This window comes from Centroberyx affinis, unplaced genomic scaffold, assembly GCF_046629955.1.
Source record: "Centroberyx affinis isolate AG114_WGS23_722 - 3 ecotype Tasmania unplaced genomic scaffold, CSIRO-AGI_Caff_v1 ptg004638l_1, whole genome shotgun sequence".
NCBI lineage: Eukaryota > Metazoa > Chordata > Actinopteri > Beryciformes > Berycidae > Centroberyx > Centroberyx affinis.
The window spans coordinates 1-116,034 of NW_027282239.1; the positions used below are offsets into that span (position 1 = coordinate 1).

A 116,034-nucleotide genomic window follows, 5' to 3' on the forward strand; every position below is an offset into this window, starting at 1 on the left:
TATGGGTCGCCAGTTGCATGGACATATTATATACTGTATAAATGGCCTCTTGAGCTGGGCTTAATTGAATTTGTTTAAATGTACATAGAATGTAATGAATGTGGTTTAGATAAACTACTGTCTGAGCAGGGCCTGAGCAAATGATCTACCGGGGACACATGGATGATTTTGGTGTCTATGTTCTCATCACTTAACAGGTAAGTTGACCAACAAGACAGTCTCTGAAAAATTTGGTGTATTCCTTTTACAAATTTTAGAAAATGCAACAAAAGTTTTTATGTTGGGATTAAGAATAATTATTTGTTCTAATTTCATGATTTTCAGGAGGATTTAATTTTTTTTGAAACAAGTAACAAGTAATGAGTCATATATAACTTTTTGTGAGAAACAAGCCCAACACTGTTCCTGATTAAAGCCTCTTGTTGGCTTTATCGAGGGTGGGAGTGCAACCAGTACTATGAGTATCACTGGGCAAAAGAAAGGTGATAGACAAGTAGATGTGTACCTCAATGGCGGGTGAGACTATGTCAAAGAACGATCCAAAGTCAACGGGGCTGATGGCTGTCATGATCTTTGTCACGTCTTGCATCCCCTTCAGCTGTGAGGGGATCGTTGACAGCTGGGCCAGCTGAACCTGAGTGAGGAGGTCTGCAACCTCCACCTGAGGGTGACAACAGCATTTCAGTCAGGAATCACTCACATTGGAAGTGTAACCAATTATTGCATACAATGGTATGCATAGGTTAAGCATAGAAAAATGCTCCTGCGCTACACAGTCCGCTAATTAGCCAACTTATACCCATTAGTGACTGGGCTTGTTAGTGGTGGTGTTCAGGATTCTCCCTGCACACACTTATACATTCACATAACAACTACCATGTAAACAACATAGACCTGCATGGCAATTGGACACTAATGTGATGATGTGTTTGAATTTCCTGCAAGTTTCATATTTTATTCTGTAACGCAATTCCCAAATGCTACAGTATGTGTGTGTGTCTGTGTGTGTGTGTGTGTGTGTGTTTGTATCTGCTATTATATAGTAATTAATGTGCAGAAATGGAAGTTAGTGTCACTAATTGTAGTTTGCTATTGTTGAGTGTGCCAATTTCACTGTTCCTCACTCAAATCTCACTGTCTTGAGTTAGTTTGTGAGCCTGCTGTCTTTTCAGCTCATTCGGGCCTCCCCGGGCCCAGAAATGTGTGGCGCTGCCAATTTCACTGTTCCTCACTCAAATCTCACTGTTCTCACTGTCTTGAGTTAGTTTGTGAGCCAGCTGTCTTTTCAGCTCATTCGGGCCTCCCCGGGCCCAGAAATGTGAGCCAGCAGCCATTTCAGCTCATTCGGGCCTTTAAACATTGTTATTACTGTTAGATTTAGTATTGCTATGCTCTATTTGCAGAACCATAAATGTCACATCCTTTATATCCATCCATCCATCTCTCTGCCATTGTCTGCTGTGTGGGGCAATAAAGTTCCCTGGTGTGTTAACTTCCTTTGATATTGCCTTAGTCACTCCCTCTGATTGGAAGCTAGGTGTCACTAGATACAAACTTTGGCCAGTGCAGTTAGAGGTTCTCCCTCACAGGTGGTATATTGTATTTTGGCCTCAGGCCTGAACACTCAGACTCATCATACAATAAGGGAGCCCATCCGCAGTCCAGGAAGGCCAGCAGCTTTGCAGTTAGATATTTTCCCACCATTTCAAACACAATCTCAACAAGAGTGAGCTTTTCTTTTTCCAAGGCAAATCTGCAAAACCTCTCCATTACCATGGACAACATCATGAAAACTCCTGCCTAGGTGACCAAGAACCTTAGTCTGATTCTAGATAACCAACTGTAATGCAAGGGCCACATTACACACACAACCCAATCTGGCAGGTTTTCACTCTACAACATCTGTCAAATCAAGACTCTTCCTTACTAGCGTCTCTGCCCAGCTCTTTACTCAAGCTTTTATCATCTTCAAGCTTACAATGTAATTTTGTAATGATACCAGAATCAAAAGAGCTGTAGTAAACAACTGTAAATCCTTACTTAACAATGGTTTTATGATTGTATGACAAATGGAAGTGAAACATGATTCTGAAAAATGAAACTCAAAATTTCTTGCCTATTTTGCCTGAGCTATATTACAAAATGTGGTCAAGAAGATGCCAGAATTTGTGTTGCAATGCTGATTCTTGGTCAGAGAGAATATAGTATATGTACAATGAGGCAAATGACTGAATATCACCAAATTCATAACTCACTCCGTTGAAGTTGTTCTTCAGGGTCACAAAGTCTATGAAGGAGGCACGGATACGGAATTGGCCAAAGTTCTTTCTGAGCCAGTCTCTGTCGTCATTCACAGACTCAACACAGGAGAAACCTGAGAATCAAAAACGTATTGAATCTTCCAAATAAAACATGCCCTGCATCCAACATACCAATATGGATCTATGCACATTCACATTCACACACACAGTTACATACATAAGATATATGTATATGTCATCATCCAAGTTACCTGTGGATGTTTGGTCCCCCAAATAATTCCTGGTGAATGCAAAAACCTCTCGGGTCTGCCTCTCAGAGAGATCAGTGAAAACATTGTCGCACCCCTTGACGCTGTTAGGAAAACAAAACATCCTCCATTCACATTATTCTTATCCACAAAGAATTCAGATCAGTATGACATGGAGAAAAACGGAGTTGCCACTCACATTTCTTGATAGGAGCCACAGCTGATATCTCTTGGGATAATCTCAAATGTTCCTGCTTGAATGCTGGGGAGGAACAGAGGTAGGTAGACCTGGAACCACAGCCTGAATCCCTCAACATCTAGGGTGGATAGTTGTGGGGCAAGCGCCGTGAGTGTCAGATTAAAGATGGTGTCTCGCACGCCTGGGTCAATGCTTGTCAACTTTTGCTGTAAAAAAAAAAAGAGCATTCTGTGAGAGGGTGTGTAACAACGCATTATGTAATAACACTGCATTATGTAATAACTCTACAAAACGTAATAAATTTTCACTTCATTATGTAATAACACCCGCATTTTGTAATAACCTGCTGCATTTTGTAATACACAGCTTGAATGCAGTATGTAATAAATTTCCCCGCATTTTGTAATAAATTATTACATATTGCGGTGGTTATTACAAAATGCGAGAGTTGCACTTTTTTTATGATGAAAATGTAATAATACAGTGCATTATATAATATATTATGTAATAATGCATTATGTAATAACCATCTATGGTTCTTTCTATCGTGGCTACTTGATAAGTCGTTTTTGCAAGTTAAAACTGAACTGTTTGTATATTAGAAATCCACTGCAGATCAGTGTGTTGTTAGGCTTTATGCTGTGATTGTTTTTCACTTAATTACTTAAATTCTACGAACCCTCAAGTACAGTTTCTATTAAGCTAAGGAATACAGTGACACTTAATGTAGTTTTGACCAATGAAAGATACTAATCTACTGAACTAATAGTATCTTTTTAAAATGAATTTTGAGTCAGTATGATTCATGCTAGAATGCATAAAATAAACATTGTTGTTATAATGTTATAACGATTTTTATGAATGAAGACATCCATTTTGGTTGGTTATTACATAATGCACTGTATTATTACATTTTCATCAAAAAAAAGTGCAACTCCCTCCTATTTTGTTATAACCACCGCAATATGTAATAATTTATTACAAAATACGGGGAAATTTATTACATATCGGGTTCAGGCTGTATATTACAAAATGCGGCAGATTATTACAAAATGCGGGTGTTATTACATAATGAAGTGAAAGTCTATTACATTTTGTCGAGTTATTACATAATGCGGTGTTATTACATAATGCGGTGTTATTACATAATGTGTTGTTACAGGGTGCCTTTGGTTTTATAAACGAAAGGAATGCATACAGTATAGCTTTTAAGTTTGGGGGACAGATTTTGGTGAAAGAACACAACAGCATAATGCTATATGTCCAAACCTCTTGTAATCTTGCTCAAGGGAAGGAAAAAACAGTAAGTAATATGATTAATGTGATTAACAATACCCACCTCTGCAGCACCACTAACAAATTTGTCAAAGAAAGAGCCAAGCTCTTCCACATCTGAGGGCTCAACGAGTTGTGTGAACACGAGCCTCACAAGAGTTTCATTTGACAAGTTGTTTGGTTCGAGAATCAACTCAGCTTTCTGGTTTGGTGAAAGAGAGTCTAGTACTGTCACCTAAGAGAGGGAATTAGAACAAAAAGCAATTTTAACATTTTCATTCTTCTAAAATCTTTCACATATTCATTTCTTTTGGATATCAACACCAAAATAAAAATGTATCACTACAACAACTACTGTAATAGATTTAACAAAAGCTTTACCCCAGTGATGTTAAAAAATGTTAGATCCGTGTATGTTGTGTGCACAGAGAATGGACCCAAGTTGGCCGCAATCCACTCGGCATCACTGTCAATCCCGCCCCTACAGGCTGAGAGAAGAAGGTTATAAGATTAATAAGACTTACTTCCAAATGAAAGTAAAAAATTGTTTGTGAAATTATACACTGAAATTATATTGTTGTTTTCATATCACACTGAAGACACGCGCAGAGCATCTTTCCTAAAAGTGTAATACCAATACAATTAAGTATTCATATGTGTTAATCCTGAGGTCTAGGGCAGTTTAGTCAATATTTGTGAACATGGACAACTGTCTGCCACACTCTGAGTCCATGGGAACTATTCAATCTTGTGACGTAATGAAGACGTACAATCTGTAGCTCCTCCAAAGACAATGAATGGGAGACTGCTTTTGTGGACCCACAGAATGCTAGTTTGTGTTTTTATGCCCACATAAGGTTTATTTGGTAACACTTTACTTTACAATGGCCTTATTCCAGTGATTCCTTGATTACATCACAGGTTTTGTCTGCCTGGTCTTTGGCCATAGGAGAATTATTCTTGGTCATAATTATTTAGGGGACTGTCCCAGACCACATGAACACTTATGAATTCTTAAACTGAGTAGTACTCCCCATGAAGGTTATGCGTTTTCAGACATAGTCTCAGTTGGAGTTTTTATCATTTCTGTACGCTACCTGGTGTGTTAATTTGAGTCGCAGATTCCCTCAAATATGCCAGTAGCACTTGGGCCATTTCCTCTCTTCTGGCTGGTGTCATTCTGTTGAACGTGTTGGATAATCCATCGACCCTGGAATTATGAATGTGATAGTGGCATCAAATTTGTATTCATGTCATCACAGCACAGAGAGCTAACATCAATTTCAAATTTTGCTTTCTATCAAATTTGAACTACATTGCTTAAATGCTGCCCAAATCAAGAAAGCTAGGTTAGATCACCTAATTAAGCTTTCATGTAAATATTCATGTTGGTGCTTGTAGAGTAATAGTTATCTGTCTGTTAGTCAAACTCTGTATCATGGGTATTCATGAATACAATTAAAGGTTAATCATGAATCCAAATATCATGCTGTGTCATGTAGCTTTCACTATGGCAATGGAGGTAATCATTATGGCATTAAAGTGGGTGGAAGGTGGCAAAAGGCTGCAGGGGAGGGCTGTACCCACCTACCTCACCTATATAGCTATATAGATATATAAGATACCTATATCAAAGTTAGAGAAGAGAGAGTCAAAGGTAGAGTCCCAGGGTATCCAAGCAGTCTAGGTTTATATGGGAAATGGATCTTGGAATTATTTATATCTAGCCTAACAGAGAGGTTCAAAGGTACAAAGGCAGGCCTGCTAAAGGCAGGCAGAGATGCAAAAACGGCAAATGGCCGTAAATTTGGAAAAACAGCTCACAATCCCACAGGAAATAGTGAGCAGTACCTCAAGCCCAGACTTCTTGAGGCAGAGCAGATTGTACATTTTGTGGATCTTACAGTGCCATGGGAGGATGCAGTGGATGAGGCACATAAAAGGAAAATGCTTAGGCATATTAAGTTGGCAGCATATGTGGAGCAGTGGGTTTGGAAACCTAAGCTATGTCCTGTGGTTGGACGCTGAGGGTTTGTAGCAAAGTCCACTACTAACACTACTACATGAACAAAGCATTCATGGGCGGAGCTTAAAGTAGACAGTGAAGGCTATGTCTGAGACAGCAATGGAAGCCAGTGAGCTAGGGAGCTGTGGCTGAGGAAAAAGCATACTGACTGGGGCACAAAGTCGCTAAAGTTAAGTACCTTTAAGTGTGACAGTGTAGGAACCATTTGTCTGACTAGCATGCTTGCTGGTGCACTGTTTGTTAGTAGTATGTTTGATAATTTCTTTGAATTTTGTCATGTTGGATTCTATGTGGGATGCTAGCATGCGTTGTTTGTCGTATGCTAGCTAATTGTTTGCAGTATGATTGCTTTGGCTGAAAAGAACAGTTAATCAGTTAAACAGAACATGAATAAGGCATACAAAAGTCTGGAAATCTATTTTATGACTAAGACAGGATCATATACCATATAATAGTATAGCTTTGGCAGCTGGAGTGAGCAGCCATTGTTCTTGTGCGCTCTGATCGCAGGAGTCTGTTTAGCTTACTGTCCTGAAGGGTGCCATTCTTCCGACGGCCCATTATCCCGAAACGACAATAGTCCAAAAACTCCATGCCTAGCTCCATCCACAACCGTGGCTTCTGACAGCCTTGACCGTAAGCTTGCTCTAACCCTAACCTCAGTGATCCCATGCCTCAACCCAACCACCTCCGGGATAACGGGCTGTCGGACGAATGGGCTTTCGGTGCAATGGGTGGACATTTTTTGGACTATTGGGGTTTTGTAATAATGGGCCGTCGGAACAATGGGCAGTCCCCGTCCTGAAGATCAAGAAGAAATCGGCAGGCAGCAGAATGTTTTGCCACTGAGCTTCCTATCTGTGGAATCAACTTCCTCTTGCAATTAGGGATGCTAATTCTTTAGAATTCTTCAAATCCAAACTCAACACCTATATATTTTCACTATCATACAAGCCTAGTCTGGGGCTGACACTGTCTCTTTTCTTACTTTAGCAGAGAAGAGAGACCACATTCATTTAGGAACTGGCTGTTGGAAACCCAGTCGAGGGCTGCCTCTCTGTCTGCATCATCAAACACTGACTGTCTGCTGTCTCTATGAGTATGTAAGTGGCTGAATATGTCTGCTACAAGTGTGTGGGTCATGATTAGTATGGCGAGTGTGTGTGTGTGGCCTGCTTTTTGTCTTTCCTCTCCTTCAGGGATCTTGCCTGGTAGTGGATGCGGGCGCTGGCCCTAGCTGACTGAAGTCCTGTCTTTCTGCCTCATAATGTTTCTCTTTGTCTTATTTGCCTTCTTCATGTCTTATTGTCATTATCCATGTTATTGCCCATTTGATTGTTTTGTCTCGTCACCTATTAAACGCTCAGCCAAAGGTTTCCTACATTTTTTTTCCTAATAAAGCTTTCTTGGGAGTTTTTCCTCATCTTCACTGACTGTCTAAGGTTGGTGGTCCTGGTTAGATTAGGCTAGGCTAGGCTATTAGGCTTGTAATGTGTTTTCAACGTGCTAAATTTCGTTTCATTGTAATTTACTTTGTTTGCATACTGTATTGCATCATTTTGTTTTGTGATTGATTGTTGATTAGTTAGATCTTGGTACGCTTGTTCTTTGTAAAGTCCTTTGGGACATGTGATGAAGGGCTATATAAATAAACTTGACTTGATTTAGCTCTTGCTATAGTGGTTTGCTGATACCATTCAGTTTCTGAACTGCTGAGTGGGCTGTTTTAAGCCAGGAGAGTCAGCCATTTCATTTGCTTATTCTTGTTGGACCTATATGTGAATGTTGGGAATGTTGGGAACTAGGGATAATCATAAGTGTAGGTACAGGGTAGCATAGGTGACTATAGCAGTACTTGGTGTTAAGCGGGTGTGGAGGAGGATGGTTTTGGGATGACAGAACTCACTGTTGATCCTTCTGGAGGTGACATGGGCTTAATTCCCACTTCATAATCCCAGTGACACACCCGCACTCAACCCTGTCACATTTATACTACATGGCTAATGAATGGTTCTGCCTGTCTGATGGCACTATGATGGCGTAGCCTGATGGAGACATGTTACTCTCTATTTGACCGCATCTTCAATTTAATGAATTACAGATTTAGATTGCCTAGAATGTCTGCAGTAGTTTAGTGCAATGTTAACAATTTGAATATATTAGTTTTACCTGGTGGTATAATAGTGAACAAATGGGAATAATATGGACTAGTTGACTGTTTTGTGGAGATTTACTCAATTTGTAATGTGTTCATCTAATCTGCAACTTGGAGTATGAAAGCGCAGCCAATTCCTTATTGTCAAAATGTACTGATATCATTAGACCCTCATTTATCTCAGTATCTCAGTGCAATAAAAGACCTCAAGTCTATTTCAAACTGGATCTACATTATATCTACTGCCATTAATCTTTCCTGAATAATATGGCTGAAGTATGGTACATGGAATTAATTTTCCACTGTGTGCCCAGATAGTCGAGTGGTTAAGGCTGCCACCTCTGGAGCCACACCTATGCTCCATGCTCCAAATTGAATTCCTTGAATCTTTCTCACCTATGTCTCCCCTACCCTGTCTCTCTCTCTGCTTTCCAATTATCTAAATGAATAAAATATAATAAAGGTGAGAGTTGTGTGCACTTCGAGCTCCAAAATTTAAGGATAATTAAGCAATTACCTTCAGCCCTATCCCTGCATGCAGGCGCATCTTTGGTGTTACAACAACGTACTACTACTACTACCACACTAGTAGAAAGTAATTTGTCAGTCAACTGTATGAAATAAAAAAAATAAAAAATCACCCCTTTCGATTCCTCACAAAATCAAAATAAATTTGGAAGCCATTACTGGAAAAACAGAAACATATAATATATAAACTATTTTTTGTGAAAAAAAAAAGAGAGTATTTGCAAGCCTAATGGTAACTATATTTTATTTCAGGAAAAAAAAAATGTAACAACAAAGAATAAAATTGTTTGAAATACTTTCGAAGAGCTGAAGAAAACAAACCTGAAAACCAATCGTTGGTGTTTTTATAAACGTGTAGATAAGGAGCCAAAAGCAATACAAAACTGAACTCGAGAACATCTTTACAATGTATTGACAGTGTTAACCTTTACAACCTCCTCTAAAAGCTAAGAAAGGGTGTGCAGGCAAGTTGATGAAAGGGCTGGAGAAAAGTATAAAATTTTGCTTGAAAACGCAACCACATTTCGTCAATTTGCAGTATGCTTGTCAATACTCACATGACATGGTAGTTTGTGCAGTTGATGTTTGAGGTTGCGCTCCTGAGCATCACTGGACTGAAACTTGGGAGGACAGGAATCAGTATTACATGGAACCAAGCAAACCAGTCTTGTCTTTCAAAGCCCGGGAAATGGGGACTGATGATGGTGAAGGTCCGATTCATTACAAGATCTCTCACAACGGGCTGGATATCAGGGACCTGCAAAAGCACGACATGAGAGGATTTGAACTCGACACAATCGATACCTTTCCAGTAGACCAACTCTTTCCTAGCAGCCTATTAAAAATGCTAATAGGATGAAAAGTAACATTTAAGCTGCTTCGAGTCCCCCACAATTGATGGAGAGACATGTACATAGATATCTGAGTACACGGCTGACTATGCTCAGTTCAAAACCCAGGATTTTCCTTTTTCCCAAAGTGGAGGAGTGGCCCACCTCTCCATTTGCTGTCAGTTGCCTCAGGAACTCATCCACATTTTCCAGAGCGTTACCCTGCTCCAGTCGCACAAACACAACTTCGATCAGGTCTGTGTCATTCAAGGCCCCTGAGCTCAGTGTCAGCTGTGCCACCTGGGTAGGGGTAAGCAGTGACAACGCATCTGCCTACAAAAGGAAACAAAGACAGTAAGCACAAAACCGTAGGTGGACCTTTCAATGAGGGCCACTAATACTACAATCACACCAGCCACTTACACTGGAGAAGTTTGGATTGAGGGTTTGCAAATCCTGCAGGGTTGCAAAACCAGAGAAGTTGCCAAAGTTTGTCTGTAGCCACTCCCTGCTACCACTGATGTTTGAGACACAGCCAGGATCTGAAATGAAGACACAAGCAAAGACGTTGGCAGGATATCACCGCCACATGGTATCAAGAGTTTACGGAGTTGAGCCCCGAGTCTCTGGTTTTACCTGATGAGTCATTCCTTGCGAGGAATGGATAGATGAAGTGAGTGAAGACTGCTCGCTGTGTTTCTCTGTCCATGGATGCCATTTGGCTGCTGAGAGCCTGGATGCTGAAATGTGAAAGATGACCCTTGAGATCTAATCTATTTGACAACTGCAGGCTCCTCTGCCATCTTTTTTCCACAGTGGCGCAAGGTATCACGTCGTTACTTACACAATTCGGTAGGTCTGGCAGCTGAAGTTCCTGGAGCTGAGACAGACCAGGAAGTTGCGGGATGGAGCAGCCAAGAATGGACGAAGTTTCCCCTGGAACCACTTGCTGACAAAGCTCTGATTCTGCAGTTGTGCCTGGCTGAAGTTGGCGATTTTCACCTCTCCGAGTGCCTCAAGGGCATGTGACAGGGATGGGCCACTCTTGTTGGGGGCCTGGAATGGCAGAGACCATTTTGGTATGACATAAAATTCACACAGGAAGACAACAGCTCTCTGAGATTATGGGATTGGGTTTACCATGGTGGAATGTTCCAGAAGAGCCCGGTCTAGCACAGAAGCTGCTCTTTGGAAGAAAAGCTTCCAGACCTCTACCGGATATGTCCTTTGGCTCCCCAGAGAGCATTTCATCACTGTGACCACATTGCTGGGTGTGAGACGGGCAGCCTTGGAAAAACAAAATGATACGGGGGGAAAAAAGTGAGGTTTCTGTGTGTCTAAGGCAAATCAACTCAAGATACCGGAGTAGGAGCCAAATGGTTCACGGACACTCTCAACGTAGACGAAACAAAGCTTACCGAGGAACAGGCGTGCTCAGTGATGGTAAAATTGCACAGGGCTCCAGAGGCATTGCCGGAAGACAGGAACTGTTCAAGTCGTGAGCTGAAGGAAACATTAACAAGAAAGCTGTTGTTGTCTCTGTTGGATGGCTCAAAGCGCCTTTGCCTATCCCAACTCTGAACAAAAAAGTGATGCGCCTACCTGTCGACTCCACCACAGACACGGTACTCTGCCAAAAGACAAAAAGAAATGAATGTTTCAGACGTTGTAGCTTAAGTTTGAGAATTGTTGGACCAATTTCAGACGTCTCCATTTTCTTTTGACTTACCATCAACCGCTGTTTCTTTGCACTGGAGAAAGGCAAAACACAACTGTAAGTCTCGTGACAAATTAGACAAGGTTACGCAAACTTATCGCAGCCCCCTTAACAACTTTGCCATGCCTAACTTGTGTCTCCTGCATTGTGATTGATAAGTGCGCCATCCAACAAAAAACACCCATAACAGTCAACTTACCAAGAAAGATCCTGGCCTTGGGCAGCCTGTTTGAGAGAAAATTAAATTGAAACCATGGCGTTAATAGAGCTATTTTTAGAGTAGTGGATACTGGCTTTCCAGAACAAATGTGTCAAGAGTGCAGTTTGCCACGTACGTCTGAATGTCTCCTTTAGTGACTCGATGCTTGATCTCACACCCTGTGAGAGATGCGGTGGCAGGGATTCCAAACTTTGCTGAAGACCAGTGAATCTGAGGGAAGACAACACATGTTATTGCGGTCTGTCTGGAGTGGCAGTTCTGTTATGCAGCCTCGCCGTGTGCGTCTGTGGACTTCAAAATTATCATCTCTTACATGGCATTGTAGGATCTACAGCTGATGTTACTGGGGATCACAACCAAACTGCCAGGACGGAAGCTGGCCATCACAACAACCAGATTGACCTGGAACCACCGCCGGAAGTCTCTTGGCTCAAAGTCGTCGAATTCAGGAGCAAGAGCTGTCAAGGTCAGGTTCAGGATGGTGTCTCTTACGGCTGGATTTTGGATGATGGTGATGTTTCTCTGTAAACGAAATGATTTGTGGTTTACTTCAGAAGGGCATGCTACCTTTATGGTGATCATGGCAGAAATGAGTTTAAGCTTGGTGGCACATCTTTGTGCTTCGGAGCATCAGCAGTAGGAATCAACACATCCCAGGGATCAAGTCATTCCAGGAGAATATTGGAAATTCATCATTACAGGTCGGCCCAATTTGGGCCCCCTAAGAGGCTTATTCCAAATGTCCTTCAGCCCCGGGGGAAGCTTTACATGGCCTTTATATCAACCCAGTTGATGGGAAAACATGACCAGCAATCCCACAGTTAAGCATTCACCTGCATAGCGAGCCCTGCAAAAGTCTCGAAAAACTGATCGAGCTGCTCTTCATCAGGGGACTCTGTCAAGCTGCTGAACACATCCCTCACAATGGTCTCATTGTCCAAAGCGCTACTGTCTGGATCCAGGATCAGCTCAGCTTTCTGATTTGGTGAGAGGGAGTCCAAAACTGCCACCTGATGACAAGAACAAATTATGAATCATTTTTTCTCTTTCACAATGGTAAATCTACACCTACGAGCAGACGTGAAAAGGTTACGGACATTGCGCTGTGCTTGAAAGGAAGACTGTGAGCATAACGTATGATTTACCCCAGAGATGTTGAAGAATGTCAGGTCAGAGTAGGTTGCGTGTTCGGAAAACGGCCCCAGGTTGGTTTCGATCCATTCTTCGTCACTGCGGATTCCCTGCCTGCAAGCTAAGACATATAAATGGACATTAGCATGTCTACAAAGTAGCAAGCATTTTAAGCAATTTAAGCTTACTTTGCCATGGTCTGAAGTCAATGGGCAAGCCCAAATAAGCAGCTGTGTGGCACAGTCTACTCTGTCAGCCATACCTGGTGTGTTGATGACGTCGGCAGATCTCCTCAGGAAGTCCAGCAGAACTTCCGCGATCCCTCGTTGCCTGCGCAACGGTGTCGCAGGGGAAGCCTCGGCCAACCCTCTCACACTGCAAATGGTGAATAGACACACTCATGAGCGGTTCCTCAATCACATTTTGTACACCTGAGCCATGCAATGTCGTCCGTCTGTGCGATGCAACTCACACGACATGGTAGTTTGTGCAGTTGATGTTTGAGGTTGCGCTCTTGAGCATCACTGGATTGAAACTTGGGAGGACAGGAATCAGTATTACTCGGAACCAAGCAAACCAGTCTTGTCTTTCAAAGCCCGGGAAATGGGGACTGATGATGGTGAAGGTCCGATTCATTACAAGATCTCTCACAACGGGCTGGATATCAGGGACCTGCAAAAGCACGACATGAGAGGATTTGAACTCGACACAATCGATACCTTTCCAGTAGACCAACTCTTTCCTAGCAGCCTATTAAAAATGCTAATAGGATGAAAAGTAACATTTAACCTGCTTCGAGTCCCCCACAATTGATGGAGAGACATGTACATAGATATCTGAGTACACGGCTGACTATGCTCAGTTCAAAACCCAGGATTTTCCTTTTTCCCAAAGTGGAGGAGTGGCCCACCTCTCCATTTGCTGTCAGTTGCCTCAGGAACTCATCCACATTTTCCAGAGCGTTACCCTGCTCCAGTCGCACAAACACAACTTCGATCAGGTCTGTGTCATTCAAGGCCCCTGAGCTCAGTGTCAGCTGTGCCACCTGGGTAGGGGTAAGCAGTGACAACGCATCTGCCTACAAAAGGAAACAAAGACAGTAAGCACAAAACCGTAGGTGGACCTTTCAATGAGGGCCACTAATACTACAATCACACCAGCCACTTACACTGGAGAAGTTTGGATTGAGGGTTTGCAAATCCTGCAGGGTTGCAAAACCAGAGAAGTTGCCAAAGTTTGTCTGTAGCCACTCCCTGCTACCACTGATGTTTGAGACACAGCCAGGATCTGAAATGAAGACACAAGCAAAGACGTTGGCAGGATATCACCGCCACATGGTATCAAGAGTTTACGGAGTTGAGCCCCGAGTCTCTGGTTTTACCTGATGAGTCATTCCTTGCGAGGAATGGATAGATGAAGTGAGTGAAGACTGCTCGCTGTGTTTCTCTGTCCATGGATGCCATTTGGCTGCTGAGAGCCTGGATGCTGAAATGTGAAAGATGACCCTTGAGATCTAATCTATTTGACAACTGCAGGCTCCTCTGCCATCTTTTTTCCACAGTGGCGCAAGGTACTTACACAATTCGGTAGGTCTGGCAGCTGAAGTTCCTGGAGCTGAGACAGACCAGGAAGTTGCGGGATGGAGCAGCCAAGAATGGACGAAGTTTCCCCTGGAACCACTTGCTGACAAAGCTCTGATTCTGCAGTTGTGCCTGGCTGAAGTTGGCGATTTTCACCTCTCCGAGTGCCTCAAGGGCATGTGACAGGGATGGGCCACTCTTGTTGGGGGCCTGGAATGGCAGAGACCATTTTGGTATGACATAAAATTCACACAGGAAGACAACAGCTCTCTGAGATTATGGGATTGGGTTTACCATGGTGGAATGTTCCAGAAGAGCCCGGTCTAGCAAAGAAGCTGCTCTTTGGAAGAAAAGCTTCCAGACCTCTACAGGATATGTCCTTTGGCTCCCCAGAGAGCATTTCATCACTGTGACCACATTGCTGGGTGTGAGACGGGCAGCCTTGGAAAAACAAAATGATACGGGGGGAAAAAAGTGAGGTTTCTGTGTGTCTAAGGCAAATCAACTCAAGATACCGGAGTAGGAGCCAAATGGTTCACGGACACTCTCAACGTAGACGAAACAAAGCTTACCGAGGAACAGGCGTGCTCAGTGATGGTAAAATTGCACAGGGCTCCAGAGGCATTGCCGGAAGACAGGAACTGTTCAAGTCGTGAGCTGAAGGAAACATTAACAAGAAAGCTGTTGTTGTCTCTGTTGGATGGCTCAAAGCGCCTTTGCCTATCCCAACTCTGAACAAAAAAGTGATGCGCCTACCTGTCGACTCCACCACAGACACGGTACTCTGCCAAAAGACAAAAAGAAATGAATGTTTCAGACGTTGTAGCTTAAGTTTGAGAATTGTTGGACCAATTTCAGACGTCTCCATTTTCTTTTGACTTACCATCAACCGCTGTTTCTTTGCACTGGAGAAAGGCAAAACACAACTGTAAGTCTCGTGACAAATTAGACAAGGTTACGCAAACCTATCGCAGCCCCCTTAACAACTTTGCCATGCCTAACTTGTGTCTCCTGCATTGTGATTGATAAGTGCGCCATCCAACAAAAAACACCCATAACAGTCAACTTACCAAGAAAGATCCTGGCCTTGGGCAGCCTGTTTGAGAGAAAATTAAATTGAAACCATGGCGTTAATAGAGCTATTTTTAGAGTAGTGGATACTGGCTTTCCAGAACAAATGTGTCAAGAGTGCAGTTTGCCACGTACGTCTGAATGTCTCCGTTAGTGACTCGATGCTTGATCTCACACCCTGTGAGAGATGCGGTGGCAGGGATTCCAAACTTTGCTGAAGACCAGTGAATCTGAGGGAAGACAACACATGTTATTGCGGTCTGTCTGGAGTGGCAGTTCTGTTATGCAGCCTCGCCGTGTGCGTCTGTGGACTTCAAAATTATCATCTCTTACATGGCATTGTAGGATCTACAGCTGATGTTACTGGGGATCACAACCAAACTGCCAGGACGGAAGCTGGCCATCACAACAACCAGATTGACCTGGAACCACCGCCGGAAGTCTCTTGGCTCAAAGTCGTCGAATTCAGGAGCAAGAGCTGTCAAGGTCAGGTTCAGGATGGTGTCTCTTACGGCTGGATTTTGGATGATGGTGATGTTTCTCTGTAAACGAAATGATTTGTGGTTTACTTCAGAAGGGCATGCTACCTTTATGGTGATCATGGCAGAAATGAGTTTAAGCTTGGTGGCACATCTTTGTGCTTCGGAGCATCAGCAGTAGGAATCAACACATCCCAGGGATCAAGTCATTCCAGGAGAATATTGGAAATTCATCATTACAGGTCGGCCCAATTTGGGCCCCCTAAGAGGCTTATTCCAAATGTCCTTCAGCCCCGGGGGAAGCTTTACATGGCCTTTATATCAACCCAGTTGATGGGAAAACATGACCAGCAATCCCACAGTTAAGCATTCACCTGCATAGCGAGCCCTGCAAAAGTCTCGAAAAACTGATCGAGCTGCTCTTCATCAGGGGACTCTGTCAAGCTGCTGAACACATCCCTCACAATGGTCTCATTGTCCAAAGCGCTACTGTCTGGATCCAGGATCAGCTCAGCTTTCTGATTTGGTGAGAGGGAGTCCAAAACTGCCACCTGATGACAAGAACAAAGTATGAATCATTTTTTCTCTTTCACAATGGTAAATCTACACCTACGAGCAGACGTGAAAAGGTTACGGACATTGCGCTGTGCTTGAAAGGAAGACTGTGAGCATAACGTATGATTTACCCCAGAGATGTTGAAGAATGTCAGGTCAGAGTAGGTTGCGTGTTCGGAAAACGGCCCCAGGTTGGTTTCGATCCATTCTTCGTCACTGCGGATTCCCTGCCTGCAAGCTAAGACATATAAATGGACATTAGCATGTCTACAAAGTAGCAAGCATTTTAAGCAATTTAAGCTTACTTTGCCATGGTCTGAAGTCAATGGGCAAGCCCAAATAAGCAGCTGTGTGGCACAGTCTACTCTGTCAGCCATACCTGGTGTGTTGATGACGTCGGCAGATCTCCTCAGGAAGTCCAGCAGAACTTCCGCGATCCCTCGTTGCCTGCGCAACGGTGTCGCAGGGGAAGCCTCGGCCAACCCTCTCACACTGCAAATGGTGAATAGACACACTCATGAGCGGTTCCTCAATCACATTTTGTACACCTGAGCCATGCAATGTCGTCCGTCTGTGCGATGCAACTCACACGACATGGTAGTTTGTGCAGTTGATGTTTGAGGTTGCGCTCTTGAGCATCACTGGATTGAAACTTGGGAGGACAGGAATCAGTATTACTCGGAACCAAGCAAACCAGTCTTGTCTTTCAAAGCCCGGGAAATGGGGACTGATGATGGTGAAGGTCCGATTCATTACAAGATCTCTCACAACGGGCTGGATATCAGGGACCTGCAAAAGCACGACATGAGAGGATTTGAACTCGACACAATCGATACCTTTCCAGTAGACCAACTCTTTCCTAGCAGCCTATTAAAAATGCTAATAGGATGAAAAGTAACATTTAACCTGCTTCGAGTCCCCCACAATTGATGGAGAGACATGTACATAGATATCTGAGTACACGGCTGACTATGCTCAGTTCAAAACCCAGGATTTTCCTTTTTCCCAAAGTGGAGGAGTGGCCCACCTCTCCATTTGCTGTCAGTTGCCTCAGGAACTCATCCACATTTTCCAGAGCGTTACCCTGCTCCAGTCGCACAAACACAACTTCGATCAGGTCTGTGTCATTCAAGGCCCCTGAGCTCAGTGTCAGCTGTGCCACCTGGGTAGGGGTAAGCAGTGACAACGCATCTGCCTACAAAAGGAAACAAAGACAGTAAGCACAAAACCGTAGGTGGACCTTTCAATGAGGGCCACTAATACTACAATCACACCAGCCACTTACACTGGAGAAGTTTGGATTGAGGGTTTGCAAATCCTGCAGGGTTGCAAAACCAGAGAAGTTGCCAAAGTTTGTCTGTAGCCACTCCCTGCTACCACTGATGTTTGAGACACAGCCAGGATCTGAAATGAAGACACAAGCAAAGACGTTGGCAGGATATCACCGCCACATGGTATCAAGAGTTTACGGAGTTGAGCCCCGAGTCTCTGGTTTTACCTGATGAGTCATTCCTTGCGAGGAATGGATAGATGAAGTGAGTGAAGACTGCTCGCTGTGTTTCTCTGTCCATGGATGCCATTTGGCTGCTGAGAGCCTGGATGCTGAAATGTGAAAGATGACCCTTGAGATCTAATCTATTTGACAACTGCAGGCTCCTCTGCCATCTTTTTTCCACAGTGGCGCAAGGTACTTACACAATTCGGTAGGTCTGGCAGCTGAAGTTCCTGGAGCTGAGACAGACCAGGAAGTTGCGGGATGGAGCAGCCAAGAATGGACGAAGTTTCCCCTGGAACCACTTGCTGACAAAGCTCTGATTCTGCAGTTGTGCCTGGCTGAAGTTGGCGATTTTCACCTCTCCGAGTGCCTCAAGGGCATGTGACAGGGATGGGCCACTCTTGTTGGGGGCCTGGAATGGCAGAGACCATTTTGGTATGACATAAAATTCACACAGGAAGACAACAGCTCTCTGAGATTATGGGATTGGGTTTACCATGGTGGAATGTTCCAGAAGAGCCCGGTCTAGCAAAGAAGCTGCTCTTTGGAAGAAAAGCTTCCAGACCTCTACCGGATATGTCCTTTGGCTCCCCAGAGAGCATTTCATCACTGTGACCACATTGCTGGGTGTGAGACGGGCAGCCTTGGAAAAACAAAATGATACGGGGGGAAAAAAGTGAGGTTTCTGTGTGTCTAAGGCAAATCAACTCAAGATACCGGAGTAGGAGCCAAATGGTTCACGGACACTCTCAACGTAGACGAAACAAAGCTTACCGAGGAACAGGCGTGCTCAGTGATGGTAAAATTGCACAGGGCTCCAGAGGCATTGCCGGAAGACAGGAACTGTTCAAGTCGTGAGCTGAAGGAAACATTAACAAGAAAGCTGTTGTTGTCTCTGTTGGATGGCTCAAAGCGCCTTTGCCTATCCCAACTCTGAACAAAAAAGTGATGCGCCTACCTGTCGACTCCACCACAGACACGGTACTCTGCCAAAAGACAAAAAGAAATGAATGTTTCAGACGTTGTAGCTTAAGTTTGAGAATTGTTGGACCAATTTCAGACGTCTCCATTTTCTTTTGACTTACCATCAACCGCTGTTTCTTTGCACTGGAGAAAGGCAAAACACAACTGTAAGTCTCGTGACAAATTAGACAAGGTTACGCAAACCTATCGCAGCCCCCTTAACAACTTTGCCATGCCTAACTTGTGTCTCCTGCATTGTGATTGATAAGTGCGCCATCCAACAAAAAACACCCATAACAGTCAACTTACCAAGAAAGATCCTGGCCTTGGGCAGCCTGTTTGAGAGAAAATTAAATTGAAACCATGGCGTTAATAGAGCTATTTTTAGAGTAGTGGATACTGGCTTTCCAGAACAAATGTGTCAAGAGTGCAGTTTGCCACGTACGTCTGAATGTCTCCGTTAGTGACTCGATGCTTGATCTCACACCCTGTGAGAGATGCGGTGGCAGGGATTCCAAACTTTGCTGAAGACCAGTGAATCTGAGGGAAGACAACACATGTTATTGCGGTCTGTCTGGAGTGGCAGTTCTGTTATGCAGCCTCGCCGTGTGCGTCTGTGGACTTCAAAATTATCATCTCTTACATGGCATTGTAGGATCTACAGCTGATGTTACTGGGGATCACAACCAAACTGCCAGGACGGAAGCTGGCCATCACAACAACCAGATTGACCTGGAACCACCGCCGGAAGTCTCTTGGCTCAAAGTCGTCGAATTCAGGAGCAAGAGCTGTCAAGGTCAGGTTCAGGATGGTGTCTCTTACGGCTGGATTTTGGATGATGGTGATGTTTCTCTGTAAACGAAATGATTTGTGGTTTACTTCAGAAGGGCATGCTACCTTTATGGTGATCATGGCAGAAATGAGTTTAAGCTTGGTGGCACATCTTTGTGCTTCGGAGCATCAGCAGTAGGAATCAACACATCCCAGGGATCAAGTCATTCCAGGAGAATATTGGAAATTCATCATTACAGGTCGGCCCAATTTGGGCCCCCTAAGAGGCTTATTCCAAATGTCCTTCAGCCCCGGGGGAAGCTTTACATGGCCTTTATATCAACCCAGTTGATGGGAAAACATGACCAGCAATCCCACAGTTAAGCATTCACCTGCATAGCGAGCCCTGCAAAAGTCTCGAAAAACTGATCGAGCTGCTCTTCATCAGGGGACTCTGTCAAGCTGCTGAACACATCCCTCACAATGGTCTCATTGTCCAAAGCGCTACTGTCTGGATCCAGGATCAGCTCAGCTTTCTGATTTGGTGAGAGGGAGTCCAAAACTGCCACCTGATGACAAGAACAAAGTATGAATCATTTTTTCTCTTTCACAATGGTAAATCTACACCTACGAGCAGACGTGAAAAGGTTACGGACATTGCGCTGTGCTTGAAAGGAAGACTGTGAGCATAACGTATGATTTACCCCAGAGATGTTGAAGAATGTCAGGTCAGAGTAGGTTGCGTGTTCGGAAAACGGCCCCAGGTTGGTTTCGATCCATTCTTCGTCACTGCGGATTCCCTGCCTGCAAGCTAAGACATATAAATGGACATTAGCATGTCTACAAAGTAGCAAGCATTTTAAGCAATTTAAGCATACTTTGCCATGGTCTGAAGTCAATGGGCAAGCCCAAATAAGCAGCTGTGTGGCACAGTCTACTCTGTCAGCCATACCTGGTGTGTTGATGACGTCGGCAGATCTCCTCAGGAAGTCCAGCAGAACTTCCGCGATCCCTCGTTGCCTGCGCAACGGTGTCGCAGGGGAAGCCTCGGCCAACCCTCTCACACTGCAAATGGTGAATAGACACACTCATGAGCGGTTCCTCAATCACATTTTGTACACCTGAGCCATGCAATGTCGTCCGTCTGTGCGATGCAACTCACACGACATGGTAGTTTGTGCAGTTGATGTTTGAGGTTGCGCTCTTGAGCATCACTGGATTGAAACTTGGGAGGACAGGAATCAGTATTACTCGGAACCAAGCAAACCAGTCTTGTCTTTCAAAGCCCGGGAAATGGGGACTGATGATGGTGAAGGTCCGATTCATTACAAGATCTCTCACAACGGGCTGGATATCAGGGACCTGCAAAAGCACGACATGAGAGGATTTGAACTCGACACAATCGATACCTTTCCAGTAGACCAACTCTTTCCTAGCAGCCTATTAAAAATGCTAATAGGATGAAAAGTAACATTTAACCTGCTTCGAGTCCCCCACAATTGATGGAGAGACATGTACATAGATATCTGAGTACACGGCTGACTATGCTCAGTTCAAAACCCAGGATTTTCCTTTTTCCCAAAGTGGAGGAGTGGCCCACCTCTCCATTTGCTGTCAGTTGCCTCAGGAACTCATCCACATTTTCCAGAGCGTTACCCTGCTCCAGTCGCACAAACACAACTTCGATCAGGTCTGTGTCATTCAAGGCCCCTGAGCTCAGTGTCAGCTGTGCCACCTGGGTAGGGGTAAGCAGTGACAACGCATCTGCCTACAAAAGGAAACAAAGACAGTAAGCACAAAACCGTAGGTGGACCTTTCAATGAGGGCCACTAATACTACAATCACACCAGCCACTTACACTGGAGAAGTTTGGATTGAGGGTTTGCAAATCCTGCAGGGTTGCAAAACCAGAGAAGTTGCCAAAGTTTGTCTGTAGCCACTCCCTGCTACCACTGATGTTTGAGACACAGCCAGGATCTGAAATGAAGACACAAGCAAAGACGTTGGCAGGATATCACCGCCACATGGTATCAAGAGTTTACGGAGTTGAGCCCCGAGTCTCTGGTTTTACCTGATGAGTCATTCCTTGCGAGGAATGGATAGATGAAGTGAGTGAAGACTGCTCGCTGTGTTTCTCTGTCCATGGATGCCATTTGGCTGCTGAGAGCCTGGATGCTGAAATGTGAAAGATGACCCTTGAGATCTAATCTATTTGACAACTGCAGGCACCTCTGCCATCTTTTTTCCACAGTGGCGCAAGGTATCACGTCGTTACTTACACAATTCGGTAGGTCTGGCAGCTGAAGTTCCTGGAGCTGAGACAGACCAGGAAGTTGCGGGATGGAGCAGCCAAGAATGGACGAAGTTTCCCCTGGAACCACTTGCTGACAAAGCTCTGATTCTGCAGTTGTGCCTGGCTGAAGTTGGCGATTTTCACCTCTCCGAGTGCCTCAAGGGCATGTGACAGGGATGGGCCACTCTTGTTGGGGGCCTGGAATGGCAGAGACCATTTTGGTATGACATAAAATTCACACAGGAAGACAACAGCTCTCTGAGATTATGGGATTGGGTTTACCATGGTGGAATGTTCCAGAAGAGCCCGGTCTAGCACAGAAGCTGCTCTTTGGAAGAAAAGCTTCCAGACCTCTACCGGATATGTCCTTTGGCTCCCCAGAGAGCATTTCATCACTGTGACCACATTGCTGGGTGTGAGACGGGCAGCCTTGGAAAAACAAAATGATACGGGGGGAAAAAAGTGAGGTTTCTGTGTGTCTAAGGCAAATCAACTCAAGATACCGGAGTAGGAGCCAAATGGTTCACGGACACTCTCAACGTAGACGAAACAAAGCTTACCGAGGAACAGGCGTGCTCAGTGATGGTAAAATTGCACAGGGCTCCAGAGGCATTGCCGGAAGACAGGAACTGTTCAAGTCGTGAGCTGAAGGAAACATTAACAAGAAAGCTGTTGTTGTCTCTGTTGGATGGCTCAAAGCGCCTTTGCCTATCCCAACTCTGAACAAAAAAGTGATGCACCTACCTGTCGACTCCACCACAGACACGGTACTCTGCCAAAAGACAAAAAGAAATGAATGTTTCAGACGTTGTAGCTTAAGTTTGAGAATTGTTGGACCAATTTCAGACGTCTCCATTTTCTTTTGACTTACCATCAACCGCTGTTTCTTTGCACTGGAGAAAGGCAAAACACAACTGTAAGTCTCGTGACAAATTAGACAAGGTTACGCAAACTTATCGCAGCCCCCTTAACAACTTTGCCATGCCTAACTTGTGTCTCCTGCATTGTGATTGATAAGTGCGCCATCCAACAAAAAACACCCATAACAGTCAACTTACCAAGAAAGATCCTGGCCTTGGGCAGCCTGTTTGAGAGAAAATTAAATTGAAACCATGGCGTTAATAGAGCTATTTTTAGAGTAGTGGATACTGGCTTTCCAGAACAAATGTGTCAAGAGTGCAGTTTGCCACGTACGTCTGAATGTCTCCGTTAGTGACTCGATGCTTGATCTCACACCCTGTGAGAGATGCGGTGGCAGGGATTCCAAACTTTGCTGAAGACCAGTGAATCTGAGGGAAGACAACACATGTTATTGCGGTCTGTCTGGAGTGGCAGTTCTGTTATGCAGCCTCGCCGTGTGCGTCTGTGGACTTCAAAATTATCATCTCTTACATGGCATTGTAGGATCTACAGCTGATGTTACTGGGGATCACAACCAAACTGCCAGGACGGAAGCTGGCCATCACAACAACCAGATTGACCTGGAACCACCGCCGGAAGTCTCTTGGCTCAAAGTCGTCGAATTCAGGAGCAAGAGCTGTCAAGGTCAGGTTCAGGATGGTGTCTCTTACGGCTGGATTTTGGATGATGGTGATGTTTCTCTGTAAACGAAATGATTTGTGGTTTACTTCAGAAGGGCATGCTACCTTTATGGTGATCATGGCAGAAATGAGTTTAAGCTTGGTGGCACATCTTTGTGCTTCGGAGCATCAGCAGTAGGAATCAACACATCCCAGGGATCAAGTCATTCCAGGAGAATATTGGAAATTCATCATTACAGGTCGGCCCAATTTGGGCCCCCTAAGAGGCTTATTCCAAATGTCCTTCAGCCCCGGGGGAAGCTTTACATGGCCTTTATATCAACCCAGTTGATGGGAAAACATGACCAGCAATCCCACAGTTAAGCATTCACCTGCATAGCGAGCCCTGCAAAAGTCTCGAAAAACTGATCGAGCTGCTCTTCATCAGGGGACTCTGTCAAGCTGCTGAACACATCCCTCACAATGGTCTCATTGTCCAAAGCGCTACTGTCTGGATCCAGGATCAGCTCAGCTTTCTGATTTGGTGAGAGGGAGTCCAAAACTGCCACCTGATGACAAGAACAAAGTATGAATCATTTTTTCTCTTTCACAATGGTAAATCTACACCTACGAGCAGACGTGAAAAGGTTACGGACATTGCGCTGTGCTTGAAAGGAAGACTGTGAGCATAACGTATGATTTACCCCAGAGATGTTGAAGAATGTCAGGTCAGAGTAGGTTGCGTGTTCGGAAAACGGCCCCAGGTTGGTTTCGATCCATTCTTCGTCACTGCGGATTCCCTGCCTGCAAGCTAAGACATATAAATGGACATTAGCATGTCTACAAAGTAGCAAGCATTTTAAGCAATTTAAGCTTACTTTGCCATGGTCTGAAGTCAATGGGCAAGCCCAAATAAGCAGCTGTGTGGCACAGTCTACTCTGTCAGCCATACCTGGTGTGTTGATGACGTCGGCAGATCTCCTCAGGAAGTCCAGCAGAACTTCCGCGATCCCTCGTTGCCTGCGCAACGGTGTCGCAGGGGAAGCCTCGGCCAACCCTCTCACACTGCAAATGGTGAATAGACACACTCATGAGCGGTTCCTCAATCACATTTTGTACACCTGAGCCATGCAATGTCGTCCGTCTGTGCGATGCAACTCACACGACATGGTAGTTTGTGCAGTTGATGTTTGAGGTTGCGCTCTTGAGCATCACTGGATTGAAACTTGGGAGGACAGGAATCAGTATTACTCGGAACCAAGCAAACCAGTCTTGTCTTTCAAAGCCCGGGAAATGGGGACTGATGATGGTGAAGGTCCGATTCATTACAAGATCTCTCACAACGGGCTGGATATCAGGGACCTGCAAAAGCATGACATGAGAGGATTTGAACTCGACACAATCGATACCTTTCCAGTAGACCAACTCTTTCCTAGCAGCCTATTAAAAATGCTAATAGGATGAAAAGTAACATTTAACCTGCTTCGAGTCCCCCACAATTGATGGAGAGACATGTACATAGATATCTGAGTACACGGCTGACTATGCTCAGTTCAAAACCCAGGATTTTCCTTTTTCCCAAAGTGGAGGAGTGGCCCACCTCTCCATTTGCTGTCAGTTGCCTCAGGAACTCATCCACATTTTCCAGAGCGTTACCCTGCTCCAGTCGCACAAACACAACTTCGATCAGGTCTGTGTCATTCAAGGCCCCTGAGCTCAGTGTCAGCTGTGCCACCTGGGTAGGGGTAAGCAGTGACAACGCATCTGCCTACAAAAGGAAACAAAGACAGTAAGCACAAAACCGTAGGTGGACCTTTCAATGAGGGCCACTAATACTACAATCACACCAGCCACTTACACTGGAGAAGTTTGGATTGAGGGTTTGCAAATCCTGCAGGGTTGCAAAACCAGAGAAGTTGCCAAAGTTTGTCTGTAGCCACTCCCTGCTACCACTGATGTTTGAGACACAGCCAGGATCTGAAATGAAGACACAAGCAAAGACGTTGGCAGGATATCACCGCCACATGGTATCAAGAGTTTACGGAGTTGAGCCCCGAGTCTCTGGTTTTACCTGATGAGTCATTCCTTGCGAGGAATGGATAGATGAAGTGAGTGAAGACTGCTCGCTGTGTTTCTCTGTCCATGGATGCCATTTGGCTGCTGAGAGCCTGGATGCTGAAATGTGAAAGATGACCCTTGAGATCTAATCTATTTGACAACTGCAGGCTCCTCTGCCATCTTTTTTCCACAGTGGCGCAAGGTATCACGTCGTTACTTACACAATTCGGTAGGTCTGGCAGCTGAAGTTCCTGGAGCTGAGACAGACCAGGAAGTTGCGGGATGGAGCAGCCAAGAATGGACGAAGTTTCCCCTGGAACCACTTGCTGACAAAGCTCTGATTCTGCAGTTGTGCCTGGCTGAAGTTGGCGATTTTCACCTCTCCGAGTGCCTCAAGGGCATGTGACAGGGATGGGCCACTCTTGTTGGGGGCCTGGAATGGCAGAGACCATTTTGGTATGACATAAAATTCACACAGGAAGACAACAGCTCTCTGAGATTATGGGATTGGGTTTACCATGGTGGAATGTTCCAGAAGAGCCCGGTCTAGCACAGAAGCTGCTCTTTGGAAGAAAAGCTTCCAGACCTCTACCGGATATGTCCTTTGGCTCCCCAGAGAGCATTTCATCACTGTGACCACATTGCTGGGTGTGAGACGGGCAGCCTTGGAAAAACAAAATGATACGGGGGGAAAAAAGTGAGGTTTCTGTGTGTCTAAGGCAAATCAACTCAAGATACCGGAGTAGGAGCCAAATGGTTCACGGACACTCTCAACGTAGACGAAACAAAGCTTACCGAGGAACAGGCGTGCTCAGTGATGGTAAAATTGCACAGGGCTCCAGAGGCATTGCCGGAAGACAGGAACTGTTCAAGTCGTGAGCTGAAGGAAACATTAACAAGAAAGCTGTTGTTGTCTCTGTTGGATGGCTCAAAGCGCCTTTGCCTATCCCAACTCTGAACAAAAAAGTGATGCGCCTACCTGTCGACTCCACCACAGACACGGTACTCTGCCAAAAGACAAAAAGAAATGAATGTTTCAGACGTTGTAGCTTAAGTTTGAGAATTGTTGGACCAATTTCAGACGTCTCCATTTTCTTTTGACTTACCATCAACCGCTGTTTCTTTGCACTGGAGAAAGGCAAAACACAACTGTAAGTCTCGTGACAAATTAGACAAGGTTACGCAAACTTATCGCAGCCCCCTTAACAACTTTGCCATGCCTAACTTGTGTCTCCTGCATTGTGATTGATAAGTGCGCCATCCAACAAAAAACACCCATAACAGTCAACTTACCAAGAAAGATCCTGGCCTTGGGCAGCCTGTTTGAGAGAAAATTAAATTGAAACCATGGCGTTAATAGAGCTATTTTTAGAGTAGTGGATACTGGCTTTCCAGAACAAATGTGTCAAGAGTGCAGTTTGCCACGTACGTCTGAATGTCTCCGTTAGTGACTCGATGCTTGATCTCACACCCTGTGAGAGATGCGGTGGCAGGGATTCCAAACTTTGCTGAAGACCAGTGAATCTGAGGGAAGACAACACATGTTATTGCGGTCTGTCTGGAGTGGCAGTTCTGTTATGCAGCCTCGCCGTGTGCGTCTGTGGACTTCAAAATTATCATCTCTTACACGGCATTGTAGGATCTACAGCTGATGTTACTGGGGATCACAACCAAACTGCCAGGACGGAAGCTGGCCATCACAACAACCAGATTGACCTGGAACCACCGCCGGAAGTCTCTTGGCTCAAAGTCGTCGAATTCAGGAGCAAGAGCTGTCAAGGTCAGGTTCAGGATGGTGTCTCTTACGGCTGGATTTTGGATGATGGTGATGTTTCTCTGTAAACGAAATGATTTGTGGTTTACTTCAGAAGGGCATGCTACCTTTATGGTGATCATGGCAGAAATGAGTTTAAGCTTGGTGGCACATCTTTGTGCTTCGGAGCATCAGCAGTAGGAATCAACACATCCCAGGGATCAAGTCATTCCAGGAGAATATTGGAAATTCATCATTACAGGTCGGCCCAATTTGGGCCCCCTAAGAGGCTTATTCCAAATGTCCTTCAGCCCCGGGGGAAGCTTTACATGGCCTTTATATCAACCCAGTTGATGGGAAAACATGACCAGCAATCCCACAGTTAAGCATTCACCTGCATAGCGAGCCCTGCAAAAGTCTCGAAAAACTGATCGAGCTGCTCTTCATCAGGGGACTCTGTCAAGCTGCTGAACACATCCCTCACAATGGTCTCATTGTCCAAAGCGCTACTGTCTGGATCCAGGATCAGCTCAGCTTTCTGATTTGGTGAGAGGGAGTCCAAAACTGCCACCTGATGACAAGAACAAAGTATGAATCATTTTTTCTCTTTCACAATGGTAAATCTACACCTACGAGCAGACGTGAAAAGGTTACGGACATTGCGCTGTGCTTGAAAGGAAGACTGTGAGCATAACGTATGATTTACCCCAGAGATGTTGAAGAATGTCAGGTCAGAGTAGGTTGCGTGTTCGGAAAACGGCCCCAGGTTGGTTTCGATCCATTCTTCGTCACTGCGGATTCCCTGCCTGCAAGCTAAGACATATAAATGGACATTAGCATGTCTACAAAGTAGCAAGCATTTTAAGCAATTTAAGCTTACTTTGCCATGGTCTGAAGTCAATGGGCAAGCCCAAATAAGCAGCTGTGTGGCACAGTCTACTCTGTCAGCCATACCTGGTGTGTTGATGACGTCGGCAGATCTCCTCAGGAAGTCCAGCAGAACTTCCGCGATCCCTCGTTGCCTGCGCAACGGTGTCGCAGGGGAAGCCTCGGCCAACCCTCTCACACTGCAAATGGTGAATAGACACACTCATGAGCGGTTCCTCAATCACATTTTGTACACCTGAGCCATGCAATGTCGTCCGTCTGTGCGATGCAACTCACACGACATGGTAGTTTGTGCAGTTGATGTTTGAGGTTGCGCTCTTGAGCATCACTGGATTGAAACTTGGGAGGACAGGAATCAGTATTACTCGGAACCAAGCAAACCAGTCTTGTCTTTCAAAGCCCGGGAAATGGGGACTGATGATGGTGAAGGTCCGATTCATTACAAGATCTCTCACAACGGGCTGGATATCAGGGACCTGCAAAAGCACGACATGAGAGGATTTGAACTCGACACAATCGATACCTTTCCAGTAGACCAACTCTTTCCTAGCAGCCTATTAAAAATGCTAATAGGATGAAAAGTAACATTTAACCTGCTTCGAGTCCCCCACAATTGATGGAGAGACATGTACATAGATATCTGAGTACACGGCTGACTATGCTCAGTTCAAAACCCAGGATTTTCCTTTTTCCCAAAGTGGAGGAGTGGCCCACCTCTCCATTTGCTGTCAGTTGCCTCAGGAACTCATCCACATTTTCCAGAGCGTTACCCTGCTCCAGTCGCACAAACACAACTTCGATCAGGTCTGTGTCATTCAAGGCCCCTGAGCTCAGTGTCAGCTGTGCCACCTGGGTAGGGGTAAGCAGTGACAACGCATCTGCCTACAAAAGGAAACAAAGACAGTAAGCACAAAACCGTAGGTGGACCTTTCAATGAGGGCCACTAATACTACAATCACACCAGCCACTTACACTGGAGAAGTTTGGATTGAGGGTTTGCAAATCCTGCAGGGTTGCAAAACCAGAGAAGTTGCCAAAGTTTGTCTGTAGCCACTCCCTGCTACCACTGATGTTTGAGACACAGCCAGGATCTGAAATGAAGACACAAGCAAAGACGTTGGCAGGATATCACCGCCACATGGTATCAAGAGTTTACGGAGTTGAGCCCCGAGTCTCTGGTTTTACCTGATGAGTCATTCCTTGCGAGGAATGGATAGATGAAGTGAGTGAAGACTGCTCGCTGTGTTTCTCTGTCCATGGATGCCATTTGGCTGCTGAGAGCCTGGATGCTGAAATGTGAAAGATGACCCTTGAGATCTAATCTATTTGACAACTGCAGGCTCCTCTGCCATCTTTTTTCCACAGTGGCGCAAGGTACTTACACAATTCGGTAGGTCTGGCAGCTGAAGTTCCTGGAGCTGAGACAGACCAGGAAGTTGCGGGATGGAGCAGCCAAGAATGGACAAAGTTTCCCCTGGAACCACTTGCTGACAAAGCTCTGATTCTGCAGTTGTGCCTGGCTGAAGTTGGCGATTTTCACCTCTCCGAGTGCCTCAAGGGCATGTGACAGGGATGGGCCACTCTTGTTGGGGGCCTGGAATGGCAGAGACCATTTTGGTATGACATAAAATTCACACAGGAAGACAACAGCTCTCTGAGATTATGGGATTGGGTTTACCATGGTGGAATGTTCCAGAAGAGCCCGGTCTAGCAAAGAAGCTGCTCTTTGGAAGAAAAGCTTCCAGACCTCTACAGGATATGTCCTTTGGCTCCCCAGAGAGCATTTCATCACTGTGACCACATTGCTGGGTGTGAGACGGGCAGCCTTGGAAAAACAAAATGATACGGGGGGAAAAAAGTGAGGTTTCTGTGTGTCTAAGGCAAATCAACTCAAGATACCGGAGTAGGAGCCAAATGGTTCACGGACACTCTCAACGTAGACGAAACAAAGCTTACCGAGGAACAGGCGTGCTCAGTGATGGTAAAATTGCACAGGGCTCCAGAGGCATTGCCGGAAGACAGGAACTGTTCAAGTCGTGAGCTGAAGGAAACATTAACAAGAAAGCTGTTGTTGTCTCTGTTGGATGGCTCAAAGCGCCTTTGCCTATCCCAACTCTGAACAAAAAAGTGATGCGCCTACCTGTCGACTCCACCACAGACACGGTACTCTGCCAAAAGACAAAAAGAAATGAATGTTTCAGACGTTGTAGCTTAAGTTTGAGAATTGTTGGACCAATTTCAGACGTCTCCATTTTCTTTTGACTTACCATCAACCGCTGTTTCTTTGCACTGGAGAAAGGCAAAACACAACTGTAAGTCTCGTGACAAATTAGACAAGGTTACGCAAACCTATCGCAGCCCCCTTAACAACTTTGCCATGCCTAACTTGTGTCTCCTGCATTGTGATTGATAAGTGCGCCATCCAACAAAAAACACCCATAACAGTCAACTTACCAAGAAAGATCCTGGCCTTGGGCAGCCTGTTTGAGAGAAAATTAAATTGAAACCATGGCGTTAATAGAGCTATTTTTAGAGTAGTGGATACTGGCTTTCCAGAACAAATGTGTCAAGAGTGCAGTTTGCCACGTACGTCTGAATGTCTCCGTTAGTGACTCGATGCTTGATCTCACACCCTGTGAGAGATGCGGTGGCAGGGATTCCAAACTTTGCTGAAGACCAGTGAATCTGAGGGAAGACAACACATGTTATTGCGGTCTGTCTGGAGTGGCAGTTCTGTTATGCAGCCTCGCCGTGTGCGTCTGTGGACTTCAAAATTATCATCTCTTACATGGCATTGTAGGATCTACAGCTGATGTTACTGGGGATCACAACCAAACTGCCAGGACGGAAGCTGGCCATCACAACAACCAGATTGACCTGGAACCACCGCCGGAAGTCTCTTGGCTCAAAGTCGTCGAATTCAGGAGCAAGAGCTGTCAAGGTCAGGTTCAGGATGGTGTCTCTTACGGCTGGATTTTGGATGATGGTGATGTTTCTCTGTAAACGAAATGATTTGTGGTTTACTTCAGAAGGGCATGCTACCTTTATGGTGATCATGGCAGAAATGAGTTTAAGCTTGGTGGCACATCTTTGTGCTTCGGAGCATCAGCAGTAGGAATCAACACATCCCAGGGATCAAGTCATTCCAGGAGAATATTGGAAATTCATCATTACAGGTCGGCCCAATTTGGGCCCCCTAAGAGGCTTATTCCAAATGTCCTTCAGCCCCGGGGGAAGCTTTACATGGCCTTTATATCAACCCAGTTGATGGGAAAACATGACCAGCAATCCCACAGTTAAGCATTCACCTGCATAGCGAGCCCTGCAAAAGTCTCGAAAAACTGATCGAGCTGCTCTTCATCAGGGGACTCTGTCAAGCTGCTGAACACATCCCTCACAATGGTCTCATTGTCCAAAGCGCTACTGTCTGGATCCAGGATCAGCTCAGCTTTCTGATTTGGTGAGAGGGAGTCCAAAACTGCCACCTGATGACAAGAACAAAGTATGAATCATTTTTTCTCTTTCACAATGGTAAATCTACACCTACGAGCAGACGTGAAAAGGTTACGGACATTGCGCTGTGCTTGAAAGGAAGACTGTGAGCATAACGTATGATTTACCCCAGAGATGTTGAAGAATGTCAGGTCAGAGTAGGTTGCGTGTTCGGAAAACGGCCCCAGGTTGGTTTCGATCCATTCTTCGTCACTGCGGATTCCCTGCCTGCAAGCTAAGACATATAAATGGACATTAGCATGTCTACAAAGTAGCAAGCATTTTAAGCAATTTAAGCTTACTTTGCCATGGTCTGAAGTCAATGGGCAAGCCCAAATAAGCAGCTGTGTGGCACAGTCTACTCTGTCAGCCATACCTGGTGTGTTGATGACGTCGGCAGATCTCCTCAGGAAGTCCAGCAGAACTTCCGCGATCCCTCGTTGCCTGCGCAACGGTGTCGCAGGGGAAGCCTCGGCCAACCCTCTCACACTGCAAATGGTGAATAGACACACTCATGAGCGGTTCCTCAATCACATTTTGTACACCTGAGCCATGCAATGTCGTCCGTCTGTGCGATGCAACTCACACGACATGGTAGTTTGTGCAGTTGATGTTTGAGGTTGCGCTCTTGAGCATCACTGGATTGAAACTTGGGAGGACAGGAATCAGTATTACTCGGAACCAAGCAAACCAGTCTTGTCTTTCAAAGCCCGGGAAATGGGGACTGATGATGGTGAAGGTCCGATTCATTACAAGATCTCTCACAACGGGCTGGATATCAGGGACCTGCAAAAGCACGACATGAGAGGATTTGAACTCGACACAATCGATACCTTTCCAGTAGACCAACTCTTTCCTAGCAGCCTATTAAAAATGCTAATAGGATGAAAAGTAACATTTAACCTGCTTCGAGTCCCCCACAATTGATGGAGAGACATGTACATAGATATCTGAGTACACGGCTGACTATGCTCAGTTCAAAACCCAGGATTTTCCTTTTTCCCAAAGTGGAGGAGTGGCCCACCTCTCCATTTGCTGTCAGTTGCCTCAGGAACTCATCCACATTTTCCAGAGCGTTACCCTGCTCCAGTCGCACAAACACAACTTCGATCAGGTCTGTGTCATTCAAGGCCCCTGAGCTCAGTGTCAGCTGTGCCACCTGGGTAGGGGTAAGCAGTGACAACGCATCTGCCTACAAAAGGAAACAAAGACAGTAAGCACAAAACCGTAGGTGGACCTTTCAATGAGGGCCACTAATACTACAATCACACCAGCCACTTACACTGGAGAAGTTTGGATTGAGGGTTTGCAAATCCTGCAGGGTTGCAAAACCAGAGAAGTTGCCAAAGTTTGTCTGTAGCCACTCCCTGCTACCACTGATGTTTGAGACACAGCCAGGATCTGAAATGAAGACACAAGCAAAGACGTTGGCAGGATATCACCGCCACATGGTATCAAGAGTTTACGGAGTTGAGCCCAGAGTCTCTGGTTTTACCTGATGAGTCATTCCTTGCGAGGAATGGATAGATGAAGTGAGTGAAGACTGCTCGCTGTGTTTCTCTGTCCATGGATGCCATTTGGCTGCTGAGAGCCTGGATGCTGAAATGTGAAAGATGACCCTTGAGATCTAATCTATTTGACAACTGCAGGCTCCTCTGCCATCTTTTTTCCACAGTGGCGCAAGGTACTTACACAATTCGGTAGGTCTGGCAGCTGAAGTTCCTGGAGCTGAGACAGACCAGGAAGTTGCGGGATGGAGCAGCCAAGAATGGACGAAGTTTCCCCTGGAACCACTTGCTGACAAAGCTCTGATTCTGCAGTTGTGCCTGGCTGAAGTTGGCGATTTTCACCTCTCCGAGTGCCTCAAGGGCATGTGACAGGGATGGGCCACTCTTGTTGGGGGCCTGGAATGGCAGAGACCATTTTGGTATGACATAAAATTCACACAGGAAGACAACAGCTCTCTGAGATTATGGGATTGGGTTTACCATGGTGGAATGTTCCAGAAGAGCCCGGTCTAGCAAAGAAGCTGCTCTTTGGAAGAAAAGCTTCCAGACCTCTACCGGATATGTCCTTTGGCTCCCCAGAGAGCATTTCATCACTGTGACCACATTGCTGGGTGTGAGACGGGCAGCCTTGGAAAAACAAAATGATACGGGGGGAAAAAAGTGAGGTTTCTGTGTGTCTAAGGCAAATCAACTCAAGATACCGGAGTAGGAGCCAAATGGTTCACGGACACTCTCAACGTAGACGAAACAAAGCTTACCGAGGAACAGGCGTGCTCAGTGATGGTAAAATTGCACAGGGCTCCAGAGGCATTGCCGGAAGACAGGAACTGTTCAAGTCGTGAGCTGAAGGAAACATTAACAAGAAAGCTGTTGTTGTCTCTGTTGGATGGCTCAAAGCGCCTTTGCCTATCCCAACTCTGAACAAAAAAGTGATGCGCCTACCTGTCGACTCCACCACAGACACGGTACTCTGCCAAAAGACAAAAAGAAATGAATGTTTCAGACGTTGTAGCTTAAGTTTGAGAATTGTTGGACCAATTTCAGACGTCTCCATTTTCTTTTGACTTACCATCAACCGCTGTTTCTTTGCACTGGAGAAAGGCAAAACACAACTGTAAGTCTCGTGACAAATTAGACAAGGTTACGCAAACCTATCGCAGCCCCCTTAACAACTTTGCCATGCCTAACTTGTGTCTCCTGCATTGTGATTGATAAGTGCGCCATCCAACAAAAAACACCCATAACAGTCAACTTACCAAGAAAGATCCTGGCCTTGGGCAGCCTGTTTGAGAGAAAATTAAATTGAAACCATGGCGTTAATAGAGCTATTTTTAGAGTAGTGGATACTGGCTTTCCAGAACAAATGTGTCAAGAGTGCAGTTTGCCACGTACGTCTGAATGTCTCCGTTAGTGACTCGATGCTTGATCTCACACCCTGTGAGAGATGCGGTGGCAGGGATTCCAAACTTTGCTGAAGACCAGTGAATCTGAGGGAAGACAACACATGTTATTGCGGTCTGTCTGGAGTGGCAGTTCTGTTATGCAGCCTCGCCGTGTGCGTCTGTGGACTTCAAAATTATCATCTCTTACATGGCATTGTAGGATCTACAGCTGATGTTACTGGGGATCACAACCAAACTGCCAGGACGGAAGCTGGCCATCACAACAACCAGATTGACCTGGAACCACCGCCGGAAGTCTCTTGGCTCAAAGTCGTCGAATTCAGGAGCAAGAGCTGTCAAGGTCAGGTTCAGGATGGTGTCTCTTACGGCTGGATTTTGGATGATGGTGATGTTTCTCTGTAAACGAAATGATTTGTGGTTTACTTCAGAAGGGCATGCTACCTTTATGGTGATCATGGCAGAAATGAGTTTAAGCTTGGTGGCACATCTTTGTGCTTCGGAGCATCAGCAGTAGGAATCAACACATCCCAGGGATCAAGTCATTCCAGGAGAATATTGGAAATTCATCATTACAGGTCGGCCCAATTTGGGCCCCCTAAGAGGCTTATTCCAAATGTCCTTCAGCCCCGGGGGAAGCTTTACATGGCCTTTATATCAACCCAGTTGATGGGAAAACATGACCAGCAATCCCACAGTTAAGCATTCACCTGCATAGCGAGCCCTGCAAAAGTCTCGAAAAACTGATCGAGCTGCTCTTCATCAGGGGACTCTGTCAAGCTGCTGAACACATCCCTCACAATGGTCTCATTGTCCAAAGCGCTACTGTCTGGATCCAGGATCAGCTCAGCTTTCTGATTTGGTGAGAGGGAGTCCAAAACTGCCACCTGATGACAAGAACAAAGTATGAATCATTTTTTCTCTTTCACAATGGTAAATCTACACCTACGAGCAGACGTGAAAAGGTTACGGACATTGCGCTGTGCTTGAAAGGAAGACTGTGAGCATAACGTATGATTTACCCCAGAGATGTTGAAGAATGTCAGGTCAGAGTAGGTTGCGTGTTCGGAAAACGGCCCCAGGTTGGTTTCGATCCATTCTTCGTCACTGCGGATTCCCTGCCTGCAAGCTAAGACATATAAATGGACATTAGCATGTCTACAAAGTAGCAAGCATTTTAAGCAATTTAAGCTTACTTTGCCATGGTCTGAAGTCAATGGGCAAGCCCAAATAAGCAGCTGTGTGGCACAGTCTACTCTGTCAGCCATACCTGGTGTGTTGATGACGTCGGCAGATCTCCTCAGGAAGTCCAGCAGAACTTCCGCGATCCCTCGTTGCCTGCGCAACGGTGTCGCAGGGGAAGCCTCGGCCAACCCTCTCACACTGCAAATGGTGAATAGACACACTCATGAGCGGTTCCTCAATCACATTTTGTACACCTGAGCCATGCAATGTCGTCCGTCTGTGCGATGCAACTCACACGACATGGTAGTTTGTGCAGTTGATGTTTGAGGTTGCGCTCTTGAGCATCACTGGATTGAAACTTGGGAGGACAGGAATCAGTATTACTCGGAACCAAGCAAACCAGTCTTGTCTTTCAAAGCCCGGGAAATGGGGACTGATGATGGTGAAGGTCCGATTCATTACAAGATCTCTCACAACGGGCTGGATATCAGGGACCTGCAAAAGCACGACATGAGAGGATTTGAACTCGACACAATCGATACCTTTCCAGTAGACCAACTCTTTCCTAGCAGCCTATTAAAAATGCTAATAGGATGAAAAGTAACATTTAACCTGCTTCGAGTCCCCCACAATTGATGGAGAGACATGTACATAGATATCTGAGTACACGGCTGACTATGCTCAGTTCAAAACCCAGGATTTTCCTTTTTCCCAAAGTGGAGGAGTGGCCCACCTCTCCATTTGCTGTCAGTTGCCTCAGGAACTCATCCACATTTTCCAGAGCGTTACCCTGCTCCAGTCGCACAAACACAACTTCGATCAGGTCTGTGTCATTCAAGGCCCCTGAGCTCAGTGTCAGCTGTGCCACCTGGGTAGGGGTAAGCAGTGACAACGCATCTGCCTACAAAAGGAAACAAAGACAGTAAGCACAAAACCGTAGGTGGACCTTTCAATGAGGGCCACTAATACTACAATCACACCAGCCACTTACACTGGAGAAGTTTGGATTGAGGGTTTGCAAATCCTGCAGGGTTGCAAAACCAGAGAAGTTGCCAAAGTTTGTCTGTAGCCACTCCCTGCTACCACTGATGTTTGAGACACAGCCAGGATCTGAAATGAAGACACAAGCAAAGACGTTGGCAGGATATCACCGCCACATGGTATCAAGAGTTTACGGAGTTGAGCCCAGAGTCTCTGGTTTTACCTGATGAGTCATTCCTTGCGAGGAATGGATAGATGAAGTGAGTGAAGACTGCTCGCTGTGTTTCTCTGTCCATGGATGCCATTTGGCTGCTGAGAGCCTGGATGCTGAAATGTGAAAGATGACCCTTGAGATCTAATCTATTTGACAACTGCAGGCTCCTCTGCCATCTTTTTTCCACAGTGGCGCAAGGTACTTACACAATTCGGTAGGTCTGGCAGCTGAAGTTCCTGGAGCTGAGACAGACCAGGAAGTTGCGGGATGGAGCAGCCAAGAATGGACGAAGTTTCCCCTGGAACCACTTGCTGACAAAGCTCTGATTCTGCAGTTGTGCCTGGCTGAAGTTGGCGATTTTCACCTCTCCGAGTGCCTCAAGGGCATGTGACAGGGATGGGCCACTCTTGTTGGGGGCCTGGAATGGCAGAGACCATTTTGGTATGACATAAAATTCACACAGGAAGACAACAGCTCTCTGAGATTATGGGATTGGGTTTACCATGGTGGAATGTTCCAGAAGAGCCCGGTCTAGCAAAGAAGCTGCTCTTTGGAAGAAAAGCTTCCAGACCTCTACCGGATATGTCCTTTGGCTCCCCAGAGAGCATTTCATCACTGTGACCACATTGCTGGGTGTGAGACGGGCAGCCTTGGAAAAACAAAATGATACGGGGGGAAAAAAGTGAGGTTTCTGTGTGTCTAAGGCAAATCAACTCAAGATACCGGAGTAGGAGCCAAATGGTTCACGGACACTCTCAACGTAGACGAAACAAAGCTTACCGAGGAACAGGCGTGCTCAGTGATGGTAAAATTGCACAGGGCTCCAGAGGCATTGCCGGAAGACAGGAACTGTTCAAGTCGTGAGCTGAAGGAAACATTAACAAGAAAGCTGTTGTTGTCTCTGTTGGATGGCTCAAAGCGCCTTTGCCTATCCCAACTCTGAACAAAAAAGTGATGCGCCTACCTGTCGACTCCACCACAGACACGGTACTCTGCCAAAAGACAAAAAGAAATGAATGTTTCAGACGTTGTAGCTTAAGTTTGAGAATTGTTGGACCAATTTCAGACGTCTCCATTTTCTTTTGACTTACCATCAACCGCTGTTTCTTTGCACTGGAGAAAGGCAAAACACAACTGTAAGTCTCGTGACAAATTAGACAAGGTTACGCAAACCTATCGCAGCCCCCTTAACAACTTTGCCATGCCTAACTTGTGTCTCCTGCATTGTGATTGATAAGTGCGCCATCCAACAAAAAACACCCATAACAGTCAACTTACCAAGAAAGATCCTGGCCTTGGGCAGCCTGTTTGAGAGAAAATTAAATTGAAACCATGGCGTTAATAGAGCTATTTTTAGAGTAGTGGATACTGGCTTTCCAGAACAAATGTGTCAAGAGTGCAGTTTGCCACGTACGTCTGAATGTCTCCGTTAGTGACTCGATGCTTGATCTCACACCCTGTGAGAGATGCGGTGGCAGGGATTCCAAACTTTGCTGAAGACCAGTGAATCTGAGGGAAGACAACACATGTTATTGCGGTCTGTCTGGAGTGGCAGTTCTGTTATGCAGCCTCGCCGTGTGCGTCTGTGGACTTCAAAATTATCATCTCTTACATGGCATTGTAGGATCTACAGCTGATGTTACTGGGGATCACAACCAAACTGCCAGGACGGAAGCTGGCCATCACAACAACCAGATTGACCTGGAACCACCGCCGGAAGTCTCTTGGCTCAAAGTCGTCGAATTCAGGAGCAAGAGCTGTCAAGGTCAGGTTCAGGATGGTGTCTCTTACGGCTGGATTTTGGATGATGGTGATGTTTCTCTGTAAACGAAATGATTTGTGGTTTACTTCAGAAGGGCATGCTACCTTTATGGTGATCATGGCAGAAATGAGTTTAAGCTTGGTGGCACATCTTTGTGCTTCGGAGCATCAGCAGTAGGAATCAACACATCCCAGGGATCAAGTCATTCCAGGAGAATATTGGAAATTCATCATTACAGGTCGGCCCAATTTGGGCCCCCTAAGAGGCTTATTCCAAATGTCCTTCAGCCCCGGGGGAAGCTTTACATGGCCTTTATATCAACCCAGTTGATGGGAAAACATGACCAGCAATCCCACAGTTAAGCATTCACCTGCATAGCGAGCCCTGCAAAAGTCTCGAAAAACTGATCGAGCTGCTCTTCATCAGGGGACTCTGTCAAGCTGCTGAACACATCCCTCACAATGGTCTCATTGTCCAAAGCGCTACTGTCTGGATCCAGGATCAGCTCAGCTTTCTGATTTGGTGAGAGGGAGTCCAAAACTGCCACCTGATGACAAGAACAAAGTATGAATCATTTTTTCTCTTTCACAATGGTAAATCTACACCTACGAGCAGACGTGAAAAGGTTACGGACATTGCGCTGTGCTTGAAAGGAAGACTGTGAGCATAACGTATGATTTACCCCAGAGATGTTGAAGAATGTCAGGTCAGAGTAGGTTGCGTGTTCGGAAAACGGCCCCAGGTTGGTTTCGATCCATTCTTCGTCACTGCGGATTCCCTGCCTGCAAGCTAAGACATATAAATGGACATTAGCATGTCTACAAAGTAGCAAGCATTTTAAGCAATTTAAGCATACTTTGCCATGGTCTGAAGTCAATGGGCAAGCCCAAATAAGCAGCTGTGTGGCACAGTCTACTCTGTCAGCCATACCTGGTGTGTTGATGACGTCGGCAGATCTCCTCAGGAAGTCCAGCAGAACTTCCGCGATCCCTCGTTGCCTGCGCAACGGTGTCGCAGGGGAAGCCTCGGCCAACCCTCTCACACTGCAAATGGTGAATAGACACACTCATGAGCGGTTCCTCAATCACATTTTGTACACCTGAGCCATGCAATGTCGTCCGTCTGTGCGATGCAACTCACACGACATGGTAGTTTGTGCAGTTGATGTTTGAGGTTGCGCTCTTGAGCATCACTGGATTGAAACTTGGGAGGACAGGAATCAGTATTACTCGGAACCAAGCAAACCAGTCTTGTCTTTCAAAGCCCGGGAAATGGGGACTGATGATGGTGAAGGTCCGATTCATTACAAGATCTCTCACAACGGGCTGGATATCAGGGACCTGCAAAAGCACGACATGAGAGGATTTGAACTCGACACAATCGATACCTTTCCAGTAGACCAACTCTTTCCTAGCAGCCTATTAAAAATGCTAATAGGATGAAAAGTAACATTTAACCTGCTTCGAGTCCCCCACAATTGATGGAGAGACATGTACATAGATATCTGAGTACACGGCTGACTATGCTCAGTTCAAAACCCAGGATTTTCCTTTTTCCCAAAGTGGAGGAGTGGCCCACCTCTCCATTTGCTGTCAGTTGCCTCAGGAACTCATCCACATTTTCCAGAGCGTTACCCTGCTCCAGTCGCACAAACACAACTTCGATCAGGTCTGTGTCATTCAAGGCCCCTGAGCTCAGTGTCAGCTGTGCCACCTGGGTAGGGGTAAGCAGTGACAACGCATCTGCCTACAAAAGGAAACAAAGACAGTAAGCACAAAACCGTAGGTGGACCTTTCAATGAGGGCCACTAATACTACAATCACACCAGCCACTTACACTGGAGAAGTTTGGATTGAGGGTTTGCAAATCCTGCAGGGTTGCAAAACCAGAGAAGTTGCCAAAGTTTGTCTGTAGCCACTCCCTGCTACCACTGATGTTTGAGACACAGCCAGGATCTGAAATGAAGACACAAGCAAAGACGTTGGCAGGATATCACCGCCACATGGTATCAAGAGTTTACGGAGTTGAGCCCCGAGTCTCTGGTTTTACCTGATGAGTCATTCCTTGCGAGGAATGGATAGATGAAGTGAGTGAAGACTGCTCGCTGTGTTTCTCTGTCCATGGATGCCATTTGGCTGCTGAGAGCCTGGATGCTGAAATGTGAAAGATGACCCTTGAGATCTAATCTATTTGACAACTGCAGGCACCTCTGCCATCTTTTTTCCACAGTGGCGCAAGGTATCACGTCGTTACTTACACAATTCGGTAGGTCTGGCAGCTGAAGTTCCTGGAGCTGAGACAGACCAGGAAGTTGCGGGATGGAGCAGCCAAGAATGGACGAAGTTTCCCCTGGAACCACTTGCTGACAAAGCTCTGATTCTGCAGTTGTGCCTGGCTGAAGTTGGCGATTTTCACCTCTCCGAGTGCCTCAAGGGCATGTGACAGGGATGGGCCACTCTTGTTGGGGGCCTGGAATGGCAGAGACCATTTTGGTATGACATAAAATTCACACAGGAAGACAACAGCTCTCTGAGATTATGGGATTGGGTTTACCATGGTGGAATGTTCCAGAAGAGCCCGGTCTAGCACAGAAGCTGCTCTTTGGAAGAAAAGCTTCCAGACCTCTACCGGATATGTCCTTTGGCTCCCCAGAGAGCATTTCATCACTGTGACCACATTGCTGGGTGTGAGACGGGCAGCCTTGGAAAAACAAAATGATACGGGGGGAAAAAAGTGAGGTTTCTGTGTGTCTAAGGCAAATCAACTCAAGATACCGGAGTAGGAGCCAAATGGTTCACGGACACTCTCAACGTAGACGAAACAAAGCTTACCGAGGAACAGGCGTGCTCAGTGATGGTAAAATTGCACAGGGCTCCAGAGGCATTGCCGGAAGACAGGAACTGTTCAAGTCGTGAGCTGAAGGAAACATTAACAAGAAAGCTGTTGTTGTCTCTGTTGGATGGCTCAAAGCGCCTTTGCCTATCCCAACTCTGAACAAAAAAGTGATGCACCTACCTGTCGACTCCACCACAGACACGGTACTCTGCCAAAAGACAAAAAGAAATGAATGTTTCAGACGTTGTAGCTTAAGTTTGAGAATTGTTGGACCAATTTCAGACGTCTCCATTTTCTTTTGACTTACCATCAACCGCTGTTTCTTTGCACTGGAGAAAGGCAAAACACAACTGTAAGTCTCGTGACAAATTAGACAAGGTTACGCAAACTTATCGCAGCCCCCTTAACAACTTTGCCATGCCTAACTTGTGTCTCCTGCATTGTGATTGATAAGTGCGCCATCCAACAAAAAACACCCATAACAGTCAACTTACCAAGAAAGATCCTGGCCTTGGGCAGCCTGTTTGAGAGAAAATTAAATTGAAACCATGGCGTTAATAGAGCTATTTTTAGAGTAGTGGATACTGGCTTTCCAGAACAAATGTGTCAAGAGTGCAGTTTGCCACGTACGTCTGAATGTCTCCGTTAGTGACTCGATGCTTGATCTCACACCCTGTGAGAGATGCGGTGGCAGGGATTCCAAACTTTGCTGAAGACCAGTGAATCTGAGGGAAGACAACACATGTTATTGCGGTCTGTCTGGAGTGGCAGTTCTGTTATGCAGCCTCGCCGTGTGCGTCTGTGGACTTCAAAATTATCATCTCTTACATGGCATTGTAGGATCTACAGCTGATGTTACTGGGGATCACAACCAAACTGCCAGGACGGAAGCTGGCCATCACAACAACCAGATTGACCTGGAACCACCGCCGGAAGTCTCTTGGCTCAAAGTCGTCGAATTCAGGAGCAAGAGCTGTCAAGGTCAGGTTCAGGATGGTGTCTCTTACGGCTGGATTTTGGATGATGGTGATGTTTCTCTGTAAACGAAATGATTTGTGGTTTACTTCAGAAGGGCATGCTACCTTTATGGTGATCATGGCAGAAATGAGTTTAAGCTTGGTGGCACATCTTTGTGCTTCGGAGCATCAGCAGTAGGAATCAACACATCCCAGGGATCAAGTCATTCCAGGAGAATATTGGAAATTCATCATTACAGGTCGGCCCAATTTGGGCCCCCTAAGAGGCTTATTCCAAATGTCCTTCAGCCCCGGGGGAAGCTTTACATGGCCTTTATATCAACCCAGTTGATGGGAAAACATGACCAGCAATCCCACAGTTAAGCATTCACCTGCATAGCGAGCCCTGCAAAAGTCTCGAAAAACTGATCGAGCTGCTCTTCATCAGGGGACTCTGTCAAGCTGCTGAACACATCCCTCACAATGGTCTCATTGTCCAAAGCGCTACTGTCTGGATCCAGGATCAGCTCAGCTTTCTGATTTGGTGAGAGGGAGTCCAAAACTGCCACCTGATGACAAGAACAAAGTATGAATCATTTTTTCTCTTTCACAATGGTAAATCTACACCTACGAGCAGACGTGAAAAGGTTACGGACATTGCGCTGTGCTTGAAAGGAAGACTGTGAGCATAACGTATGATTTACCCCAGAGATGTTGAAGAATGTCAGGTCAGAGTAGGTTGCGTGTTCGGAAAACGGCCCCAGGTTGGTTTCGATCCATTCTTCGTCACTGCGGATTCCCTGCCTGCAAGCTAAGACATATAAATGGACATTAGCATGTCTACAAAGTAGCAAGCATTTTAAGCAATTTAAGCATACTTTGCCATGGTCTGAAGTCAATGGGCAAGCCCAAATAAGCAGCTGTGTGGCACAGTCTACTCTGTCAGCCATACCTGGTGTGTTGATGACGTCGGCAGATCTCCTCAGGAAGTCCAGCAGAACTTCCGCGATCCCTCGTTGCCTGCGCAACGGTGTCGCAGGGGAAGCCTCGGCCAACCCTCTCACACTGCAAATGGTGAATAGACACACTCATGAGCGGTTCCTCAATCACATTTTGTACACCTGAGCCATGCAATGTCGTCCGTCTGTGCGATGCAACTCACACGACATGGTAGTTTGTGCAGTTGATGTTTGAGGTTGCGCTCTTGAGCATCACTGGATTGAAACTTGGGAGGACAGGAATCAGTATTACTCGGAACCAAGCAAACCAGTCTTGTCTTTCAAAGCCCGGGAAATGGGGACTGATGATGGTGAAGGTCCGATTCATTACAAGATCTCTCACAACGGGCTGGATATCAGGGACCTGCAAAAGCACGACATGAGAGGATTTGAACTCGACACAATCGATACCTTTCCAGTAGACCAACTCTTTCCTAGCAGCCTATTAAAAATGCTAATAGGATGAAAAGTAACATTTAACCTGCTTCGAGTCCCCCACAATTGATGGAGAGACATGTACATAGATATCTGAGTACACGGCTGACTATGCTCAGTTCAAAACCCAGGATTTTCCTTTTTCCCAAAGTGGAGGAGTGGCCCACCTCTCCATTTGCTGTCAGTTGCCTCAGGAACTCATCCACATTTTCCAGAGCGTTACCCTGCTCCAGTCGCACAAACACAACTTCGATCAGGTCTGTGTCATTCAAGGCCCCTGAGCTCAGTGTCAGCTGTGCCACCTGGGTAGGGGTAAGCAGTGACAACGCATCTGCCTACAAAAGGAAACAAAGACAGTAAGCACAAAACCGTAGGTGGACCTTTCAATGAGGGCCACTAATACTACAATCACACCAGCCACTTACACTGGAGAAGTTTGGATTGAGGGTTTGCAAATCCTGCAGGGTTGCAAAACCAGAGAAGTTGCCAAAGTTTGTCTGTAGCCACTCCCTGCTACCACTGATGTTTGAGACACAGCCAGGATCTGAAATGAAGACACAAGCAAAGACGTTGGCAGGATATCACCGCCACATGGTATCAAGAGTTTACGGAGTTGAGCCCCGAGTCTCTGGTTTTACCTGATGAGTCATTCCTTGCGAGGAATGGATAGATGAAGTGAGTGAAGACTGCTCGCTGTGTTTCTCTGTCCATGGATGCCATTTGGCTGCTGAGAGCCTGGATGCTGAAATGTGAAAGATGACCCTTGAGATCTAATCTATTTGACAACTGCAGGCACCTCTGCCATCTTTTTTCCACAGTGGCGCAAGGTATCACGTCGTTACTTACACAATTCGGTAGGTCTGGCAGCTGAAGTTCCTGGAGCTGAGACAGACCAGGAAGTTGCGGGATGGAGCAGCCAAGAATGGACGAAGTTTCCCCTGGAACCACTTGCTGACAAAGCTCTGATTCTGCAGTTGTGCCTGGCTGAAGTTGGCGATTTTCACCTCTCCGAGTGCCTCAAGGGCATGTGACAGGGATGGGCCACTCTTGTTGGGGGCCTGGAATGGCAGAGACCATTTTGGTATGACATAAAATTCACACAGGAAGACAACAGCTCTCTGAGATTATGGGATTGGGTTTACCATGGTGGAATGTTCCAGAAGAGCCCGGTCTAGCACAGAAGCTGCTCTTTGGAAGAAAAGCTTCCAGACCTCTACCGGATATGTCCTTTGGCTCCCCAGAGAGCATTTCATCACTGTGACCACATTGCTGGGTGTGAGACGGGCAGCCTTGGAAAAACAAAATGATACGGGGGGAAAAAAGTGAGGTTTCTGTGTGTCTAAGGCAAATCAACTCAAGATACCGGAGTAGGAGCCAAATGGTTCACGGACACTCTCAACGTAGACGAAACAAAGCTTACCGAGGAACAGGCGTGCTCAGTGATGGTAAAATTGCACAGGGCTCCAGAGGCATTGCCGGAAGACAGGAACTGTTCAAGTCGTGAGCTGAAGGAAACATTAACAAGAAAGCTGTTGTTGTCTCTGTTGGATGGCTCAAAGCGCCTTTGCCTATCCCAACTCTGAACAAAAAAGTGATGCGCCTACCTGTCGACTCCACCACAGACACGGTACTCTGCCAAAAGACAAAAAGAAATGAATGTTTCAGACGTTGTAGCTTAAGTTTGAGAATTGTTGGACCAATTTCAGACGTCTCCATTTTCTTTTGACTTACCATCAACCGCTGTTTCTTTGCACTGGAGAAAGGCAAAACACAACTGTAAGTCTCGTGACAAATTAGACAAGGTTACGCAAACTTATCGCAGCCCCCTTAACAACTTTGCCATGCCTAACTTGTGTCTCCTGCATTGTGATTGATAAGTGCGCCATCCAACAAAAAACACCCATAACAGTCAACTTACCAAGAAAGATCCTGGCCTTGGGCAGCCTGTTTGAGAGAAAATTAAATTGAAACCATGGCGTTAATAGAGCTATTTTTAGAGTAGTGGATACTGGCTTTCCAGAACAAATGTGTCAAGAGTGCAGTTTGCCACGTACGTCTGAATGTCTCCGTTAGTGACTCGATGCTTGATCTCACACCCTGTGAGAGATGCGGTGGCAGGGATTCCAAACTTTGCTGAAGACCAGTGAATCTGAGGGAAGACAACACATGTTATTGCGGTCTGTCTGGAGTGGCAGTTCTGTTATGCAGCCTCGCCGTGTGCGTCTGTGGACTTCAAAATTATCATCTCTTACACGGCATTGTAGGATCTACAGCTGATGTTACTGGGGATCACAACCAAACTGCCAGGACGGAAGCTGGCCATCACAACAACCAGATTGACCTGGAACCACCGCCGGAAGTCTCTTGGCTCAAAGTCGTCGAATTCAGGAGCAAGAGCTGTCAAGGTCAGGTTCAGGATGGTGTCTCTTACGGCTGGATTTTGGATGATGGTGATGTTTCTCTGTAAACGAAATGATTTGTGGTTTACTTCAGAAGGGCATGCTACCTTTATGGTGATCATGGCAGAAATGAGTTTAAGCTTGGTGGCACATCTTTGTGCTTCGGAGCATCAGCAGTAGGAATCAACACATCCCAGGGATCAAGTCATTCCAGGAGAATATTGGAAATTCATCATTACAGGTCGGCCCAATTTGGGCCCCCTAAGAGGCTTATTCCAAATGTCCTTCAGCCCCGGGGGAAGCTTTACATGGCCTTTATATCAACCCAGTTGATGGGAAAACATGACCAGCAATCCCACAGTTAAGCATTCACCTGCATAGCGAGCCCTGCAAAAGTCTCGAAAAACTGATCGAGCTGCTCTTCATCAGGGGACTCTGTCAAGCTGCTGAACACATCCCTCACAATGGTCTCATTGTCCAAAGCGCTACTGTCTGGATCCAGGATCAGCTCAGCTTTCTGATTTGGTGAGAGGGAGTCCAAAACTGCCACCTGATGACAAGAACAAAGTATGAATCATTTTTTCTCTTTCACAATGGTAAATCTACACCTACGAGCAGACGTGAAAAGGTTACGGACATTGCGCTGTGCTTGAAAGGAAGACTGTGAGCATAACGTATGATTTACCCCAGAGATGTTGAAGAATGTCAGGTCAGAGTAGGTTGCGTGTTCGGAAAACGGCCCCAGGTTGGTTTCGATCCATTCTTCGTCACTGCGGATTCCCTGCCTGCAAGCTAAGACATATAAATGGACATTAGCATGTCTACAAAGTAGCAAGCATTTTAAGCAATTTAAGCATACTTTGCCATGGTCTGAAGTCAATGGGCAAGCCCAAATAAGCAGCTGTGTGGCACAGTCTACTCTGTCAGCCATACCTGGTGTGTTGATGACGTCGGCAGATCTCCTCAGGAAGTCCAGCAGAACTTCCGCGATCCCTCGTTGCCTGCGCGACGGTGTCGCAGGGGAAGCCTCGGCCAACCCTCTCACACTGCAAATGGTGAATAGACACACTCATGAGCGGTTCCTCAATCACATTTTGTACACCTGAGCCATGCAATGTCGTCCGTCTGTGCGATGCAACTCACACGACATGGTAGTTTGTGCAGTTGATGTTTGAGGTTGCGCTCTTGAGCATCACTGGATTGAAACTTGGGAGGACAGGAATCAGTATTACTCGGAACCAAGCAAACCAGTCTTGTCTTTCAAAGCCCGGGAAATGGGGACTGATGATGGTGAAGGTCCGATTCATTACAAGATCTCTCACAACGGGCTGGATATCAGGGACCTGCAAAAGCACGACATGAGAGGATTTGAACTCGACACAATCGATACCTTTCCAGTAGACCAACTCTTTCCTAGCAGCCTATTAAAAATGCTAATAGGATGAAAAGTAACATTTAACCTGCTTCGAGTCCCCCACAATTGATGGAGAGACATGTACATAGATATCTGAGTACACGGCTGACTATGCTCAGTTCAAAACCCAGGATTTTCCTTTTTCCCAAAGTGGAGGAGTGGCCCACCTCTCCATTTGCTGTCAGTTGCCTCAGGAACTCATCCACATTTTCCAGAGCGTTACCCTGCTCCAGTCGCACAAACACAACTTCGATCAGGTCTGTGTCATTCAAGGCCCCTGAGCTCAGTGTCAGCTGTGCCACCTGGGTAGGGGTAAGCAGTGACAACGCATCTGCCTACAAAAGGAAACAAAGACAGTAAGCACAAAACCGTAGGTGGACCTTTCAATGAGGGCCACTAATACTACAATCACACCAGCCACTTACACTGGAGAAGTTTGGATTGAGGGTTTGCAAATCCTGCAGGGTTGCAAAACCAGAGAAGTTGCCAAAGTTTGTCTGTAGCCACTCCCTGCTACCACTGATGTTTGAGACACAGCCAGGATCTGAAATGAAGACACAAGCAAAGACGTTGGCAGGATATCACCGCCACATGGTATCAAGAGTTTACGGAGTTGAGCCCCGAGTCTCTGGTTTTACCTGATGAGTCATTCCTTGCGAGGAATGGATAGATGAAGTGAGTGAAGACTGCTCGCTGTGTTTCTCTGTCCATGGATGCCATTTGGCTGCTGAGAGCCTGGATGCTGAAATGTGAAAGATGACCCTTGAGATCTAATCTATTTGACAACTGCAGGCACCTCTGCCATCTTTTTTCCACAGTGGCGCAAGGTATCACGTCGTTACTTACACAATTCGGTAGGTCTGGCAGCTGAAGTTCCTGGAGCTGAGACAGACCAGGAAGTTGCGGGATGGAGCAGCCAAGAATGGACGAAGTTTCCCCTGGAACCACTTGCTGACAAAGCTCTGATTCTGCAGTTGTGCCTGGCTGAAGTTGGCGATTTTCACCTCTCCGAGTGCCTCAAGGGCATGTGACAGGGATGGGCCACTCTTGTTGGGGGCCTGGAATGGCAGAGACCATTTTGGTATGACATAAAATTCACACAGGAAGACAACAGCTCTCTGAGATTATGGGATTGGGTTTACCATGGTGGAATGTTCCAGAAGAGCCCGGTCTAGCACAGAAGCTGCTCTTTGGAAGAAAAGCTTCCAGACCTCTACCGGATATGTCCTTTGGCTCCCCAGAGAGCATTTCATCACTGTGACCACATTGCTGGGTGTGAGACGGGCAGCCTTGGAAAAACAAAATGATACGGGGGGAAAAAAGTGAGGTTTCTGTGTGTCTAAGGCAAATCAACTCAAGATACCGGAGTAGGAGCCAAATGGTTCACGGACACTCTCAACGTAGACGAAACAAAGCTTACCGAGGAACAGGCGTGCTCAGTGATGGTAAAATTGCACAGGGCTCCAGAGGCATTGCCGGAAGACAGGAACTGTTCAAGTCGTGAGCTGAAGGAAACATTAACAAGAAAGCTGTTGTTGTCTCTGTTGGATGGCTCAAAGCGCCTTTGCCTATCCCAACTCTGAACAAAAAAGTGATGCGCCTACCTGTCGACTCCACCACAGACACGGTACTCTGCCAAAAGACAAAAAGAAATGAATGTTTCAGACGTTGTAGCTTAAGTTTGAGAATTGTTGGACCAAATTCAGACGTCTCCATTTTCTTTTGACTTACCATCAACCGCTGTTTCTTTGCACTGGAGAAAGGCAAAACACAACTGTAAGTCTCGTGACCAATTTGACAAGGTTACGCAAACTTATCGCAGCCCCCTTAACAACTTTGCCATGCCTAACTTGTGTCTCCTGCATTGTGATTGATAGTGCACCATCCAACAAAAAACACCCATAACAGTCAACTTACCAAGAAAGATCCTGGCCTTGGGCAGCCTGTTTGAGAGAAAATTAAATTGAAACCATGGCATTAATAGAGCTATTTTTAGAGTAGTGGATACTGGCTTTCCAGAACAAATGTGTCAAGAGTGCAGTTTGCCACGTACGTCTGAATGTCTCCGTTAGTGACTCGATGCTTGATCTCACACCCTGTGAGAGATGCGGTGGCAGGGATTCCAAACTTTGCTGAAGACCAGTGAATCTGAGGGAAGACAACACATGTTATTGCGGTCTGTCTGGAGTGGCAGTTCTGTTATGCAGCCTCGCCGTGTGCGTCTGTGGACTTCAAAATTATCAACTCTTACATGGCATTGTAGGATCTACAGCTGATGTTACTGGGGATCACAACCAAACTGCCAGGACGGAAGCTGGCCATCACAACAACCAGATTGACCTGGAACCACCGCCGGAAGTCTCTTGGCTCAAAGTCGTCGAATTCAGGAGCAAGAGCTGTCAAGGTCAGGTTCAGGATGGTGTCTCTTACGGCTGGATTTTGGATGATGGTGATGTTTCTCTGTAAACGAAATGATTTGTGGTTTACTTCAGAAGGGCATGCTACCTTTATGGTGATCATGGCAGAAATGAGTTTAAGCTTGGTGGCACATCTTTGTGCTTCGGAGCATCAGCAGTAGGAATCAACACATCCCAGGGATCAAGTCATTCCAGGAGAATATTGGAAATTCATCATTACAGGTCGGCCCAATTTGGGCCCCCTAAGAGGCTTATTCCAAATGTCCTTCAGCCCCGGGGGAAGCTTTACATGGCCTTTATATCAACCCAGTTGATGGGAAAACATGACCAGCAATCCCACAGTTAAGCATTCACCTGCATAGCGAGCCCTGCAAAAGTCTCGAAAAACTGATCGAGCTGCTCTTCATCAGGGGACTCTGTCAAGCTGCTGAACACATCCCTCACAATGGTCTCATTGTCCAAAGCGCTACTGTCTGGATCCAGGATCAGCTCAGCTTTCTGATTTGGTGAGAGGGAGTCCAAAACTGCCACCTGATGACAAGAACAAAGTATGAATCATTTTTTCTCTTTCACAATGGTAAATCTACACCTACGAGCAGACGTGAAAAGGTTACGGACATTGCGCTGTGCTTGAAAGGAAGACTGTGAGCATAACGTATGATTTACCCCAGAGATGTTGAAGAATGTCAGGTCAGAGTAGGTTGCGTGTTCGGAAAACGGCCCCAGGTTGGTTTCGATCCATTCTTCGTCACTGCGGATTCCCTGCCTGCAAGCTAAGACATATAAATGGACATTAGCATGTCTACAAAGTAGCAAGCATTTTAAGCAATTTAAGCATACTTTGCCATGGTCTGAAGTCAATGGGCAAGCCCAAATAAGCAGCTGTGTGGCACAGTCTACTCTGTCAGCCATACCTGGTGTGTTGATGACGTCGGCAGATCTCCTCAGGAAGTCCAGCAGAACTTCCGCGATCCCTCGTTGCCTGCGCGACGGTGTCGCAGGGGAAGCCTCGGCCAACCCTCTCACACTGCAAATGGTGAATAGACACACTCATGAGCGGTTCCTCAATCACATTTTGTACACCTGAGCCATGCAATGTCGTCCGTCTGTGCGATGCAACTCACACGACATGGTAGTTTGTGCAGTTGATGTTTGAGGTTGCGCTCTTGAGCATCACTGGATTGAAACTTGGGAGGACAGGAATCAGTATTACTCGGAACCAAGCAAACCAGTCTTGTCTTTCAAAGCCCGGGAAATGGGGACTGATGATGGTGAAGGTCCGATTCATTACAAGATCTCTCACAACGGGCTGGATATCAGGGACCTGCAAAAGCACGACATGAGAGGATTTGAACTCGACACAATCGATACCTTTCCAGTAGACCAACTCTTTCCTAGCAGCCTATTAAAAATGCTAATAGGATGAAAAGTAACATTTAACCTGCTTCGAGTCCCCCACAATTGATGGAGAGACATGTACATAGATATCTGAGTACACGGCTGACTATGCTCAGTTCAAAACCCAGGATTTTCCTTTTTCCCAAAGTGGAGGAGTGGCCCACCTCTCCATTTGCTGTCAGTTGCCTCAGGAACTCATCCACATTTTCCAGAGCGTTACCCTGCTCCAGTCGCACAAACACAACTTCGATCAGGTCTGTGTCATTCAAGGCCCCTGAGCTCAGTGTCAGCTGTGCCACCTGGGTAGGGGTAAGCAGTGACAACGCATCTGCCTACAAAAGGAAACAAAGACAGTAAGCACAAAACCGTAGGTGGACTTTTCAATGAGGGCCACTAATACTACAATCACACCAGCCACTTACACTGGAGAAGTTTGGATTGAGGGTTTGCAAATCCTGCAGGGTTGCAAAACCAGAGAAGTTGCCAAAGTTTGTCTGTAGCCACTCCCTGCTACCACTGATGTTTGAGACACAGCCAGGATCTGAAATGAAGACACAAGCAAAGACGTTGGCAGGATATCACCGCCACATGGTATCAAGAGTTTACGGAGTTGAGCCCCGAGTCTCTGGTTTTACCTGATGAGTCATTCCTTGCGAGGAATGGATAGATGAAGTGAGTGAAGACTGCTCGCTGTGTTTCTCTGTCCATGGATGCCATTTGGCTGCTGAGAGCCTGGATGCTGAAATGTGAAAGATGACCCTTGAGATCTAATCTATTTGACAACTGCAGGCACCTCTGCCATCTTTTTTCCACAGTGGCGCAAGGTATCACGTCGTTACTTACACAATTCGGTAGGTCTGGCAGCTGAAGTTCCTGGAGCTGAGACAGACCAGGAAGTTGCGGGATGGAGCAGCCAAGAATGGACGAAGTTTCCCCTGGAACCACTTGCTGACAAAGCTCTGATTCTGCAGTTGTGCCTGGCTGAAGTTGGCGATTTTCACCTCTCCGAGTGCCTCAAGGGCATGTGACAGGGATGGGCCACTCTTGTTGGGGGCCTGGAATGGCAGAGACCATTTTGGTATGACATAAAATTCACACAGGAAGACAACAGCTCTCTGAGATTATGGGATTGGGTTTACCATGGTGGAATGTTCCAGAAGAGCCCGGTCTAGCACAGAAGCTGCTCTTTGGAAGAAAAGCTTCCAGACCTCTACCGGATATGTCCTTTGGCTCCCCAGAGAGCATTTCATCACTGTGACCACATTGCTGGGTGTGAGACGGGCAGCCTTGGAAAAACAAAATGATACGGGGGGAAAAAAGTGAGGTTTCTGTGTGTCTAAGGCAAATCAACTCAAGATACCGGAGTAGGAGCCAAATGGTTCACGGACACTCTCAACGTAGACGAAACAAAGCTTACCGAGGAACAGGCGTGCTCAGTGATGGTAAAATTGCACAGGGCTCCAGAGGCATTGCCGGAAGACAGGAACTGTTCAAGTCGTGAGCTGAAGGAAACATTAACAAGAAAGCTGTTGTTGTCTCTGTTGGATGGCTCAAAGCGCCTTTGCCTATCCCAACTCTGAACAAAAAAGTGATGCGCCTACCTGTCGACTCCACCACAGACACGGTACTCTGCCAAAAGACAAAAAGAAATGAATGTTTCAGACGTTGTAGCTTAAGTTTGAGAATTGTTGGACCAATTTCAGACGTCTCCATTTTCTTTTGACTTACCATCAACCGCTGTTTCTTTGCACTGGAGAAAGGCAAAACACAACTGTAAGTCTCGTGACAAATTAGACAAGGTTACGCAAACTTATCGCAGCCCCCTTAACAACTTTGCCATGCCTAACTTGTGTCTCCTGCATTGTGATTGATAAGTGCGCCATCCAACAAAAAACACCCATAACAGTCAACTTACCAAGAAAGATCCTGGCCTTGGGCAGCCTGTTTGAGAGAAAATTAAATTGAAACCATGGCGTTAATAGAGCTATTTTTAGAGTAGTGGATACTGGCTTTCCAGAACAAATGTGTCAAGAGTGCAGTTTGCCACGTACGTCTGAATGTCTCCGTTAGTGACTCGATGCTTGATCTCACACCCTGTGAGAGATGCGGTGGCAGGGATTCCAAACTTTGCTGAAGACCAGTGAATCTGAGGGAAGACAACACATGTTATTGCGGTCTGTCTGGAGTGGCAGTTCTGTTATGCAGCCTCGCCGTGTGCGTCTGTGGACTTCAAAATTATCAACTCTTACATGGCATTGTAGGATCTACAGCTGATGTTACTGGGGATCACAACCAAACTGCCAGGACGGAAGCTGGCCATCACAACAACCAGATTGACCTGGAACCACCGCCGGAAGTCTCTTGGCTCAAAGTCGTCGAATTCAGGAGCAAGAGCTGTCAAGGTCAGGTTCAGGATGGTGTCTCTTACGGCTGGATTTTGGATGATGGTGATGTTTCTCTGTAAACGAAATGATTTGTGGTTTACTTCAGAAGGGCATGCTACCTTTATGGTGATCATGGCAGAAATGAGTTTAAGCTTGGTGGCACATCTTTGTGCTTCGGAGCATCAGCAGTAGGAATCAACACATCCCAGGGATCAAGTCATTCCAGGAGAATATTGGAAATTCATCATTACAGGTCGGCCCAATTTGGGCCCCCTAAGAGGCTTATTCCAAATGTCCTTCAGCCCCGGGGGAAGCTTTACATGGCCTTTATATCAACCCAGTTGATGGGAAAACATGACCAGCAATCCCACAGTTAAGCATTCACCTGCATAGCGAGCCCTGCAAAAGTCTCGAAAAACTGATCGAGCTGCTCTTCATCAGGGGACTCTGTCAAGCTGCTGAACACATCCCTCACAATGGTCTCATTGTCCAAAGCGCTACTGTCTGGATCCAGGATCAGCTCAGCTTTCTGATTTGGTGAGAGGGAGTCCAAAACTGCCACCTGATGACAAGAACAAAGTATGAATCATTTTTTCTCTTTCACAATGGTAAATCTACACCTACGAGCAGACGTGAAAAGGTTACGGACATTGCGCTGTGCTTGAAAGGAAGACTGTGAGCATAACGTATGATTTACCCCAGAGATGTTGAAGAATGTCAGGTCAGAGTAGGTTGCGTGTTCGGAAAACGGCCCCAGGTTGGTTTCGATCCATTCTTCGTCACTGCGGATTCCCTGCCTGCAAGCTAAGACATATAAATGGACATTAGCATGTCTACAAAGTAGCAAGCATTTTAAGCAATTTAAGCATACTTTGCCATGGTCTGAAGTCAATGGGCAAGCCCAAATAAGCAGCTGTGTGGCACAGTCTACTCTGTCAGCCATACCTGGTGTGTTGATGACGTCGGCAGATCTCCTCAGGAAGTCCAGCAGAACTTCCGCGATCCCTCGTTGCCTGCGCGACGGTGTCGCAGGGGAAGCCTCGGCCAACCCTCTCACACTGCAAATGGTGAATAGACACACTCATGAGCGGTTCCTCAATCACATTTTGTACACCTGAGCCATGCAATGTCGTCCGTCTGTGCGATGCAACTCACACGACATGGTAGTTTGTGCAGTTGATGTTTGAGGTTGCGCTCTTGAGCATCACTGGATTGAAACTTGGGAGGACAGGAATCAGTATTACTCGGAACCAAGCAAACCAGTCTTGTCTTTCAAAGCCCGGGAAATGGGGACTGATGATGGTGAAGGTCCGATTCATTACAAGATCTCTCACAACGGGCTGGATATCAGGGACCTGCAAAAGCACGACATGAGAGGATTTGAACTCGACACAATCGATACCTTTCCAGTAGACCAACTCTTTCCTAGCAGCCTATTAAAAATGCTAATAGGATGAAAAGTAACATTTAACCTGCTTCGAGTCCCCCACAATTGATGGAGAGACATGTACATAGATATCTGAGTACACGGCTGACTATGCTCAGTTCAAAACCCAGGATTTTCCTTTTTCCCAAAGTGGAGGAGTGGCCCACCTCTCCATTTGCTGTCAGTTGCCTCAGGAACTCATCCACATTTTCCAGAGCGTTACCCTGCTCCAGTCGCACAAACACAACTTCGATCAGGTCTGTGTCATTCAAGGCCCCTGAGCTCAGTGTCAGCTGTGCCACCTGGGTAGGGGTAAGCAGTGACAACGCATCTGCCTACAAAAGGAAACAAAGACAGTAAGCACAAAACCGTAGGTGGACTTTTCAATGAGGGCCACTAATACTACAATCACACCAGCCACTTACACTGGAGAAGTTTGGATTGAGGGTTTGCAAATCCTGCAGGGTTGCAAAACCAGAGAAGTTGCCAAAGTTTGTCTGTAGCCACTCCCTGCTACCACTGATGTTTGAGACACAGCCAGGATCTGAAATGAAGACACAAGCAAAGACGTTGGCAGGATATCACCGCCACATGGTATCAAGAGTTTACGGAGTTGAGCCCCGAGTCTCTGGTTTTACCTGATGAGTCATTCCTTGCGAGGAATGGATAGATGAAGTGAGTGAAGACTGCTCGCTGTGTTTCTCTGTCCATGGATGCCATTTGGCTGCTGAGAGCCTGGATGCTGAAATGTGAAAGATGACCCTTGAGATCTAATCTATTTGACAACTGCAGGCACCTCTGCCATCTTTTTTCCACAGTGGCGCAAGGTATCACGTCGTTACTTACACAATTCGGTAGGTCTGGCAGCTGAAGTTCCTGGAGCTGAGACAGACCAGGAAGTTGCGGGATGGAGCAGCCAAGAATGGACGAAGTTTCCCCTGGAACCACTTGCTGACAAAGCTCTGATTCTGCAGTTGTGCCTGGCTGAAGTTGGCGATTTTCACCTCTCCGAGTGCCTCAAGGGCATGTGACAGGGATGGGCCACTCTTGTTGGGGGCCTGGAATGGCAGAGACCATTTTGGTATGACATAAAATTCACACAGGAAGACAACAGCTCTCTGAGATTATGGGATTGGGTTTACCATGGTGGAATGTTCCAGAAGAGCCCGGTCTAGCACAGAAGCTGCTCTTTGGAAGAAAAGCTTCCAGACCTCTACCGGATATGTCCTTTGGCTCCCCAGAGAGCATTTCATCACTGTGACCACATTGCTGGGTGTGAGACGGGCAGCCTTGGAAAAACAAAATGATACGGGGGGAAAAAAGTGAGGTTTCTGTGTGTCTAAGGCAAATCAACTCAAGATACCGGAGTAGGAGCCAAATGGTTCACGGACACTCTCAACGTAGACGAAACAAAGCTTACCGAGGAACAGGCGTGCTCAGTGATGGTAAAATTGCACAGGGCTCCAGAGGCATTGCCGGAAGACAGGAACTGTTCAAGTCGTGAGCTGAAGGAAACATTAACAAGAAAGCTGTTGTTGTCTCTGTTGGATGGCTCAAAGCGCCTTTGCCTATCCCAACTCTGAACAAAAAAGTGATGCGCCTACCTGTCGACTCCACCACAGACACGGTACTCTGCCAAAAGACAAAAAGAAATGAATGTTTCAGACGTTGTAGCTTAAGTTTGAGAATTGTTGGACCAAATTCAGACGTCTCCATTTTCTTTTGACTTACCATCAACCGCTGTTTCTTTGCACTGGAGAAAGGCAAAACACAACTGTAAGTCTCGTGACCAATTTGACAAGGTTACGCAAACTTATCGCAGCCCCCTTAACAACTTTGCCATGCCTAACTTGTGTCTCCTGCATTGTGATTGATAGTGCACCATCCAACAAAAAACACCCATAACAGTCAACTTACCAAGAAAGATCCTGGCCTTGGGCAGCCTGTTTGAGAGAAAATTAAATTGAAACCATGGCATTAATAGAGCTATTTTTAGAGTAGTGGATACTGGCTTTCCAGAACAAATGTGTCAAGAGTGCAGTTTGCCACGTACGTCTGAATGTCTCCGTTAGTGACTCGATGCTTGATCTCACACCCTGTGAGAGATGCGGTGGCAGGGATTCCAAACTTTGCTGAAGACCAGTGAATCTGAGGGAAGACAACACATGTTATTGCGGTCTGTCTGGAGTGGCAGTTCTGTTATGCAGCCTCGCCGTGTGCGTCTGTGGACTTCAAAATTATCAACTCTTACATGGCATTGTAGGATCTACAGCTGATGTTACTGGGGATCACAACCAAACTGCCAGGACGGAAGCTGGCCATCACAACAACCAGATTGACCTGGAACCACCGCCGGAAGTCTCTTGGCTCAAAGTCGTCGAATTCAGGAGCAAGAGCTGTCAAGGTCAGGTTCAGGATGGTGTCTCTTACGGCTGGATTTTGGATGATGGTGATGTTTCTCTGTAAACGAAATGATTTGTGGTTTACTTCAGAAGGGCATGCTACCTTTATGGTGATCATGGCAGAAATGAGTTTAAGCTTGGTGGCACATCTTTGTGCTTCGGAGCATCAGCAGTAGGAATCAACACATCCCAGGGATCAAGTCATTCCAGGAGAATATTGGAAATTCATCATTACAGGTCGGCCCAATTTGGGCCCCCTAAGAGGCTTATTCCAAATGTCCTTCAGCCCCGGGGGAAGCTTTACATGGCCTTTATATCAACCCAGTTGATGGGAAAACATGACCAGCAATCCCACAGTTAAGCATTCACCTGCATAGCGAGCCCTGCAAAAGTCTCGAAAAACTGATCGAGCTGCTCTTCATCAGGGGACTCTGTCAAGCTGCTGAACACATCCCTCACAATGGTCTCATTGTCCAAAGCGCTACTGTCTGGATCCAGGATCAGCTCAGCTTTCTGATTTGGTGAGAGGGAGTCCAAAACTGCCACCTGATGACAAGAACAAAGTATGAATCATTTTTTCTCTTTCACAATGGTAAATCTACACCTACGAGCAGACGTGAAAAGGTTACGGACATTGCGCTGTGCTTGAAAGGAAGACTGTGAGCATAACGTATGATTTACCCCAGAGATGTTGAAGAATGTCAGGTCAGAGTAGGTTGCGTGTTCGGAAAACGGCCCCAGGTTGGTTTCGATCCATTCTTCGTCACTGCGGATTCCCTGCCTGCAAGCTAAGACATATAAATGGACATTAGCATGTCTACAAAGTAGCAAGCATTTTAAGCAATTTAAGCATACTTTGCCATGGTCTGAAGTCAATGGGCAAGCCCAAATAAGCAGCTGTGTGGCACAGTCTACTCTGTCAGCCATACCTGGTGTGTTGATGACGTCGGCAGATCTCCTCAGGAAGTCCAGCAGAACTTCCGCGATCCCTCGTTGCCTGCGCGACGGTGTCGCAGGGGAAGCCTCGGCCAACCCTCTCACACTGCAAATGGTGAATAGACACACTCATGAGCGGTTCCTCAATCACATTTTGTACACCTGAGCCATGCAATGTCGTCCGTCTGTGCGATGCAACTCACACGACATGGTAGTTTGTGCAGTTGATGTTTGAGGTTGCGCTCTTGAGCATCACTGGATTGAAACTTGGGAGGACAGGAATCAGTATTACTCGGAACCAAGCAAACCAGTCTTGTCTTTCAAAGCCCGGGAAATGGGGACTGATGATGGTGAAGGTCCGATTCATTACAAGATCTCTCACAACGGGCTGGATATCAGGGACCTGCAAAAGCACGACATGAGAGGATTTGAACTCGACACAATCGATACCTTTCCAGTAGACCAACTCTTTCCTAGCAGCCTATTAAAAATGCTAATAGGATGAAAAGTAACATTTAACCTGCTTCGAGTCCCCCACAATTGATGGAGAGACATGTACATAGATATCTGAGTACACGGCTGACTATGCTCAGTTCAAAACCCAGGATTTTCCTTTTTCCCAAAGTGGAGGAGTGGCCCACCTCTCCATTTGCTGTCAGTTGCCTCAGGAACTCATCCACATTTTCCAGAGCGTTACCCTGCTCCAGTCGCACAAACACAACTTCGATCAGGTCTGTGTCATTCAAGGCCCCTGAGCTCAGTGTCAGCTGTGCCACCTGGGTAGGGGTAAGCAGTGACAACGCATCTGCCTACAAAAGGAAACAAAGACAGTAAGCACAAAACCGTAGGTGGACTTTTCAATGAGGGCCACTAATACTACAATCACACCAGCCACTTACACTGGAGAAGTTTGGATTGAGGGTTTGCAAATCCTGCAGGGTTGCAAAACCAGAGAAGTTGCCAAAGTTTGTCTGTAGCCACTCCCTGCTACCACTGATGTTTGAGACACAGCCAGGATCTGAAATGAAGACACAAGCAAAGACGTTGGCAGGATATCACCGCCACATGGTATCAAGAGTTTACGGAGTTGAGCCCCGAGTCTCTGGTTTTACCTGATGAGTCATTCCTTGCGAGGAATGGATAGATGAAGTGAGTGAAGACTGCTCGCTGTGTTTCTCTGTCCATGGATGCCATTTGGCTGCTGAGAGCCTGGATGCTGAAATGTGAAAGATGACCCTTGAGATCTAATCTATTTGACAACTGCAGGCACCTCTGCCATCTTTTTTCCACAGTGGCGCAAGGTATCACGTCGTTACTTACACAATTCGGTAGGTCTGGCAGCTGAAGTTCCTGGAGCTGAGACAGACCAGGAAGTTGCGGGATGGAGCAGCCAAGAATGGACGAAGTTTCCCCTGGAACCACTTGCTGACAAAGCTCTGATTCTGCAGTTGTGCCTGGCTGAAGTTGGCGATTTTCACCTCTCCGAGTGCCTCAAGGGCATGTGACAGGGATGGGCCACTCTTGTTGGGGGCCTGGAATGGCAGAGACCATTTTGGTATGACATAAAATTCACACAGGAAGACAACAGCTCTCTGAGATTATGGGATTGGGTTTACCATGGTGGAATGTTCCAGAAGAGCCCGGTCTAGCACAGAAGCTGCTCTTTGGAAGAAAAGCTTCCAGACCTCTACCGGATATGTCCTTTGGCTCCCCAGAGAGCATTTCATCACTGTGACCACATTGCTGGGTGTGAGACGGGCAGCCTTGGAAAAACAAAATGATACGGGGGGAAAAAAGTGAGGTTTCTGTGTGTCTAAGGCAAATCAACTCAAGATACCGGAGTAGGAGCCAAATGGTTCACGGACACTCTCAACGTAGACGAAACAAAGCTTACCGAGGAACAGGCGTGCTCAGTGATGGTAAAATTGCACAGGGCTCCAGAGGCATTGCCGGAAGACAGGAACTGTTCAAGTCGTGAGCTGAAGGAAACATTAACAAGAAAGCTGTTGTTGTCTCTGTTGGATGGCTCAAAGCGCCTTTGCCTATCCCAACTCTGAACAAAAAAGTGATGCGCCTACCTGTCGACTCCACCACAGACACGGTACTCTGCCAAAAGACAAAAAGAAATGAATGTTTCAGACGTTGTAGCTTAAGTTTGAGAATTGTTGGACCAATTTCAGACGTCTCCATTTTCTTTTGACTTACCATCAACCGCTGTTTCTTTGCACTGGAGAAAGGCAAAACACAACTGTAAGTCTCGTGACAAATTAGACAAGGTTACGCAAACTTATCGCAGCCCCCTTAACAACTTTGCCATGCCTAACTTGTGTCTCCTGCATTGTGATTGATAAGTGCGCCATCCAACAAAAAACACCCATAACAGTCAACTTACCAAGAAAGATCCTGGCCTTGGGCAGCCTGTTTGAGAGAAAATTAAATTGAAACCATGGCGTTAATAGAGCTATTTTTAGAGTAGTGGATACTGGCTTTCCAGAACAAATGTGTCAAGAGTGCAGTTTGCCACGTACGTCTGAATGTCTCCGTTAGTGACTCGATGCTTGATCTCACACCCTGTGAGAGATGCGGTGGCAGGGATTCCAAACTTTGCTGAAGACCAGTGAATCTGAGGGAAGACAACACATGTTATTGCGGTCTGTCTGGAGTGGCAGTTCTGTTATGCAGCCTCGCCGTGTGCGTCTGTGGACTTCAAAATTATCAACTCTTACATGGCATTGTAGGATCTACAGCTGATGTTACTGGGGATCACAACCAAACTGCCAGGACGGAAGCTGGCCATCACAACAACCAGATTGACCTGGAACCACCGCCGGAAGTCTCTTGGCTCAAAGTCGTCGAATTCAGGAGCAAGAGCTGTCAAGGTCAGGTTCAGGATGGTGTCTCTTACGGCTGGATTTTGGATGATGGTGATGTTTCTCTGTAAACGAAATGATTTGTGGTTTACTTCAGAAGGGCATGCTACCTTTATGGTGATCATGGCAGAAATGAGTTTAAGCTTGGTGGCACATCTTTGTGCTTCGGAGCATCAGCAGTAGGAATCAACACATCCCAGGGATCAAGTCATTCCAGGAGAATATTGGAAATTCATCATTACAGGTCGGCCCAATTTGGGCCCCCTAAGAGGCTTATTCCAAATGTCCTTCAGCCCCGGGGGAAGCTTTACATGGCCTTTATATCAACCCAGTTGATGGGAAAACATGACCAGCAATCCCACAGTTAAGCATTCACCTGCATAGCGAGCCCTGCAAAAGTCTCGAAAAACTGATCGAGCTGCTCTTCATCAGGGGACTCTGTCAAGCTGCTGAACACATCCCTCACAATGGTCTCATTGTCCAAAGCGCTACTGTCTGGATCCAGGATCAGCTCAGCTTTCTGATTTGGTGAGAGGGAGTCCAAAACTGCCACCTGATGACAAGAACAAAGTATGAATCATTTTTTCTCTTTCACAATGGTAAATCTACACCTACGAGCAGACGTGAAAAGGTTACGGACATTGCGCTGTGCTTGAAAGGAAGACTGTGAGCATAACGTATGATTTACCCCAGAGATGTTGAAGAATGTCAGGTCAGAGTAGGTTGCGTGTTCGGAAAACGGCCCCAGGTTGGTTTCGATCCATTCTTCGTCACTGCGGATTCCCTGCCTGCAAGCTAAGACATATAAATGGACATTAGCATGTCTACAAAGTAGCAAGCATTTTAAGCAATTTAAGCATACTTTGCCATGGTCTGAAGTCAATGGGCAAGCCCAAATAAGCAGCTGTGTGGCACAGTCTACTCTGTCAGCCATACCTGGTGTGTTGATGACGTCGGCAGATCTCCTCAGGAAGTCCAGCAGAACTTCCGCGATCCCTCGTTGCCTGCGCGACGGTGTCGCAGGGGAAGCCTCGGCCAACCCTCTCACACTGCAAATGGTGAATAGACACACTCATGAGCGGTTCCTCAATCACATTTTGTACACCTGAGCCATGCAATGTCGTCCGTCTGTGCGATGCAACTCACACGACATGGTAGTTTGTGCAGTTGATGTTTGAGGTTGCGCTCTTGAGCATCACTGGATTGAAACTTGGGAGGACAGGAATCAGTATTACTCGGAACCAAGCAAACCAGTCTTGTCTTTCAAAGCCCGGGAAATGGGGACTGATGATGGTGAAGGTCCGATTCATTACAAGATCTCTCACAACGGGCTGGATATCAGGGACCTGCAAAAGCACGACATGAGAGGATTTGAACTCGACACAATCGATACCTTTCCAGTAGACCAACTCTTTCCTAGCAGCCTATTAAAAATGCTAATAGGATGAAAAGTAACATTTAACCTGCTTCGAGTCCCCCACAATTGATGGAGAGACATGTACATAGATATCTGAGTACACGGCTGACTATGCTCAGTTCAAAACCCAGGATTTTCCTTTTTCCCAAAGTGGAGGAGTGGCCCACCTCTCCATTTGCTGTCAGTTGCCTCAGGAACTCATCCACATTTTCCAGAGCGTTACCCTGCTCCAGTCGCACAAACACAACTTCGATCAGGTCTGTGTCATTCAAGGCCCCTGAGCTCAGTGTCAGCTGTGCCACCTGGGTAGGGGTAAGCAGTGACAACGCATCTGCCTACAAAAGGAAACAAAGACAGTAAGCACAAAACCGTAGGTGGACTTTTCAATGAGGGCCACTAATACTACAATCACACCAGCCACTTACACTGGAGAAGTTTGGATTGAGGGTTTGCAAATCCTGCAGGGTTGCAAAACCAGAGAAGTTGCCAAAGTTTGTCTGTAGCCACTCCCTGCTACCACTGATGTTTGAGACACAGCCAGGATCTGAAATGAAGACACAAGCAAAGACGTTGGCAGGATATCACCGCCACATGGTATCAAGAGTTTACGGAGTTGAGCCCCGAGTCTCTGGTTTTACCTGATGAGTCATTCCTTGCGAGGAATGGATAGATGAAGTGAGTGAAGACTGCTCGCTGTGTTTCTCTGTCCATGGATGCCATTTGGCTGCTGAGAGCCTGGATGCTGAAATGTGAAAGATGACCCTTGAGATCTAATCTATTTGACAACTGCAGGCACCTCTGCCATCTTTTTTCCACAGTGGCGCAAGGTATCACGTCGTTACTTACACAATTCGGTAGGTCTGGCAGCTGAAGTTCCTGGAGCTGAGACAGACCAGGAAGTTGCGGGATGGAGCAGCCAAGAATGGACGAAGTTTCCCCTGGAACCACTTGCTGACAAAGCTCTGATTCTGCAGTTGTGCCTGGCTGAAGTTGGCGATTTTCACCTCTCCGAGTGCCTCAAGGGCATGTGACAGGGATGGGCCACTCTTGTTGGGGGCCTGGAATGGCAGAGACCATTTTGGTATGACATAAAATTCACACAGGAAGACAACAGCTCTCTGAGATTATGGGATTGGGTTTACCATGGTGGAATGTTCCAGAAGAGCCCGGTCTAGCACAGAAGCTGCTCTTTGGAAGAAAAGCTTCCAGACCTCTACCGGATATGTCCTTTGGCTCCCCAGAGAGCATTTCATCACTGTGACCACATTGCTGGGTGTGAGACGGGCAGCCTTGGAAAAACAAAATGATACGGGGGGAAAAAAGTGAGGTTTCTGTGTGTCTAAGGCAAATCAACTCAAGATACCGGAGTAGGAGCCAAATGGTTCACGGACACTCTCAACGTAGACGAAACAAAGCTTACCGAGGAACAGGCGTGCTCAGTGATGGTAAAATTGCACAGGGCTCCAGAGGCATTGCCGGAAGACAGGAACTGTTCAAGTCGTGAGCTGAAGGAAACATTAACAAGAAAGCTGTTGTTGTCTCTGTTGGATGGCTCAAAGCGCCTTTGCCTATCCCAACTCTGAACAAAAAAGTGATGCGCCTACCTGTCGACTCCACCACAGACACGGTACTCTGCCAAAAGACAAAAAGAAATGAATGTTTCAGACGTTGTAGCTTAAGTTTGAGAATTGTTGGACCAAATTCAGACGTCTCCATTTTCTTTTGACTTACCATCAACCGCTGTTTCTTTGCACTGGAGAAAGGCAAAACACAACTGTAAGTCTCGTGACCAATTTGACAAGGTTACGCAAACTTATCGCAGCCCCCTTAACAACTTTGCCATGCCTAACTTGTGTCTCCTGCATTGTGATTGATAGTGCACCATCCAACAAAAAACACCCATAACAGTCAACTTACCAAGAAAGATCCTGGCCTTGGGCAGCCTGTTTGAGAGAAAATTAAATTGAAACCATGGCATTAATAGAGCTATTTTTAGAGTAGTGGATACTGGCTTTCCAGAACAAATGTGTCAAGAGTGCAGTTTGCCACGTACGTCTGAATGTCTCCGTTAGTGACTCGATGCTTGATCTCACACCCTGTGAGAGATGCGGTGGCAGGGATTCCAAACTTTGCTGAAGACCAGTGAATCTGAGGGAAGACAACACATGTTATTGCGGTCTGTCTGGAGTGGCAGTTCTGTTATGCAGCCTCGCCGTGTGCGTCTGTGGACTTCAAAATTATCAACTCTTACATGGCATTGTAGGATCTACAGCTGATGTTACTGGGGATCACAACCAAACTGCCAGGACGGAAGCTGGCCATCACAACAACCAGATTGACCTGGAACCACCGCCGGAAGTCTCTTGGCTCAAAGTCGTCGAATTCAGGAGCAAGAGCTGTCAAGGTCAGGTTCAGGATGGTGTCTCTTACGGCTGGATTTTGGATGATGGTGATGTTTCTCTGTAAACGAAATGATTTGTGGTTTACTTCAGAAGGGCATGCTACCTTTATGGTGATCATGGCAGAAATGAGTTTAAGCTTGGTGGCACATCTTTGTGCTTCGGAGCATCAGCAGTAGGAATCAACACATCCCAGGGATCAAGTCATTCCAGGAGAATATTGGAAATTCATCATTACAGGTCGGCCCAATTTGGGCCCCCTAAGAGGCTTATTCCAAATGTCCTTCAGCCCCGGGGGAAGCTTTACATGGCCTTTATATCAACCCAGTTGATGGGAAAACATGACCAGCAATCCCACAGTTAAGCATTCACCTGCATAGCGAGCCCTGCAAAAGTCTCGAAAAACTGATCGAGCTGCTCTTCATCAGGGGACTCTGTCAAGCTGCTGAACACATCCCTCACAATGGTCTCATTGTCCAAAGCGCTACTGTCTGGATCCAGGATCAGCTCAGCTTTCTGATTTGGTGAGAGGGAGTCCAAAACTGCCACCTGATGACAAGAACAAAGTATGAATCATTTTTTCTCTTTCACAATGGTAAATCTACACCTACGAGCAGACGTGAAAAGGTTACGGACATTGCGCTGTGCTTGAAAGGAAGACTGTGAGCATAACGTATGATTTACCCCAGAGATGTTGAAGAATGTCAGGTCAGAGTAGGTTGCGTGTTCGGAAAACGGCCCCAGGTTGGTTTCGATCCATTCTTCGTCACTGCGGATTCCCTGCCTGCAAGCTAAGACATATAAATGGACATTAGCATGTCTACAAAGTAGCAAGCATTTTAAGCAATTTAAGCATACTTTGCCATGGTCTGAAGTCAATGGGCAAGCCCAAATAAGCAGCTGTGTGGCACAGTCTACTCTGTCAGCCATACCTGGTGTGTTGATGACGTCGGCAGATCTCCTCAGGAAGTCCAGCAGAACTTCCGCGATCCCTCGTTGCCTGCGCGACGGTGTCGCAGGGGAAGCCTCGGCCAACCCTCTCACACTGCAAATGGTGAATAGACACACTCATGAGCGGTTCCTCAATCACATTTTGTACACCTGAGCCATGCAATGTCGTCCGTCTGTGCGATGCAACTCACACGACATGGTAGTTTGTGCAGTTGATGTTTGAGGTTGCGCTCTTGAGCATCACTGGATTGAAACTTGGGAGGACAGGAATCAGTATTACTCGGAACCAAGCAAACCAGTCTTGTCTTTCAAAGCCCGGGAAATGGGGACTGATGATGGTGAAGGTCCGATTCATTACAAGATCTCTCACAACGGGCTGGATATCAGGGACCTGCAAAAGCACGACATGAGAGGATTTGAACTCGACACAATCGATACCTTTCCAGTAGACCAACTCTTTCCTAGCAGCCTATTAAAAATGCTAATAGGATGAAAAGTAACATTTAACCTGCTTCGAGTCCCCCACAATTGATGGAGAGACATGTACATAGATATCTGAGTACACGGCTGACTATGCTCAGTTCAAAACCCAGGATTTTCCTTTTTCCCAAAGTGGAGGAGTGGCCCACCTCTCCATTTGCTGTCAGTTGCCTCAGGAACTCATCCACATTTTCCAGAGCGTTACCCTGCTCCAGTCGCACAAACACAACTTCGATCAGGTCTGTGTCATTCAAGGCCCCTGAGCTCAGTGTCAGCTGTGCCACCTGGGTAGGGGTAAGCAGTGACAACGCATCTGCCTACAAAAGGAAACAAAGACAGTAAGCACAAAACCGTAGGTGGACTTTTCAATGAGGGCCACTAATACTACAATCACACCAGCCACTTACACTGGAGAAGTTTGGATTGAGGGTTTGCAAATCCTGCAGGGTTGCAAAACCAGAGAAGTTGCCAAAGTTTGTCTGTAGCCACTCCCTGCTACCACTGATGTTTGAGACACAGCCAGGATCTGAAATGAAGACACAAGCAAAGACGTTGGCAGGATATCACCGCCACATGGTATCAAGAGTTTACGGAGTTGAGCCCCGAGTCTCTGGTTTTACCTGATGAGTCATTCCTTGCGAGGAATGGATAGATGAAGTGAGTGAAGACTGCTCGCTGTGTTTCTCTGTCCATGGATGCCATTTGGCTGCTGAGAGCCTGGATGCTGAAATGTGAAAGATGACCCTTGAGATCTAATCTATTTGACAACTGCAGGCACCTCTGCCATCTTTTTTCCACAGTGGCGCAAGGTATCACGTCGTTACTTACACAATTCGGTAGGTCTGGCAGCTGAAGTTCCTGGAGCTGAGACAGACCAGGAAGTTGCGGGATGGAGCAGCCAAGAATGGACGAAGTTTCCCCTGGAACCACTTGCTGACAAAGCTCTGATTCTGCAGTTGTGCCTGGCTGAAGTTGGCGATTTTCACCTCTCCGAGTGCCTCAAGGGCATGTGACAGGGATGGGCCACTCTTGTTGGGGGCCTGGAATGGCAGAGACCATTTTGGTATGACATAAAATTCACACAGGAAGACAACAGCTCTCTGAGATTATGGGATTGGGTTTACCATGGTGGAATGTTCCAGAAGAGCCCGGTCTAGCACAGAAGCTGCTCTTTGGAAGAAAAGCTTCCAGACCTCTACCGGATATGTCCTTTGGCTCCCCAGAGAGCATTTCATCACTGTGACCACATTGCTGGGTGTGAGACGGGCAGCCTTGGAAAAACAAAATGATACGGGGGGAAAAAAGTGAGGTTTCTGTGTGTCTAAGGCAAATCAACTCAAGATACCGGAGTAGGAGCCAAATGGTTCACGGACACTCTCAACGTAGACGAAACAAAGCTTACCGAGGAACAGGCGTGCTCAGTGATGGTAAAATTGCACAGGGCTCCAGAGGCATTGCCGGAAGACAGGAACTGTTCAAGTCGTGAGCTGAAGGAAACATTAACAAGAAAGCTGTTGTTGTCTCTGTTGGATGGCTCAAAGCGCCTTTGCCTATCCCAACTCTGAACAAAAAAGTGATGCGCCTACCTGTCGACTCCACCACAGACACGGTACTCTGCCAAAAGACAAAAAGAAATGAATGTTTCAGACGTTGTAGCTTAAGTTTGAGAATTGTTGGACCAAATTCAGACGTCTCCATTTTCTTTTGACTTACCATCAACCGCTGTTTCTTTGCACTGGAGAAAGGCAAAACACAACTGTAAGTCTCGTGACCAATTTGACAAGGTTACGCAAACTTATCGCAGCCCCCTTAACAACTTTGCCATGCCTAACTTGTGTCTCCTGCATTGTGATTGATAGTGCACCATCCAACAAAAAACACCCATAACAGTCAACTTACCAAGAAAGATCCTGGCCTTGGGCAGCCTGTTTGAGAGAAAATTAAATTGAAACCATGGCATTAATAGAGCTATTTTTAGAGTAGTGGATACTGGCTTTCCAGAACAAATGTGTCAAGAGTGCAGTTTGCCACGTACGTCTCAATGTCTCCGTTAGTGACTCGATGCTTGATCTCACACCCTGTGAGAGATGCGGTGGCAGGGATTCCAAACTTTGCTGAAGACCAGTGAATCTGAGGGAAGACAACACATGTTATTGCGGTCTGTCTGGAGTGGCAGTTCTGTTATGCAGCCTCGCCGTGTGCGTCTGTGGACTTCAAAATTATCATCTCTTACATGGCATTGTAGGATCTACAGCTGATGTTACTGGGGATCACAACCAAACTGCCAGGACGGAAGCTGGCCATCACAACAACCAGATTGACCTGGAACCACCGCCGGAAGTCTCTTGGCTCAAAGTCGTCGAATTCAGGAGCAAGAGCTGTCAAGGTCAGGTTCAGGATGGTGTCTCTTACGGCTGGATTTTTGGATGATGGTGATGTTTCTCTGTAAACGAAATGATTTGTGGTTTACTTCAGAAGGGCATGCTACCTTTATGGTGATCATGGCAGAAATGAGTTTAAGCTTGGTGGCACATCTTTGTGCTTCGGAGCATCAGCAGTAGGAATCAACACATCCCAGGGATCAAGTCATTCCAGGAGAATATTGGAAATTCATCATTACAGGTCGGCCCAATTTGGGCCCCTAAGAGGCTTATTCCAAATGTCCTTTAACCCGGGGGGAAGCTTTACATGGCCTTTATATCAACCCAGTTGATGGGAAAACATGACCAGCAATCCCACAGTTAAGCATTCACCTGCATAGCGAGCCTGCAAAAAGTCTCGAAAAACTGATCGAGCTGCTCTTCATCAGGGGACTCTGTCAAGCTGCTGAACACATCCCTCACAATGGTCTCATTGTCCAAAGCGCTACTGTCTGGATCCAGGATCAGCTCAGCTTTCTGATTTGGTGAGAGGTGTTCCACAACTTCTGTCTGAAGTAACATGGAGAGACTTAATTTTAATTTATCATTCATGAATTTGACACACCAATTATCATTCATATCATGGTTGCATTTAATATGAAAAACGTGATCGTGTTCATTACTCACTGCAGAGAAATTGTTGTTTATTTTCTTCAGATCTTCAAGACTTGCAAAGCTTGAAAATTCTCCAAAGTTTGTCAGCAGCCATTCTTCACTTCCTTCCACATTTGCCGTGCATCCAGGGTCTTTATAATGTTTCAGATGTGAAACAATGACACAATTTAGATAATCATGTTTGCTACGATTGCAATATTTAAATATTTAAGGTTTCTACTTTTCATACCAACAATGACTGTGAATTCTGTTTGGTGTCTGCTCCCCTCCTACTGACATTTTTTATTCACGACTGACTGACATGCATGTATACTCAAAAGCTTTTTATTGAATTAAAAGATTTTTTGTTTTTAATGCATCTTTTTTACTTCACTTACCATGTCCTTTCTTTTAAAGAACATATGAACCAATTTCATTGTCAGATTAAACCCATTGTTTGTTTTTATCTTTTTACCTGGTGAATTCTTCCTGAAGAGGTAGACTTTAATGAAGTCTGTGTAGATTAATCTTCTATCCACTCTGACTGCAGTCACCAGCTCATCACTCATGCCTTTTATCCTTGAAAATATAGTTTCATTATTCTTTCAAGCAGAACCACAAATTGAAAAACATAGATTTACAGTAACTAAAAAGTAACAACAAAAAAAACATGTACATTGCAATACAATAAAGTAACTATTCTTATAAACTATCCCCACAATCAAAATCTGATGGTGGCAGAACAGGTATGTGAGTATGTGACAACTTCTTTATCTTTCCTTTGTGCATGCCAAACTGGTTTTCTATAACTCGATATTCCTCTCAGCTTCCCAGTTCATACAGTGCAATTGCCACTGTCATCATCAGGGGTACAGGAGCAAGGACAGCGACATCCTGGTGATGTCACTATCATTGGACTGTCATTAGACTCAGTATTTCACACAGCTCCATGCTAAAGTTTTCTTTCCACTGTACATCACTGAACTCCCTCAGGACCGTCTGTTCCCACCAATGCTCACTACATATCCTCATCCAAAAAACACCACGTTGCTTAAGGTGTAACAATTGCAAACAACTTAATATGGTATTGCAGAATCATGGCTGTAATTGATAGTGGCAGGACAGTAAACAAAGTGCTTTTTAGCTAAAAAAAAAAAAAAAAAATCCAATTACAAAATACAGTTTCCACAATTCTTTCTGGATAATCGAAATAGGCACTAAACTCTCACTAAATGGGATTATTATGGGAGTTGTCATTTTATACAATCATGTAAATGGCTTAATCGGACTATTGCCTTACAATATTGGCAGTAGTTGCATTATTGTGCGCACGTGTAACTGCACATGTGGTTATTATGTGAATCAATATTTTCAACATAAAACTGTTGGTGTGTATGATTACACAGAAAACTTAGTGACAAGGATTTCAATATCTCCAGCAATGTGAATTCAACTTAAAAAGGCATATCATCTGCCCTTGGCTGCATATTTGAAGTGCTGTATATTCGCCTTGTGATTCTGCACGTCCCAGACAAGAACATCGGTTTGCCAGTCTGAACTCTCCTCTCCATTATGAAACTGTCAGTGCACCGTGGTGGGTAGTGCACTGCTTTTAAAGGGAATGAGAGGAGCTGATTTGATTGGCCATGATTGACACCAGCCCCATCACCTACTGATAATATATTCCTCCTAATCCAACCCCTCTTACAACTGGCCCATGGGTGCGCCACTGCTGCGCCAGTGCCGCTGTTCACGAAATTACCCAAATGTGTTGGTCATGCCCAAGTGAGCTAGACTGCGTGAACTTGTGCCAGCACCTACACTTGAACCTTGATTCATTAAAATATGGCCCGATGAGTTAGCTCTAGTGCATGTTTACCATTTACCATGAATGTACATTTATTTATCTAGTTGATATCTATCTTTTAGCTATATCAACGATACGATTTATTGCAAAGCAACATTGTGATTTTACTGTAATAATATGCACTTCGACTTGATCTGTCTTATTGCTGTGGTCAGTAAAACACAATGAATTCACTTACAATTCCTGGAAGGAACTGCAGCTGAAGTTCTGGCTGCTGAGCTGGCTGAGGAAGTTTTTGTCAACATAGGGTAGAAGAGGAGCCATCTTAATCGAGAACCACAATCTGATGAACTGTGGATCGCTGTGGTTACCCAGACTGAGGCTGTCCAAGACTCCAAAGATATCCAGAACATTGGATTCAGATTGATTGGTGCCCTGTTTCAAAACAAAGTTGTCAACTTGCCATCAACCATTTTCTGTTGATTAATATGTGAGAACATCAGATAGATGTAATGCTTAATTATGGATTACCAACAAGGCATTTTAGGTACATCTCCCACAGCCCCAAATCACCAAAGGCCCCAAAATGTTGGTGGTTTCATGAAAACAGTTAAGTATTTATCATATGTTATCAGTTTGTGGCCATGACAGTGTATTTATGATGCTGTAGGAACACTTAACAGTTATTGTATGATTTCTGCTGATTTCTCACACTTAATGTAAGGTAATTGCATTCCTAAAGGATTACAGGAATCATTACTGAATGGAAATGCTTTGAAAATATTGAGAACTTTTGTACCAAATTAAAGAAGACATTTAAAGTGGACTCCACAATCCTTCTGAGGTTTTGTTCCAACATCCTGGACTTGTCTTGCGGCAAGCTTGTGCCATTGCCCCTGTCACAAGATAGTTTACCAGTCAGGGTGTCCACAGCGTCTGATATCTGGAGAGAAATTGAAAGTAGGTATGGGTTAATTTGGTAACTGAACACAAGAGGGTGTCATTTAACACATTTAACACTGATCTTGTTTCTGGCTTTCAAAAATCATACAGGTTATTAGGTTCACCAGGCTTTTAAATTCTACCATTTCTGTTACTGAGTGAATTCTGAAAAACTTACAGTGGAAGTGACATCTTTCAGGTTTACTGGACGGCAAGTTCCCTGGTACGTTGTGTTTGGAGCGGTGGCATTGTTTGTTGTTCTTTTAGAAGAAATTAAAATGGAACAAGTGTTAATTTTTGTTTTGAGCATTAAAATAAACAGTTGAATTCCTGCTGAGTAAGTGTGTAAATGGGGGCTTGAGTATTGTATTAATCTGTATACTGACCTGTTTTCATAGGTCCGTGAGCCTGGAAAATAACAAAGTTGAAGATTTACAGAGAGTGACCACTTTAATTCATTACTCCATAATTTAATTATTTTTCATTGTTCAGTTTATTTCATTGTTACTAGTTCTTATGAAAGTGATGCTATTTTTGATAAGATTAAGGTTTTCCTTACTTCTTGTTGTGCTCTGAAATGTAAAGATATAGCCATGTTGGTTAGTTAATCAGTATTTTGAGCAGACAAGACACATACAAGATTAAGCATTATACATATAGTGTGACAAAAAAGCAGATAGACTTACAGTGGCAGCGATCAGTGTTGATGTACATACTGAAGGAATGAAAGAAAAATATCCATTTTGAAATTGGGTAGATATTAAAAACTATGGCTTTCAAAATATTGCTTATTTGCTATATGCACTGGACTCAGACAGACGTTTCTATTGATATACAAGATACTTTATTACAGATTCAGAGGAATAAACTGTCCAGTCTATCAGTTACTGTATGCTACAGTACCTGATATAAACTGTTGTAAAAAAGTGAATGGTGCTCTTCTGAGCTTTGTGGTTGTGTATTAAGAGAGGAAACTTACCGATAGTTGAGAGTAACAAGACTTGTGCTAAAGCCTTGGGGCCTCCCATTGTAAGACTGGGGCTCCGCTCACCTCCACATTTGCGAATCTCTATTGATCTTTAGTTGTTTTGTTGCTTCAACTGCTAAAAGTCTTTTAGAAGATAGATATATCAGAAAAAGGGAATACAATCATGCTCAGCAGTGTGCGCACCCTTTGGTTTTTTGCATATTTTGTTGTAATATAAAGTAATTTAGAAATACAATTATTTTGATGTTTTATCTGAGATATAGACATAGTAATCAAAGGGAAAAGAAAATTCTAGAAATGTACATGGAAGTGTAAAATTCTTATACAGAAAAATCTAGTTTGCAAAAGTACTCACCCCCTTGTTTAGTTTTAGCTAAACTGCATCACTTTCATTTCATAACATTTCATTACTCAGCTTTAATATATAGGTTGCAATTAATTAACAAAATGTAAAAAGATTTTCAGTTCAAAAATGGTCTTGTCAAAGGTCTTGTCAGAACGGCATATGATGTTTTAAAGCAGTGGTTCTCAATGTGGGGTCTGGGGACCACCAGGTGTCCTTGAGGAGGTTCCAGGAGGTCCACAGCAAATTGATGAACTATTACACTTCATCATTGTTTCATTTACAAGTTAACAATTAGAGAATGCAGAAGAATGCAGAAGAATGCCTATTTTGATCATAGTTTCTCTGTTATCTCTCTACCTACAATATAGATAGTCATGGAATTCTGGACAAAATCATATCTAGCAATACAAATATGTTCAGATTTGGGATTGAGAAACAAAATCTCATAAGATGGAGGTCTGTGCCTAATGTGGACTAAATTAGGGGTCCTTGATATGGAAAAGGTTGAGAATCACTGTTTTAAAGAAACTGTTTTTTAACTCACCCATCACCAAAGTAATAAAGTGATCCCAAAAATCCAGGTTGTACCAAAATTACTGATCACAACCCTCATTCTGTTGAGTCAACTATGGCAATACAATGTGAACATGAGAAAATCTACACAGTCAAAATATCTTCCAAACTCTTCCACTCCAAGACATTATGTTTCTTTCTAGGTGTCTTAGAGTAAAATTCTCTGTATATTTTTAGAAATATCTGTATATGTGACATTGCAGTTCTGCTTATTTTATTTCAGCACAATGATTACTAGCTAAAGGTGACCTTTAGCTTGATGATGATAAGATATGTATATAAATATATATATATATATATATATATATATATATATAAGAATAAGATAGATGAACAATGGATTGAGCTCACCTGTCTATTTCCCTTGCTGTGTCAGAGAAAAGTGAAGATTGAAATTAAAGGTGAGGCTAAGTGTACGTTGGGTGGAGCATACAAGTCATCGCTGAGCATCAGTAATAAGACATTGAACCAAGTATGCATGCAATGTTCTGGGAAGGTAGAAGATTCCATTTGCATCAATCAATGCAGTGCAGTAAAAGCTTAGTTTGTGACACACCTGGGAGTGCCAATGAGATGAGGAGAAACCAGACAAACCTCTATAGCCTCTGTCAGGATCATATAGGAAAAAATGAGATGTTGTTTGAAAGCTGAGCTTCAACAGGGGGTAAACCTTTATATCGCCCTCCTTTCTGGATTCATGGTGAAATAAGACTTTAGCAAAATGTTGCAGTGAATTTTGTAAGGGATAATGCCCGACAAGGTGTCCATTATCAGGAATTAATGGCCTCCATGGAGTCCCCAAATTGTCCTCAAATTGTCCCCAAATCAATATCAAGATTTTCACGAACAAATGATAGGCCATGTGTACTGTCGGCCGCTTTGACTGCGTCCCTGTTGCTATGGTTACTCATTTAAGATACAGGCTGATACTACATGGCCAGCGCATTAATTTAGAACGGCAAACAGACAGTTTCACTGAAACTACTTAGTAGGTCACTTAGTTGATATCCTAACTCCCATGCAGCCAATCAGAATCGAGTATTCACCCAGACCATGGTGTAAAAGTATTTATACACATACACAGTAACTACCTAAATGCAAGAAAAAGGGCAGTGGGGTATCATTTTTCTTTCCGTTAGCAATATTTGTGTTTTATTTTTTGTTTTTGTTTTTTTGCTATTATACGCAAGAGAATTAGCTTTATTAAATGCTATTGCAGTATAGTTTATCTTTAATTACAGAGATGGGAGCTGCAATCAAAAATGCCACTTATTTTTTATCAATAATAATATTAATATTACTATTACTATGGCCTGGCATGATACCATATTACCTATGGCAATGTGTTAATAGCCTGCTATTAGATATACAATCAGGCCCAGCTCTGGCCTTTTAGCTGCCCTAGGTGAGACACACACACACACACACGTACCATAACTACATAACATACATAGCTTGTCTGTTCACATGAACGTGTAGGCAAACGTAGGCAAGTCACAGTTACTACTGTAAGTTACAGTTACTGTAGTGCTGTGTGTATACATTCCAATAGCATACAACTATTTGGTATCAAAAGAGCAACACTAATACGCAGCTGACTGGACTCATCTGCTGCAGGATGTGGCTGTGTGGAGGAGGTAGATGGACCACTGGATGTAATTTGGCCCATGATATTTCATGAGTGACCCTGGAGGGGAGTTATATGTTAGTAATTAGCCTACTATAAACATTTATACAGGCTATAAAATAAAAGAGATACAGATGAGCAGTAGATTTACAGTCTGCATGTGCTCCCCACCATCTATGCAATAAGACTGCCAGTCAAGGCTTACTAAATTCCACAAATGCCACAATGCCTAGTAGATTCGAGGCCTATTGAAAAACTGAAACAAAATAAATTGGACGGTTTTTAAAAAAGAAAATAAAACACCCACAATAATATATACAGCACTGTGCAAAAGTCTTAGGCAGATGTTTTTTTGTTTTCTGCATTAGTGTCAGTACTGCTCTTTATAGTAAATGTTTTTATATTTAGAAATTGTTCATTTAATTATTTTTGAAAGTATCTTCGTTTTATGGATTTTTTTTTACATGTGCCTAAGACTTTTGCACAGTACTGTAGTTTTATATGGGCTAGGGCTGGGTTGTCTAAGCCAAATAGCTTTGTGAACATGAGTACTAACCAGGCCCTATTGTGGTGAAGAGGCTGATTGTGATATTTCTGACAGCACCTTGAAGGCAGCATAATGTTTATGTGTTGGACCACAAATTTATGTACAACACAATCAGTGTTTTATCGTCAGCTCAGTGCATAAAAAATGGAATGTACCGATACCAAGTGATGACTTACAACAAACTATTAACTCAACCATGAAAGTTATTTTTGGCTCCAGCACAGCTCTGCCTCTAAGAGACGCTTGTATAACTAAAACAATCTAGCAATCTAGCCGCATTGCTGCGGTGGGACAGGGTGTGCTGGTACAACCAGGGCGACGGGTGTCACTGTACCCCCCAAAGCGGTGTCACCTGCAGCTTGGCTGGGTGCAGCAGATGAGTCACGGGTATTTTCTGACTTGGCTATCAGATGTCAGTTCACCGTGATACAGATTCAGTGGCCTAGCCTACAATAACCAAAAATCACAGTGGCGTACAGTGCAGCAGCTTGCAGGCGCGCACACACACACCTGTCTTTTGTTTGCTTCACCCGGTTCTGTCTAACTTATTGGCAGTATGACTATCAGAGGACACCGTATGATAAAAGACTCTAAACAAAGGAATGCAAATTTGAAAAAATTCTCCCCAACTATGCATTAGAGGCACTCCAGAGTGGATGATACAAGCGTGTTAACTCACTTCTGTCACAATGTAATGTTTTTGCATTCTCTGAATATCTCTCTAAATTCCTCATACTCTATTCTATATGGATTGCAAACTATATTGGTTTATGAACTGGATCAAATATACAGTGTTTGGCACTGATGTAGATTTTTTTTCCCGTTTGGATTTGTGTATTGTGTCTTGTGCTTACGGGGCTGTGTTTGTATGCTTGTATATTTGCAGTTTTTTTTCTCCATTGTGGGATATCTCTTGGACACGTTATTTGTGGGAGGTTTATGTTTATGTTTGGATGATGTTTATGTTTTTGTTTATGTTTATGTTTATATTTATGTTTTGGATGATATCTATGTATTGTGCTGTTAGATGATGGTGGGTTAACATACCGGAATGTTTGGTTTGTTGTTAGTTAATGTGTCTGAATAATTCCGCGAGGGATGGGTCATGTAAATGACCAGACACGAGAATAAAATATTCATTCATTTATTCATTCAGTCACTTAAAACAGTGGTTCTCAACGTGGGGTCCGGGGACCATCCTTGAGGAAGTTCCAGGGGGTCTGCAGCAAATTGGTGAATTGTTAAACTTCACCATTATTTCATTTACAAGAAGTTAACACAGTTAGAGAATGTAGAAGAATGACTGTTTTGATCATAGTTTCTCTGTTATCTCTCTACCTACAATACAGACAGTCATGGAATTCTGGACAAAATCATATCTAACAATAAAAATATTCTCAGATTTGGGTCTGAGAGACAAAATCTTATCAAATGGAGGTCTGTGCTGCCGAGTACAAAAAGGTGGTTTTCCTTGACTAGTGTAAAATAATTTTGTAAGTAACTGAGAACAGAGTCATTCATTATTCGGTGGGTAAGACCCAGCTTCAAATGTCTGACCCTGCTCTCAACTGACAACCATTTTAGTTTTGTGAATTGGGAGCAGCCAACATGGGTACGGAAGGTAAATTCAGCACGACTCTTACCAGTTTATATTCTGATGTGATTGGTTGACTGTCAGACAGGTCAAAATAAAATATAGTAATTTTTTTATTTTGAGGGCCCATCCAAAATTTAAACTCACACTCTGATACAAGATGATGGAAGACAGATTAGGAGCAAAATATGTGTGAATACATACAAATGAATAATAATAACAATTAAAAAAGAAAAATAGATAATGATCTTTATTTATATTGCACTTTTCGAAACACAGTTACAAAGTTTTTTACAGTCAAAAGAAAAGACAATATTGTCCAACGACAATAACTACTAAGAGGGAAAAAGTAAAATAACAACAATAAAAAAAGAGATAACATGTAGGATTGCATAATGTGGAAATTTCTCTCACAGAGGAATGTCATAACAAAGCTGTCACGCTATTATTGCATGAATATACAGTAGATGGACTCATGATAAGCAGTTGAATAGGAAACCTGGGGAACCTGGAAAAAACAACTCAAAAACATGTGCTTTTTGGACACATGTTGGAGACATATCAGTTCATATATCAAAATCAGTTTTCATATGTGGACTCTTTTTTTTCAAGTTGTATTCTGTCATCACATGTGACAGTTTTTCCACATGTGAAAATTTTTTCTCACTTGATTTCACATGCAAAGACATAATTCACCCGTCATTTTCACGTGGGAAATTGCAAAATCCACACGTTCGCATATGAAAACCAACATGTGTCCAAAAAGCACATGTGCTTTGAATTCACATGTGGGTTTTCACATGTGACTTTTTTGTAAGGGCTGTATTGTCACAGCAACAAAAGCAAATATCAGATTTCTCTACTTGTGAATTAGTTCTGCGGTTTGATGGCTTCTGCTGTCAAGCAACAGTTTTACCCCTTTAAGTTTTGTGTTTTTGAGAAAAAAGCCACTCCCTGTGTATTTTGGCACAGGCAACAGCAAATGTCATGGTTTACACACATTTGGCCCCATGCCATTGTCAGTTTAGGTCCAGGCACATATTTCGTACATTTGATATTTTAGCAGAGCCTTAGCACAACACCAACGCACATCAACACATCAGTTGAAGAACAATGAATGTTGATTCGTGATGTTCAAAATATCCAGTAAAGTAAGTATTCAGTGAAGAGACAGCCAACTTGCCAGTCAAACCGTGAACATACCTGTCAGCATTCCACTTCAGTGTCACCACCTTGATAATGCCAGCTGTCATGTGACCCAGCCCTGGTTGTTTGCTTTGGCTGTAGTGTGCAGCAGTCCATCACACATGTGACAAAGCCACCCAGAATAATGAGTGTCAGGGAGACGTCAGTTAAAACAAGGATAGTTATAATAAGAGCACTTATTCAAATCCATAGTCCTTTTTTCATGAGACGGATAAAATCCTGCTTTTGTGCTCCTATGTAAAATAGATAAGGAGGGCGATTGTCCACTCCTCTTGATGGAATTGTGTTATTTGAACATTAAAAATAATTTTATTCATGCTTCCCTTTGATCTAGATATGAAACTGTCCCCACATATTCACATTCAGCTTGGCTGCTGAAATACTCAAGTGGCTTCAGTAATGCAATATTAACTAAAAAGCTATGAACTACGAGCTACTCTGAGAGAACAACCAAAAAGACAGCTATCATTTGAGACGGCTATTCATTTACCTTTTATTTTTTTTTTGAAAGATCGTATTTTCATGATAATACTTAGGGGAGAGCAGGGCATGTTGTCATGCTTTTTACTCATTGGAGTATTTCTCAATAGTGCCTTATTTCTGAGATATGATACCACCGCACACCAGGTAAAATAATCCCTCCCTCACCAATCCTGGGATGCACAGACAAACACAAATTCTGATACAATTTCTAACAGCATGATATATTAATGTACATGTAATATATACCCATTTAATTTGATGTTTATTGTGTAAAATCCCTTCTTAGCCACAGAAGACAGTAATCTGCATCTGTGACTGTATGTGAGTGTGGTCCAGCATCCAGCAGAGAGGCCACTTGTTACACAAGCCAAAGGTTTGTGGGTGCAAGTACCAAAGTCTAATTTATTCTGAAAATAATTAATGTAAAGCTATTTCTAATTAAAAAAATAAAAGGATTTGGATAGTTATGAGAACATGCCCCAAAATTAATGTGACAACATGCCCCAACCAGGCATTCCTGACAAAGGTCCCTTCTCTGAGTACATAACTTCACTAAATCATTCAAATTTATTATCAGGTTATAGCTGACCCTTGCTTTTATGTGTCACAATGTATAATTATTTAGATTTTTTTAAAAGAATGGGAAAAAAAGAGAAGAAAAACACTATATAATATATATACGATATACATATTCATTATTTGCTTTCAGGTATACAAATTGCTCTTATGTTATAGTGTTTTGACTTAGACTGTAGTATTCAACATAGATAACCTCTTATTAAGAAAGTAAACACTTTTTTAATTGGACTTTTGGCTCTAAAATATTTAGTTTCAGAAATAAAGTCACTGAGTCACTGAGACAACGTGACAACTTCCCCCGCTCTCCCCTACATATGTATGTTGTGAATTTTTGAATTTGTGAAGTACAAAAGCTTAAAACGTTGTGTAAACTATTTCACAAATTAAAAGGTGGGTAGCACATTTCACTACATTGGTTTCAAATGTGATACAAAGTTGTCTTTTGTCTGTCAAAATGTCACATTTCTAGTGTTTTAGAAACAATTGCAATTCATTCTTTGTTGAAAAAACAAAAATTCATACAGACTATATATATAGACTATATATATAGACTGTATATGTGTGGTTTTAATAATTTATTTAGTGCTTTGCAAATGAAAATAAATGAATGAATGCTGTGGCCTTAAAAAGTAAGCCTACCTACATATATAGATATTCTCAATGGAAGAAAGTGGTTTTAGCTACATGAAAACAGCCACTATACCTCCCATACATGGTCAGATATGAAGACAAACAAAATAAAGGATGATTAAAACAAAATTATAGTGAAATAAACAATCTTTCATTGACAGTGAGTTAAAAGAATCATCCGACAATCTTAAAATAAATACAGAGGATGTTTGTTCCATGTCATTAAAGACAGATAAAGACATATTTGCTCATGAGGATGAGCTTTGTTGGAAGCATTCTGCTAAAGCACGTACACAACTTTTTGTTAGAGTTCAACAAAAACGTGTTCGGAAACTTCACCGCCCAAAAACACATGACTACATGGTTTGCCAAAAGGTTCCGGGAACCAATTTAGGTTCTTATTTCCTGGCACTAACATACAGTTAAATGTTTTTGCCACTGACATTTGGCAGTGGGCAGGGACACCATCAATAGCATCATCAAATATCCAGTGTTGTTTACACCGGAATGTAATTGGTAAGAAACAGAGAGCTGTGGGAGCGGACTGATTTCGGTTGATTAATTATCCAGATTCCAGTTGAACCACTTTTCTCAAGTGGCATGGACAGTATACACCCTTCACTTATTACCAGTTCAGGCTGTCTTTAAATATTCAGGCTGTCCATATTAACAAAGTTGAATCAGCCATTGATTTAACATTTGACTGAAAGTAAATTAATTATTTGAAAATATATATTTTTTTTACGAAATTGAATGGCATTAGAAGAAACTAATCTAAGTCACACACACACACACTCTTTGAAATTAGTTATCTTGTCCAATGTGGGATTTTATTGGCCGTATTAAATGTGCATTGATAGACAAACATTCTTGAGGTTACTGATAGCAGCAATAGCATTACCCAAGCAAGGATGCTGGCTTGTGGTTTTTCTGTGAAATATGCTAAGGTGATAACTTGAGTTGAGTCCATCCACTGGCAACTTAATAACCCTCTATTATTTCCAGTTACTGTAAGTAAAACTTGCACAGAGCCCCAGGGATAAGATTTAAGACTATGAGGGATGAAGTCCCAAATTAGACAGAAGAGAAGCTATAGTTAAATGTTATAACCCAATATACAGTAGGCCCTACACCCATTATGTCAGAACTCCCCAAACCCATTGAAAACAGTATCTGCAAAGACCACTAATCTTGATATTTGAAGAACAGCCTTGGGATTACTTCATGCCATTTTTGATGAAGATTAGCATAAGTCATTACTGGGTCACTCAACTGTAAATAAATACTGTATCTTATCACTTAAAGGACTCAAATATGAAGAACCTGCCAGCTGCCCTGGACATGAGGAGAAAACAGTGGATCTCTTCTGCTTATTCCATAGATTCACTCAGATGGTGACAGCATACAGACAGAAGTCAAAGGTGGCCAATCCTATCCACACCGAAATCCCCCACAATCTCCCGGTGGTCCCCAGAGGCGGTTAAGCTCAGCAACTGCCTCAGCACTGTAAACTGAGAAGTCTTCAGATGTGTAAGTTACGGCTTAGACTCCTACACAGACACTGTCGGCTCACAGATCTCCTGTGAGGATCCCTGCTTACCGCAGAAAAACATTATGAAGTATAACAAAGCTGAGTCATCATTTACGAGGGAACCAGAGAAAACAGGAATGGAGATAAGGATGAATACCGCCTGGCCAGAAATTGGCCCCCTAAGGCATTCCCTTTTCAAATGGGTGAAGCCATGAACAAAATCTACTGTATTGAGAAAAGCGAATTTATAGGAAACTATTGTCTTAATTTTGAGGAAGTACAAAAAAAAAACCTGGATTTAAAGACATCAGTAGAGCTTGACTCTCTAATTGCAACAGGGAGAATGTTCCAAAGAAAGGGAGCGTGGTAAGAAAAAGCTCTGCTGCCCTTTTTCAAGACATAACATGAATTCTGGAATGACCGCCAGCATTTGAAATCTTGATGAGGACCTTTGTATGAGAAGATTTCAGGATGGTAGGGGCTTTTACACAGGGGAGCTGGTACTGCCCTACATCATAAACACACATACACAAGCTCATGCACATGCACAACCTGCACATACACAAGGATGACACCCAGTGTTGAGCACTGCCTCTGGCAGTCCTAGAATTCATAGAACCCTTGTTACATGTGAAACTCATTTTGACAATAGTACAAATTTTGACTTCTTATTCTTTGAGGCAGTAAAATAAGATTTGTTAGTAAGATTATTCTGTAAAACAAGATAAAAATAATTCCTTGAGGTACATCGTGCTACTTAAGATGTTATATTTTATTCATTATTAATAAATACTAATTAATATGAATTATTAATGATTCATATTAATACTAATTTGTGTTGATTTGAGCAATTTGGACATGTTTTAGGGAATAAATTACTGCCAAAATGGCACTGTGTATGTGCCAGCTACTGTACACAACTGAGCACAAAGCACTTAAAGCGACAATCCACATGATTATTGTTTTTCTTTATTTGCTGATAAGCAGTCATTGCCGTGGTATTTTGTATTCAATGGTAGCACTGGCCCAACGTACTGTAAAATAAAGACACTCAATGTAGCCTGCGGCTTCTTTTATTTCCTCTACCATATACTGTATTTATTCTAAACAAACCTCTATTCTTCTATAAAACCATATCAATCTGTGATAGAGTAGCAAAATGACATTTATTTATATGAAAAAGTTGCAGATTGTTTATTTAATTTGTTAATAGTAATAATAGCAATAACAATAATACACTTTATTTATATAGCACTTTCCAAACATTGTTACAAAGTACAAAGTTGTAGAATCGATAAAAACAGAAACAATTAAGTAAAAACAGATCAACTGCAAAACAAGAAATAGAAAATAAACATGAATAAAAATAGATCAAATACATATCATTATTAAAAAAAAAAGCCTCTTCATAAAAATGTGTTTTGAGGAGAGACAAAGAAAAGAAGAAAGTGAGTTGCTTAGCCTGCGAGGCGTTCCAAAGTTTAGGGCCTCCGATGGCAAAAGGCCAGTCATAAATACATCTAGTTTTACTACAGTGAGGTGTTGGTGTGCGTGTGAGAGTGAGAGTTGCTGCTAAAGATTGGTATGTTGGAATGATTGAATGACTTTTTGAACAGAGCTCACATGTACAGTTCATGGGGGCATTTTTTTTTTTTTTATAGAGAAAGAAGTGAATGCAGGTGCTGAAGTTGAAAGAGAAAGCAGTGTGTGAGAGCAGAGTGGGCTGATGGACATTTATTAAATGAGAAAGAGAGCAAAGGTAAGCATTGTGCAGCTTGTCCAGCCTAATGCCTTGGGCCTGATCTTACTTGATGTGCTTGCACATTTTGTGATGCAGACTATAGGCTACTCTTCTGTCTGAAAATGGCCAGAAGATACATAATTTGGGATGAACTGTACAGTACTATATGCTCTAAGTGCTACTTGTAAAGCAGCCTTCTTACAGCTCTATGTGATAACGTTTCTGTGGTAAAACATTCACTTTTAATTGCTATTAGTATTGGAGTTGGCCTCTCCAAGCTCCAGCAAAACAGAACACTGGAGGGAAACAGAGGTGTGGCACAGGAATGTGTTTTACATATGCATTTTACGTGTTTGACATGCCATCTCAGTGGGCGCTAACGCTAACGCTAACTACCTCAGCCGCGTTAGCATCATACTTATATATTAGCCCATTAGCTTTTGTTATTATTCTCCAACGGCAGACAGCATTTTACAGTTTTGTGAGTGTTTCTGTGTACCAAAGTGGTAACATTTACAATAAGAGTCACTAAGTTAAGGGTTAGTTAATGCTTAATAAGCATTAATTAACAGTTAACTAATGTGTCTGGTAATCATTTACTAATGGTGTTCATGTTAACTAAGGTATTAATGTATACATTATTTAATAGTCATCTTTATAAACTATTAAATAATGTATAAATTAATACCTTAGTTAACATGAACACATTAGTAAATTACACATTAGTTAACTGTTATTATCATTATTAAGCATTAACTAACCCTTAACTTATTGACCCTTATTGTAAAGTGTTACAGGTTTATACCAAGCGTTCTACAGTGTCATGAGTGTTTACTGATCAATAAGCACACGCTAGTTTGTTGTCTGACGTCATTAAAAGTGCAAATTCTGAACAGTCGCCACTGACGTGCCAAGTTATCACATAGAGCTGTAAATGCACAAAATGTATCAAAAACTACTAACTACCAGTGTCTCTACCATTTTTACACGCAATCGTTCTCATCATGTTTTATCTAGTCATGATCCATTTTATCAGTTCTTCTCAAAAAACTACCATTAGATGGCAAATTAACAAAGGCACTGCCCAAGCATTCCTAGATGCTCTGGTGTATGCCCTGCACGTATAGTATACACACACACACACACATACACACACACACATTTAACTCATATCTTTCAATTACAGTGTCTTTGCTTTTGGCTGAACTGTTGGTGTCGTTTTGTTTGGTCTATAGAGCACCTGTGTGACAAACTTGTAGAAAATGTTTGCTAAGTAAATGTTATTGCATTTTATCAAAATCGATACTGGAAAATCTATACTGTAACCCTGCCACACTGGAGCTCATGAAGGTGATTTCTCACTTTGTAAAATGCAGCAGTGGGAATCCTGCTCAAATGCCAAACAAAGGAGTGGTAAGAAGAATACAGTATGTGAAGAATACAGCAGGGACATATGATCTTGACTACAGAAACTTGCTCCTTGATGCCAACCCAACCACACACACACGCACATGCACACAAACAGACTATCTCCCATGACAACGTCACATGCGTAAAATGGGTGGGACCCACAGACATTTTCACCCTCATCAACATTTCTGTGCAGGGCTGTCTTTCGCCTTACGGGGCTCCCAATCTGGTTCTGGTGTCTTCTTTATTTGAATAAGCCTCCATTAAAAGATCATTTTTGCGTCACAGGAGGAGGTGGAGGTGACTTGAACATACCACATGTACAACCAGGCATGCTCTAAAATTGTAAAACATTTCCACAGGGCCTGGTTGTGCTATAAATAACAATGTGAGTCAATGATCCAGTACAGTGCCAACAAGAAAATACATCATATTTTATTTTGATAACAATCAAGAGGACTAGGATTTATTGAGCGTTTTTCAAGATCTGAATGATAAATTTCATCCAAGGTTTTTTGCAGGTCTTGAGAATCACTAGAATTCATATTTTAGATTAGAAAATTTTGAACATTTTTATTGCAGCATATACAATTAATTATAAAAAACAGATTATATGGGAATGTTGGGGCTGTAGAGGTGTGAGGGTCAAATTGTGTGCAGAACCTGCCAAGAGGGCTGCATGTTCCGAACAGTGAAAGTTGTAAGTCTCGTAAAAATTGTGAAATGGGTAAAACATAACTAAAACAGTGGTTTGATTTACAGTACAGTTTGTATAATTTTTTATTGATCATAATTCAACTTACTGATATAAATACTTTTCAAACTATTCAAATCAATAATAGAGAAAAAAATCAACTGATAGCAAAACTAGTTACAGACTAAATTGGCATTTTGCCATTCAATAAATCTCATTTTTTAAAAAGTAAAAAGTAGTAAGTTCATTCCATATTTCAAAGCACCCAACTCTTCACCAGCAAAACAATGAAATATAAACAAAAAGAGGGAAAGTAGGGGATGTTTCCATGAGGTTTTGATTCGAATATTTGAAGCATTTCTGGATCTGCTGCACTGCCAACAACTTAGTCATGATTGTCTGAAAAAACAAAAGGGAGAGTTATTTTATTGCATAGTAAGAAGTAATGCTGCACATGACCAGTCAGTCATGAGCGTCTCAATCACATGTCGTTACCTACTTTCTCTTAACAGATAGTGACAGATCCCATTGTACTGTCAAACCACTTTATCTGAGTAGACTGAATACCTGCATGCTGCAGTACTGTAGTGTCTGTCATTACTGTCTGTACTGAAGGAAATTAACTTATTTAACCCTATTTCTTATTGATATAATAACTCAAGGTGTTTATTTTTTTGTTTATTTTGTTTATTTACGGATCCCCATTAGCTGACGCCGTGGCAATCAGCTAGTCTTCCTGGGGTTCACACCTGACATACTGTACATAACACATTACATGATAAACATTAAATGACATTAATATACATTAAATTACATCAATATACATTAATATAAAAAAAAAAATGCAAAAATACATTCATATACAATTCAAAGCCAGTCAACACTGAAACATACATTTAGGTGGAATACTAATTAAAAATCCATATATAGATATTAAAAAAACAAAATAGAATAATACAACCCATATGAAGCGGAACACGAATATTGAAAAGTGGTACAGAGTTATACCTCCTACTATTCAGTCTGTCATCTGCATGCCAAGAAATGCCTCTTCATAATCTTTTTGAAGGATGATTTATTTTTTATTAGGCGGATATTAAAAGGTAAATTGTGGTAAAATGTGACCAATACTGGGCTCTTCAATGTTGTTGCCAAAGCTGCACATTTATATGCTGACTGATCAGGAAAATTAGGGCCATTTCCCATGTATGAGACTTCTTTTGAATGAAACATAATCATGTATACCAGCCTAAAGGTTAAATTTAATTAAGTACTGATTACTTGAACAGACTCATTTTGGTCTGTTTTGTATTTGCTATGGTTTACAGCAGGGGTTCTTAAATATTTTCATGTCACAGACCCACAAATATTGGCCCACCACCCTTCATAGACACACATTAGAACACGGACACCCGTTTGATGCGCTTTTGTCCCCAGGACCCCCATATGGTAAGATGTTTGTTGTTGTTGATTTAGCATTGAATTGTATAATTGTCTACCCTGAACGTGGGGAGATAATAGCGGTGAGAGAGAAACCTTCATTAAAATAGTTGTTCATATACCTTGTCTAAGTCAGATAATTCAGAGTGAATTATAGTGACGTTAAACTATTCTTCATTTTGCTGGAGTCACTCTGGAATCCCCCCAAGGACCCCCCATTGAGAGCCACTGGTTTAGAGACTAACCTGCTGTTTCTTTTTCTAAGAGTACCAGCAGGTAGCAGTAAAGCTCTGGCCAGACAAGAGCTCTACAGTACGCCCAAGGATAGTTCATACCAGATAGATATTTCATGTGCTGGGACATGTCTGCAGTTCTGGACTGAATCTTTCCAAAGCTGATGTTGTTGCAACCTTACTGTTACCCCTCTTCCTGTATCGGACCATCACTTTATAACATTCTCCCTTCCCATCTCACCCCCCACTTCCCACTCAACATCTACTCACACTATCACCACCCGTCGCAACCTAAAAACTCTCTCACCAACCTCGCTCTCTTCTGCTGTCCTGCCCTCGCTTCCCTCAGCTGAGCAGTTCTCATCTCCTGTCCACTGAGGAGGCCTCCACTACTCTTCTATCCCCTCTTTCCTCCTCTCTTGACTCTCTCTGCCCACTCACCACTAAACCAGCTCGATCCTCTCCACCCGCTCCTTGGCAGTCTGAATCTCTGCAAACTCATAGAACAGAGCTTCGGGCAGCTGAGAGACAATGGAGAAAATCGCAGCGCCCTGACGATCTCACTGCCTACCACCTTCTCCTCTCCACCTTCTCCTCTAAAACTTCACCTCTGCTGTGTCAGCAGCAAAGACTTCCTTCTTCATTACTGAAATCCAGTCTTCTGCCTCCAACCCCAGTAAACTGTTTTCCACCTTCTCCTCCCTCCTCAACCGACCCTCCCCTCCCCCTCCCTCCCCCCTCTCAGCTGATGATTTTGTCACCTACTTCGCTAAGAAGGTGGATGACATCAGCTGTTCCTTCCATCATCCAGCCACTAACGACGCTATTCCTTACTCCAAACCTGCTCCTCTGCCCCTTGTCCCTGGGCTTGCTTCCTTCTCTCCCCTCTCCCCAGAAGATGTTCTCACACTTGTTAGGTCTAACCGAGCCACCACCTGCCCCCTCGATCCTCCCCCTTCCACTCTTCTCCAAACCATCTCCACCGACATCACTCCCTTCCTCACTACCCTTATCAATTCCTCTCTGTCCTCAGGCCTTGTTCCAGCTGCTCTAAAGACTGCCAGAGTCAAGCCACTTCTTAAGAAACCCTCCCTTGACGCTGCTGCTATTCAGAACTACAGACCTGTATCTCTTCTCTCATTTCTATCCAAAACCCTTGAGCGAGCAGTTTCCAACCAACTTTCTCTCTATCTCTCCCAGAATGACCTCCTGGACCCTCTTCAATCCGGTTTCAAGGCTTCATACTCTACTGAGACTGCACTCCTTGCTGTCACAGAGGCCCTGCACACTGCCAGGGCTTCATCCCTCTCCTCTGTCTTTGCCCTCCTTGACTTGTCTGCTGCTTTTGATACAGTTGACCACCAAATCCTTCTCTCCATCCTATCTGAACTGGGAATCACTGGATCTGCACACCCTGGTTCACATCCTATCTGTCTAACCGCTCTTAATAGGTCTCATGGAGGGGATCTCTGTCCAGACCATGCACTCTTAACACCAGTGTCCCTCAGGGATCAGTCCTGGGGCCCATGCTACTCTCTCTCTATACTAAATCCCTTGGCCATGTGATCTCCTCTCATGGCTTCTCCTATCACTGTTATGCCGACGACACTCAGCTCTACCTCTCCTTCCCCTCCCTCAGACACACAAATCGATGGACGCATCTCCACATGTCTCAAAGACATCAGTGCTTGGATGTCTGTGCACCACCTCAAGCTCAATCTTGAAAAGGCGGAGCTACTCTTTCTCCCAGGGAAAGATTGCCCTCTCACAGACCTCCATCTCCATTGACAACACTACTGTGTTACCCTCTGAGACTGCCAAGAACCTCGGGGTGATCCTGGACAACCAGCTGTCCTGCTCTGCCTACATTGCAGTAACAACCCGCTCCTGTAGGTTCTCCCTCTACAACAGTGGTTCCCAACCCAGTCCTCAAGGACCCCCTGTCCTGCAAGTTTTTATTCCATCTTTACTCTTGCACACCTGATCCCAATGGGGCCTACACACTTTCATGCTGCTCTGTTCAGGTAGATCTGTCTCTACCAATCAGCATTAAGACCTTAACTGGATCAGGTGCGCAAGAGTAGAGCTGGAACCAATACTTGCAGGAAAAGGGGTCCTTGAGGACTGGGTTGGGAAACACTGCTCTACAACATCCGCAAAATTCGCCCGTTCCTTACGAGGGAAGCGGCACAACTCTTGGTCGAGGCACTTGTCATCTCCCGCCTGGACTACTGCAACATTCTTCTGGCCGGGCGACCCTCTGCCATCAGACCTTTACAGTGCATTCAAAACGCTGCAGCCCGTCTGGTGTTCAACCAACCAAAATTCTCTCAAGTCACTCCCCTCTTCCGGTCGCTTCACTGGCTTCCCATCTCTGCACGCATCAAATTCAAGACACTGGTACTCGCCTACAGGGCAGTACATCAGACTGCCCCTCCCTATCTGCAATCTATGGTCAGGTTCCAAACCTCGCCTTGTTCCCTCTGCTCCTCCACCCTTGCAGGTCGCCTCGCCCCTCCATCGCTACGTGGGCTCAGAAGTCGCTCATTACGGTCGCGACTCTTCTAATCCCTGGCGCCACAATGGTGGATCGAGTTCCCCCCTTCTGTCAGAACGGCCGAATCACTGCCCAACTTTCAACGGAGATTAAAGACACATCTCTTCAGGCTACACCTGGGACCCTTCTTGAACTAACCTATCTTCTTACCTTTCTTAAACTTAAAAAAAAAAAAAAAAATTCAATGAATGCTACTTATTCCTATTAAAAGTCTTAGCTGATGAAGACTGTGATGCACAGTTGGTTTCACTACTGTTGACAAAATGTACTATTTTAAGTCACTTTGGACAAAAGCGTCTGCTAAATAACGTAATGTAATGTAATGTTGTGTATATTTCAATATTCAATGAGGATATACTGCTATATTAACCAACTAACAATGGAACCCACAGAAGACACCGTGATGAGGTCATCACAAATGAATACTATTCAAGAAATCTATGAAGAAAAAAGTTCACCTACCTATACATTGTGGGGGTTGATCAATCCATCTATTTCCCTTACAAACAATTACAGCGGCACCCTTTAAGCTGAAACCATGGTAACAGGAGTACTGAGCGACCAGCTTGCCAGGCGTAGATGACAATATGAAATCCCCATTCTTTATCTTTCTTGGAGGGCCACACAGTTGTAACTCTGGAATTTAAGCAATAAAAGTTGTCTCACGATCACAACAATCACAGTGAAATCCATGTCTTAAAGACAGAAGAGAATCATAGTTCCAATGTGGCTTACATTAACCTGGATTTGGACAGAACATGAACATTTTGTGTTTTTTAGGGAAACAGGTCTTACAACCCATCAGGCCCACCTCTGCTCTTCTCCTCTCTCCAAGGTTCCAAACTCATGGATGGTATGTGACTACAGGACAGGCGAGCAGAAGGGTGTTTCTCGAACAAGAAGGCATCGCGAGGGACTTTGCTTACGTCGGTATTGTCACAGATGACGCGAGATAGAGAAGACTTTGATAGCTCATCCTTCTGTTGCTGAGTGAACATACCTGGAACCTCCCACCAAAACCTGAAAAACAGAAATGGACGATCCATCCATGAATCTAGTAGACCAAGAAATGTCATAAAGCTGGATCTGCTAGTCTACATACCGCCCCACCATCATCAACCCCCCCCCCCCCCCCTCCCCGAGATAGTGAGGGTAAGCATTACATAAAATCGACAATACATAGCATATTTAAACAATTAAGCAAACAAAAATGTACCTGTCACCCTCACGAAGTGCTTTCATCTGCTTTCCAATCAGGCAAGAGAACAGGGGGCCACTTCTTGAGCCAGGCAGTAAGTCTTCAACAAGTCCTCCAAGCCACACATCGATGTTGTCAGGATGTTTGTACATTTTCAGAATCTTCTCAGCGACCCTCCTGTCTTGCACCACTTCCACGAAGTCTTCCTGTGTCTTTATCCGCTTGAGTCCGCAGAATACCCTCCAATCATTGTACCCTGAAACAGAATTTCAAATGCATGAACATAAAACATCGGTAAACATTAGCATTTGCATTCTGAAGTGTCAATAGCTATTCAAATCTACATTTAGGAGAGCTTCTGTTCAAATCTACGATGTGAAGTGTTTCTTCTGTTCAAATCTACGTTTTGAAGTGCAAAGCTGTCTGATGACTAAAGGCAGAAAAACACTAAACTAGATGGCACAATCTCTGGCTTTAGCATACCATTTTCACTGACTCTGAAAAGCCAAAACAAACATAGTTGGTGCTATAAGCAAACCTGTCAGACTTGTAATGCTCAGAGGGTGAACCCAACTTCCCATTCTTCATATGGGGAAAATCAATGGCTTGCACATTGTTGGTTTAAAACTGTAGATCATTGTTTGTAGACAGTACACTATGCAGAGGTTTTCCATTTGTTTTTGCTCTGCAGTGTAAAAAAGTGTATCTTGAGCTGTCAGGGAACTGTTTGTCAAGAAGTGTTTTTTGAGCCCTTTGGTGAATCAAAGCAATTGGATAGTTATGAATAGAGTCGGTTCCCACAGTCATCACTGTACTGCACAGCTGATGAGTACGGAAGCAGGAAGCTGCAAACTTGAGACTGCTAATAAAATTGCAAGGTGTCTAAGCTCAAGTTAGTCTGTCAATAATACCTGTAAACATCTCCTTCTTTGTGAAAGGTTTTACAGATTGTGCTGTTGGAAACTGAATTAGACTTGTGTATTAGACTTGTGTATTGACAAAAGCTTATTAAGGAAATGTTTTTATGTTTTTTGGTGCTCATCATTGCTGATTATCACTCTGCACTGACAGGCCCAGATGGGTTGTAATGAACCTAAGCCTGGGTCTGACCAGGAAGAGCGTGATCTCGTCCCCTCTGCAGATTCAGTGCGGCCAGGTCCATGTTCTGTGGTATGTTGAGGACAACCAGCCGTTCTGTTATCTCCTCTGCCAGCAGCTTGTCAGCGCTCAAGGCTATTGCTGCAGTTCCTATTAGACCTCTGAGGATTGGTTCTATTCCACCTAAACACAAAGAGCAGCCTTGTTAAAACACTATGTCATAGTCAACATCTAAAACAAGTTTGTTTTTGTCGTATGCTGGAATACGTCAAGTGCACATGAGAAGAACTTAGATTTAACATCCTGTTAAAGCTGCACTTGGCAATTTCACATGTGGTGGCTCCAAATGGCAGCAAGAGGTTTGAAAAATTTTAACTTCAAAACCCAGAAATGACGTGACGTGAAATTTCATTTGGGCAAATAGGACAAATACAGCGTCTCAATTAGTGAGGATGGGACGCTCTTCTATTTTGCAGCCCCACTTTGTGATTTAGACTAGTGTATTTTTACATAACAATTTTGTCTAGTGCAACTTTAAGGAGTTGAAGATTATAACGCTATTATTGCTATCATAGTATCACTATCCCATTCTTTTTCAGTGACCGCCACTTACATACCACATACTTACATACTGAACTCAACACACTAAATTCCATGGAACCAATAACACAGAACATTTGTATGAAGCTAAAGTTACATATGTTCACTTGTGCCTACCACCCTATAATCATGGTCTTAGAGTTGACCCCATTGTATTGTCAGCCTTTTAACATAGTCCATCCATAGGATGGATGAAATAGGGTACGCACATAAAAAATGTATTGAAATCACTGAGAAAAGTCTCTGCCGTCTGCAAGAGGGCTTACTGTACCTCCTCTAATGAGTCTCCTGGGACTGGAGGCAGTCTGTTGAAGACATGTGCTAGGTGTATGACATAACGGGGCGTTATGTTGGCATACACAATATGTAAAAATATTTCTATTCAACGGTCTAACTTATATAAGTCACTTGAATTGTATCCAACAAATAATTAGACTAAGAGAGAGTTTCAACACTGGAGCTGACCTAAATAGTTTTTTTTTTCATTCCCTCTACATTTTTTTTTTTACAGTATGTTTTATGTGCACACAGAAACACCATATTAGTTCCAATAGGCAGCTTCATAAGAGAGGACTGACCTTCTTTGACTAATCTCCACGGGCTGAAGAAAGTGTCGTGCAGTCTCAAGGGGGGGAAGCGCTCATGTTCCTGGAAGCTCTCGTTCAATCTCAAGAGGATTGGAGAGATGGTAGCGTGGCCAAACCGGAACGCGGCAGTGGCGAACACGTTGGAGATTGAAGGTTGTATAGTTGGATCATATCCCTCATAGGGTCCGACGTACTGATCAAAAGATTTTGGGCCAATAATTTTCGGAACATAATCTTGCATGTTTATGATCTGGGGGTAAAAAAAGAGAGGTAGGGATCACAACAAAGCAAAAAAAAAAAACTTTACATAGTCATGACGGCAAATCTAGAATCTAAGGACTGTGTGCACCATGCTATGAAACCACAAGATTTATCTGATGGAGGTAGGATGAGAACATAACTTAATATGCCACATGATATCCTCCTCTGAAAAGATCAAGCGTATCTGGGGAATGCGTACACACATAGAGCTGAAAGATATTCCCGTGAGATATTTCTATAATATCCGGAGCCTGGACATATGATTGCACATTTGTTCCCTCACAGTTCACCACAGAGGATTTCATCTGTCCTCATCACTATTTATAAAGGCCTCAGTTCACCACCTGAATCTTAACACATATCACACGCAAACGCACACGTACACACACACACACACACACACACACACACACACACACTAATGGGATCACGTTTAGTGCCATGCAGCTTTCAAATGCAGCTTGCAAAATTGTCAAAACCAGACAGTGAATTTAGTTTTTATTCTGAGGTTGCTTTGAAGATACTAATGTTACAGCAGCTGCCTCCAGTTATTTTTTATCCAAGATGAAGTTGTTCACTGCCATTCACGTTTGAAGCTCTGTGATGCAATTAGCCATATACTCTTTCTGATCACTTTACTGCTGTTTTCGATTCGGCTAAGTAGAAGAGAAACGGCTCTTAAAGTCTGAGACGATCTTTATGAGATTACATTTTGAACGCTTTTCTTATTTTGCTCACGGGGCACAGTAGAGTAAAATGAAAGATGGCAGAGAAAGAAGTGGGGATGACACATTCATGAATTGGTCCTAGTCCTAGCCTGCTGAGAAACAAGTCTTCTCATTTTGAGACTTATTATTGTATATTCACTATACTTCAGTAATGCATGATAATAATAATAATAATAATAATAATAATAATAATAATAATAATATCTTTACTTGTGCACTTTTCAAAACATAATTTCAAAGTACTTAACAGTCATAACAATAAGAAATATGGCCGGAAGGTCTCTTCCTGATGATCTCAGGCTGCAATCCAGCTGATAAGGTTGGAACGACTGATATGGGTCCAGACTCAATAAAACTGAAATTCTTCTAACAGGAAATACATATAGAGAAAGCAAAACAGGGGTAATATGATCTTGTGATGTGTGTTTAGCATTTGTCAATAACCTGGCAGCAGAATTCTGCAAAATCTGAATCTGAGCCACAACATATCAGCTGAGACGAGAGAACGCAGCGTGGACTGACTCAGTTCCAAGACTTAGCCTTGGAAATAATTCTGGTCGCATTCAGGATGAGTCACTAGACTACAGTGTCAATCTATCTGGAGGTGCGGTAGTCTGTCTCCTCTTGGGGAAGTAGAACTTAAAGGCAGGTGAACACTCACATTTGCTATGTTTGCATGCATGAGTAACCCGGCTACTGGCCATACTTTTGATATCCTGCATTTGAGTTTCACTGTTGCGATGAATAAACCAGTCAACAGGTTATTCCTGTCTGCAGAAATAATAATAATAATAATAATAATAATAATAATAATAATAATAATAATACTAATAATAACAATAATAATGATAATAATAATTATATATATATATATATATATATATATATATATATATATATATATATATATATATATATGTATAGCACCATTCAAAAACAAAGTTACAAAGTACTTTACAATAAAAACAGATAATAAAACTAGATAAGATGCAAAAATTAAGATATAAACAAGATAAAATCATTTAAAAAGTTACAACAAATACCATCAGTTAAGAAAAAGCCATGAGATAAAAGTGAGTCTTAAGAAGAGATTTAAAAGAGGATACTGAGTTTGCCCGCCTGAGATCCCCAGGCAGGGAGCTCCACAGCTGAGGGGCCCGAACAGCAAAGGCCCGGTCACCTTTAGTGACAAGTCGAGATTTTGGAACCATTAGTAGGGCCCTGCTGGAGGATCTCAAGCAGCGATCAGGCTCATAGGGAGTTAGCAGATCACAGATATAGGCAGGAGCCTGACCATTCAAGGCTTTAAAAACAAGCAGTAAAATCTTAAAATCAATTCTAAAACTCACAGGTAACCAGTGAAAGGCAGCGAGGATTGGTGTAATGTGGTCGCTTCTCTTAGTATGTGTTAAAAGCCTGGCAGCAGCGTTTTGTATCAACTGCAGTCTTTGGATGTTTCGCCTGCTGATACCAGAATAAAGTGCATTGCAATAGTCAAGTCTGGAGGAGATAAAAGCATGGATGACCTTTTCTAAGTCTGCAGAGGAAAGGAAAGACCTGATCTTGGTTAGCTGTCTCAGTTGGGCAAAGCAGGACTGCACCACTTGGTCACCTGAGCATCAAAAGACAACTCTGAGTCAAAAATAACACCTAGGTTGCGGGCCAAGATAATAGTCCACAAGAAAAAAAGAATGAAAAATGGTTCAGCTGCCAGCTAGCCCCTCCATAACTGACTGAGCAGTAGGTTACTTCTAAAATACAGGAAAGACATGATGATCCCAATAGTAGCCTAAAAGTAACAGTAAATGCTGTTGCCGCCATGTCTTTTTGTTGACGTCAAAATGTACCCACAATGCTATGAGACTCTAAGTTTATGCAGATGGGAAAACCCAAAAATGAAAGCAGTAAGATGTTTCCATATAATAACCTATTTAATATGGGACTATTCCAGACATCTTAACCAGGTTTCTCATAATTGGAGTATGAGCTTATCTGCATTGTTCTAACCTTGTTATCTTGTTATGACGTTTTCATGCGTCAACCCCAAATCAGATTACTTGAGGAACTGGGTTAAGAACTGAATTCTCTGTGCATGTAAATGTAACTATTGTCTCTTTGTGAAGACTGTTTGAGTACTGGTCTGGGAGAAGTAATGCCTGGGTAGGAGGTGGTTGAGTATGTCCGTATGTGCTCAGAGCTGTATCGAATTCTCAAAGTTGCAGTTGTGCAGCGAGGTAGTGTAGTGTAGTGAGTAGAGGCCTGAGTTCAAGTCCCTGTGACAGTAAGCATCTGCCTTGCTGACATGTCATTGAGCAAGACACTGAGGTCCAGATTCACTAAGCTGGCACTGTAAACCAATATGCACATTTTCTGCCCCTCATTTGCATGCTAAGAGCTCAGAGTTTTTGTCTTATTCACTAATATATTTATATAAATCAAGTTGTGATGCAACTGTAACTGGTGGTGAAAAAAGTCCTCCAAAACAGCACTGCACAAGCAAATACCCCCCCCCATCACCAACTGCAAGCACAAATTGCGTGCTTCAGCTTTAAAGGATAAGGCTGGTGTTTTTTTAATGCATTGCTTACCGTCAACAAATCCTATGAAAATAACAAAATCAGCAATGATTTTGTAGCCGGTGCCCAATGCAGCCATGTCCCAGCAGCCATAGAACTCCATTGTATTAAAAAAAACGATTAAAAACACGTCACAGAGCCATGCCGTTGCTCTGGGCAACATATTTCATCATCACGATGCACCGGGCCAGCCGATTTTTCCTCAAACAACTTAATAAGCCGGCTGTAAACACTTTGTGATCTCAGGAAAGTAGTTCCGCAGCACTGAAAATAGTCCCCGGCGTAATAAAGAATTTGTTCCCATTTGAATTGGTAATAACTACAACAGCCTGACTTTTTGCGGAAACAGTTAGTGATTTTTTAAATGTAAACTATGTCTTTGTGAGCTGTATTTCAAGGTTTTTAGCTTACAATTGGAGCCAATGACTTCCGGGTTGACGGGTAAAAACGGTACGTGGGAAGTCAGAAAGTGACGGGAGTAGAGCAAACGCATTGTTGATTTTGTTATTTTCATACGATTTGTTGACGGTAAGCAATGCATTAAAAAACACCAGCCTTATCCTTTAAAGCTAATCCACCAAGGCTGGCACCCTTGGGCGAGTGTGGCTGTAAACAGCTTGATTGTGTTTCTAAATGTACAATTTGGCTGTCTCAACAGAATTGAGTAGACATGGTTAATTTCTGTGCTGATTTTGACTGGAACTGATCATTTCACCATTGATATATCTGATTTTTATGTTTAGATAACATCAGCTCGTTAACTAGCTAATAGTGTCTTGTCAGCTAAGCATCGCTATCTTGTCGTAAACAGATCAGATTTGTACAGTAGCTAACAAATCTAGTAGAAGATAGCATTAGTAGTGACTAGTAGTTGGAACCAGTGGTTCTTTAGGTGACTGATGCTGACACTGGTAGGTTATTGGCAGGGGATCATCGGTTGTTGGCTCAAGCAAGTCATCATGGAAACCGGAACTGTGTTACATGTGTTCTGTAAATAAGGTGATCACCAGTTTACACTGTGTGAGGATTGTTTATGCCACAATGGTTTCTGGAATCCACTGTGTGCCTTTGGCAGAGTTCTAGCTGAGGACTTTGTCTCCAGCTGAGAAATGTAAGTGTTTTGCTTTCACTAATCTCTGCACTTGTGCTTTCAGCTGAGTCTGTACAAGCTCTTTTATCTTTTGAGGTCACAGGAGGTCAAGTGGAGTGTGGAGTTGTCTCCTCAGCATAGCTGAGGCACAAGAGTAGTATGAGGTGTGTACAACAACTGGAAAGCGCAGTTGTTGACTGTTTACTTGAAGAGGACTTGAGTGCTTGCTTCCTTGTCTGTACAAATCTTGGCCTTATCACCCACTGGTAGCTGTTCATGGAAGCTGTTTTCTTCCATGAATGACTCGAACTCCTCAGACACCAGTTCTGGGCTGTCACAGACAGATACACAAACACGCACATGGGGCTTTAGCACTCTTCACCTGAGTTGTGATGATTTTTTTTTTGTCAGTGAGAAAACAGAAAACATCAGTGCTCAGATTTCCTGTGCTGCACCCTGTGCAGGTTTGCGATGCATCCCAGCCTGGTCAGACCAGATAGTCACATTTCACTCCAGTAGCAATGCAGGGATTTTCCAAGCTGGTTGTGGTTATTGTTTAGACCTCATCCACACAAATTACTGAAAGAACTCCCTGCCTTACGGCCATCTCTATTTAATGTTGTAAATCTCTTTCCTCTGGCGTTGCTTCTGAGTCACTCAAAGTTGCAGTTATTGATAACTCAATCGAACTGAACCCTGAAAATCTTAAAGATTACAGACCGATTTCCAATCTTCCGTTCCTCTCAAAATACTACAGAAAAGTAAGTTGGAGCCCGGCAGCTCATTCACTTTCTCAATTCAAACAATACCTATGACTACCTCCACTTTGACTTCACACCTCAGTGGAGCACTAAGACAGCTTTAATCAAAGTAACAAATGACCGGCTACTAGCCACAGAGCAGGACCTTCATGTATAGTATAAAGCCACATAAAGTGTACTGCAACTTTACGTAAAAGAAAGACTTATTAATAAATAGGTTTCAGTCTTAATAGTACTCTCAGCTAGAGCATGGGGCCTGTGTTGATGGACATCTCTCTCAAGATCTTCCATTTCTCATTTCTCCTGTGATATTTTTTAAAAACCCTCAAATCTGCTGCCAGCATCTGTCACCATCTTTATTTTCTAAAGCATGCCTTCTACCACCAGCAGTTTATAATAATAGCAATAAATACAAGGAATCTGGCTTTATCAGTGCAAAAGCTCCTTCAATTGTAGTCAAGGCTTTAGCACAGCCCCGTCTGCCTGTGCTAGTTTCCTCTGCTTTGTGGACACCACACTGATCCCATTCATCCCAGTCATGATTCCATTCATAATGGAACCAATGGAACCATTTTCTGTGCTCTCTCTCTCTCTCCTATTCCTCTACAGTGCACCTCCTCGCATGTACTGTGACACACAGTACAATTTATACTTCTTCAACACACAATTGCATCTGTAGCTTCTAAAAGACGCACACTCATACAGTCTTGCTTGGCTGCCCAATTTCCCCTTCATAAGTAAGTTTGCTTTATTTACTGTATATAGCACTTTTCAAAACCTGAGTCACAAAGTGTCACAAAAGAAGACGCCAACATCAGACTAACACACACAAGGAAATGTCATACCTCAGGTCAAAACAAAACTTACATCATGTCAAGCAAAGATTTCAATAACATGCCTTAGAGCACAAATAAACGGAGCCCGGGAGTGGCCATTGGGAGAGAAAAAAAGTTATATCGAGTCCACGATTTACTGTAACATGCGCACGTTTTAGGTCATTTGTGTGCACGAGATACAATTCGTTCCCTCGATTTCATTAAACTGTGTATTTTAGGAAAAAATGCAACTTAAAAGGAACCTTTTAGGTATTGCAGATAGGCCGAGTAAGGATTTGGTATGTTAATATCCATTGTCTGTTTACACTGAATAGGCATGTCCCCCAAATATTGCAACATATTTAGCCACTCAACCTTCAGGCCATGTAAACACAATCAGGTGCTGCAACACACCCAGGACAGGCCACATTTAAACATAATCACCAATATGTGCACTGACTCTTTATAAGCTCGTGAAGAGCGCATCTATTATATATCGAGAGCACGTTATCACTATTTCGAGGGCAAGTTTTGGCAATTCGTGCGCACGAAAAGAGGAAATCGAGGGAACAAATTGTATCTCGTGCGCGCGAATAAACCAAAACGAGGGCTCATTTTAACCAGATCGAGGGAGCGAATTGTATCTCGTGCGCAAGAAAACGAGAAAACGAGAGCTCGAATTGCATATCGTGCGCACGTTACAGTAAATCGTGGCCACGAGATAAATTATTTTTCTCCCGATGGCCACTCCCGGGCTCCGTACAAATATGTTTTAAGGCGTGATTTAAAACACTCAACAGAGTTCGCTGAGCTGACCCCCAGGGGGCGACTGTTCCATGACTAGGGAGCAGGACAGCAAAAGCCGCTTCACCTCTTGGTTTAAGTTGTAAGCGTGGGACATCTAGGAAACCTTGCTGAGAGGACCTAAGGGGCCTGACAGACTTATAAGGGATCAGCAATTCACTGATATAAGATGGAGCCATGTTGTGTAAAATCAAGAAGTATGAGATTATTGCAAAGTTTTAGCAATCTTGCTGTGAAGTTCTGGACTAAGTGTAACCAGGCTACAGTTGCTTGGCTTAAGCAAGTATATAGTGCATTACAATAGTCCAGGCACAAGGAGACGTAAGCGTGGATGATTCTCTCTAAATCATGGAAAACTAAGACGAATTTCAAGTGAGAATCAAAAATCAAAAATGACACCCAGGTTTTTAGAAACAGACTTATTTGTGGCTAGGGGACTCAGGTGTTGGTAAATTGTTTCTGAAGTCTGATCAAGGCCAAAGACCAGAACTTTAGTTTTATTTCTTCAGTTTAACTGAATAAAGTTTTGTGTCATCCAGTCTTTGATAGCAGTTAGAGCGAATACATTTTTTAGATCACTGGGTTTCACAAATACATAAAGCTGTGTATCATCAGCATAACAATGATCAAAGACACAGCCAAACTGATGGATTGTATGCCCTAATGGAAGCATATACAAGGAAAATAAAATGGGTCCAAGAATTGACCCTTGAGGCACCCCACAAGTCAGAAGAACAAAGCTGAAACCTGGTCAGCAATTGATAAATAAAAACGTCCTGTTTCATAAATAGCATGAAAATCAATCAAGTGCCACGTCATATATCCCAACACATTTCCTCAGATGACCCATCACTAATGAGTTTATTGAGTTTATTTATATCAGGGACCATGTACAAAATACATCAATCTCAAACAAAGAGAGAAGATGCTGTGTACCAGATTTAGCTGCTAGGAAATTTCCACCTGTAGTCCCTGGGCAGGTGAACAGAAACAATAAAACACAGAGCAAAACCTATCATCTCCACTACAAATGGACCAACAACCTGTTGACATCCACACAGGCATATGCACACACACATACACACACACACACACACACACACTAGCACATTTCATAGGAAAAAAATACAAAGCAGAATCAAAAATCAAAGTATTACATGCATATATCCAAAGATATAAAAACAGGTCGTCAAAATGTCAAATTAATGCTGACCAGACTGGATACTTAAAATCCATTTTTTAACTTCACAGGAGAAAATATGGAAATCTGTGCAGGTTTTCAGATTGACAGGGAGCTTACTCCATTCTTTAATGGCTTTAAAAGAAAAAGCAGATTGTGCAAAGGCAGAGCCTCGTTTAGGGACGCTACAGTCTCCCCTGGAAACAGACCTTGAAGCTCTGCTCATTTGCTCAGAGCGGAGCTGAACAAAGTTCTTCAACGGTGGAGGAGCAGCATTATGGATTATTTTATGCACTAAACGGACATCTGAATACAAAACTGAGTTGTCAAAGCTTAACATTTTATATTTAACAAGTATATCACAATGATGATACTCTCATCATTTCCTGTCCAGGACTTTCAGGGCTTGTTTATGAAGTGATCTAATTGGTTTTAAGACACTCTTTTGTTTGCCTGAGACCAACATGATATGCAGTAATGAAAATAAGAAAAAATCATTGCATTCAAATATGTCTTAGAGGCTTCAACTGTTAACAAATTCCTAATATGTCTAAAGTTAGCTATGTTATATTTCAATACATGGCACATCTTTTTATTATGCCTTTTGGATGTAAGAGTGGAATCTAGAGTAACACCTAAGTATTTAAACTCATCAACATTTTCAATCTTTTGTCCATCTATATAAATATTTGGAAAAACCCTTTGTTTCTGTTCATTCAAAAAATACATGGTCACTGTTTTCTCAATATTCAGAGTGAGACATGAGTAACTGAGCCACTTTGCAGCTTTTTCCATTGTTAATGACAGTTTGGCAGCAACTTGTTCAATGTCTTTCCCATGTGCATATAAGACTGTGTCCACTAATATCCACTAATATCAAAAGCTGTACTTAAATCTAGAAGAACTAAAATGAAAATTTCCCCCTGATGAGACTGCATGTCATTTGTAACTCTAAGGAGAGCCGTCTTAGTACTGTGCTTTTGCCAAAAACCTGACTTGAATTTATTAATTTGTTTTTTACCCTCTATTTTGAGAAGTTGCTTACAAACATTTTTTTCTAAAATGTTAGATATAAAAGGTAGCTTTGAGATTGGTCTGTAGTTTTGGGGTAGGGCAGGATCAAGGTCGGGTTTTCTCAGAAAGGGCTGGACAGAAGCTGCTTTAAAATATTCAGGAAAAACAGCCAGAGGAAAGCGATTGGTTCACTATAGTGAGCAGAAAAGGGCCAATAGTATCTAGGGCCTCTTTGTAGAATCTTGAAGGTAAAATATCGAGGGGACAGTAGGACAAACGCATATGTGAAACAAAATCCAGCAAAGCGGGCAGAGAAATAGGTGCAAATCGGTGTAGTAAAAAAGGACAGGAGTAAGGAGGTGTAAGGGTGTATAACAGTAGCTCTGATTGTATTCATTTTATCAACAAAGAACAATAAGAATTTTTTGCAGTTCTCAACAGAGGGCATAGAAACAACACAGTGTGTGTTATTTATGAGGCGGTCAGTGGTTTTAAAAAGAAACATAATTTATCCATGGGGGGTGACTTGGCTGTGGAGGGAGACCTGGTCTTTTGCAATACAAACAGTAAGACCCCCGTTTGTAGTCAAAGCAGTGCTAGCTCTATTTGATCCTACAAATCACAACTGGTCACATAAATTCCACTTCTTGTCTCTTTTACTGACTTCAACACCTCCAATCTCTCCTACACCCACATCTCTTCTTCATGTGGATCTTTTGTTTGTCTTGTTCCTAGATGCCCTCACACCAACCAGAATATACTCATCTCCATTTGATTTCTCATTCTTATTCTTCCCTTTTTTTATCGGCCCTGAATCACCATCATCATTTTTGCCACCACTTTCAAATTTCATCTTATCCACCGTATTTCCTGAGGCGAACTTAGAAGGTCTATACCACAGATCTATGGTCAGTAGACAACACTTACCTGTCCCTCAGACCTCTAATGGGATTTCAACATGACTCATGCTCATTCACTGAACCACAATTAGGAGTGACATTTTCTCTCTAGAAACGCTAGACACAGTTGACAGCAGGTTCCCATCTTACCATGACCTTCATTGCAAACGTATCATTAGTAGAGTCTTATTGAGATGTGGGCTTTTCTTAGATCTAGAACATTTTACGTCAAGCAAGCAGAACTAATATCACCTTGGCATCTAGGACTATACATGTACCAGATCTGACATGTTTCATTACCACTGTTACTATTCTTCTAACAAGCATTTTCCAGATAGCTATCCTGCTATAAAATGAGGAAAACTCTGTCCTTCTGTCTGTCTGTCTGCATCCATTTTGCTCCTCAATGGGTTGGCCAATCAATCTGAAACTGCACATGGGCATTGAGCATTGGCATAGGCAGGGACTGACAAAGCTGATTTTTCCATTTTCCCAAATTTATGCTGTTTATGTGCGCGCATCCCCGGGTATGGACTAGTTGCTCTGATTCGATAATTGTTGCTTACACTCACTTGTTGATGTTGATAATGCTCTCATTTCAGTTTTAGATGCTCTCTCAGTAAACAATAGATGAGCAAAGCAATTCAACAATATGAAATCTCCACCCTCCCCAAAATACAAGAAAACATAATTAATAAGAGTTATTTTCACAATATCTCCTTTTAAAACGTCAATTAAATCATCATCCTAATTGAATGCATTTGTGACTTTTTCAACACTTATTCTTTTTGACACTCAGATTGTGTATTATTGTCCTGGGATGAATGAGGAACCGAATCGCACAAGTTCACCATTAAAAGCACTCAATTCAGATGTGAAGAACTAAAGTATGGAAGCTGCTTTGCATAGGCTAATGGCTAACCAAACACATTTTAAGAAGCCATCTTTGCACTTAAATTTCAAACCCCTTTAGGGTTTTGACAAAGACGTGACTTTTTGATAATGCAGACGGCTATAAAAGGAAAAACTCTTGTCACTTTTTGGGCATAGTGCATAATATGGAAAAGTGGAGGCCAGGCTGCATGGCAGCAAGCAAGAATGCTGGTTTAGAATCACTAATAAGGTACCTGTGGTTTAGCACTAAGGACACTTCTGTCATACCTGATGCAGCGCTCCAATAATCTTGCGGGCCTCTTGGTACACAGTCTCCGCGCTCCAGTGGTCATTGAGACCTTTCAGTGCCTCTGCGACGCGATTGTGCTCCCTAAGCCACAGCGTGTGCAGGGAGGTCAGGGCCAGAGCCTCATTGGCTCGAGTGTCTCCGGCAGCGAAACACTCCACTCTCTCCGCCTGGGGATCCCTGGGATTCTGGAGGCAAGGCGACGGATCTTTGGCTACAAAAGGCATGTAGGGCCTACCTTTAGGATCCGCGAATTGGTCATTGATGGCCAGTTTCCCAGCGGGGCTAGAGAGGTCACGGAGGAAGCTCTGCATCTTCGGGGTGCTGCCATATACGGAGGAAGCATCCATGAACGACGTGATGCCGTTCAGCTGTTGCCGCTGTAGAGCTTGCTGAATGCCAAACTCAGAACTCACAAAGCAGGCGGGTGTGGAGCGAAAAAAAGGCATGCAGCTTCTGGCACCGGACGGGTCATGTGTCTGTAGAAAAGACATTGAAGAAATTAGGACAAATTGCCTCAATAACATCTTGGACTGCTTTTGGTGTGATTGTTTTTGTAGAACTCTAGTGCCAATATGTCTATATTTCTGTGTGCTGTACTGTTCTTGTGTGTTTCCAAAGACTGAATAAAGAAATATCCTCCTTGAGAACAATAAAATACTGTATGTATTGTCCATCTATCCATCTATCTATCTATCCATCCATCTATCATCTATCTATCTATCTATCTATCTATCCATCCATCCATCCATCCATCCATCCATCCATCCATCCATCTAACTCTCACTTAGAGAAAACTCTTGTGCTCTCGTCGTACCTCAATAGGAAAGCATGGGTGTACATTTTCACATGTGTTCAAACAGTCCATCGTTTCCATGAAAGCAGCCTTGCTGTTGCTTTGAGGGGTGAAGTCTATGTCATGGTTCATGTACTGGCCCCATTCCACCAGCAACTGAGAATAGGCATCGTCATTCCACTTAGTAGAGCTCTTCACTATATTCTTGCTGATTTCCCGGACCTGTTAACATAGTAGGATTTCATGTTTTTTGATGACAGTAGTCGTTACGGAAGAATTGCAACCTCGTTTACCATGTTTAATAATGAAATGCATTTTTTCCCCCAGCTTGTCTGTGCAGCGGCTTGTCATTTATCAGTCAATGTTTTTTATGATCTCATCATTAACAGGAGGGAACATCATTTCTGGGGAAGGCCTATCATGGCCCAGTCAGAGATTATGATTAGTCAACTATGATGGATGATAGCTTCCGAGCTCATTCCCATAATCATTAAGATAAATTATGAATAGATAAATAGATTAAGCTCAACAAAGGAGTTATGATATATTCTGGCAAGCTGCTTTTGTCACATCCTAATTTCTCCAACAAAAAAGACGCTGATTAAAAATGGGTTATGTAATTCCCAAGAGTCCAGGAAATGATTTCACCAAACCCAACTTTTTTTTTTTCTTTTTTTTTTTCAAAAAGAGGATGGTTAAGATTATTTAAAGCTTATTAATTATCTAAAACATTTTAGACGAGTACATTATAGCTTTGATTTACAGAGGTAAACTGCAGGTTGGATACAATTGATGCATATTCATGCATATGTTCTTTCATTAAAAGGACCCCAGTCTGGGTAATGAGTGCATACATTACCCTGAAATTCAATGCAAATATCAGTGCAAAACATTTTCATCTGCTGTTTGAGAGAAATAATGTTTATACATATGACTGGGAAGCAACTCTTTTCTAGTGATGGAAATAGTATTTTAAGGCACTGGCCACTGAATACAAATGTGACTGTAATCAGTATCATCTCCCACACAGTGCTGCTGTCACTAAATTGCTGTGGACTTTATCTCTAATAAAACAGATATAAATAAATGGAATGCTATATTAAGTTGGGTTTGCGGGGTGAGTTCACTTCATTTCTAATTTCTCCACCAAGACTTATGTGTCCTACAGACTAGCGTTTTGTAGATTACCGGGGGAAGTTGGAATCCATTATAGAGCCGTCCACGGTTCCAGCCCTTGGGTTGTCTCTCTCCGTCTTCGTATTCAGCTGGAAGCCATCTGACCAAGAGAGTGTTTGCTGCTCCCCAGAGAGGATTTTCCCTGGAAAAAGAATCATGAAGCATGTCCAAAAAGACAGCAATGCAAAATCGTGTATGTCCTCTTGGATTGCAACCAACCTCAAATTAATTATTTTTCCTCCAAGGTGGGCAAAAGTTCAAAATAGTCTATTTTTTCCCCCACGGTCGAATTAATATCAATTAAAGGTGCTGAAAGTGCTGCTGGCTGAGACATCAGAGGTAGGAGTTTGCTGAGATTACAGCAAAAGAAAGGCCAAACCTGTAGAGGAACTGACAAAGTGGTTCCTTTCTTGTATAGCTGCTGTTATATAACAGTTTTTGTAATAAAAACTAAACTATAACTAAATGATTCCTATATTCTTATTTATATTTCATGTTTCTTTGCTGTATCCTGTTACTTTTTCCTACAACATTGGCCGACTTTACCCACAGGCATCAATACAGGTTCATTTTATTTTATCTTAATTGTATCTTTATCCTAAGTTAGTGCCATACACATCTATTGCAGGTCATATATTAAGCCTGTATCACCTGTATGAAACTTATATAAATCCATTTCATTTAAAAATTTTAGTGTTTTAAATTACAGATTATGTAAATTGCCCTGTTAGGTAGAATGGCAGATTTGATATAATCCAAAATCATTTTTCACCTTTTTTAAGGTTAATTATATAGCAACAACCAAAACCTGTAGAGGTATAGATTGTATTTGTTTCAATTAGAACACCTTTTCTCACTCTTTTAGACTTGTGTTTGTGATTTTCTAACAGTACTTTGAAAAAAGTATTGCATTTCTGCAGTGATAAATATGATTTTACATGAAACTAAAAGCAACAGGCATGCAATCGTGCAAAAAAAAATAAAAATAAAAATAAATAAATAAATCATCAACTTGACTGTATAAGCATTAATAAGCGACAGCCAGGAATACACTCCAGCAGCCAATGACTGTTCAGGCTGTTAACCTATTCTGCTATTTTTTCCCAGACTAATTATTGTGGAAGTGAAGATTTCAAAAACAGTGACAGATATGACTGTGTTTGCTGGGCCTTGTCAAGACAAAGCCACAACAGTAAACGGTAGAGTGATGATTTTGTAAATGACTATGGAGTTGTTTTTTTTCATCTCAGGCTTTTTTTTGGAAAAGTGTATAGCTCTATTTTAGTGAAAACTGGGTCAAAATAATGCAATGCTCTGTTAAAACTGCTGAAAACACTTGGTGGGGAGCTGACACATTTTTCCTATAGAGAAAAACATATCCAGAACCTGTCTGCAACAGCATCTACATGCAGTCATGCATATGGTTATGGATGGTGAGTGTATCTTTTGTTAAGATGACAACATTCAAGAGTTTTCAGGTTTTCAGTGGTACACTTTGACTCCATTTGACCAATATTTATTGAGCACATATTTAGTTATTTTATTAGGATCCCCATTACCTGCCAATTTAATGACAGCCTGTCATTAAATACGCAATACAATACAAATTATCAATGATAAGATGATTAAAAAAAACAATAGTAATGAAAAAGGTTACAGGAAACAAATGAATTCAAACTAAATCCATTTATGAAAGTATTATTTAAAAATACACAAAAAATAGCAATAATAGCAATGAAATAAAATCAAAGTTTATATGGTAAATTTCATCAGTTCACTCTTGAGTGTCTTCTTAAAACTGTAATTATTCTTTGCTAGCTGATACTGATATTTCTAGTTGCCATCAGAAATAATTTGCCATGTGGGTGATTGGTTCCCAAATGCAATATTCATCTTTTGTTTGGGTGTTATAAACATTTGGTCGGCCCTGTGGTGGAGAAGCGATAAGAAGAGTCCATTAGCTACCTGTTATTGCAGAGGCCAGATATGGAGCGGTACTTGTCGAAATGGCATTGCTGCAGGCAGCTGGCTGGAGGAGTGGGGAGCGGACACCCTGACAGGTCTGCAATCAGCTCCACATCGTCCCATGAAAGCAGGTCTTGAGAAGTGATATGGTAAAGTTAACGCAGGCAAAATAATCTGGAATCACTATCATTTCATTTGGGTCAAACCTGACTGCCCTCCATATGTACTGTATGTGAGAATATCAAATCTGAAAGGATTCACATAAAGGGAATTGAGAATCTCCCCATTTTGTCTTTTTAACAGGTCTGTACGGGGATGTAGCGGTTGGTCCAAATCCCATAGATCCCATTGTTTATCTACATATTGGGTGAATTATTGAAGTATTAAAGTGATGTTGAACTTTGGTAGCACCTTGGGTTGTGTATCTTCCTCCATGATAAAACCCCCAAATTGGTGATTCTCTGCTATCTGTTGCTCCGGTAGAGGAGACTGGAGAATTTTGTTTGTTTTCTCTGTCCATTCACTGCTATTGTATGGAGGAACCGTCTGAAAATCACACTTCTAGCACATAAACGAACGCCAACAAAGCAGATTCTGACAGTATATAAAAAACTAGTCATGCTTCTGAACTGTGTTTAAGTGAATCGCTTTCTTTATGTTTATTAAATCTTTCAGTTTGAACAAGTGGAATTGGAGGAAACTTATGCCGATGGAATGAAGAATATAGTACGTTTACCAATAATTGTAAATAGAGAATTGACAATTTTGGCGGTTTTATCATGGCCAGGAAGCTACACAACCCAAGGTACTGCCAAAGTTTGACATCACTTTAAGAATAGTGGCATTGGAACAAGTAGAGTTTTTGGTTGGATTTGGGTTCGGTGTCCAGTTGGGTGGATATAGACTGTGACCCATATAGTGACCCATGCACCAATCCTTAACAGTGTTCTTTGTGATGTTCTGAGGTTTATCGATTAAAATGAAGAACAAACAGCCTCTTTCTCTTGTCGTTGCCAGGTGAGAGCCTCTGTATTTAATCTGCATGAAATGAAAGAGTGAAATTCGTTTGTACCTGATATGCTGAGATCCCTTTTATATCTCAGTCTCGCTCTCTTCTTTAAAACTTGCAGAGTTGTTTCAAAGACCTCGGCAGCTCGGGAAATCTCCAGGGTCTCGGGCTCGGCTTGCCGGAGGAATGTAAACACATGCGAGGGGGACCTGGATGTGCTTCGTCTACGATTCACAAGAATTGGTAGATAAAAGGAAACTTTTGGTTCCCTCTTTTCTTTCCTCACAAGATATTCTTTTGCTTAAAATGGAGACAAGATGGTAATTACAGTATGACTGCCACCGGTTCATTACCTTTGCCTGGTTTGGAGCAACGCTTCATCTACCATTTGGAGGCTTTCTTGATATGAAGAGATAAGCAACTCCCTGATGGTAGATGCTGGAAAATATATCACGCAATGAAAAAGAAGCATGAAAATGAGATAAAACAGCATATATTCACACAAAATGCAAATCAAACACACCAAACTCATAATCACAACTTGTATATCAGAGCGTACCTTAATGGCGCTACGTGTAACACTTTAACATCAATAAATCATTACCACATTCATTTTGAGACAGTGTAATTACTGTAAACAAACGAAACCATGGACGAGAAAATTCTCAGCCTCTACCAATACCAATTAACAATACCACTGGTGTGAGATAGACGTGACTAATTGTCTTAATTATGTAAGAAGTATTTTAATGTTGTAGGTCTGACTGCTCCGTATACTGTTGGGGAGTGTAAACTCTAACAATGCATCATATTTTATGAGCTTATTCTAATGTTTTGCATGTAAAACCTTATTCTGCAAAGTAACTAGCAACTCCAGCTGTCAGATAAATGTAGTGGAGGAAGAAAAGTAGAAAGTCTCACAAAATGGAAATACTCAAGTAAAGAGCCAGTATTATGGCAAGCATCCACTGTGCTGAAGTGTCCTTGAGTAAGACACTGAATGCCTACCAGCTCCAGAGACACTGTTCTGTAACTCAGTGGTTCTCAACGTGGGGTCCGGGGACCACCGGGGGTCCTTGAGGGGGTCCCCAGCAAATTGATGAATTGTTCAAATGCACCATTATTTCATTTACAAGACGTTAACACAATTAGAGAATGTAGAAGAATGGCTGTTTTGATCATAGTTGCACTGTTATCTCTCTACCTACAATAAAGATAGTCATGGAATTCTGGACAAAATCATATCTAACACTAAAATTATTCTCAGATTTGGGTCCGAGAGAAAAAATCTAATCAAATGTGGGTCCATGGCCCTAATGTGGACTAAATTAGGGATTCTTGATATGAAAAAGGTTGAGCAACGCTCCTGTAGCTGACCTCTGACACCTTTTGGAGGAGGGCAAAGGAAAGATAATTTTACAGACATCAATGTCTTATTATTTAAGTTAAAAGAAAAAAAACTAGAAATTTATGTAAATGTATAGCACTTAATTTTTGACTAAATGGTGCATTTGAAAGCTACTGTACTGTACGTTTCTGCTTATTAGATTAATGGTTAAAAACCATCCCTGCTCCTTTATGCATTGAGAAGGCTCTGCTGGTTTTATTTTTGTTACGCCTGTAGTGTTCTTTGCTGTTAAGTGCAGTATTTAATTTCTTGTGTGCTGCCTTCTCGCCTTACTTGAAAAACAGGTTCGTCTCAGTGTGACTTCACTTGGCAAAGGGTTAGAGGGAGATTTGCCAAAAGGATATTCATGGATTAAATTAAATAATGTGTTTTGTCAAATTTCTAATGAAAAGATTCTGGATCCTTGTTCAAGCAGTTAACATTTACTCAAGCTGGGTGGAATTACATCATGACAGGCTCAGTTTTTATTTTTTTGCCCCCCGAGCCATGTGGCACAGATGTTTTCTGTCTGAAACGGGAACAATCTAATTCCCTGACAAGCACTTTTATCCATCTGTTAATTTAATTGCATTGTCATGTGAACATAATTTGCACTGACAAAGAGGCTTTATACACCCAGTTCGGTTCAATTGGTCCCTCCTCCATTCTCTCTTTTGTAAAAGGTAGAATTAGGTTTGCACATGGACAATGGTTTTAATGATTTTGCACCTCTCTGCCAGTTTTGTAAGGCTCGTGTCATAATCACCCACTTTGCATACATTAACTTAGGAGACAGCCTACATTCATCAGTCTGAAGTCAAATGTCTCTTACTAGTTGTAGCATTATATGCTTTGCCAGGCCCCAGCACTGGATTAGCTCAGCCCTTATGCACAGCTATGCATAAATTACATCTTAAAACCATATGGCTGTCTGAGATTGTGTTGATAGTCTATGAGTCACCTACTCAACCACCTCTCCTCATTAAGCGTTATATGACTCGGTTGCATGATATGTGGAGACTAAAAATAAAGAATAATGAGAAAAATGAATGGGAAAATGATTAAAATGAGTCAAAAATTAGCTCTCACCCTAGACATATGGGATGTGATTTGTGTCTGATTATATTCTATTTAAATCAATTCTCTATCCATATCATTTGTGTTAGTTCACCATTATCTTACATTGTGGTACTTTTTGGGTGGCGACGATTAAAAACGGAACAGAAAATTGCATGTACATTTCAGCAACAGCAAAAGGATTTACAAAGATTTACTTACAGTTGAAATGTCTGGCTTCATCAGTTGCAACACTTGTGGGAATGATGCAGAATACAATCGCATGGATAATCAAGTTGAAATAACCAGCCATGCTTTGGTATTTTACATAAACGAGTTAAAGGTGTCACCCTATCACTGCTAGTTTTAAATGCTGTGTGCACAGTGTCTGCCCACCCGCTATTTATATATTCAGAGAAAGCTGTTTTCCCATTGCCAAGGTTAAGTAAACCAGCCCACAGTTGACTAAGTCAGAAATTCTAAGAGTCTCTGTTATACTCGCTTGACTGATTTGAAAACGCACTTCATCCCATTTCCCCTTGCATCTTTTAGACACTTATCTCAAAGAAGGCAGGTCCTGGAATTATATGCAACAATCATCATGTACTATGAGACAACATTATCAGATAATACTGATGATATGTTTTACTCTGATGGGTAGACTGGGCCAGCCAGATCAGTGTAAGAATTATTCAGAGCAACATCCAATGAGTACAAAAGCAGAATAAGCTCAAATTCCTAGGTCACCAAAATTATATGCGACTGATGGTAAGGAGTACAAGGGTCAGAACCAAAGTGCTCTCAGTATTCCTGTGAGTATAAAATGATCATGTGAGAGAGAAATACTGAGAAAAGAAAAGAATAAGAACTAAGGAGCAAGGTAGAACAGTGTGTAGAGATGACGATGATGAGCAACTTTTTGAAGGTCTTTTTGAGGTCTGGACACACTGGACATATGGCGGTGCGTATCCCTTCACAGCTTTGTATTCCAGCACCAGGTTTTTGAATTTGATATAAGCTGAAAGCGTGTAGGGAAGGGAATAACATGAGAGCATTTGGCTACAGAATTATTGATGATTTCCAGTGGCTGAAGACAGTATTTACTAAAACGCTGGGGGTGAGGAAGGGTCGGATTTGATGGATAGTAAAGAGTGCAAACTGGATCGCAATGTGGGCCTTGCAGTACAGTTGGTTGTCTGAAAGAAAACTCTCGTGCCAGGTCATGGTGGCTCATAACTATCATATGTTGTGGCTGGGTTAGGGTGTGGAGTTCTCAAAGCGTACAACCAATGACATCCAGTTCTTTAACCTTGGGTGATGTTTCCATTACGTCTATGCAAAAGATACAAGTTTTTGCCATGACACCCTCCGTTTACTGGCGAGGTGTAAGACTATGGTTGCTGCTATTTCTCAATAACCTCCTAGTTTTCCTAGTAAGACCTAACAAATTACAAACATCTTTTTGAATGTCAAATCTAAGTTAGGAACTTCACTGATATTTGCTAGAGAGAAAAAATAGGTGAAGCTTTCTTAGAATTTCCCCTGTTTGTGAAGAAGCTACAATAGCCATCGTTCAAATAAGGACTAAAGTGCTGTTATATTTTATTACAGGGACAAAATTTGATGGCAATCCATCACTTACAACTGAAGCAAGCTGTGATCCTGTGCAGATGCCACATTTGTCAACTCCTTCAGAAATAAGGGTGGCATTTGGCTCCTCAGTTAGTGGTCAGCAATTGCTCTTATCAAAGTCTGTCATTCAGGTTTTACTTTGATAGCTTCCAGCTGTGGGATGCCCTTCTTGCTTTTGTCCCTTTGGTTCCAGAAATCATACTATTTCCCTTCCGCCCAGTTATGAACAAGAAGGAAAAGAAAAGCCTATCAAACCTTACACAAGGCCGAAAATACTGTATGGACTGAATACTGCAGCCTCTGCTTAAACTCTGACAAATGACCTCACTGATTAAATATTGTAAGTGTGGTTTCTATACACCTCTGAAAATGATATGTTCGAAAGAAGCCGCAAATGTAATTATTCATCTGCTATATGATTTATCACAACCTTTCTGTTGGACTTTACATCAAGGACAAAGATTGTTTCTGATGAAAGACACCACTTTGCGCAAAGAGATTTCCCTGCAAATGTTGGAAGCCATCGCAATGCTTTTCATCCCATTATAGTGGCTGAGCCTACATCCAAGTTATGTATTCCTTTGACATTCAGTGAATTCACGGCATTGTTTCCATCCCCCCTCGCTGAGATTTGCAATGAGCTTAATTCAACACTGCGGTAACCTGTTTTTCAAAGTTTCTGAAACAGGCTTCTTGCAGCGAGAGAGGCCAAGCCGGCGGTCCTGTCGAGTCGGAAAGTTCTCCTCATCACAAAATACTTCAAGTTAGCATTCAGGGTCCAATGCCGCCAGCGGAGTCAAGTGTGAGAGTCACGGCCCATCAATAGTTTGAGCAATGTACTTGAACTTCATGCTTGACAAGGTGGTGATGCAACTTCATGATGCTGTGTATGAGGCAGCGCCCGGCGGTGACTTCAGCAGAGGGCTTAAGATCGTCTCATTTGTGGCTCTCTGTGCACTCTTGCTGCACGTCACGGTGTCTGGTTTCCCCTTCGACGCAAAACCGCCTCAGCTCAAAGTTCTCAGCAAATGAATCTCTCAGTTTGTAAAGAATGAAAATACAGCATATATCATAGCGTTGTGCTGGATATGAAACCAAGCAGTCCATTCTGAAGTACTTCTAACAAATCACCCGCTAATGATGCTTAAACCAGCCTAATTACTGTTCTATATATCTTAATTCACCCTTCTAGCTAAATGTACAGGGAGAGGATATTGTACTCATGTTCTCACTCTCAATCACTGTATGCTGGTTTCCCAATGCACAAAGCATAGCTTAAATGTTTCCTACACAAATTTCCCACATTTGCCTTTGGAAAGTAAAATAATACAATAAAGCGAGCATAGAGTAGCAAAAATAATTGAAGTTCAAGTAAAAAAAGGCTCTTGGCCACCAAACCGTGTATGGGGTAAAATTCTAAACTGGGAAGGTGGATTTGGTGCAGTGTTGCTCCTGCTGTGTGGAGCTTGAGGCATCCAAATCCTAATGGTTTTGTGAGAAACAGAAATAGATATGGACAGTGGAATGCATGCTCAACTCGGGCATTTTGGGTTTTTTTTTTCGTGGTGCCTGCTTGGGATTTATCTTTGTTTAACTGTTTCCATG

The 116,034-nt window shown here is 43.4% G+C and overlaps 4 protein-coding genes across 4 annotated transcripts; all 4 read right to left on the reverse strand.

Moving 5' to 3' along the window:
* Nucleotides 1–505: 505 nt before the first annotated feature.
* Nucleotides 506–10,684, reverse strand: LOC139665625 (uncharacterized; the record flags this gene model as incomplete). Its single annotated transcript, XM_071544707.1, has 13 exons — nt 10,663–10,684; nt 10,367–10,578; nt 10,159–10,262; nt 9,946–10,064; nt 9,688–9,855; nt 9,250–9,449; nt 5,081–5,193; nt 4,365–4,471; nt 4,048–4,218; nt 2,709–2,914; nt 2,513–2,613; nt 2,256–2,374; nt 506–661 (listed from the first exon to the last, which is right to left on the reverse strand). Coding segments are annotated over exons 1-13 (1,779 nt in total), but the record flags the coding sequence as incomplete, so codon positions are not given.
* Nucleotides 10,685–11,120: 436 nt separating this feature from the next.
* LOC139665621 (uncharacterized) lies at nt 11,121–68,522 on the reverse strand. Its single transcript, XM_071544702.1, has 198 exons — nt 68,508–68,522; nt 68,389–68,410; nt 68,262–68,289; nt 68,078–68,162; nt 67,800–67,946; nt 67,504–67,715; nt 67,296–67,399; nt 67,083–67,201; nt 66,825–66,992; nt 66,387–66,586; nt 66,177–66,289; nt 65,929–66,035; nt 65,617–65,793; nt 65,097–65,305; nt 64,899–64,993; nt 64,450–64,477; nt 64,266–64,350; nt 63,988–64,134; nt 63,692–63,903; nt 63,484–63,587; nt 63,271–63,389; nt 63,013–63,180; nt 62,575–62,774; nt 62,365–62,477; nt 62,117–62,223; nt 61,805–61,981; nt 61,285–61,493; nt 61,087–61,181; nt 60,637–60,664; nt 60,453–60,537; nt 60,175–60,321; nt 59,879–60,090; nt 59,671–59,774; nt 59,458–59,576; nt 59,200–59,367; nt 58,762–58,961; nt 58,552–58,664; nt 58,304–58,410; nt 57,992–58,168; nt 57,472–57,680; nt 57,274–57,368; nt 56,825–56,852; nt 56,641–56,725; nt 56,363–56,509; nt 56,067–56,278; nt 55,859–55,962; nt 55,646–55,764; nt 55,388–55,555; nt 54,950–55,149; nt 54,740–54,852; nt 54,492–54,598; nt 54,180–54,356; nt 53,660–53,868; nt 53,462–53,556; nt 53,012–53,039; nt 52,828–52,912; nt 52,550–52,696; nt 52,254–52,465; nt 52,046–52,149; nt 51,833–51,951; nt 51,575–51,742; nt 51,137–51,336; nt 50,927–51,039; nt 50,679–50,785; nt 50,367–50,543; nt 49,847–50,055; nt 49,649–49,743; nt 49,200–49,227; nt 49,016–49,100; nt 48,738–48,884; nt 48,442–48,653; nt 48,234–48,337; nt 48,021–48,139; nt 47,763–47,930; nt 47,325–47,524; nt 47,115–47,227; nt 46,867–46,973; nt 46,555–46,731; nt 46,035–46,243; nt 45,837–45,931; nt 45,387–45,414; nt 45,203–45,287; nt 44,925–45,071; nt 44,629–44,840; nt 44,421–44,524; nt 44,208–44,326; nt 43,950–44,117; nt 43,512–43,711; nt 43,302–43,414; nt 43,054–43,160; nt 42,742–42,918; nt 42,222–42,430; nt 42,024–42,118; nt 41,574–41,601; nt 41,390–41,474; nt 41,112–41,258; nt 40,816–41,027; nt 40,608–40,711; nt 40,395–40,513; nt 40,137–40,304; nt 39,699–39,898; nt 39,489–39,601; nt 39,241–39,347; nt 38,929–39,105; nt 38,409–38,617; nt 38,211–38,305; nt 37,761–37,788; nt 37,577–37,661; nt 37,299–37,445; nt 37,003–37,214; nt 36,806–36,909; nt 36,593–36,711; nt 36,335–36,502; nt 35,897–36,096; nt 35,687–35,799; nt 35,439–35,545; nt 35,127–35,303; nt 34,607–34,815; nt 34,409–34,503; nt 33,959–33,986; nt 33,775–33,859; nt 33,497–33,643; nt 33,201–33,412; nt 33,004–33,107; nt 32,791–32,909; nt 32,533–32,700; nt 32,095–32,294; nt 31,885–31,997; nt 31,637–31,743; nt 31,325–31,501; nt 30,805–31,013; nt 30,607–30,701; nt 30,157–30,184; nt 29,973–30,057; nt 29,695–29,841; nt 29,399–29,610; nt 29,202–29,305; nt 28,989–29,107; nt 28,731–28,898; nt 28,293–28,492; nt 28,083–28,195; nt 27,835–27,941; nt 27,523–27,699; nt 27,003–27,211; nt 26,805–26,899; nt 26,355–26,382; nt 26,171–26,255; nt 25,893–26,039; nt 25,597–25,808; nt 25,389–25,492; nt 25,176–25,294; nt 24,918–25,085; nt 24,480–24,679; nt 24,270–24,382; nt 24,022–24,128; nt 23,710–23,886; nt 23,190–23,398; nt 22,992–23,086; nt 22,542–22,569; nt 22,358–22,442; nt 22,080–22,226; nt 21,784–21,995; nt 21,576–21,679; nt 21,363–21,481; nt 21,105–21,272; nt 20,667–20,866; nt 20,457–20,569; nt 20,209–20,315; nt 19,897–20,073; nt 19,377–19,585; nt 19,179–19,273; nt 18,729–18,756; nt 18,545–18,629; nt 18,267–18,413; nt 17,971–18,182; nt 17,774–17,877; nt 17,561–17,679; nt 17,303–17,470; nt 16,865–17,064; nt 16,655–16,767; nt 16,407–16,513; nt 16,095–16,271; nt 15,575–15,783; nt 15,377–15,471; nt 14,927–14,954; nt 14,743–14,827; nt 14,465–14,611; nt 14,169–14,380; nt 13,972–14,075; nt 13,759–13,877; nt 13,501–13,668; nt 13,063–13,262; nt 12,853–12,965; nt 12,605–12,711; nt 12,293–12,469; nt 11,773–11,981; nt 11,575–11,669; nt 11,121–11,152 (listed from the first exon to the last, which is right to left on the reverse strand). Exons 1-198 carry the CDS (start codon nt 68,520–68,522, stop codon nt 11,121–11,123), a joined length of 26,529 nt encoding a protein of 8,842 aa, XP_071400803.1.
* An 894-nt stretch (nt 68,523–69,416) lies between these two features.
* Nucleotides 69,417–74,745, reverse strand: LOC139665622 (uncharacterized). The gene is made up of 11 exons (XM_071544703.1): nt 74,697–74,745; nt 73,418–73,549; nt 73,125–73,153; nt 72,998–73,010; nt 72,825–72,846; nt 72,617–72,698; nt 72,296–72,439; nt 71,735–71,931; nt 70,165–70,268; nt 69,723–69,841; nt 69,417–69,605 (listed from the first exon to the last, which is right to left on the reverse strand). Exons 2-11 carry the CDS (start codon nt 73,464–73,466, stop codon nt 69,417–69,419), a joined length of 948 nt encoding a protein of 315 aa, XP_071400804.1. The 5' UTR covers nt 73,467–73,549; nt 74,697–74,745.
* An 11,698-nt stretch (nt 74,746–86,443) lies between these two features.
* On the reverse strand, nt 86,444–110,847 carry tpo (thyroid peroxidase). Its single transcript, XM_071544705.1, has 12 exons — nt 110,708–110,847; nt 110,418–110,578; nt 109,346–109,478; nt 107,393–107,522; nt 106,226–106,426; nt 105,390–105,887; nt 94,092–94,350; nt 92,926–93,096; nt 91,834–92,071; nt 91,429–91,637; nt 91,080–91,253; nt 86,444–86,786 (listed from the first exon to the last, which is right to left on the reverse strand). Exons 1-12 carry the CDS (start codon nt 110,845–110,847, stop codon nt 86,773–86,775), a joined length of 2,328 nt encoding a protein of 775 aa, XP_071400806.1. The 3' UTR covers nt 86,444–86,772.
* Between the last annotated feature and the right edge of the window lie 5,187 nt (nt 110,848–116,034).

What these genes read in the sequence shown, in the direction of transcription:
- LOC139665621 (XM_071544702.1), bottom strand. An exon ending in TGCCAGACCTACCGAATTGT is followed by an intron (nt 25,493 to 25,596) that starts GTAAGTAACGAC and finishes TTCACATTTCAG; the next exon opens with CATCCAGGCTCTCAGCAGCC. An exon ending in TCAATCCAAACTTCTCCAGT is followed by an intron (nt 21,273 to 21,362) that starts GTAAGTGGCTGG and finishes TTCCTTTTGTAG; the next exon opens with GCAGATGCGTTGTCACTGCT.
- LOC139665622 (XM_071544703.1), bottom strand. Translation starts at nt 73,466, where the DNA reads ATGGGAGGCCCCAAGGCTTTAGCACAAGTCTTGTTACTCTCAACTATC. An exon ending in CTTGTTACTCTCAACTATCG is followed by an intron (nt 73,154 to 73,417) that starts GTAAGTTTCCTC and finishes TCATTCCTTCAG; the next exon opens with TATGTACATCAACACTGATC. An exon ending in TGAAAGATGTCACTTCCACT is followed by an intron (nt 72,440 to 72,616) that starts GTAAGTTTTTCA and finishes ATTTCTCTCCAG; the next exon opens with ATATCAGACGCTGTGGACAC.
- tpo (XM_071544705.1), bottom strand. Translation starts at nt 110,847, where the DNA reads ATGCTGTTTTATCTCATTTTCATGCTTCTTTTTCATTGCGTGATATAT. An exon ending in ACGAGATCACGCTCTTCCTG is followed by an intron (nt 92,072 to 92,925) that starts GTCAGACCCAGG and finishes ATTCTGTTTCAG; the next exon opens with GGTACAATGATTGGAGGGTA. An exon ending in GCACTTCGTGAGGGTGACAG is followed by an intron (nt 91,638 to 91,833) that starts GTACATTTTTGT and finishes TCTGTTTTTCAG; the next exon opens with GTTTTGGTGGGAGGTTCCAG.